The sequence below is a fragment of the Oncorhynchus clarkii genome, chromosome 23 (assembly GCF_045791955.1).
Source record: "Oncorhynchus clarkii lewisi isolate Uvic-CL-2024 chromosome 23, UVic_Ocla_1.0, whole genome shotgun sequence".
Taxonomy (NCBI): domain Eukaryota; kingdom Metazoa; phylum Chordata; class Actinopteri; order Salmoniformes; family Salmonidae; genus Oncorhynchus; species Oncorhynchus clarkii.
The window spans coordinates 15,794,578-15,916,168 of record NC_092169.1 but is presented as its reverse complement, the minus strand read 5'-3'; the positions used below and the strand labels follow the sequence as shown (position 1 = coordinate 15,916,168).

At 41.6% G+C, this 121,591-nt stretch overlaps 4 protein-coding genes across 20 annotated transcripts; 1 reads left to right on the top strand and 3 right to left on the bottom strand.

Moving 5' to 3' along the window:
- Positions 1–5,181: 5,181 nt before the first annotated feature.
- Positions 5,182–37,808, bottom strand: LOC139381887 (serine protease HTRA1A-like). Of its 2 annotated transcripts, XM_071125738.1 has the most exons (9): positions 37,168–37,808; positions 23,103–23,202; positions 22,558–22,762; positions 14,067–14,261; positions 13,954–13,986; positions 13,606–13,720; positions 7,322–7,379; positions 6,974–7,069; positions 5,182–5,805 (listed from the first exon to the last, which is right to left on the bottom strand). In XM_071125738.1, exons 1-9 carry the CDS (start codon positions 37,625–37,627, stop codon positions 5,637–5,639), a joined length of 1,431 nt encoding a protein of 476 aa, XP_070981839.1. In that variant the 5' UTR covers positions 37,628–37,808; the 3' UTR covers positions 5,182–5,636. The 2 variants fall into 2 exon arrangements, with proteins under 2 accessions (XP_070981839.1, XP_070981840.1); XM_071125739.1 differs by lacking the exons at positions 22,558–22,762; positions 23,103–23,202; positions 37,168–37,808 and adding an exon at positions 14,432–14,503 and having other exon boundaries at positions 5,432–5,805.
- Positions 37,809–43,304: 5,496 nt separating this feature from the next.
- Positions 43,305–80,120, bottom strand: LOC139381885 (pleckstrin homology domain-containing family A member 1-like). Of its 16 annotated transcripts, XM_071125723.1 has the most exons (15): positions 80,042–80,111; positions 69,335–69,380; positions 67,076–67,287; positions 59,424–59,480; positions 59,021–59,066; positions 53,411–53,508; positions 52,897–53,028; positions 52,510–52,650; positions 52,327–52,395; positions 51,825–51,889; positions 51,652–51,715; positions 49,995–50,084; positions 47,733–47,803; positions 47,045–47,119; positions 43,305–46,141 (listed from the first exon to the last, which is right to left on the bottom strand). In XM_071125723.1, exons 3-15 carry the CDS (start codon positions 67,214–67,216, stop codon positions 45,916–45,918), a joined length of 1,275 nt encoding a protein of 424 aa, XP_070981824.1. In that variant the 5' UTR covers positions 67,217–67,287; positions 69,335–69,380; positions 80,042–80,111; the 3' UTR covers positions 43,305–45,915. The 16 variants fall into 16 exon arrangements, with proteins under 16 accessions (XP_070981824.1, XP_070981832.1, XP_070981834.1 ...); XM_071125731.1 differs by lacking the exon at positions 47,045–47,119; XM_071125733.1 differs by lacking the exon at positions 47,045–47,119 and having other exon boundaries at positions 43,305–46,138.
- A 5,515-nt stretch (positions 80,121–85,635) lies between these two features.
- On the top strand, positions 85,636–94,232 carry LOC139381247 (scavenger receptor cysteine-rich domain-containing protein DMBT1-like). Its single transcript, XM_071124724.1, has 12 exons — positions 85,636–85,696; positions 85,880–85,906; positions 86,451–86,607; positions 86,847–87,043; positions 88,728–88,826; positions 88,929–88,988; positions 92,042–92,198; positions 92,423–92,640; positions 92,757–92,932; positions 93,113–93,504; positions 93,669–93,913; positions 94,168–94,232. Exons 1-12 carry the CDS (start codon positions 85,636–85,638, stop codon positions 94,230–94,232), a joined length of 1,854 nt encoding a protein of 617 aa, XP_070980825.1.
- A 285-nt stretch (positions 94,233–94,517) lies between these two features.
- LOC139381644 (zinc finger protein Pegasus-like) lies at positions 94,518–108,388 on the bottom strand. The gene is made up of 4 exons (XM_071125322.1): positions 107,979–108,388; positions 100,550–100,718; positions 96,907–97,080; positions 94,518–96,708 (listed from the first exon to the last, which is right to left on the bottom strand). Exons 2-4 carry the CDS (start codon positions 100,680–100,682, stop codon positions 95,738–95,740), a joined length of 1,278 nt encoding a protein of 425 aa, XP_070981423.1. The 5' UTR covers positions 100,683–100,718; positions 107,979–108,388; the 3' UTR covers positions 94,518–95,737.
- Between the last annotated feature and the right edge of the window lie 13,203 nt (positions 108,389–121,591).

Below are 121,591 nucleotides of genomic sequence, written 5' to 3'. Positions count from 1 at the left end.
GATTGGGAGTCCCATAGAGCGGCACACCATTGGCCCAGTGTTGTCCGGGTTAGGTATTGGATGGGATAGACCGTCATTGTAAATACGAATTTGACCTTAACTGACTTGCCTAGTCAAATAAAAGTTTTTTGTCACAGACTCATCTTTATCCCGACCCTCGGGCTCTGGGAACTTCACCACACCTACCACCTCCGAAACTTTGCTCTCATTCACTTCCATTTCTCCTCCTGTCTTCAGCTCACTCTGCTTACACTTTCTATTATTCTTATTTAACAAACCACCTCCTTTTTTCCCACAATTTTTAACCGACTCAAGCTCGCCCTCTTCCTCCCTCCCTCTCTTAGACCTTCTCTGCCTCTCTTTTTCCCTCCATTCCTCCTCCGTATTCCAAGTATACGTCTCCTTATGATAATATTGCACTTCTCCTGAAATACATCTTGTTCTTGCCTTCTCAAGGGATGCAATTTAATCGGCTGTCACAATCTCCGTACAATCAGCACAAACCCCTCGGGATGTTGCGCTCGCCAGTGCATCCCACTTATAAAGCAGCTGCCTTGTGTTGATGTTCTTCTTTATCAATAGCTACCGCTTTAATATTTTAAACAACCACGCTCTTCCAACCGCCATCCACTGTCTCGCTTCCTTCAGCCTCCCTTTCCTTCACCCAACACCTTCATCTTCTTCTTTGTAGGGGTTTTACACCGGACTACATCCAAAAGTTGTATTGCTGCCTCCTACTGTGTGGGATGAAAATAAAAGATCCCAAAAGACAACAATTGCAGCATGTGGATAAAAATACTCATACTGACAACCAGAAAGTCACTCAATATGCTCTATCAGTCCGCTAATACAGGACTTGTAAAAGCTCGGTGCACTACTTCTGGGGGGGGGGGGGGCTATCTTAAGATGAATGCACTAACTGTACATTGCTGTGGATAAGAGTGTCTGCTAAATGACTAAAATGTAAATGTCCTGGATTCAGTTTCTCCACGAATCATACTCCCACTGGGCCAGAGTCATCTCAGGTATTTTCCTGATCATTGGGGTGTGGCTTGGAAGTCTTCACCTCACCTGTCGGCGCAAGTTCCTCGTCTTCATTTCTGTCAGGTTCAATTTCTGAGAGTTCACTCTCCGTTGACTGCTCAGGGTTTTCAGGAGCGTAACATGTAATTATCTCAAAATGACAATGTCCTTGGCTTGTATTTCGCAGATGTTGCTTTGGGTTTTGAACATCGTGCCCTTATTTTTGCTTTGCGTCTTCTCGCCATCCACCATCTTCTTCCTTTCTGGCCTCGGCCTCCTCCGATGCAGTTTTCAGCACCCAAGGACTGCAATTAAAATGTACACTCCTGTTTCCTTCGGACACAGCCAAGACAATCGGTCACTTCACCGCAAGATAACAGTTGACCAACCATCAAATGGAATGTTTTCTAGTACCCCAACGACTTTGATGCGTTGTGATAGTAAACGTGTGTGATTGCATAAAAACGGACAGAAAACCCACAGTTCTGCTGAAGTCTACTGCCCACAGTGTGGAATGAGCACACAACTATGGTAACATTACCAGAAATTTGAGATGTTTGTCATATGTAAATCTTAAAGTTCTTCTTTGACATTAAAAGAAAAAAAAAAAAAAAAAAAGAATTCAGTTTAGCTCAGCTATGTGCATGACATCACATAGCGAAGGTTGACCCTAAGTTATTTCAAACTCCAAAGCAAAGTATTTGGATCAGTACCTCTGACCTATGGGCCCCTACATCAGGCTAACAAGGTCTATATGATCAACTGAAACAATTTCTGAGTAAACATGGACATGGTTAGTGATGTTACGTTTGATACGGAGCTCCGAGGCATGCGTCGAAATCGCTAAGCAGTCTACTTCAAAGCAGAGTGTCGATGCCTTTATCACTTTATCAGAAGCACGTGATCAATGACGTCCGAAGCTTCATTTAGTTGATCCTGATTGGTTTGGTATTGGTTTCGGTAGAAGACAAAAAGGCTACGCTGCACAAGTGCTACGGCATGTGGGGTGTTATGTTGAAAAATGTGTCTGTTCTAAATGATTTTGACCAGCAGGTGCCACTACTGTACACTGTTGATCAAAGCCTAGAGTAATGAACCTATTTTTGACACAATTGGCTGGAAAGCCCCAGTGCTTCAGGAAGCTTTGTTTCCCCATCACTAACAGTTCTGAGTCTAGGTAGCTACATTTAAAAGGCTCCATTTTACACTAGAAGGTCTGAGCCATTTTTGTATCTAGATCCATCTCTGAGTTTGAAACACAATTTACCAATGTAAGGCAATTAACTAATATTGACACAGCTGAGGGGTAGCCTAAGAAGCATGCTAGATCTACGAAGGGTTCTCTAAAACTAACCAGCTTCAGATTCCAGCTCAGGCTTCACCCGAATTATGACGGTGGATATTGCTTGTCCGACCGTCCCCTCGCCCATGATTATAAGGGCCATTCTGATCCAACCATAAATTCATACACATTTTACCCCTGGATGGAGAGGATAGAAATTCAATATGTAGCTAGATGTAGAAGGCTAATGTTAACTAGCTGGCTAATCGCTAACGTTGCTCATGAAAGGAAGTTAGGCTAGCGAGCAAGCATTTTAGACAGGTAGCCTATGACAACAAGAGTCAACATGTTTTTTACTACTTGCACACACACACACAAATCAAAACCATGAGTGCATGGTGGGTGGAGGAATTGACCAACAAATCTATGGATATAGCAGCCTATAACCTAATTTAGTCTGTCAAACAGGTAAATGTACAGTACCTCTCATTTATCAAATAGAAAGAAATAGGCTCCAACACAAATTCCTCTTGTTGTTTGTAAAGTCTAATTAAAATGAAGCCAGTTTAAAGGAATTATGACTACTTTAATTTGCCTACTTTCAGCACCATGAGCTGTCCATTTCTGATTGAATGTGCCATGTCTGCTGCTTCAAGTTTCAGCAGCACAATGTAAATTACTCAAATATGTCTTATTGTCAGGTCAATAACTATGATAAATAGGCCTACATCATCGGCAAAAAATATATTGTTTTTAATAAAAATCAATATAGGAGTAGCACGTTATCAAAGTTGACCTCTGGTCGTTATCTTCGTGCTCTCCTTCTCAAACTGAACAGAACATAAACTGCGTCCAAGATTATTTTCAAGATTATTTCCCCTACTAAAATACTTAATCAGTCGTCTTCATCACATGAAGGGGATGATGACACCATCTTTGTGAGAGGGAGGCTTTCTGATTTCATTGGTACTCAACTCGTGGCTCAGACACTTCATTCAGGATAAATGGAGTTAGCCCAAAGTTAGCCTGCCCAGGTGCAGGTTAGTTCTGAAGCAGGTTATTTTATTCATTGTCATAGAAATTGACTTGGCTAAAAGGTGAGCCACTTTCGTATGATCAGTTATCCCGAGTTGAACTCAGAGTTGATCAAAATTACCTCGATAACTCCTCAATTCCTGCTACGTAGGATACCCCTCAGGGCTAATAGACAAAGCTTACACTCTTGGAAAAAAGGGTTCCAAAAGGGTTCTTCGGCTGTCCCCATAGGAGAACCCTTTTTTGGCTCCAGGTAGAAACTTTTTGGTTCCATCTAGATCCCTCTGTGGAAAGGGCTATGCATGACCCTTATGACTGATGGTTTGGGCACAAACCCTGGCAGAGCATTAGTAGACTTCATACATAGGCACACCCTTCCCTTCACAGCTGAATCCACAACTACACTCACGGAGTGACATATGCATGATGTTTTCACTGTCTCTGGGTCAGTTAACAACCCCACTGGAACAATGTTTTTGCAGAGTGAAGGCTATCAATGCAACAAATGCATCTGTGTGACCGAGACAGAAAAAGTGAAGTGTTTTGATTCTGTGTACCAGGATGCAATGTTTCATAGAACCGTGAGATGGCAGCAGTTGCTTTAACATGTTTCCTTTTTACTGTACTTGAAAATGCACTACAACATCTAATGTATCATGTTATATAAGCTCTCCTCTTCATGTTACTCTGATGTGTAGCATGTGAATACTGAATTGGGAAGATTAAAATCCTGAGCCTCACCCTCTGCACTATCTCCTCTAGGTGTGATTAAGTGGTCTTGATCATGTTATTCATCCACTGAAATCAGTTAGAATCTAGGCCTACACCAACTGAACTCCAGCATTTTTGGGATACTATAGGGCAATTTTTTTCACCTTAATTTATTCAACATAAAAACGATGAATATTAATTTCTCAAGTCTTATTTTTTGACATATTGTTTGGAACAATATACTCTTCAAACACATCAAATTTCCAGAGTGGGCTCTCTGGTACTTTTAATTATATTACCAATTTCATACATAGAAATGTACATTACAGGTCATTAACCAATCACAGTCCTCTTTTAGGATTGCACATTCTGAAAATCACCAGCGGAGGGAGGTCTCTTTGAATCCATTTTCCCATTCACTCTATTGGTGCTCATAAAATTCATCAGAGCTTACAGAGAGCCCACTCTGTGAATTTGATGTACTTGTAGAGTGTATTGTTCCAAACAGTAACTCTTAAACTGAACTAAATCTAAATCTACTTTTGAGATATTAATATTAATATTTTTAATGTTGAATAAATCAATGGGAAATGTGTCTAGATTCTGAACTAAAATACTTGATATGTTACAACACACTATAAGGAGTATAATGACACTAAGATGTTGTCTGTATCATTTACGGTGTGTTCATGTGAGTGTCTCATCTGTAGGACCTTGTCTGGATTACGTGTATGGACCATTATCCTCTCTGTGAGGTCAGCCCAACTGCCACAGCAGGCCAGTATCAAACCCTTATGGGGGCAGTAAAACTAAATAAAAAACAGCCCCACATCATTTTTATGTCCTCCTTGTGAGTGTGTGTGTGTGTATGTGTGTCATGGCTAAGCTCATACACATGCAAAGAAAATATTGTAAATCTAATCTCAGTCAGGGAGCAGTCCATCACAGTGTGTGTGTGTCTGTATGTTTGTGTGTGTGTATGTGTGCGTGTGAGTGATGGAGTGAGTGAGTGAGTGAGTGAAAGAGAGCAATACAGAAAGAGGTGGGGAGAGAAAGTGCTTGAAAAAGATTGTGATACGTGAGCTCTTCAGATTGATCCTTTCATCTCCAACATCAAAGTTACCATCATAAAACACTTAAGACTTTATTCTCTTCTCTGTAAGTGTCATTGACAAATACACCACAAAACTACAGTACTTAGAATAGGAATTTAGAAAAAAAGAATTGCACAACTCGCTCAGAGCTGCTCTCTACATCGTTTTACATTGCCACGGTGGGCCTCCATCTGAACAATCAGTCAGTATAAAAAAAACACAGAACAAACAAGTCAAAACAGGTCAACTAGCTAGTGTTTAACAGTTAACAGTACTAGAAGCGTACAATAATAAAAGTGTAATACACATGGATGAGGAAGTACAACTCTGCTGAGATGCTCTATACAATCGTTCCTTTTCAAGGCGGAGTCCATGTGCATGATGCCACAAAGCCCTAAAGGCCACAGATTGGGGCGCGATTAAACACACATGTCCATATAAGGTCCATTGGTGTTGCTAATGAGCATCAGCTCATGGGTGGGGCTGGGGGGTCAGGGGTCGATCTCCATGGGAACGATGGTGATGATGACGTCCTCGTTACTACGGCGCACCACCACCTGCAGCGTGGCATCCTTCTTGATGATGGTGCTCACGTCGGTTGCAGAGGAAATCCGCTGGCCGTTGATGGAGATGATGACATCATGCTCCTTCAGACCGCCACTAAGAGAGGAGGAACACAACAGAATGAGAACTACAGCAACAAACATGCTTGATAGAACGGTTAGCCATAATAATAAGATTGTTATTTCAAGGTATCGATTGCTCTTTATTGCACCTACATTCAGCTAGGAATGGATTCCATTGGCCGGGTTGCCTTTATATTTCTTGTTAGAAGGTAAATATAGTTCACACATTATTTGATGCTTTAATCTGTAGTGCAGGACAAATGTGACAAACTGAAATTAACTGCGGCAGGTAGCCAAGCGGTTAAGAGCGTTTGGCCAGTAACCGTAAAGGTCGCTGGTTCGAATCCCTGAGCCGACTAGGTGGGGGGAAAAAAATTGGCCTATGTGCCCTTGAGCAAGGCATTTAACCCTAATTGTTCCTGTAAGTGGCTCTGGATAAGAGTCTAAATGACAACATATATGTATCCTTCATCCAGACCACAATAATTAGTCAGGGGAAAGTGCTTTGCGCAACACACTCCCACACTCCCACAGACCAAAACACACCCGGAATAGAAATCTAGTAAAACCAAATTACACAAAGACTGGAGTGGTTCCCAGAAGTGATATCAAAGCCTCCACTTTCACACAACTACTCTCCCACCACCACTGATAATACTTCCACATTCCCCTCATTGTACTCAGGCTAACAGGACTAACACTTACACCACCAATGAGACACAGAAGGCCTAATATAAGAACTAGGGCAGGGTAAGAGGGACCAGGAAAACCACAGCAAACCCCTTGCTACTTGAGGGATGAATGGAATAGCTGACCTCAGCGTCTCTCCAACCACAACCCTTCTCTGGTAGAACTGTGGTCACCAGAGATGATCACACTGAATGTGCTGCAGAGGATGTGGGAGGAGGAGGATTTTTGAGTGGGTGAACAAGCAATGTTTTACTAAGGGGGGTTGTGTGTGTATGCATTTGCATGTGAAAATGGGAGAGAGAGTGTGTGAATGTAAGTGGGTTTTTGTGGGGAGAGTTGGACGTTGAAGGTCTATATACATTTGAAGCGTGTACATACAGTGGAAAGAGCCAAAGACAATACCCCTGAGCACATAAAATGTCAGACAACTTGTCCTCACACTCATAAGAAACTCATATTACTGGTGAGATGGAGTGTGTTTGTACTTTCTTTCCCTGTTAGTTTGTACTTACGCTGCGGCCGGCGTTTTGGAGATCACCTCCATGACGTACGCTCCAGAGGTGATATCAGGGAAGTCTTTGTGTCGCACCTTTAGCTCCTTGGTCAACCTAGAGAGTGAAGGGGAAGAAATTAAGTAACCCATTAGGAAAAAGTGCTTAGTTGTCTGTATCCAACTGAAATGCAGTTTACCATGCCCAGTTCAAATATGTTATTTTTGACGGCTTTGGATAACTACATTCTCCAGTTTAGTGCTCACTTTCACAGTCTCAAGTCTTTCATTGTATTTATCAGGAGTTGACAAAAGAAAATGTCCCATCCTTTTCATTACAAATATGACCAGTTAATTAGGATCTACTTACGCTGGAGTGAGTGTCATCATCCTCACACCAATGTATCTCTTCTTTGCCCCAGCTCTTCCTAAGGGAGCACAATAAGAAGGGAAAAAAATCAGGAAGAGGGCAGCTCTTTAATCATATGCAAAAGGGGTTTCCTTTTGACTCGAAGAATATCTGGGTGATTCTGAGGCTGGGTCAAATCAAATGTTATTTGTCACATGCTTTGTAAACAACAGGTGTGGACTAACAGTGAAATGTCTACTTCTAGGCCCTTTCCAACAATGCAGAGAGAAAGAAAATAGAGATATAATAGAAAAGAAAAACACATCATACTAAAAGTATCAATAGATACACAATCCGTAATGATAACTTGGCTATATTCAAGGGGTACCAGTACCGAGTCGATTTGCAGGGGTACGAGGTAATTGAGGTAGACATGTACATATAACTAGGAATAAAGTGACATAGTAAACAGTAGCAGCAGCGTATGTGATGAGTCAAAAACGTTAGTGCAAAAAGGGTCAATGCAGATAGTTAAATAGTTAACCAAATTGCTACACGGACTAACTATTTATCAGTCTTATGACTTGGGAGTAGAATCTGTTCAAGGCCCTGTTGGTTCCAGACATGGTGCATCGGTACCACTTGCCGTGCGGTAGCAGAGAGAACAGTATGACTTGGGTGGCTGGAGTCTGAAAATTTTTAGGGCCTTCCTCTGACACCGCCTGGTCCTGGATGGCAGGGAGCTCGGCCCCAGTAATGTACAAGCAGTTGCCATACCTCCCTATAGGCTGTCTCATCGTTGTTGGTGATCAGGCCTACTGTACCACCGTCGTGTCGTCTGCAAACTTAATGATGGTGTTGGCGTCGTGGGTGAACAAGGAGTACAGGAGGGACTATACATGCACCCCTGAGGGGCCCCTGTGTTGAGGGTCAGCGTGGCAGATGTGTTATTGCCTACCCTTACCACCTGGTGGCGTCCTGTCAGAAACTCCAGGATCCAGTTGCAGAGGGAGGTTTTCAGTCCCAGGGTCCTTAGTGATGAGCTAGATGGGCACTATGATGTTAAAAACTAGAGCTGTAATCAATGAACAGCATTCTCACATCGGTGTTCCTTTTGTCCAAGTGAGAAAGGGCTGTGTGGAGCAGTGTCGTCATTAGGCCTGGACTGCTGGGGCTTCAGCCCCAGATGTTTTTGGTCCAAAAAACATATTTTTCACAAAATGTTTTTCACATTTCAGTCTGAGTTTCCTATAACTACACATCACTTGTGAGATGCAGTATACTGGCAATTTTTTATGACAAAAATCAACAATACAATATACTGCACTAGAAGGCACTGCAATAAGCCTTTTGTGTCACAGTGCCTGCTGTGATTGGTCAAGATTTCACAAGACAGTGGACTGCTGATGTCCATTGACCCCTTGCCCACACTTTCAGCACTGGTTAGATGTCAATGTCATCACTCAGCAAAACGCATGTCACTCAGTCAGAGTTTTCATCATAGCACAGAGCGAATATGGATATTTTGAACTTCTTCCCGAAAGAGAGGCAAAAAAAGTGAGCCGGTTGAAATCGGGAGGAGCGGACTGAACAGTCAAACTGCAGCTAAGCAGCAGCAGATTTAGCCACATGTTTGTGCAGGGTTGGTGGTAGCTAACTAGCTAGTCTCCTTTAGCGTAAGGGCTGGCTAATGCTAATAAGCTAGCCTTAGCGCTCAGCATCCTAAAGCTATTGAGTGTCATTCAGAGTTATTTAACAGTATATTTAGTGAATGGGAAGCAAAGAATGTTGATATAAGTCGTATTAGGACAAGTGTTTATTTACTGCGAGTGTATTTAATGGGTTTCGTATCTGTAGCTAGCTTGGATGGCTAGCCACTTCGGTAGCTACTGACTGGCTAGCTAGCTGAGACCGAAGACATTTTTCTGACTGAAGCACATTCAGTATCTGTGGACTGAAGCTCAACTTTACTACAACATTATATTTAACCTTTTATTGCAGTGGGCTAAATCTGGGTCGCACAGAGTGTTTCTTGGTAGTCTTAAACTAATCTACTTTGAAACAAAAGTATATACAGTGCCTTGCGAAAGTATTCGGCCCCCTTGAACTTTGCGACCTTTTGCCACATTTCAGGCTTCAAACATAAAGATATAAAACTGTATTTTTTTGTGAAGAATCCACAACAAGTGGGACACAATCATGAAGTGGAACGACATTTATTGGATATTTCAAACTTTTTGAACAAATCAAAAACTGAAAAATTGGGCGTGCAAAATTATTCAGCCCCTTTACTTTCAGTGCAGCAAACTCTTTCCAGAAGTTCAGTGAGGATCTCTGAATGATCCAATGTTGACCTAAATGACTAATGATGATAAATACAATCCACCTGTGTGTAATCAAGTCTCCGTATAAATGCACCTGCACTGTGATAGTCTCAGAGGTCCGTTAAAAGCGCAGAGAGCATCATGAAGAACAAGGAACACGCCAGGCAGGTCCGAGATACTGTTGTGAAGAAGTTTAAAGCCGGATTTGGATACAAAAAGATTTCCCAAGCTTTAAACATCCCAAGGAGCACTGTGCAAGCGATAATATTGAAATGGAAGGAGTATCAGACCACTGCAAATCTACCAAGACCTGGCCGTCCCTCTAAACTTTCAGCTCATACAAGGAGAAGACTGATCAGAGATGCAGCCAAGAGGCCCATGATCACTCTGGATGAACTGCAGAGATCAGCTGAGGTGGGTAGACTCTGTCCATAGGACAACAATCAGTCGTATATTGCACAAATCTGGCCTTTATGGTAGAGTGGCAAGAAGAAAGCCATTTCTTAAAGATATCCATACAAAGTGTCGTTTAAAGTTTGCCACAAGCCACCTGGGAGACACACCAAACATGTGGAAGAAGGTGCTCTGGTCAGATGAAACCAAAATTTAACTTTTTGGCAACAATGCAAAACGTTATGTTTGGCGTAAAAGCAACACAGCTGAACACACCATCCCCACTGTCAAACATGGTGGTGGCAGCATCATGGTTTGGGCCTGCTTTTCTTCAGCAGGGACAGGGAAGATGGTTAAAATTGATGGGAAGATGGATGGAGCCAAATATAGGACCATTCTGGAAGAATGGATGGAGTCTGCAAAAGACCTGAGACTGGGACGGAGATTTGTCTTCCAACAAGACAATGATCCAAAACATAAAGCAAAATCTACAATGGAATGGTTCAAAAATAAACATATCCAGGTGTTAGAATGGCCAAGTCAAAATCCAGACCTGAATCCAATCGAGAATCTGTGGAAAGAACTGAAAACTGCTGTTCACAAATGCTCTCCATCCAACCTCACTGAGCTCGAGCTGTTTTGCAAGGAGGAATGGGAAAAAAATTCAGTCTCTCGATGTGCAAAACTGATAGAGACATACCCCAAGCGACTTACAGCTGTAATCGCAGCAAAAGGTGGCGCTACAAAGTATTAACTTAAGGGGGCTGAATAATTTTGCACGCCCAATTTTTCCGTTTTTGATTTGTTAAAAAAGTTTGAAATATCCAATAAATGTCTTTCCACTTCATGATTGTGTCCCACTTGTTGTTGATTCTTCACAAAAAAATACAGTTTTATATCTTTATGTTTGAAGCCTGAAATGCGGCAAAAGGTCGCAAAGTTCAAGGGGGCCGAATACTTTCGCAAGGCACTGTACCTCACACACATGGTTATGGGCTTCAAAAAAGAAGACACCTGTACCATGTCAGATATAGAATTGAAATGTATTACATTTTGAGTTTGCATCCTAATATTACACTTTATACACATAGCAGAAGAATGAAATATAACAAAACCATTTGACATAGAAACACTGGATTTGGGCCGTTAAAAAAATATATGTTCATTAATTATGAAATTATGAAAAATATTAATAGAATCCCACTCATGAGGCCACTAGAGGGCACTTTGGTTATTTGACTGCAGGAAAGGCTACCCCTGTTGAAAATGAGCAATGTTGAGTAGGTAGAACTGACTAAATGAAATGAATCACAGAGGTCTTATAACCTATTCCATTCTAAAGGTAAACATGCTTGGCTCATGTCCGTTATTTCCATATAGGCTAAGTAACTATTTGTAAAAAAAAACTGCCCATTAGTAACTTTAAAGACAACTGCCCCTATAAACCAACTTCTCATTTATAAAACAGCTTATGTGGCATTGATATGAGTCAGAAACATTTATTGTACTGTCAAAATTAACTAAACTGTAAATAGGATAATTTTGGGAATAAAGTCAGTCTCATCCAAAACAGAGTTTTGTGAGACTTGTGGTCGTGACTTCATAAATTATGGTTGGGTTTGTTTCAATCCCTCCTACATGCCCACAGCACACAAGTAGGCAGCACACAAGTAATCATCAATTCGGAGTGCAGCTGCACGCGGCCTGATCTTAAATCCTGTGGTAAATTTGGGTTGACTTTGGATATCCCTATGGGGCTAGTTAGGGACAATTGGTTAATTACAAAACGTAATGGGACCACATGTTAAAATTCCAATAGCTCCAAATATCAATTTCTTAAAAACCTCAAACCAACTATACATTTCAGAAATGCATACATAAATATGGAAATTAGGAAAAAATGAAAATGGTGTGCAACATAAAAATATTGTCTCATTTACATTGTCATTTATTGATGGTCCCTAACTTGCCCGAGAGATAGGCTATCCAAATTCAGTCAGGTTGTACACCAGCCGGCTGAAGCTAATTGGCTAAATAATTTGGCTAACTCTTCCCACCAGCGAACACACACAGGAGACACCCACATCAAACCACACCCCGAAACCAACTCACATTTGAATTCAGTCATGGACGCTAGCATTTCTTAATAAACTAAATCTATAATGCAGTAACACTTTACAACTAACTAATGACATGCTGCACCTCTACCTTGAGACCTTACCGATGAGACAAACAAGAAAAAAAGTGATGTAAAGAAAGCGATGTAGAGAGGCAGAGGAGGGGTGAGCACACAGTAGACAGTATCACTTAAAGCTGCTCCATGTATTCTAATTACGACACAGTTTGTGTGTGTGCGTGTGTCCCTCTCAGTTTGTGTTTGAAGTTGTTGAGTGGTTTTTGGCAATACACTGTAGATGTATGTGTTCCAGAGTAGAGACCCCCACAGTAGCAACTGTAATTGAGTACTGGCAGTGTCTGCTGTGGCAGGTAGGAAGGTAGAATTTACCTGAACATTTCCTAAGCTCTAAATGTTCTAATTTCTGTGTTCGTGTCAAAATGCGCCAAATTCAAGCATTTAGCTGTTGAAATTCTTCTTTGGGGGCCAGGAAAAAATGCCCCTGGACGTCCCTACTGGCTTTGGGCCGGAATGTCTTCAAATCCAAGAAATGCCCCTGGTGTAAGAGTGCAATAGAGATTGGTGATCTGTGGATGTTTCTTTACAAATTGGATTGGGTCCAGGGTGTCTGGGATGATGGTGTTGATGTGAGCCATGGAATATGCTTAGTTATAATGGGGTCTGAATCAAAATGTCTGTAAGTGTTTATGGTTATCCTCAAAACATGGCTAACATGCTGACCAGACCGGACACGTCGTATGCGCGAGCGTCGCAAAATACATTTAGAAAACAATGTTATTCAATTATTGCACTCACACTGCTTGCGCGCGGCAACGAGCATCTGCGATGCCCAGGGCTAAAATAGAACTCCTTTCCATTTCTGACACAGATCGCGCTGCAAGTCCTGCCTCTCCCATCTCCTCATTGGTTTATAGAAGCAGGTACCCATGTGCCATCTCCTTATTGGTTATACCCACGTGGGTGATTGAAAGACTAAATGTTTTGCAGGTTGTCGTGGAAATACTGTGTAGATGAAAAAGCCTGGAAGGAGGAGAGATGACTAAACTATTTGGTTGGCCGTTTTATGTGTGGATTAATTGTCGGAGTAGAGGACCTTGTGCATTTCAGGTAAAATAACAACTCAATGTTTATATTCCAGGACAAATGAGCCAGCAACAGCAAGCTAGCTAAATAGGACAAATGAGCTAGTTAAATAGGACAAATTAGCTAGCAAGTGCAAGCTAACTAGCTAAATTGCCATACATATTTAATGCTTTTCGACCTGTCCCCAAATTCATGTCGTTGGTTCAGAGTTTGTTTTGATATTGCGTTTGGTGTAGGGGGACAAAATACATTTATGCACGATGGCTCACGCGCGCAGCCGGTTTAGGTTCCGTGTAAACAGGACCATACACTAGGGGGACATATTTAGATGTTACACCCAGGATGATTATAGGGATTCAACGTCCTACCTCGGGACTGTCTGTCGTAGGATTCAGTCAGGAACTCTCTGATCTTATCGGAGGGAATGGCGAAAGAAATTCCAGCTGTCACTTTCAGAGTGTTGATCCCGATCACTTCACCATCCTACAATAACACCGTCAATAATGAAGTCAATAATACAATCATCCAACAACAATATACAGTAGTCAATTTAGTGTCTGAAAACCACACAGTGACACACTAATAACACTGTACCACAATCACACATTTGCATACAGTTTCAAACTAGAATGTGCCATCATGCAGACACAGTGTCTGCCTTCTATTAGACATGTAGAACTACTGTTTAACTGTCAATAAACAAAGAGTATTCTCACCAGATTCACCAGAGGGCCTCCTGAATTACCATACTGTCAACAAAAAAAGGACATCACTTCAGTTCTCAGTTCACAATCCTTTGGGATGTGAGTGCATGTGTTCACAGACTCACATTGATAATAGCGTCTGTCTGAATGTATTCCATTTCAGAGTTGCGTAGGCCCAACTCCTTGCCCCCTCGTTGGGTTGTGCTGACTATTCCTGTGGTAACTGTGTTCTGGAGTGAGAAGGGGCTTCCGATGGCCACCACAAACTCCCCAGGCCTCAGGTCTGACGAAAGCCCCAACATCAGCACAGGAAGCTTGATCTGTAGGGGGGACAAGTTAGGGAGGGCATATTTATTTACAGCATTAATATTTACAGTGAAGCTAAAGTCCTTCAAGCACAATTCCATAGACCCTTCCAATTCTTCTCACTCTATGGTCAGTCCACCCCCTCAACAGTGTATCTATTTTATAAGTGACTACTGGCCAGTACCTCATGAAACAGTACAAATCCATTTATGTTAAACTCAGGGACCACAGACTCCATGGCTAGGCAACCATGACAAGCCAGAGACAGTGCCTAGACAGACAGACAGAGGGTATATTTATCCAGCCACAGTTTCTCTCTGCATGAAATAATTTCCATTCCGTCCAGTCATAGCCAATGAGTGAATGGTCCTAGCCAAAGCGTCACTGCATCACGTTAAGCCGATAGTGCCCACCATGAATTCCCTGACAACAGCACCATCTTGAGACCTTTCCCATGTGTTCCTTGTATCCATTTTGTTTACCCTGGGTTATAAATAGAGTCACCGTGTGGGAAGCTAAGGTAACTGAGACTGACTGGCCAACAAGCCAAAGATCTACACAGCCAAAAGTCTCTGTATGCAAACACCAAAACACGCCCTGTCGTCAACTACCCAGGCGTATTCATATTGCCATCATGAAATATGATAACGCTACATTCCCCTTTCCAATATAGTGTATACACATGTTGATTGGCATCCCTACACAACATTAAAGTCATTTTTTACTGCTGACTGTTGCCTACAATAGCTGAATAGGCCTACAAATAGTATTAATCCATAAAAATGTATGTAAATTATAAAACGCCATTTTAACTTGCGGGAACTCCATGTGAACTCGGCCCCTGAGTTGTAGCGTAAGTATTAATAGAAGATGACAGTGAGAAGATGAGTGCATAACTGAGGGGAACTTTTCACATCCCCCAATCCCACCTTCTCTTCCTTCCCCCTCTCATTCCCTTCATCCAGACATGACACCGGAATAGCAGTATGAACTGCTATTCAGTCTGTGACTCCCCACCCTCACACTCACACACACATTTGTTTTACTATCCTTGTGGGGACCAGACAATTGATTCCCATTCAAAATCCTATTTTGCCTAAACCCTAACCCTAACCTTTAACCCTAAACCGAACCATAATTCGAACCCTTACCCTAATTGTAACCCTAAACCTAACCCCTAAGCCTAAAATAGCATTTTTCCTTGTGGGGACCGGCGAAATGTCCCCGACCTGACCAGGGTGAGGGGATAACCAGATAGAAAAGGCACACGTTGGCAAGAGGAGGTCAGGTGAGTCTTAGTCACTGAGACCGTCAGGACTGGTTGTCTGCCAGCCGCTTGCTGTGGTGATAGTGGTAATAACAGCGTGATTGTTATACAATCGACTGGTGCTTATTGAAATGTCTCGGCCTAGTGAATGATGAAAACACATCTTGACACACACCTGCACATATCCATCTGCTTACACACAATGCTGCCACTGTCTTGAGGGCAGTACAGTCATGCTTACACACATTCACTCATAAACTGTGAATGCCTAGACTAGCTGATATGAGCCCTTTGAGGGTGGGAGTGTCTGTGTGTGAATAGGCACAAAGGAAACATTAAATGCAGTGACTCTTCATGTGTGATGACTGTTAGTCTAGCTATCACCTACTAACCACTTGCAGCTACTTTTTTGTCCTTGTGGATTCCGTGTCGTATACTGTATATGTAATTTTTGGTGGTTCTGACCTTCACTTGACCATAAGTGACTCACCAGGTTATTTTGAACCATGGGCTGGTCTTAATGCCTTAACACTCATCCCCAACATTTACCACACTACAGTGTGCGGTGATGAAGATAATAAAAGTCCTGGACTGTGAGAAGCTTCCGTACTGTTCTTGCCGGACAGCCTGTAGTGAGTCAGAACCAAGTATATCAGCATTCAGTCACTAGCGGGTGAGAGGGCGCAGAAGCCAACTGCACAGACAGTTATTTTTTCTTCATGGTCCTAGATCTTGCCGGATTTATCTACCAACAGTTTTTACACATTAAGAAGAGGTGGTTGAAGGTAGAAGACGAGGAGCAGGAAACCCTCTCCTGCATTGGCCGTCCCCCAACATCATGCGAGATGCTTTCAGTTAAAGGCACTAATACCTGGTCCTCAGTCTCAAGTTAAAACTTTTTAATTTAAATTTCAACCACTCTATTCTTAAACAATGAATGTTTTCCAAGCTCTCGATTGCTTCATACATAACTGAGAATGGCACAATTTCAGATTTTAATAGAGGCTGAGATAGTGACAGAGACAGTATACTTCAACAGAAAAGCCTGTATTTACTAGTAGCCATCCAGAAAAAGTATTGCATGACAGGGGCACCTAGAAGTGGTAGTATCATTCCAGATATTCATATATTCATCATCTCAACCATCTCTAGAAAATTGTACAGTACATCTAGAGTGTCTGCTATGGCAGGGGGTGGAAGGACCGACAGGAAAAATGCCTCCTTTGTTGCCATAGACGAGCCTTTGTTTCATATTACAGCTTTGGCAGTTTGGAATCGCTTTTAAAACCTACTACATTAACTCCTATTTTATGACTTGAGCCTAGGTGCAAACTTGTTTTGTCAAGCTTCATGCTGTGATGGAGTGTCGCTAATAGTTTAAAAGGTGCACGTAAATATATGAAAACGGGTTCATTTGACTTAACCCAACAAATTCACAACTGTAAACTGACACCAACACAGCTGGCACCCGTTAGTTTTAAGAGACATGCTAGTGAAATACATACACCCTTTGTTTGGTGATTAAACCTATTACAACTTCTACGGTCTTTACTATGGTCACTACTGTGATCTTCCTATAGGGGAAATCAAGGCAGTGGGTATTATGTTATCTTTGTAGCACTGTGCTACCACGCAGAGATCATACTGTAGGTATCATGGGGAGGACTAGCAAGTTGTGTGACTGTTGGTGGGTGTACAGTACTTTGGCTACACGTGAACTTTTAGCCCAAGGGTTGTGCCACAATGAATAAAGAGGAGCGTGATCCGACATGCTCACACCTGTAGAACCATCAGCTCTGGGGATCGGCATTGGCTGAGGGGTGGCAGGAAACGTATGTGTGTGAGCTCAACATAACAGCTAGTTTCAGGGAAAGAGTTATGCGCGCACCCAACTATATCACATGGGGCTGGGGAAAATCTATGTCATAAGAAAAATAAATGTCCCTTCCCTCACTGATTGCTAGCCATCTGAACAATATTTAATAGCATAGGCTAGTTAATATAAACACCTTTCAACCATACTGGCTAACCTAACCTTCACTGATATCGGACAGAAAAACAATATGCGCACATTGTTGTAAATATCCCAGCCAACACGTGGTCAAAAGCTCTCTCTGTGTTTCCTTCAGGTTTACAGACACCCTGGATGACATCTCACTGACGGCGGCTAGACGCCACACACTTTTGATCTCTGGGCCATGCAGACCTGACGAGATGCGGTTGGGATGTTTGGGTCTCTCTTCCCTGCATAGCTGGATTGGAAAACTACCACCAACAAACTAGGCCAAGTCTGCAGCATGGAATAGAAGAGCAAGGCCAGTCGGCTTTCCCTGGCCCTCGTCCGCACACGCTGCATCCAAATGGATGAGAACGATTGTGGGAGAGCGAGTGAAATGGAGGATGAGACGAGGATGTGATTCATTTACCCTCTGCTTCTTTCTAGAAGAAGACCACTTTTTCCACAAGATGAGGAGCAGAGCATGTCCTGGATGACTCCTAAACCAATAAGAGCTAATGCATTTAGTGATGATGATGTGGCGTCCTCTTTTGGCTAGGTATGTTTAACCGCAATCAGTCTGTCGACATGACTTCCTCAGTTTTTATTGGCACTGCCCAAATTGAGGACATCGTCAGTGAACTATTGTGTATGAGAGACAAGTTAGGCAGTGAGTTGATAGGGTTAACAAGCTGCTCCTTCCCCTACATGATGACCTCTCTCAATATCTTCCCAGCGCTACATCACACAGAGAACTCATTAGCCTATTAGCAAACTTAGCTTTCCAGACATATGGAACTGTTTCCCTCTCTTCCTTTCTCTATATCCCACTCTCTTTCTGTCAGAAAGGAGTGTAGCACTTTTTCCCTTCCCATCCTCTGAAGTCCCAGCTGCTGCAGACAGACTAATGTCTTCCCCAGAGACGGGGGTACACCACACCACACCACAACCCAGGAACGGACCAACCCAGCCACCAATAAACTCTGCTTCTCATGGAGCACCGAGGGGGAAGAAAGGGTATTCTACATCCAAAAAGTACTTTTCAAAGATCACATGTGTGATTGATTCTTTCTCAGTGGGCTTATATGCACTACAAAGTTTGACAATAGTAACCCCTTCTCATAATGACTCCCAATTGAAGCAAGAGAGATACAGAGAAGGAGGGAGAGGGAGGAAAAGAGGGAAAGAGATGAATACTTAAGAGTACAGACCTGAAGCACTGAGGACAAAACTGTGACGACTGACTATATTTTCCCTTACATTTCAAATTAAGAAATTCCAACTTTCCCTTTATTTCCCCGTCTAATTATCTCCCTCCCTCTCTCATCCTCTAATTTCTCTTTCACTGACTCTCTCCATCTCTATTCGACTCTCTCCCTCACAAACACCCTCCCCTATCATTAACATTAGGGATGTGCTGTCCCCCATGGAACTGGGTAGACACTGTCTCACATAGAAGGGACAACTGGGGCAAAGATTTCAACAGATGGCTCAACAAATTGAGCCATTTTGTGACTAAACATAAAACAATAAGAAATTATATTCCCAAACAAAGAAAAATTACATAAAACACAATGGAAAAAAGACTTTGGAGTACCTTAAATTATGTCATGGGCAGAAAACCCAATTAATCTCCATTGAAGGTAATGGGTTATCGATAACAAACCTTTCGATATTGCCAATCATTTTAACGATAATTTCACTCGTAAAGTGGAAAAACTCAGAAGTGAAATAACAACATTGAACAGTGAACAATCATATTTTTTTAAATCAAATATCTAATAATGAAAGAGAAGGATGGCTGTTTTGAATTTGGTCAAGTTAGTGTGGGAGAGGTGGGAAAAGTATTGTTATCCATCACTAATGATAAGCCACCAGGTATGGGAAACTATTGAGAATGGTAGCAGACTGGATGTGCCAACCCTATTTGCTATATCTTTAACCAAAGCCTAAAGGAGTGTGGGTGCCCACAGGCGTGGAAGGAAGCGAAAGTAATTCACTGCCTAAAAATAGTAAAGCACCCTTTCCTGGCTCTAACAGCCGACCAGTCAGTTTTCTGCCTGTTCTTAGTAAACTGATGGAGAGGATTGTTTGACCAAATAGAATAATATTTTTTCAGGGAACAAGTTAACTACTGACTTTCAGCATGCCTACAGAGAAGGGTATTCAACTTGTACTGCACGGACTCAGATGACAGATGATTAAAATAAATGGATATTAAGATGATAGTTGGAGCTGTATTGTTAGATTTCAGTGCAGCCTTTGATGTTATTGATCTTAAATTCTTATTGAAATAAACTCACTTGCTATGGCTTCGCATCACCTGCCATCACAGGTTTGGTGAGTTATTTATTCAATAGAACCCACAGTGTGTTCCTCAATGGAAGCTTCTCTAACATCAGATATCTACAGTGCCAAATCCCTCAGGGCAGTTGCCTTGGGCCGTTACTTTTCTCTATTTTTACAACTGATTTGCGACTGATCTTACATGAATCTAGAATGACTATGTATGCTGATGATTCCACACTCTACATGTCATGTGTAATAAGGAGCTACAGTCAGTATCAGAATAGGTAAACTGGTTTTAAATAGATCTAAAACTAAAAGCATTGTATTGGGTTCAAAACATTCTCTAACACCTAAACCTCAACTGGAGTTGTACATAAAGGGTGTGACCATTGAGCAAGTTGAGGAAGCTAAACTCCTAGGTATAACATTGGATTGTCAATTGTTAAAAAAAATATATTTAACCTTTATTTAAGTAGGGAAGTCAATTGTGTGCCACCCTATGGGACTCCCAACCACGGACAGTTGTGATACAGCCTGGATTTGAACCAGGGTGTCTGTAGTGACGCCTCTAGCACTGCGATGCAGTGCCTTAGACCGCTGCGCCACTCGTGAGCCCAAATTATCATGTTCAAGTCATATTGACAAAGTTGATCTGAAGAAGGGAGGGATATAATTGTTATTACAAATAAGTCCTGTGTTCTTGACACAAAAATCAACTGTACTAGCTATTAAGGTTCTGGTCCCATCTTGATTACTGGCTGGTAATATGGTCCAGTGCAGCAAAGAGAGACATTGCAAAGCTGCAGCTGGCTCAAAACAGAGCAGCAGGCCTTTCCATTAACTGCACATACAGAACTAACATCAACAACATGCATGCAAGTCTTTCCTGGTTGAGGGTTGACGAGAGATTAACGGCTTCACATCTAGTCTTTATGAGAAATATTACTGTGACTTAAATTCCAGATGGTCTGCATAATCAAACAGCATTCAGCTCAAACACCCATACATACCCCACAAAACATGCCACCAGGGGTCTCTTCACAGTCCCCATGTTCAAAACGAGTTCATGGCATGATACAGAGCTATCATCGCATGGAACTCCCTTCCACCTCCAATTACTCAAGCAAACAGCAAAATTACCTTTAAAAACTGATTAAATAATAACTTATTATTTTTGTTGTTGTATTGTTTGTATATCAATGGTGTGACTGTCCTTGACTATCAGTGTTTTGTTACTTGTCATGTTTTGTGTTTTTTTGTGGACCCCAGGAAGAGTAGCTGCTACTTATGCAAAAGCTAATGGGGATCCAAATAAACTAAATATAAAGAAGTTTTAGCTATGGAGCCACAATGGGGCCCCGGGTGTATGGTCAATCCACAATCAGCGCTGGGCTGTCATGGTCCACCAGTCGTTGGGTGGTAGTCTTTACCACCATGGCACAAAGCATTCGACTTTTCAGTGTCTTGCAACTGGTCCTGTTTTGAGAACTATAATATTTATGCTAGTTGTCATTACAACAACTATTTCCATCCATAATCTTTTCTTCAGACATTGATGGATCACTGCCTTGGGTCTGATATCACCTGACTGTTGTCTAGCATAGGTCTTGAATGTAGACCTGAGAGTATAGCACAGTGGTCTTTCAGGGCCAGTATGGGGAACCAATGTAGGCTGCATAAAAGAAAACATAACCTTGTGCTTGTCTTGACGTTTTGGGCTGATGCAGTGTGTAGCCCTGTTCTTGTCGTGAGTGTCTTTTCAGCTGTGCATTGAAGCAAGGGAAAGCTTGGTGAGGCATTCTGCTGTGCAGTTACTCCTAGCCCGTGGCTTTGACTAGGTGCCAGGCATTCCTTCATATGATTGTCGACTATGATTCATGTGGGATGTGTATCCCACTGGTCCACAAAGCAACAGCCTCTCAATATTACTGTACTTTCCCGTGGCAAAAACCTTACATGGCCTGTAAGGCCATTTATGAGCAAAACTTTTGCAATCCAAACTATTTTCTCATTGGAGCATAACATGGGTTTTCATCTGCTGTTAATGAGTCTTTGCGGAATATCTTCCAAGTACGGTATATTTCTGAGAATCGTTGCGTAATGACTGCTGTTTTATGAAGTTTTTTTTCTTCTGAATGCCATTTGCCAACAGCATTTACAAGGACCATTTGGTTGCATCACTCAAACAATCACCTCTCTATGTTATCAAGCTGAACAACACTTTTCTATCAATAACATCTTGCAATTCCGACTCCCCTGCTGTTTTATAGGGAATAATATTGAGTAATTGTTGTTCAATTGTTGCTCACGTTGCCAACGGTGTCTCGATATGCAGTTGTAAAATATAGGAAAGTACTGCACCAAGATGGCTGCTGTTGGCCTGAAAGGCTGTATTTAAAATCCAATCTGCTTCCCGGGTGTTGAAACTGTCAATGTCATTCCCACACACTCTCATAGGCAGGAATTAAAAAGGACTGAAGCGTGGGAGCTACTGTGTAAAGCCACACTCCTCAAACCCACTATTTATGCCGCTTATTATATTCCATAAAGTTTCCATTTGAAGAAATAATGTGACAATCTTTGTGAAGGAGTGGGTGGCACATACAGGCAAACTAACATGTTGCAAATGTTTCTAACTGCAAACCCATTCCTTATGCCTCTGTTTGGCTCCTATGTAAACTATTGATGTGGTTGTTTGAATAAAGTTATTTCAATTGGATTTGTAACTATGACCGTGACCTCTAGTGATCACTCTTACTGGTGAGTCGATCTTGAGGAGTGCGATGTCGGACTTCTCATCCACGTCTTTGATCTTGGCGTCGTAGGTGGCGCCACTCTTCAGCTCCACCTTTACTCTATGCTTATTGGCCACAACGTGGGCGTTGGTCACGATCTGTCCATCCTCCGACACCACGAACCCTGAGCCACTGGCCACTGCCACCTCCCTCTTAGAATATGCCATCCTGAGCGAGATGGAGGGGAAGATAGAGAGAGAGAGATGTAGAAAGGGAATGAGATACAGAGAAAGGGAAAGAAAGAGATGCAGAGAGAGAGAGAGAGATAAATGTATAGAGAAAGGGAGGGGTGAATAGAAATAGGGAGAAGGGGGATGGAGAGACAGGGGATATGGAGAAAGAGAATGAGAGGCAGAGATAATGAAAAAGGATAAGTACTTAAGTGTTGTCCCAACTAGTGTATTCTTACATCCAGGTGGGTCGTAAAGAAAACTGGTATTTGTCTACAGATATTCAAGGACCTACACACACACACACACACACACACACACACATACACAGCTCTTACTTGCGGTAGAGTTCAATGTGAACCACGGCCGGGGCGATCCTCTCCACCACGTCAGCGATGAAGTTGTATTTGTGTCTCAGACTGTTAGGGTTGTCCTGGGCTAGAAATACAACAAAGACAGGATGTTGCAATAAGAATTTACTCACCAGAAACACAAATACAATGACAAAATGTAACAGCAGTGCAAGAATAAGTCCAGCATATGAAACTGGTAATTATCTGAAGAGAAGGGGAACGATGACAGTTTGTGGCATAGACACTATCCTGTGTTTGTGTCTGTAAGTGCCTTTTGAAGTCTTCTGTAAGAAGACAAGTCAGGAAATGTTGATGATATGCCATGTAATTATATCATGCTGTCTTTTTCCAGGTTGTGAATTAAGCCTTTTCTGAAGATTATCATAGACATTTTGCTTTTTAAATCGGCAATCTGTGATTGTAACATACATTATTTATTTTTTTACTTTTGAACTAATATACACTCTGTGGCCAGTTTATTAGGTAAACCCATCCCAGGTTGGACACCCCTTTACCTCCAGAACAGCCAGAATTTTTTGTGGCATGGAAACATTGCGCAATAGGTATCGAGATGTAAGGTGTGCCAGGAAAACATTTCTCACACCCTTACACCACCAGCCTGTACCATTGACACCAGGCAGGATGGGGCCATGGACTCATGCTGCTTACGCCAAATCCTGACTCTGCCATCAGCATGACGTAACAGGAAACGGGATTCATCGGAACAGGCAATGTTTTTTCACTCCTCAATTGCACAGTGTTGGTGATTGTGTGCCCACTGGAGCCACTTCTTGTTTTTAGCTGGTAGGAGTGGAACCCGGTGTGGTCGTCTGCTGCAATAGCCCATCCATGACAAGGACCGAGATGCCGCACTGCACATTACTGTTGTACTGCGCCGTTATTTGCTTCTTTGTGGTTCGCCTTTTAGCTTGTACGATTCTTGCCATTCTCCTTGAACCTCTCATTAATGAGCTGTTTTCGCCCAAAGGACTGCCGCAGATTGGATGTTTTTGTTTGTCGCACCATTCTCTGTAAATCCTAGACACTGTTGTGTGTGAAAAGCCCAGGAGGCCGGCCGTTTCTGAGATACTGGAACCGGCGCGCTTGGCACCAATGATCATACCATGCTCAAAGCTGCTTAGGTCACTTGTTTTTCCCATTCTAACGTTCAATCGAACAGTAACTGAATGCCTCTATGCCTGTCTGCCTGCTTTACGTAGAAAGCCACGATCACACAAACCTTTTTCGTGAATGGGGGGATTCTTGAAGAATATAACTTAAAAATTATCTTTCCACATCCTCCTCAAATAATGATGTTAAACACATGGAAAGAGAGCACAAAATATGTTTTGTCGTACAATCCTACACCTTTCTGTAGTGGACATATAAAGTTATATTACGCGCCATCCAATGCAAAGTGGTGTGCATAAACCTAGAAGAATAGGTCTACCAATGATTAGAAGTTATTCCGAAATATTTTTAGTCTAACTTTAACGTTACTGTGATGGGTTGAGAAGAAAAAAAAAACGTTCTGCTTGAGGCCCAAGACAGGTGTAGAATGAGCACTAGCCTGACATACTGCACTTAATTATACGTTCAGAATACCCCATTTCTTTCCTGTGTGTTCAAGAGGGGAAATTCCTAAATGGAATTCATATTTCATATCGTCAGCATAGCTGTAATTTCCCCCAAAAATAAGGGGGTCATATAGCATGATAACTTTAGGCAACTTGTTTCATTTTAGTCTAACAAAAGCCCATGTTAAAACTTCATCCATGAATGACTGGGTTTGTTACACCCAATAGTATCTTAAATCAAATCTAATTGTATTAGCCACATGCGTCGAACACAACAGGTGTCGACCTTACAGTGAAAATGCTTACCTACGAGCCCCCAACCAACAATGCAGTTTCAAAAAATACAAGAACATATAAGAATGAGAGATAAAAGTAACAAGTAATTAAAAATCAGCAGTAAAAACAACAATAGTGTGACTACATACAGGAGGGGGTACCAGTGCAGAGTCAATGTGCGGGGGCACCGGTTAGTTGAGGTAGTATGTACATGTAGGTAGTTATTGAAGTGACCATGCATTGAAGTGACAATGCAAATAGTCTGGGTAGCCATTTGATTAGATGTTCAGGAGTCTTATGGCTTGGGGGTAGAAGCTGTTTAGAAGCCGCTTGGACCTAGACTTGGCACTCCGGTACTGCTTGCTGTGCGGTAGCAGAGAGAACAGTCTATTACTAGGGTGGCTGGAGTCTTTGACAATTTTTAGGGCCTTCCTCTGACATCGCCTGGTATAGAGGTCCTGGATGGCAGCAAGCTTGGCCCCAGTGATGTACTGGGCCGTTCGCACTATCCTCTGTAGTGCCTTGTGGTCGGAGGCTGAGCAGTTGCCATACCAGGCAGTGATGCAACCAGTCAGGATGCTCTCAATGGTGCCGCTGTAGAACCTTTTGAGGATCTGAGGACCCATGCCAAATCTGCTCCACTGCAGCCCTGTCGATGAGAATGGGAGTGTGCTCGGTACTCTTTTTCCTGTAGTCCACAATTATCTCCTTTGTCTTGATCGCGTTGAGGGAGAGGTTGTTGTCCTAGCACCACATGGCCAGGTCTCTGACCTCCTCCCTATAGGCTGTCTCGTCGTTGATCAGGCCCACCACTGTTGTGTCATCGGCAAATTGGATTGGGTCTAGGGTTTCTGGGATAATGGTGTTGATGTGAGCCATGACCAGCCTTTCAAAGCACTTCATGGCTACAGACGTGAGTGTTTCCCTTTGTAGTCTGTAAACGTTTGCAAGCCCTGCCACATCCGACGAGCATTTGAGCTAAGCTGGTGTAGTACAATTCGAGTAGATCTGCAATGAAGGTCAGGGTCTGAAGTATTCTCCTTAAAGTTTAAAACAAGAAAATCACGGAATGGAAAATAACATAGGTCAAACACAATGGGATTGGACAGTAGGGATAAGTCTCACATCTAGACCTAAGATCAGTCTGAAGTCTCTCTAGAGAGGTCATAATTTACAACCTGTCTTCTTCACTTTTCAACGTTATGATGATACCTGGCTCTCCCTCTTGACAGACATACCTGATTTGTTTCCACAGACACATCATTGCAGTGGAAATGAAGGAGAGTGGGTTTGTGCCAGTTGATGACGAAACCTTTCTTGCGGACTTGGGAAAATCACAAACCAGATGTAGTCAGTGTGCGCTCCTTCCATAGCAGTGTAAGGTACTGTTGCCTTGTACGTAGACAGTGACAGGTTATTTATTAATGAGACACTGTCGGAGGAGCTGGGGTTCAGATCAGGTCAACGCCGGATGGAATGAAGTCGACCACAAGACAAATCAAAAAGCATATGGACCAAGGATGGAGAGCATCTACTTAAACCTGGGCGGCAGGTAGCCAAGTAGTTAGAGCATTGGGCCAGTAACCAAAAGGTTGGTGAATCGAATCCCCGAGCTGCCAAGGTCAAAATATGTCATTCTGCACCTGAACAAGGCAGTTAACCCACTGTCCCTAGGCTGTCATTGTAAATAAGAATTTGTTCTTAACTGACTTGCATAGTTAAATAATGGTTTTAAAAAAATCGTGAATATCATTGGAATGCCTTTGAAAAACGACTATCAGTTTTTTACTGTTCTGAAATAGAGGACATCTGCATAAGCTTCCTTACAGAATTATATACTGTATAAGTTTAGTCGACCCACATTCACTGGCAATATTTATTTCAATGTTGAATTGTGTCAAATAAAATATACTTAAAAAAGGTTCTACAAACAAATAGTTAAACTGAGACAGATGGCTTTTTGATTTGAGTGCTCAATCCCCAGGCAGGCATGCTTTACTACAGACTGAGACAGAGGAAGAGAGAGGGGTACCATCAGAAGCAAAGCAAAGCCTATCGTCATCTAAGGGTGAAAGGGGGGATACCTAGTCAGTTGTATAACAATGCATTCAACTGAAATGTGTCTTCCGCACTGAACCCAACCCCTCTGAATCAGAGAGGTGTGGGGAGATGTCTTAAACAGCATCCATGGCACCCATGAAACATTGGGTTAAATGCCTTGCTCGGGGACAGAACCACAGATTTTTACCTATCGGTTACTGGCAAAAAACTCCTACCCTGCAGGCTACATGTTAGTTGTGTCGTTTCTGGCTCCCTGAATGGTGGTCCACGTTGTCTTATCAGTTACCTTCGTCTGGCCTGGCTGTCTGGCAGAGTGGCCGTGCCCTCAACTTTGTGCCCTCAACTTTACCTCCTCAGAAGTGGGGGAACTAGGGGAAAGAGTAGAGAAGGATGGAGCCACATTTTCTCTCTACATGTCTCGTTATGTCTATGCAACATGTAGCAACATACAAAACCACTCAAATGCTCATGAAACAATGAGCTTCTTTAGATAGTCATGATCTCCAAGGGCCAGCTCAATAACCTCCTCTCAAAGAGGCATTCCACCCAGGTATGTATCTCTCCCTCTAATTAGACACACTCCAACTCACAGACCTCATCAAGAAACCAAACTTCACTCTTGTATCAAGCACTCCCCAACACACACCAGTCTGCGTGTAACTTTATGAGAGTTTCCCTAAGGAAGCTGCTCTTCCTTATCCCCATCCTACATGCAGAGGGATTGGGTTGCAGTGTCAGATGGATTGCATTCCTTCTGCAGTATTACTGTAATTCGCAAGGCTGTGATACAGCAAATGCATTGGCTGCACTGAATACACATTCACTAAGCCTTTGAGAGAGTCCCTAAGTCAAAGGAAACATAGTCACTGAGCTCTGTGAACAAACACAGAAAAGCACAATCCCAATTCAATACCTGGTCACTGTCCCTAGACCCTTGCTGGTGAACTGAAAGTGTGAAACTAGAAAGGGTATAGTCTAGAGGACTGGGTAGTGAACTACAGTCTGGGAATGTATTTGGGATCAGAGACTGGGAAAGGAATGGGGAAAGAAATATGGAGAATGATAAAGCAGAGGAAGGAGTAAACTAGGTTCTCTTCAAATTGCCGACATATTTTCATGAGAATATTCTAGACTCCACATAAAGAAAATATGCACATTTTTTCCACCAATGGTACAGTATGTTTCCACCAAATGGACTTGTTGCAGATAAAAATCACTGTGTGATGATGTAGTGAACACAAAATATATTTTTTCGCTTAATTTCTCATGTACCGAATACAAATCTAAAGTTCAATATGTTTCCATAGCATTTTCAACTCTACCGATAGTTTTGTCACAAAAACTGTTGCGTTAAATACCAAATGGCCTCCTCCGGTCTTGGTACATGCGCTCTAGCCAACAGCTTGCAGACAGTACGGGTAGGCTGTGCAGGTTGGCTATTATGGATAACAGCAAGAATATTCATATTTGTGAAACGGCAGTCAAGCATCGATCATCATGTCACCAGAATGGGACCTTCAACATTTATTGGAAAGGAGCATCATGCTCATACTGTGAAGTTCATCATCATTTATTTAATCTATAGCCTGAAAACTGCATGGTTTCCCAAATTTTAGTGGGAGGACCAAACACCATATCATCGCATGACTCCAAATGTACTTTCGATATGATAGTTATTATATCAATATTTGCGCATAAAGGGGTTTCCAATGCCATTTCCTGCATAATTCATTTTAACAACACAAAAAGATCCCACCATATAGAACGAACACATTATCTGTCGGCATTTCTAAAATTACACCAAAACCTCCTGTTTCCATCAAATGTTTATACAATATGACTTGACTCCCTGAAACTGTGGATGGAAACATGGTTATAGAGAATGAAAGAAACAGGGGAAGAGTGGCAAAAGCGAGGCAGAGACGAGGAGGCTGGGAGGAAATATGTGCACGGTCAGCATACTGCATATGAGCCACCAAGCATAATCAAAGACAATTCACATTCCCCATTGAACGCGACCAATTAACTTTCATTTGATTTGAAAGCACATCAACACAGCTTGCCATTGTAAAAGCAGCAAGCCCCAATCACTCACCAGAGATATGCATAATGTTGCTGTTCCTTTGGGTGTGAATTTAAATGAATGAAAAGGTTGTTCTCAACATCCTAAAGTCAACATTGGTATTATCTTACCTCTTGTAAAATACCAATAAATCTAAAACTAGTTTTTGCAGGTCATATATCCCAGTCTGTGACTAAATGAGTTGAGAAAACACAAGAGGGGCCCATGGGACAGCAACATTTTACCTAAATCCTGTGCCACTTCAAACAACTTGCATAATCGACAACTTCAGAAACTAGATGCAAATTACATCATGTACCAAGTGTAATTTCATGCGTTTGCTTTAAGTGAGGCCAGTAGTCTGGAGCCTCTCTTTACTTGGCCAGAGGCCTTCATGTAGCTTGGCACAGAGCTGCACTTTGCTTTTTTAGGCTGACTGGAGCTGGAGAAGAGCTGGATCAAGTATTTGCATCCCAAATGTTTGCTCAATCACGGAGGAGACACTCTCAGACATAACTTTGGCCTGCCTTGTGTGTCCTCGTGTTGGAAAAGGTATACATACACATGGAGACCTTCAAAAAGCTTCAGATAGATAGATCTGTACACTTACATTAACTGTCTGACACTGAAGCAGCATTTTGAAAACAAATACTGTGATATGCACTGAGCACATGCACACACACAGCAGCTGACGCAGTGAAAGTTTCCTCGCCTAGAGGTGGATTCTGCTATAAACACATCAGACATACACACACAGTTAAAGAACACAGTTACAGAACTGTTGATCTCTCTGCCAACAGTGGGTGAGGTGTGAGTGTAAAGGTCGTCTCTGCATCATCCTCCTCAGAGTCATTCACATTTTGAAAATGTTAGGAACAGATGCAGTGCCAATATTTGTATATGAATTTCTACAACTTATAGTTGGTATGACATTAAGTCATTAATATTTTGTGCCTTTGACAAATATTGTCCCATTTACATTATGTAATGTAAATGGGACCTAACTAGCCCCATAGAGATATTGAATGTCAACACAAATTGACCACCACATTATGATTGGGTCGCGTGAAGTTGTAATCCGAATTGATGATTTCTTGGGTGCTGCCAGAAAAACTGATATGGTAACCTTCATTCCTTGACATGTCATTTTTTCCTATCAGCTCGCAAATCTCAGTTTTGGACGAGGCCGACTTTTTGACCAAAATGATCCTATTTATACTTAGTAGTCCATTTTGACACTAGAATATTCTGACTCATATTGATGCCACATAGAACATTTTCAAAATGAGAAGTTGCTTTTTAGGGTCTGTTGCTCTTTAATGATATCTGGGTGAGAGTGACTTACTTACTGCACTGTTGAAGATAGAAACACAAGCATTTCGCTACACCCGCAATAACATCTGATAAACATGTGTATATGACAAATAAACATTTTAAATCAATGGGGGCCCCCTGTATTACTACAAGTTTAGATTGCTAAAAATTGTTAGCTGACATGGCTAATTGAGTGACTGTCAGTGATTGACATTACAAGAGAAAAACTGCTGATGCACAACCACATTTCGAAATTGCACCTCATGTATTCTACTATTCTAATGTTGCTTATGCCCAGACAAACCTTGTAAAAATATGTTGAAATTCTACTTTTGAAACAACGTCAGATGCCATGATAATCCACTAGGCTATATGACACAAACCCAGCCATGATAATCCACTAGGCTATACGACACAAGCCCAGCCATGATAATTCACAAGGCTATGTGACACAAACCCAGCCATGATAATCCACTAGGCTATACGACACAAGCCCAGCCATGATAATTCACAAGGCTATATGACACAAACCCAGCCATGATAATCCACTAGGCTATACGACACAAGCCCAGCCATGATAATCCACTAGGCTATACGACACAAGCCCAGCCATGATAATTCACAAGGCTATGTTACACAATGCTCTAGCAATGACAAAGTTGACGAGGGAAATAGCAACCCCTTAAAAGGTTGCCACAAATTGTTAATGTTATATTTCATAACAAAAACATATCTGGGATGGATAGACGGTCTGGTTTATGTTGAGTCCCACTGATTGTGATTACAAGCGTCACAGATTGCAGCTCAGCTGCACTGGCTGAAACTGAGGACTCACAGAGTAGAGTCCATACAAAAGGTAGTGTTTTTATACTAAAGGAAGCTACAACGTTTTAATGCAAGCAAACACACACTGACCATGGTGTACAGATCACTTACAGAGTGTTTTAACCTTCAACATCTTCTGGTATGAGAATGTTTCAGTAAGAAACAGGAGTAAACTGGCACAAGTTGTCTATCAGGCCAGCAAAATAGTTGGCGGCAATCAGTCACAACTCCAAAAAGTGTACACACAGAACTTTACAAGGAAAGCACTTCAGGTCACCCACAAGCGGCATGCCTCCATACAAATGATGCCGTCCGTTCGAAGAACAAAAGGTGCCACTTGCACGGAAGAATGGCATTAAAGGCCCATATACATTTCCACACCATGATGTTGGAAAAATACTATGAAATTGTGAAAATTATGATAATGCCATTTTAGTGTAAAAGCTGCTTGAAAAGGCCTGACATTTTAGCCTATTTTGGTGGGATGGAGTTGTGGCCAATGGTGACATCACCAATAAGAAAGAGTTCCAAACCTCTCTGCAAATAATAGCTAAATTCTTGCTTGAGAAATTGCCCTTTGCTGAGAAGCGATTTTTGTTTCTCATTGACCATTTCATTGAAAACAATCACAGTAAGATACTTCATTGTTACCCAGAAATGATTAGCATTGGACCTTTAAGAAATGATTTATCCCCTCCGCAGAAACAATCCTAAATAAGATTCAGATGAACTGACGTGAGTTAATGCTCAATGTGTGTAATGTGTATGTTTTATGTCTGTTTTTATATTTGTTATGTAAGCGAGAGCGCCAAAGACAATTTCCATTCTTTGTAACTTAATGGACAATTTTTCTAATCTAATCCTGGAAATTAATATAGGCTACTCCGTGATAAAGTCAGCAACAATGACCTATTGCAAAAAATGCAACGTTGTTCATCCATCCTCAGTTTTCTGACATCACAACAATTAAACTCCGGAACTGTTTTAAAATCACCATTGGCCTCATGTTGAAATCCCTGAGCAGTTTCCTTCCTCTCCGACAACTGAGTTAGGAAAGACGGCTGTATCTTTGTAGCGACTGGGTGTATTGATACACCATCTTAAGCCTAATTAATAATTTCACCATGCTCAAAGGGATATTCAGCTTCTGCTTTATTTATTTTTGCATACTGTATCTACAACCAGTGTCTATCTTTGCGAGGCATTGAAAAACCTCCCTGGTCTGTGCTTTAAATTCAGTAGTCAATTGAGGTACCCTAATAGGGTAGGGTGCCATTATCAAATCATGTTAACCACTATTATTTAAAATGGAATGAGTCCATGCAACTTAATATGCAATTTGTTGAGCACATTTTAACTTCTACAAACCAAATTTCCCTCTAACATTATTGGGTATTGTGTGTAGATCAGTGACATAAAATCTTGATTTAATCCATTTCAAATTCAGACTAACACAATCAATTGTTGTTTTGAGGGCGCCCCAAACAAAAGAGTATACTTGGCTTGACATTCATTCTGAATAGCCGTACTTCTTCATTTCTCAAAGGAAAAACATCAACCAATTTCCAATAACTGTTGATATCTAGTGGAAGCCATAGGAACTGGCTTCCACTAGTTTTGTTATACTCACATACATTATTCAAACAGTTTTAGAAACTTCAGAGTGTTTTCTATCCAAATCTACTAATAATATGCATATCATAGCTTCTGGGCCTGAGTAGCAGGCAGTTTACTTTGGGCACACTTTTCATCCGGATGTCAAAATATCACCCCCTATCCCAAAGAAGATTTATAGCCAGCATGAGAAGAGAAAAAAACAGCCTGGGGAGCACCTCCTACTGGAGAGTTAATCTATAAACAGCTATTCATTTGATCTCCCATCCAGGGTTTTAACCAAGCCCAGCTCTGCTTAGCTTTGAAGTTTGTCACTGACTACAACCAATGTGGTATCATGAGAACGATTATTGACAGTTATTTTAATAGCTAAATATATTCACTAATGCTATCAGTCATTTCATAGGGTAGATTTAACAGGGGAAATTAAACTTAACCATACTTTATAAATCATACAGTATAACAACAACAATACTATTTTGGACTATATAGCATTTTCAACGTCATCAACAGCTGGTGTTTCAATTCAACCCAGGGTTCAACTTAAAATAGACAATACATATAGGCGGCCTAGGTTTTTAAGCTTAGGTTGATTTCAAAAGTAATCTGCAAGTTAATCATTGTGTTGGATTCACATCTCCATCTCAACCAAAAATCAAAGTTAAAGAATAGGAATAAATCTAACTTTATTTAAAGTGCATTTCAAGTTTAATTAGATTTAGTCCTATTCTTTAACACACAGTTGAAGTCGAAAATGTACATACACCTTAGCCAAATACATTTAAAAACTCAGGTTTTCACAATTCCTGACATTTAATCCTAGTAAAAAGTCCCTGTCTTAGGTCAGTTAGGATCAACACTTTATTTTAAGAATGTGAAATGTCTGAATAATAGTAGAGAGAATGATTTATTTCAGCTATTATTTATTTCATCACATTCCCAGTGGGTCAAAAGTTTACATACACTCAATTAGTATTTTGTTGCATTGCCTGTACATTTTTTAACTTGGGTCAAACGTTTAGTGTAGCCTTCCACAAGCTTCCCACAAAAAAAGTTGGGTGAATTTTGGCCCATTCCTCCTGAAATAGCTGACATAACTGAGTCAGGTTTGTAGGCCTCCTTGCTCGCACACGCTTTTACAGTTCTGCCCACATATTTTCTATAGGATGGGTCAGGGATTTGTGATGACCAATCCAATAACTTGACTTTGTTGTCCTTAAGCCATTTTGCCACAACTTTGGAAGTATGCATGGGGTCATTGTCCATTTGGAAGACCCATTTGCCACCCATTTACCTTCCTGACTGATGTCTTGAGATGTTGCTTCAATATATCCACATAATTTTCCTCCTCATGATGCCATCTATTTTATGAAGTTCACCAGTCCCTCCTGCAGCAAAGCACCCCCGCAACATGATGCTGCTACCCCCGTGCTTCACGGTTGGGATGGTGTTCTTCGGCTTGCAAACCTCCCCATTTTCCCTCCAAACATAACGATGGTCATTATGGCCAAACAGTTCTATTTTTGTTTCATCAGACCAGAGGACATTTCTCCAAAAAGTATGATCTTTGTCCACATGTGCAGTTGCAAACCGTAGTCTGGCTTTTTTATGGCAGTTTTGGAGCAGTGGCTTCTTCCTTACTGAGCGGCCTTTCAGGTTATGTCGATATAGGACTCGTTTTACTGTGGATATAGATACTTTTGTACCTGTGTGGTCCCATGGGGTTTATACTTGCGTATTTTTGTTTGTACATATGAACGTGGTACCTTCCGGCATTTGGAAATGCTCCCAAGGATGAACCAGACTTGTGGAGGTCTACAATTGTTTTCTGAGGTCTTGGCTGACTTTTTTTGATTTTCCCATGATGTCAAGCAAAGAGGCACTGAGTTTGAAGGTAGGCCTTGAAATACATCCACAGGTACTCCTCCAAATGACTCAAATGATGTCAAATAGCCTTTCAGAAGCTTCTAAAGCCATGACATCATTTTGAAGAATTTCCCAAGCTGTTTAAAGGCACAGTCAACTTAATGTATGTTAACTTCTGATACAGTGAATGATAAGTGAAATAATCTGTCTGTAAACAATTTTTGGAAAAATTACTTGTGTCATGCACAAAGTAGATCTCCTAACCGACTTGTCAAAACTATAGTTTGTTAACAAGAAATGTGTGTGTTGTGGTTGAAAAAATGTGGTTTAATGACTCCAACTTAAGTGTATGTAAACTTCCGACTTCAACTGTAGATGTTTGGTTGAGATGGAGAAGTGAATCCAACATACAGTAAGTATCAATCACTAATTTGTCGACAAACTGGAATCAAAGCAAGACTAAGTCAGTGACATAGAATTTACATCTTCAAATGTTGATATTTGGTTGCGTTGAGAACCAAACACAATTCAATATCACTTTTGCAATAGAGTAAATAACTTGTCGACAAGTTAATAGGCTAACAAATTATATGTTGGATTCATGTCCTCAAATCAATAAAAAATAAAAGTACAAAAATAAGATTAAGCCAGTGGCTCAGATGTAACTATCCCAGCATTAAATGTTGATATTTGTTTGTGTTGTCCACCAAGCAATTCAATATTACTTTTGTAATACAGTTAAAAGCCTGAAACTAAGGCTCTCTTACCTAACAGTATTTATCCAACCTTCAAATGAGTAACATCCATAGCCACATTTTGAGGCTAGCCTACTGTAGTCTAACTGTAAACCTTTTCTTATGTAATAATAGAAAGTGTACATGTTCAAGATAGCATGCAAAGGTCGCAGGTCCGTGGAGATCTTCTCAATTGCTTTAATAATTTGTGAAGAGTCTTGAACAGCATTGATCACTTGCACTATATACTTTCAATGTAAGTACTCAACCCCTTTGTTATGGCAAACATAAATAAATTCAGGAGTAAAAATGTGCTTAACAAATTGCATGGACTCATTTGGTGTTCAACAATAGGGTGTCATTAATAAATAATTAAAAAAATAAATAATCACTATCTTTGTACCCCACGCATACAGTACAATTATCTGTATGGTCCCTCAATCGACGAGTAGTGAATTTCAAGCACATATTACACCAAAGACCAGGAAGGTTTTTCAATGCCTCAAAGAGACACCGGATGCTATATACAGTATGTAAAAAACAAAAAAACAGACGCTGAATATCCCTTGGAGCATGGGGAAGTTATTAATTAGGCTTTAGACGGTGTATCAATACACCCAGTCACTACAAATATACAGGCATCCTTCCCAACTGAGTTGCCGGAGAGGAAGGACACTGCTCATGGATTTCACCGTAAGGACAATGGTGATTTTAACAGTTACAGAGATCAATGGTTGTGATAAAAGAAAACAGAGGATGGTCAACAAGATCGTAGTTACTCCACAACACTAACCTAAAAGGCAGAGTGAATATAAGGAAGCCTGTAGAGAATAAAATATTGCAAAAGATGCATCCTGTTTGCAACAAGGCACTTAAGAAATACTGCAAAAAATGTGCCAAAGAAATTAACATTTTATATTCAGGACAAAAAGTTATGTTTGGGACAAATCCAACACAACACATCACTGAGTATGACTTCATATTTTCAAGCATGGTGGTGGCTGCATCATGTTATGGGTATGCTTTTCATCTGCAAGGACTAGGGAGTTTTTTTTTTTTTATAAAAAGAAACCAAATACAGCTATAAGCACAGACAAAATCCTAGAGGAAAACCTGATTCAATCTGCTTTCCAGCAGACACTGGTATGACAATTTCACGTTTCAGCAGGACAATAACCTAAAACACAAGTCCAAATCTACACTGGAGTTTCTTACCAAGATGACATTGAATGTTCCTGAGTGGCCGAGTTACAGTTGACTTAAATTGTCTTGAAAATAAATGGCTGTCTAGCAATGATCAACTTGACAGAGCTTAAAGAATTTAGAAAAGAATGGGCAAATATTGTACTATCCCCGTGTGCAAAGCTCTACCCAAAGAGACTCACATCTGTAATTACCGCCAAAAGTGTTTTTACAAAGTATTAACTCAGGGGTGTGAATACTAATGTAAATGTGATATTTCTGTATTTCAATACATTTGTAAACATTTCTAAAAACGTGTTTTCACTTTTTCATTGTGGGGTATTGTGGGTATATGGATGAAAAATATATATTTTCAATTCAGGCTGTAACACAACAAAATGTGGAATAAGTCAAGGGGTATAAATACTTTCTGAAGACACTAGCACTGATTTAAAGTTAGGAACCCACCAGAAGGACTGATAAAACAATTAGCACATTCAAGTGGTGGAATGAAAGAATATGCCTAATAAATAAGTTACCTTTTCCACAAGCTCCCCGTTGAATGAACAGAACAGGTGGCTGCTGAAGTTTCAGCGCCCGGTTGCTGACTCTCTTGAGCTCGCAGATGTTACGATATGATACACCGTCGCTGCCACATACAGGGTCCGTAGTTTTGCAGGCGCAAACGCCGCTCTTCCCTCTTCTTCTGACGGTGGCAGAGTAGCTCACTCCGCCCGATACCGAACACTCCAACCCCTCTGCACACACCGGGTCTCCAAGCTTCCCATTGCCGCCGCACGCTTCGCCCTCTCCAGAGGCGCACACCGGGCAGCAGTTGCAGTGGTCGAGGATTTTTCCTGCTAAGCACTCAACTGGCATACGTGGGCACATCGCCTTGTCACAACGACTGGGACAGCCGACAACGTACCTATTTGAGATCTGTGCTTCGGCAGGTAGGGATGCCAAGCAAACGGTTACGCACAATAGTGACCAAAACATGATGGATTACTGTGAAACGGACTGTTGCCCCAAAATTGTGAAGTAAACAAAAAGTGTCAGGGCTACTCTAAAACTTGCATTACGTTTGAATATGTTAGCTGAAAATTGTAGAGCAGAGCAGCCACTGCAGATACAGCGGGATTTGGAAAGCTCCACTTCCACTGCGCACCAATATGAGATTTAGCGTTTTTTTGCTGGCACTGCATTTTTAAAGCCTATTCAATTCCACATGACCCGGCACACTTTCCAGACAATAAAACGCATTGCAATTGGTGTATGAGTGTGACGCCCTAACGCTTCAGTATTTATTTATTTAGCTTTTAGGCTTATTTGAATGAATTATAGGCTTAACTTGGAATATGCTACACTTATAGAATATACAGTGGATCGAAGTACTGGACTGGCCTGAATGACTAGACCCTTTGAACAGGCTGGACGAACCCACGATGGTAGTTAGATACAGTGCATTCGGAAAGTATTCAAACCCCTAGACTTTTTCCACATTTTGTTAGCTATAGCCTGACTCAAAATGGATTAAAACGTTTTTCCCCCTGCATCAATCTACACACAATACTCCATAATGACAAAACAAATACAGGTTTAGATATTTTGGCAAATCTATAAACAAATAAAACTCAAATTTACAGAAGTATTTCTCAGTACTTTGTTGAAGGACCTTTGGCAGCGATTACAGCCTCAAGTCATCTTGGGTATGATGCTACAAGCTTGGTACACCTGTATTTGGGGAGTTTCTCCCATTCTTCTATGCAGATCCTATCAAGCTCTGTCAGGTTGGATGGGGAGCATTACTGGACAGCTATTTTCAGGTCTCTCCAGAGATGTTTGATCGGGTTCATGTCCAGGCCACTCAAGGACATTCAGAGACTTGTCCCGAAGCCACTCCTGCATTGTCTTGGCTGTGCGCTTAGGGTAGTTGTCCTGTTAGAAAGTTAATCTTCACCCCAGTCTGAGGTCCTGAGCACTCTGGAGCAGGTTTTCATCAAGGATATCTCTGTACTTTGCTCCGTTCATCTCGATCCTGACTAGTGTCCTAGTCCCTGCCGCTAAAAAACATCTCCACAGCTTGATGCTGCCACCACCATGCTTCACCCTAGGGATGGTGACAGATTTCCTCCAGACAGTTTAGGACAGTGTTAAATCTTGGTTTCATCAGACTAGAGAATCTTGTTTCTCATGGTCTGAGAATCCTTTAGGTGCCTTTTGCAAACTCCAAACGGGCTGTCATGTGCCTTTCACTGAGGAATGGCTTCAGTCTAGCCACTCTACCAAAAAGGCCTGATTGGTAGAGTACTGCAGAGAAGGTTGTCCTTCTGGAAGGTTCTCCCATCTCCATAGAGGAACTCTGGACCTTCTCCTCTGATTGCTCAGTTTGGCCGGGCGGCCAGTTCTAGGAAGAGTCTTTGTGGTTTCAAACTTCTTCCATTTAAGAATGATGGAGGGCACTGTGTTTTGGGGGACCTTCAATGCTGCAGAAATGTTTTGGTACTCTTCCCCAGATCTATGCCTCGACAAAATCCTGTCTTGACGCTCTACAGACAATTATTTTGACCTCATGGCTTGGTTTCTGCTCTACTGAGTGACCTTATATAGACAGTTGTGTGACTTTCCAAATCATGTCCAGTCAATTGAATTTACTACAGGTGGACTCCAATTAACCTGTAGAAACGTCTCAAGGATGATCAATGAAAACAGGATGCACCGGAGCTCAATTTCGAGTCTCATAGCAGGGTCTGTATTATGTAAATAAGGTATGTTTTTTTATTTTGAATACATTTGCAAAAAAAAATCTAAAAACCTGTTTTCGCTTTGTCATTGTGGGGGTATTGTATGTAAAAAAATTATTTAATCCATTTTAAAATAAGGCCCTAACGTAACAATGTGGAAAAAGGGAAGGGGTCTGAATACTTTCCTTATGCACTGTACCTGTAATGGATGGAGTAATCAAAATATGTACCTTTAGATAACCATTTTAATTTAGCTGTTTAGAAAATTAAATAGTGAATAATAAATTCCCATTCATTTGTGTGGGCCATTATAACATTGATTAACTTGATATGATAATTCTCCAGTCAATAGAAAGCTATAAACACAGACTGCCTTACAACAGGAGAGATTATGAGAGGTCATAAACAGTGGCGAAAAGAGTACTAAATTGTAATACTTGAGTAAAAGTAAAGATACAGTAATAGAAAATCAATCAAATGTATTTATAAAGCCCTTTTTACATCAGTCGATGTCACAAAGTGCTGTACAGAAACCCAGCCTAAAACCACAAACAGCAAGCAAAGCAGATGTAGAAGCACGGTGGCTAGGAAAAAATCCCTAGAAAGGCCAGAACCTAGGAAGAAACCTAAAGAGGAAACAGGCTCTGAGGGGTGGCCAGTCCTCTTCTGGCTTTGCCTGGTTGAGATTATAACAGAACATGGCCAAGATGTTCATCGATGACCAGGAGGGTTAGATAATAATAATCACAGTGGTTGTAGAGGGTACAACAGGTCAGAACCTCAGGAGTAAATGTCAGTTGGCTTTTCATAGCCGATCATTCAGAGTTAGAGACAGCAGGTGCGGTAGAGAGAGAGTCCAAACAGGAGGTCCGGGACAAGGTTGCATGTCCAGTGAATAGGTCAGGGTTCCATAGGCAGGCAGAACAGTTGAAACTGGAGCAGCAGCATGACCAGGTGGACTGGGGACAGCAAGGAGTCATCAGGCCAGGTAGTCCTGAGGCATGGTCCTTGGGCTCAGGTCCTCCAAGAGATGAGAGAAAGAGAGAATTAGAAGGAGCATACTTAAATTCACACAGGACACCGGATAAATCATGATAAATACTCCAGATATAACAGACTGACCCTAGCCCCCTAACACAAACTATTGCAGCACAAATACTGGAGGCTGAGACAGGAGAGGTCAGGAGACACTGTGGCGCCATCCGACGATACCCCCGGACAGGGCCAAACAGGCAGGATATAACCCCAGCCACTTTGCCAAGGCACAGCCCCCACACCACTAGAGGGATATCTTCAACCACCAACCTACTACCCTGAGACAAGGCTGAGTATAGCCCACGAAGACCTCCCCCACGGCACAAACGCAAGGGGGGAGCCAACCCAGACAGGAAGATCAACCCACTCAAGTGACGCACCCCTCCTAGGGATGGCATGGAAGAGCACCAGTAAGCCAGTGACTCAGCCCCCGTAATAGCGTTAGAGGCAGAGAAACCCGGTAGAGAGAGGGGAACCGGCCAGGCAGAGACAGCAAGGGTGGTCCGTCGCTCCAGTGCCTTTCCGTTCACAGACTACACTCAATCATAGGACCTACTGAAGAGATGAGTCTTCAATAAACGCTTAAAGGTCGAGACCGAGTCTGCATCTCTCAGATGGATAGGCAGACCATTCCATAAAAATGGAGATCTATAGGAGAAAGCCCTGCCTCCAGCTGTTTGCTTAGACATTCTAGGGACAGTAAGGAGGCCTGCGTCTTGTGACCGTAACTTTCAAAGGTAAAAGTAAAAGTATTTGGTTTTAAATATACTTAAGTATCAAAAGTAAAAGTATAAATCATTTCAAATTCCTTATTTAAAAACCAGACGGCAACATTTTCTTGTGTTTTAAATGTTTTATTTACGGATAGCCAGGGGCACACTCAGAAATGACTAATTAACAAAGAATGTTTGTTTAGTGAGTCCACCAGATCAGAGGCAGAATTGGATGATTTTCCTGTCCTGCTAAGCATTCAAAATGTAATGAGTACTTTTGGGTGTCAGGGAAAATCTATGGAGTAAAAAGTACATTTTACATTTACTCTATACATTTTCCCTGACACCCAAAAGTACTCATTACATTTTGAATGCTAATAATTAAGATAAGATAATTGTCTTTACTATTTAGATTTTCGTATTACTTTTACTTCACTACATTCTAAAAATCTAAATAGTAAAGTACATATACCCCAAAAAACAACTTAAGTAGTACTTTAAAGTATTTCTACTTAATTACTTTACACCCCTGGTCATTAAGCATGTATATAGGTCTGCCAGGGAGATTATGTAGTTTCAGCCCTAAACATCCAGTTCTTTATTGTTCCCTATACGAACTAGTCACTCTTAGCAACTTACTCAACTCATGTAATTAGGCTACAAAAACATTGAGTGATGGTGTGAGGGGTTTTATGGTGGCTGTGGGTTATAAGCCAGTTATAAAATAATTATTGCTCAATCTTATAAAAAAATACACAATTTCTTAATTCATTAATTATGCCATGTGTGGTCAGAAATGAACAAAACAAAACAGAAACCAATTTGAGGGGAACTTGGGTGGGGATGAATCATAATCAATTTAGTAAGCAAAGCTAACATTCAAAGCGTTTTATTTCAACAATCATTGATCCTATGATAATTAGCAAACTGTTCTTCGTGGCATTCTAACAGAAATCCAAACAGTTTTCTGAAGTTGCACATATTGAAGATTAAACAAATTGTTGTTATTGGAGGAAATATAGGCCAATTGCATGTGTGAGAAGCGGAAATTCCTATGTTATAGCTAGCTAGTGGCTTATATAGTGTAGTGAACAACACAGCTCTGTTACGTTAAGATGCCTGTGGTGGGCTGTAAAAGATCCAGCAAACAATGGACCAATGAATCACCATCATAAACCGCTCTCACATACAATTGGTTATGGGATATTTTAATGACTATGGTTTAATGAGGTGGTTGGACCAATACTCATGGCCCAGGCATTGGGATGGAGGTTGCCTAGGGCCCCCTGTGGTGCTATGGGGCTTGCCTACCATCCTCCTCCATCCCAATGGAGAGGGTCCTGTTTTCATAATGGTTCACTTTGTCTTGCATTGCTAAGAAGAGGGGATTTCATGACATTTGGTGTTGTAAACACTCTTGCCATTTGAATGTATTTTGTGAAAATGACATGGCAACCTATAGGGTCAATATCAACCCAATAAAACACCTTTGGATGAAATCGATTTTAGGTTACACCCTAATAAGTCCAAATAAAGCAAGACAAATCTCAACTTGGACACATTGTTGGTGTGATGTATAATTCTGCATGAGTACATGCAAAGGTCTCTTAGGGCCAACTGCAGCTTTATTTGTCTCTCAGATGCCCCACAAAAGCCCGTTGTAGGCCAATAAAGGCAGAGAGACTGGGCTACTCCAGGCGCTGAGAGCCGTACCGGCCCACAGTCTATCCAGATGTTGTTTTTGTTGTCCACAAGCAACTGTATGACATCACTGTCACCGTGGGCCTCCATTCAACCATACACACACACACAACTTATATCACACACTGCTCACACAGAACACCAAACAATGTTGACTGCTAACTGACTATTACAAAAGGTCAGTCTGTATAGGAGCGAGTTGTAGTGACAGTTCTACTCTGGGAAGAAAGCAAAATGTTAATATTTCACCACCAGGGGGGAGAGTAGTCATACAATTAACTATTAGGCTGAGTAACCGAGGTTGAACCATTTCTTAGTATTTAGCCTGGTTTATGATTTCATAGAATTGTAATTGTCTGGGTCATCTGGATTTAGTCCTTGATTTTATTTGTGTAAATGGCAAGTGGGAAAGTTGGATGAGCAGATCACGAGCCGCTGCTCATCTAGGTTGAACAGAATTGCAATAATTCAAATCAACACGAGCATTTTCTAAGTGTTTATTTCTTTCAAGTCATCCACATAATAAATAGTGACAATTAAAATCTAGTACACAAGACAAAATGGATTAGAACAGCTTTGTTTTTTAATAGAATTTATGCAGGCACTTGAGCAGCTGTATGGTTTTGCAGAACCACTAATGAGATCTATTGAAATAAGACCATTGAGTAGCATGGTTGGGTTGACCTTCACTACCTTGCAATACAGGCACAGGGAAGTTCAAACGGAAATATACATCTAAACACATATTACAACATAAAATAAAACAATCCCAACAAACTGTCACCAAAGAAAACCATGTTTTCACACACGCAGAACAAAGTAGTCAGTGTCAGTTTTGTCATAACTAAACAAAATCGGGCAGCAGTCACTAAAAAAAATGGTTAAAGCCACTGTTCAGTATACAGGTATGAAGAGGTCAGGGGTCAAGCATGTTGGTGGCCAGTAGGAGTATTAATTTAAACATCTCTGCAAGACAATGACCATCCCTACCCTAGAAGTAACTGCTTTTCACTTTGGTCCCTTAATGAAGCCACCCCGCTCTGTTGCACAACTCACTCTCTCACCGAAGTCCTATTGGTACAAATCCAAACCCCATTACAGTACCCAGCAGGATTAGGCAAATGTACATGGCTTGGTTTAGAACTGCACAGTCCTCTCGTACCAGTCCAGTGTTTACCAACAACTTTCTAACTGTAATACTATGGTGTGGGGGAGAGTGGGATTGTTGTAGGTTTTAAAGTCAGATAAAGAAAATGTATGTTAGAATAATTTGGTCATACACCATAAATTAAAGTAAATAACTAAAGACAACATTAATTCAATAAAAACAACAGTGAATGCATGAAATGAACAGGTATGATTAGTTCTATGTTACTTGACAACTATTCACTCATTAGAGAATATAGCTTGCTGCCATAAAGGCGCAGTGCAGTCAAAAACATGATTTTTCTGTGTTTTGTATATATTTCCACACTATGAGGTTGGAATAATACTTTGAAATTGTGAAGATAATGCAAGTTGGTGGGATGAGATTGGCTTGCCTGGTGATGGTATAAATGAATAAACTACAAACAAAAAGGAGTTTCAAACTTCTGCCAGTAACAGATGGTTTTCAGGTTAGATATCCCTCCCATTAGGGTCTTACAATTATGCCCCTCACTCAGACCACTCCCAGAAAGACCAAGCAAAAATCTTGATTGAGAAATAGCCCTTTGCTAAGAAGCTATTTTTGTAATTTTAACAGTAATGCACTTAATTGTTACCCAGAAATTCTTTGATAGTGAGATAAATGTTGCATTGGACCTAAAAATACCCACTTACTAGCTTGCTTGGCACAGAGTGGTATAACATATTAGCCTCACAAATGTCTGAATTAATCTGTGTGAGTCCACGTAGTCATGAGCTGCAGGTATACAGAGTGCACAAAACAATAGGAACACCTGCTCTTTCCATGACAGACTGACCAGGTGAATCCAGGTAAAAGCTATGATCCCTTATTGATGTCACATGTTAAATCCACTTCAGTCAGTGTAGATGAAGGGATTTTTAAGCCTTGAGACAATTGAGACATGGGTTGTGTATGTGTGCCATTCAGAGGGAGAATGGGCAAGACAAAAGATTGAAGTGCCTTTGAATAGGGTATGGTCGGTGCCAGGTGCACCAGTTTGAGTGGGTAAGAACTACAACGCTGTTGGGTTTCTCGTGTGTATCAAGAATGGTCCATCACCCAAAGGACATCCAGCCAACTGAATAACTGTGGGAAGCATTGGAGTCAACATGGGCTAGAATCCCTGTGGAACACTTGACACCTTCGACTCCATGCACTGACAAATTGAGGCTGTTTTGAGGGCAAAAGGAGATGAAACTCAATATCAGGAAGGTGTTCCTCATGTTTCATACACTCACATACATTTTAAATCAACATAAAAAAGTTTTCTAAACTGAATTAACCCTATTAAATAAATAAGAACAGAGCAAGCAGGTGGGAGACAATGGCAAATAGCGTGGAATCTTTGGTGTAGAGTTCAGTGTGAATCTCACCCTCCCAGCCCACACAGAGACAGCGGATTCCAGGACATCATGTGAGTGTCCACATGCCTTGACCACTGAGTAGATGCCTAACAATGAAAACGAGAGAACAGAACCCCCCTGTCTCTTTGTCTGAGTGACCTCCAACTCTAATGTGACTAGGGTTGACTAGCTGGGGTAGATTAACAGCTTCACGAACAGGGGGTTGAGATGGTTGGAAGTCAGACACATTATACAGACCCACTTTGGCTTGGAATTAAGTGCCTGCTTTCTGTCATTTCCATCCAGATGACTTCTGTTCAGTTTTGTGGAAATGAGACAAGCGGCCCACTGTTCAGCTACTCACAGATATTCAAAAGCATTCTTCTCATTTCCCCCGTTGTCATACAGCCTCTCCTCTGTAGCCCACCCCCTCTGCCAGGTTATGGTGTAGTGTGGGGGTAGTTCATGGGTCAGACTTCGCTGACCGGCAAGTCGTCAGCGTCCAGGTCAAGGGGGGGTTCAGGTGGGTAGGGCTCGAAGCTGCTGCGCCGTCTCCATGGCGACTCGAGGTCAGTGTCGGCGGTCACTTGGACAGGCGTGTCTCCTGCAGGGACAGTCGGGCGTGGTTGGGTCGTGGCAGGAGGCTCATGAAGTGCTCGCTGTCCCACGCAAGGCTCCGAGCGTGCACTGCCCGCGACAGAAGGGCACCCTGGGTAGGGTGGCACTGCAGATATGGGCGAGCGATGGACGGGGGGCCCCGGTTGGCTGCGGTAGAATGTGGAAGGGGAGGAACGACCACAGTGCTCCTGCTGAGAGAGGAGGGAGGGGTGTGTCCCACAGAATCACAGTCAGATGGGAAACATGGTGAGTTGTGAATAGAGCCAGTGCCAGACTTTTGGTGTAGCACCTGATGCAGCAGCAGTTGTAGTGGTAGTAGTAGAAGTAGTGGTAGTAGTAGTGGTAGCCGCAGTTGCAGACCGTAGAAGTGCTAGCAGAGCAGTGACGGGTGCTGGGAGGAGTGCAGTGGTAGTGAAAAGCAGAAGAAGTGGTAGTGCTCATTTTTTTAAAGTTAGTATTTCACTGTCAGATTTCAATCTCTGTAAAAAAACAAAAACAAGAGGGGGTGGGGAATAAAGTAAGTAAAAAAGAAAAACATGTCAGTGACCAGTTGGTGTTGTTATTGGGAGGCAACATACGCAGCTGCACTTACTTACCCAATCCATTTACCCAGGAAAAATAGTTAGTGACAGATACTTAAATAACTCCTGATTGCCTTTGCTGGCTATTCAAAAATATATTTTCTCCCAAATCTGTTGTGCAAAGCATCACCAAAGTCATCATAATTCTGCATCATGCAGCCGGGCACAGAACATTTGCCAAAACATATGTGCATGACTTGAAGCAGACCATGCAACGGAAACACCTACACCGCAACGGCTTATGTGTGAGTAAACAAAGGGCTGCGTGATTCTTCAAGTATGCCAGGGCGGTTAGTTTAAGAGCTTCAGAGTACATGTGCTTATACAGAAGTCGTCATCATACAAATATGCAGAACACAAAACACACCAACAGCTAAACTGTTATTGATGTTAAGAAGACTAGTTAGTTCCCAAAGACAACATTCATTCAGACTTGCAAGTTGTCTTGGCTTAGAAAATGAGAAGTTAACTGGGTTATGCAAGTCAACAGTTTGAGAGAGTAAACACACATACAGGCAGCGGACAGGAGGTAGAACTAGAGACAGGCAGGATGTGAGACATCTAAGACAGGTACACAGCTGCAGGAGACTGCAGAGAGAAAGAAAGACAAGGAGAGTCAGAGACATATGAAGAGACATGACAGGACATAGACAAGAGACAGGAAACAGGTCTGTGCAACAGCTTTCATCACTGTACCAGAGAGGCATTAGAGTGTGTGTGTGTGTGTGTGTGTGTGTGTGTGTGTGTGTGTAGTAAGGGTTTCAAAGTTAGAGGGATGTTTAAAAAGTTTTGTCATCTTCAACAATGGTGACAACAGCAAGAATAGCAAGAAGTGGGAGTGAGTGGGGTGTGGAAGTGAATGGGAGGTTGTGACTAGCTGCAGAGGTCCAGGGAGGTTAAGCTACATTAAGTCAATGGAATGAGTTTATGGGACTAACCCCAGGGCTGAGGTAAAGCATGGAGAGGAAGACAGGAAAAGCAAAGAAGCAGAGGTAGAGGAGAGGAGGACTTTGAGTTGGAAGTTATGGAATGGGCAGCGGGGTGGAGGGGTTAATGCCCACACAGGGAGGGACATGTACAGTTTGGTTTTTAGGGAGGCAGATGGGTGACTCTCCAGTCCACACCATGACATAAAAAAACAAAAAGTGAGTGAAAACCAACAGTATATAGAAGGCTCTTTGGGGTACAGGAGCTGACATACGTGCTGCACTCCCCGATTCGGGCCGTATACCTCTGTATACAGGGGTTTGACAGCCGTCTGGCCTGCCGCATCTGCAACAACACAGTGGACAGCTGGATTAGAGCAGGCTGGGGAGGGCCAACCTAGCCCACAGTACAGGGGGAAGAGAGGGAGTGGTAGAAAGAGAAGTATACATGTGGAGCAGGGTTTCCGTTAGTCGGTAATAGCCTGCTTTTGGCCGATAAAAAAAATTAAAAGCTGATAAATAAAATTGGCACAACTGTCCGGGATAATAAAAAAATCCCATTGCAAAATGCTTTCTTGCCTATTCATTAATGGAAATACCAGTCAATATCATGCTTATCGGTCGATGGGTTCATTTGCATAATTTGGTGGAATTAAATTGGCACAGCATAAAGATTGAGAGATAAACTAGGCTCTGACAGTGCGAGAGCTGCTGCTACAACTCCTGGAGTGAAATGAGCTTTTATAAGCCCAATCACTGTGAAACAATTCTTAATAAAATTGTGTGTTAACTGCTTTGATTGCCACCATTAAAAAGAGATGATATTTTTATTTCTCAACTGATAATTGAAGCGCACTTCCCATTCAAGTGGATATAACGGTAGGCAAGCTTCAGAGGCGCCACACACCACTTTGCAATGATCTGGAAACGGTATGCATTTTTTTATTTAACATATGCTTAATTGTTTGAAACCTGAATGTTGTACTATATATTATGAGGCTTGTTTACCCAGCTTCAAAGTAGCCTAGCCAAAAGATGACCAAACGTGGAGGCAAATATTTTATCAAGTCTTCCATATGCCATTGAAACCAGTAGCCTATTTCTCTCATGTTCTACTGGCTTTCAAGTCAATTATCTTTCATTGTCCAGCAGCCAAAAGATCTCCACTCTCTTTTTTTGTAAGATTTCATTTTGTTTGTCAAACAATAAACCTAAAACAGACAAAAGACAGACAGACAGACGCACGCAAACTTCGACATCGCATCTGCCCAGACCCACGTTTCTACCACCACAATCTCCAGCGCCTGCAATACTTTACTCCACATGGCCTCAAACTGCACCACTCCGCTTTTTAATTCTGTCATGGAAATAATTGTATTTCCTATTACCAAGTAATTTACAGTTTCTATGCCTTTAGTTTTCCATGTGGGACAATTTATCTGTGAATTTTGAAAAGCTATCCAAGGATTGTTCCATAGGGGTGTGTTTTTAGGGAGTGGTATTGATTCTTGTAGACATAACATTCTTGTTACATTTTTATCATGTTCTTTGCTTCATCATTTGAAAACAGACCTCCCCATTTTCAGACAGATATTTTCATCTCAGTCTCATGAAACCGCTCACATGTGCAGGGCGCTTTTGACTACAGTGTTTTACTGTTAACTGCATTATGCAACGAACATCAGCAAGTAGTCTACTGCCTTGTGCGCATTGCTGCGCCTATAATGTGAACAAAGAATAGTTGATCAACATTTTAAGCTAAACGTTCTGCTCTGTTGCATCAGCCTCATTGCTTTTTTACATGTTTTTGATGTAGTCTAGGCTACATGAATATTGATGTATCCTCCCACAACTGTCCCAGAGTTTGTTTGGAATTCGCCATTTCTTTCTCGCACAAAACGACAAGCTGAACAATAGAATAGGTACACTTTTCTACTACGGGGGATAGTAGAGGGGACATAGACTAGTGATGTTGCTGTTCACTACTCCTCTTGTTGGCTGAGGAAAAGTACACGTGGACAGTTATTCTAACATCTTCAAACGCACAACAGAAGTCGTCGTTGCATCCTTGACTTGTGATCTGTCATTTTGAGCACAGTGGGTGGACGCCCTTATCAGGTTACGCACCCAATGGATACATTTCTCAAATGTCCAGTAAATTAAAATGCTGCCGGTCAAATGTCCGGTGCCACAGTTTTCTAATGGAAACCCTGATGTGGCGATTGCCTATGCAATGCCACGAAGAGGGCAAACACCTACAGTAGAAGGGGGACCTGGGTGAGGATGCCAACCTCTACCCTCTGCAGTCAGTACAGAATGTGACGTACTTTTCACTCCTCCCTGCATCCTCACTGTTTGTGTGTGTGGTGTGTGTCTGAGCCATCGCTCTTGGCTTGGGCTGCCATGAACACGTGAAACAAATGGAGATCAGATCAGTTTGTGTTGCTACTAAGGACCAGAGAGACAGGAGACTGGCCAGAAGTGACAGCGCATGCAGTAGCCCTATAACCCCAGTGGCCTGCTGGGTGGTTACATACTGTGGCTGCAGATCTCCCAGGTCCCCGCTGGGCTACGATGGCACCAGAGACAGCCTTGATCCAGCTGTGCATCTCCTCTGGACTGTCAGCCTGCAAAGAAAGAGGAGACGGGGGAGGATGAGGGAGGGGGGTGGAGGAAGGGAGTGGGGATAAGGGGCAAATAGTAAAGTGGGTGAGGGAAAGAAATATACCGAAGGGGTAAAATTCTTGACGTTAATCTACACCAGAGACGGGCAACTGGCTGCCAGCCTGTGGATCAATTTCCCAAAAATATATTTCAAAACATTCTTGGGGTTCTTTACGGTTGAGTTACAATAGTAGAATACACAAGGTGCGATTTTGTAATGTAGTTGTGCATCAGCAGTTTTTTTTTGTGTTATGTCAGTCACCGGTTTACATTTATTGTCACAAGTCTTGTCCTGGAGGGAGAACTGAGCGATATTCCCTTAGATAGGCCTTCTGCTAAATCAAAATTACCTATAAAATTAACAAAAAATTCATGAAAACAAAAATGAGCTTTTTGATCTTAATTTGAAGTTAGGCATTAGGGTTAGCAGTGTGGTTAAGGGTAGGTTTAAAATCAGATTATATGACTGTGGCTGTGCCAGCTAGTGACCACTGCAGAACTGCTTTAGAACACGATTCATTATCACTCAATTAGTCCATGTCAGCAATGTTTTTTGGGGGGATTGGAAAATTAGTCTAGCTAGCTATCATGGTTGAATTACTGACCGGTGGGGCCCCAATGATTTTAAATCACTCCCACTCAGATATTATATTAACATGGCAGAGGGCAGGGCAAAATGTGTAGAATTGCAGGAAATTAGCCTAAAAATGCAAACATGTCTCTGCACCCTATGTCAAAATGTGTTGAATTGCAGGAAATGAGCTGTAAAACTGCGAATTGTCCCCCAAGGTGAAATCGGGGAGGGAACTGTGGACCTGTCGCTGTACGTGATATCTCAGACAGCACTGGACCGATTCTGATGAAATTTGGGTAAATTATGCGTCTTACCATAGAGGGCCAGCATTTACAAAAATACACTGATTGGCCCAAGGCAGGGGCTATCGTAATTAACTGAAATGTATTAGGTCACACGTGATATCTCAATTGGCCCAAAGGGGGACGACCATAGATTCTATTAAATTACCAGAGGGGCTATGTCATAAACCCTCCAAGTTCCAGAATGGGGTGAAAATGGCAGACATATTAGTCAGGGAGAATATCAAACCAATCTAACTGGAATGAATGGCTGTAGAGGCAAAATCCTGATTTTATTTATGCAGGAGATATCAGAAATTGCGTAATATAATTTGTCAACCTAAAACATTGTCGTATACTCATAAATACAGTTTGTACTGGTTTTACACATTTTCTGCATAAATAGCCTTTAAAATATATGTAAACAGACCATACGTCTCAATTTTTGTATGATAAAATATCAGTACATGTTGTTGTATTTACAACTTGTCTATGTCCTATCATCGACTGAATTCAGCCAGTGTATGGTTGTGGGTCCCACGGGTGGTACACCAGCATCCACTCCAGCCCCTCATCATTAGTTCAGATTTTTTGTGGCCCCACCAAAGTTGCCCATCCCTGATTTAGACATTATGTAATAGTGTGTTGGTAAAAAGATGTTGGGTCTCTTCTCACCTGGATGTAAAAAGTCCTAGAAGTGGTGACGACCTCAAAGAGATTATCCCTCATCATGATGTCACTGGAAATACAAATCCAACAGTGATCAAAATCAAAGTTGGCAACATGCCACATGTAGGTCGCTGTAGAGGCTACGTTCTACCATGACAATGTTGAGGGTTGTGTAGTACCTCTGTTTGCACTCCTGAACTTTTTGGACCTCCTTCAATGGAATCATTCTCAGAGGCTCCTTCTCCTGAAGAGAGAGGGGGAGCAGTTCAAGAAAATGAAAAATAACATTTTAAAGAGCCCAAAATGTATAACATACTGCTATAACGTGTGCTATGACACTTGCTCCACAGTCTTTAGGAATCATCTTTGTTGAGTAAAACCAACTTTCAAGACCTTATTGATGCAGTATATTTGGAAGACAAGGGAGAAAGACTGTCTACGCAAATTAGACACATGCTGGTGCAAAATATAGGCAAGCATGGAAGTGCTTTGTGGAGTGTGTGTGTGTGTGCGTGCGTGGTAGGGCACAGAGACAGGGGCATGCTAGGACATGTGTAATAATGGCACAAGATTCCAAGGACTTGAGGCGGAGCGTGTCAGGACAAGAGGACAAACCCAGTGTGTGAGTGCGTGTAATAAGTCATTCCGGTATTCTTTCCAGTGTTAATGAAAATTGCTTACCAGATCTGATTTGAAGTAACTCATGGTGTTATCCTCCAGTAAGAAATATCTCCTTTTCCAATTTCTCATCTGGGGGAAGAAAATAGCAATTTACTTCCTCATACTCATGGCCTCATACTTTAACCTAAAGTACCCCAAACTCAGAGCCTCTCACTGTACCCCACCATAGTCCATTATACACACCACAGCTCCCTGCTTCACACAGTATCCAGACTTGATGACCGCCCGGTCCTGGGTCGGCCTGCCCAGGAAGTATGGCAGCTGGCTGTACGACCTCCGCAGCAACTCACGCTCCGAACCCTCCTGGCCCTCTCCCCCTTCCTGCTGTTGGAGGGAAATACACCAAAGGTGATTTACATCCACAACATCTCAGTTAAATTTACAACTTAATAAGAGGCTGACTAGGTAAGGCAATATCTAGTGAGGCCGAGTTATGGGGGTAGACATAAGTCATTATGTCTAAAGAAGGACCCTAAAGAAGGACTGTAGATGCTCAAACTATCAACTGCAACTCTATTGACATGCAACTAGCTAGGGTTAGGGAAAGGTAGGGTGGCTAGCCTTGGCTACCTGCGTCTGGGTGATGATGGGAACTCCCCCAATGATGTCAGTCCTGTAGGAGACCTGCTTCCTGGGTCCCAGGATGTCCAGGAGAGCTTTCTGGTTCTCCACATTCTGTTGGGCATTACATGACTTTGGCACCTGCAAGAGAAAACAGTGTGACAAACATTCATAACATGTACAGTAGACCTCGATTCTGTGACTGTTTCTGTGTATGTTGGTTAATCACTTCTGCAGACATCCTCTCCTGTTTCTAGCCCTTTTTGAGGTTGGAGAGATTCCAAGATTAGAGTGGGAGTACTGCACAGCTCCCCCAAATCAAGGGCAGAAAGGTCTCTACCAACAATACACCATCCTGAGTCACTCTCTGACTCACACACACACAAGTGAAATCTTGAGATATTACTCACTTTAACAGGAAATATTCAGTCATGAACAGGAAATAATCGTTTTCTAAAGAGGACTAGGCTGGGTCTTCAGGTCCTTAGTAATAGAAGACAGTGCAGAATTGAGTGAGACTCACAGTGATTTTGGTGGCCTTGTTGAGAGCATTCACCCATTCCACCAGGTCCTGCTGATCATTGGCCTGGAGGAAGAATTTCCTCATGCCAGCATTGATGACTGAGAAAGAGGAAGGGAAAGGCCAAGAAAGAGAAGACAATAGTGAGTGACCCAATTCAAAAGTTGACAACAAAACACTGTAGCTTAATTAGAGCTTGGTTGAGAGGGAATAGAGAGGATTGTCTGCTGTTACTAATAAGACGAGGCATAGCAGGAGCATTGGGTCCATTATGAGAGTGGAAAATGGCATCAAAGCCATCAGCAGCCCTACCCATCCCCTTTGTAATGACCATTCATCCCCAATGTTAACAAAAAAGGTCTGGAGGCCATCACAAATCACACACGCACTTGTCAATCACAAAGGGTTTTTAGGTCAATTCCTGATTCCGGCACAGAAAGCACTCCCGTCTCCATATATCGTTATCTCTTAATTATTTAATCCCCAACTTCCTCTACTTTTCGCCTTCTCCCCTTCTGATCAATGTGTTAAATTACATTATAGCCGAGCCTACCAGACGGGCTAAATGCCTTTTAGAGCACCAGCTGTTCCGGACGACTCTGTGATCACGCTCTCCATAGCCGATGTGAACAAGACCTTTAAACAGTTCAACATTGACAAGGCCGCGGGGCCAGACCGATTACCAGGACATGTACTCAGAGCATGAACGGACCAACAGGCAATAGTCTTCACCAACATTTTCAACCTCTCCCTGACTGAGTCTGTAATACCTACAAGTTTCAAGCAGACCACCATAGTTCATGTGCCCAAGAAAGCGAAGGTAACCTGCCTAAATGACTACTTCCCGTAGCACTCATGCCGGTAGCTCATGCTTTAAAAAGCTGGTCATCAACACCATCATCCCGGAAACCCTAGACCCACTCCAATTCGCATACCGCCCCAACAGATCCACAGATGACACAATCTCAATCAAGACCTCAGTAGTAAAGACCTCCCTCCACTCCCAGTTTGTAAGGGTAGGCAACAACACCTCTGCCATGCTGATCATCAACACGGGGTCCACTCAGGGGTGAGTGCTTAGTCCCCTCCTGTACTCCATGTACACCCATGACTGCATGGCCAAGCACAACTTAAACACCATCATCACTAAGTCTCTCTCTCAGCGTGATTCATCACTCCAGAGAACACGTTTCTATTGCTCCAGAGAGCTTTACACCACTACAGCCGACGCTTGGAATTGCACATGATGATTTTAGGCTTGTGTGAAGCTGCTTGGCCATAGAAACCCATTTTATGTTTGTCTATGGAGAATGCATGGCTGGTTGCTCAATTTTATACATGTCAGCAACAGGTGTGGCTGAAATAGCTGAATTCACTAATTTGAAGGGGTGTTCACATACTTTTGAATATATAGTGTATGACAATCTAGATACCGCCCAAGCCTAGATAAAATTACAAATTAATTTAAATATTGTTTGGAATGATTTACCCAGATTACCCATTATATTGACCAGATACCACTCTAACATTAAAAATAAATGTATTCAAAAATGGAAAACAGTCGGGCGGAGGCAAGATCAGGTGGGCCAATGAGGGCTACACGCTTGTGAACAAAAGGCACAATTCCGATTGAGAAGAAACACTAAGTTAAATCAGTACACTCATAACAACCTAAGCATTACAAAACATCTATACAATCAAATAAGCCACACGTAGCAAATAAGCCATAAAATGTTTTATCCAAATTTGACACTCATTGAGCGTCAATACAAAAACTCCTTGCTTGGTGAGCAAAGAAATATGAAAAACAGCACCTGCTGGAGAAGACAGATTTGGGGCTCTTATTATCCCTCTAACTTTGCTGCCTTCTCTCCGTTTTAACCTATTTTCTTCCAACAGGAAATCCGGTTGACTGCCTCCAATCTTTAAAATGTTCCTGAAGGTATCCTGTATTAGTGTACCAAGCTTGATACTTGCATCATAAAAAGGAACAATTATTTCATCTGCAGGACTAGAGATAACATGACTGACAAGGTGTTAATGGCCCGCAAGTGGTTTTGGAACAGCCTGCGACAGTTTAATAATGTAAAATTCGACCCACCAACAGAGATGCATCCAGACCAGCGCGCAATAGAAGGAAAAAAACGTTATGCCGGTAATATGGGTGACAACTTTTGAGACAAGTGGATCTCTGTAGTAATGGTGCAACCACCATGGTCACGAATCTGTGCTCTAGGGCACTGAGAAACAGCGGTACAGCAAAGCCTAATCATTACAAAGGTTATCTGGCACAGCAAAATATTTGACAATAAAATGGTTGCACTTTAGAGTCCTTCTCACAAGTCATGTCCACACAAATCCCACAGTGATAGAAACTGAAAGCAGAGAGATCATCACCATTGATTGAACATTAATGCTGTGGAATAAATGAGTGATTCAATGAGTGGGAGAGAATCAGTAACAGGCCGACATGGCATGGGCATTTTGTTAAACATACTGAGACAAGTAGACCATGGAATAAAATAAGATTAGGCAATTAATCTAAATGTGCTAAAATGCCAACAAACAATTTACCCCACTTTAAGCTGTACCAACACAGTCTGGCTGAAGAGGTGTGTACCAAAGGTGGTGGGGGTTATCAATAGAAGTGAATAACAAGCTGGGAGAGGTTGTCTAAGATCTGACTCACAGCTGCAATCACACACAAAAAACGTGTGTGGTTGAGTCACACAGCAGCATCAGAGCCACGACTAGGCTTAGGCGGTATCCAGATTGTCATACCAACCTTGTGCCACCAAGATATTCGGAAATACCGGAACTCAACACAGGTGCACTATTTTCAAACCCCACTGATCCACTGACCTATTTTAAGGACATATATGCCAGCTTATAAAGCTATACAAATAATAAAACAAATTGTTATACTCCGTTTCAAGCACAAAACAAACATTGGGGATTCTCTCAAGTGAAGCTTGATTTTGGAAGAAGCTAACCCCTTCGCTAGACAGTCAACTAGCTACTAAATGATCAAACCAAATGCACAATTGCAAAGCATTTAGCACATTTCAAACTTAACTTAATGTTAAAAAATATTTAGCTGCCAAACATTTATTGTGAATTCCATACTGTAACTAAATCACCTGGCGTGTGCTGCACAACAGTGAGTGACTCACAAGGTTCTCTCGTCGTTGTGTCTCGTCGTTGTGTGCCTTTAAAACAAACATCACCTAACTGGGGACTACTGGTAAGCTTCAAATTGAAAAATGTATCTCCTACCCTATTGCACAAGAGGACTGCAGGTATTTACATAAAACCAGTTAAATGTAAATCTGAGTAACCCCCAAAAGTTGTTAATAATGAGATGGCCATAAACAATAACTAGTAATGCTGCATACTCAAATAAAAAGGTTAAAATCTCATCTTTCTGGTAAAAAGAAAAATGTTAAACTGCTGAGGTGTAGTCACTTTTGAGGACACAAGTTCAAGTATAATATGAAATATTTTATGATGCATATCCTATTCAACAAAACTGTATGAACAAGGCTTGAACGGACTTGTATGCTTTATAAATATAGTGTCATCAAATTATAAAATTAAGATTTCACCTTCCTTATAACTGCAAAATACATATTGTATGTTAACCTGCCCAGGGACTGCGGTTGAAAATTAGCCGGCTGGCTAAAACCGGCAATTTTACTGAAACGTTGATTAATGTGCACTGTCCCTGTAAAAATAAAAAATAAAAATAAACTAAAGTGTTAAAGAAACATTGCATATTTTCTCTCTTGATCAAAACGTCTGCCCCCATCGCTGTGAACGGCTCACAGAGCTCTAGCTTGGCTTCCTGAACTTGCTAGGAACTCACCTTTCATCCCATTAATATTGACCTAAAAGTATTTTTTTAATTTTTTTATCTGATTTATTTTAGATGAATGGCTATAAATCAATATCTGAATATGCTACAGTGATGAAACCACTCTCTCCATCTGCACTGCATTGTAAGGATTGCACGCATGTGCTTTGTCAGTGGGGAGTTCAGCCAAGAGTTGATGGAAAGTCGGAAGAGCGAATTAAATGGTACGAGGGACATCCCAGATACAAGTGGTTTCAGATCTCACATCCTACGTCACACGGGATAAAAATATATGTTTTACACTACTGTGTCTATTGGGAACCAGGGCTATTGCTCATTTCGATCTATGGTGTCCACAGATTAATTTATAAGCAAAGATGTCGGTCGGAACCGGTACCAGAACAGCGCAGGTCCCCCAAACGTGGGATTTCACATTTAAGAGGTTAAAAAGTAGTTACAAATATTCAAATGTATTAAAAAAACTTCAAAATAAATAGTATTGACATTATTGAAAAAATATAAAACATAGTGGCTATTTCCAAATATGCCGCTATAAGGTATACCACCCAAGTCTAAAAGACAATTTATGCCTGATGTGGCAATACGGTCCTGAGGCTCCGGACAGAGGGTGCGACGCAACTGCGGAACCTCTGGAGGCTTGTGAAGGCCAAATCAAGCTCCGTACTTCATCGCTGTGCGCCTCCCAAATGTTTTAGCAATGCGGAGGGCTCGGTATAGCTGCACACTGACATGATTGGTTGACGGTAGGTGGGGCTGTACGTCCTGTATAAACACAAACTCACATCTGTGACAACAGCTCTGTACCACAAAACACTAGTAGTATGAATGCCCTGACTTCAGAAAATGCTGTACGGCCAATGCAGATGCCGGAATGACCATAAAATCGTCTTTAAATGCTGACACACACACACACACACACCTGAACCAGATAAACCAAGAGGGCAAGAAGGGACCTTATACAGTAAGTACCCTGGTCAGCTGCTACCCTGCATACCTCTGTTGAACCTAAGCAGGGATGTCCTTAGCTTGCCAAGGGGAAAGCATGCAGAGGTGAAAGAGGTGACAGGTTCAAGTTAATCTAAACACTCTAGCCTTGTGTACATAGTGGCATCTGTCAGGGCAGACAGATGGTCATTGTCAATCCTGAAAAGATATGAATGTCTTGCTGGACAGAAACATGGACTCAGCTACCCCCATATGTATTCATCATTTGGCCAATTCAGCTTAACACAACTGGGGAAAAAGAGCCCATGGCCATATAAACTTTATTTCAATTTTTATTATTTCACCTTTATTTAACCAGGTAGGCTAGTTGAGAACAAGTTCTCATTTGCAACTGCGACCTGGCCAAGATAAAGCAAAGCAGTTTTGACACATACAAAACAGAGTTACACATGGAATAAACAAACATACAGTCAATAATACAGTAGAAAAGTATATATACAGTATGTGCAAATGAGGTAAGATAAGAGAGGTAAGGCAATAAATAGGCCATGGTGGCGAAGTTATTACAATATAGCAATTAAACACTGGAATGGTAGATGTGCAGAAGATGAAAACGCAAGTAGGGATACTGGGGTGCAAAGGAGCAAGATAAATAAATCTAGAACTAAGTTTACAGAATCTGTGGCTATGGTTTATAAATACTGAAGAGGTCATAAAAAGCCCAGCCAAGTTGCAAACATTTCCATATGAATTGAGCAGAGGAAAGAGAATAGTTATTCTCAAAACAATCTTACCAAAGCAAAACTCCGCCTTTGGCCTTTGCTTAGTGGCGTCGCTGACCTACGAGTCAAGAGAAGTACAAAAACCACAATTAACGACTGCTCACAGTGAACGTACACAGAGAATTTAAAACACCTGCTCTTTCCATGACAGAGTGACCAGGTGAATGCTATGATTCCTTACTGATGTTAAATCCACTTCAAATCAGTGTAGATGAGGGGAAGAAGCCAGGTTAAAGAAATATTAAATGCCAGGCACATTGGTTTGTGTCTGGGGGAGGGGGGGTTCAACTCAATATTAGGAAGATGTTCTTAATGTTTTGTTTACTCAGTGTATATTAATATCCCTTTTTTCAACAAGCACCTATCGAGACTGTATAAAATCAATGATGTGCAAATTCATGAGCAAATCTCTTACCTTGGAGATGTATGTGAGTTTGAGTGAGCCAACACAGTCCGCACCAATGGGCAGGTTCTATTTGGGAAATAGTTAGGTGAGGAACTATTATACAGCATTGAATACTGTAAATTGTTATAAACCCTGATGCAAACCATGACCTTATATACCTTATGCTCTCATATTATGCATTTGGGGTATTCTAAATAAAGAGACACTGGGTTACGAGGGAACTTCAACAAAAAATGAGAACAAAAGTGGATTTAAGCTACATTCGGTTATTAAGATTCTGATCGAACTTAGATTTTCTCTCTATTAAATGAACATGGAGGAATTATTCACTCTCCGCAAAAGGCATGAATAACGTACGTTTTAGCACACTCGCTAAGTCTGTAAAGATTGTAGGGCTGGCACAGGGAGGAAGAGCTTCATTTCCAAAAGTTCCAAATACACAGGGGGGTGTCACCAAAGCCGTGTTTAATTCATTAGGTATCTCATAGTTATTTTTCAAAGATGCATTACGATGCATTACAAGCGCAAAACATTTGAACAAAAACAACAATTTTGACATTAAGCGGGGCCATTTCGCATAACAATTATGCGTAAAAATATCATGGCTATATACAGGGAGTAACAGTACTGAGTCAATGTGCTGGGGCATGAGGTAATTGAGGAAGCTACACAATATATTCAAAAGTATGTGGACACCCCTTCAAATTAGTGGATTTGGCTATTTGTGTATAAAAAGTGACTACACAGCCTTTCAATCCCCATCAACAAACAAGGGCTCAGTGACATTCAACACGGCACCATCATAGGATGACACCAACTAGTCAGTTTGTCCATTTTTTTGCCCTGCTAGAGCTGCACCTGTCAACTGTAAGTGCTGTATTGTGAAGTGGAAAGTCTAGGAGCAACAACGGCGCAGCTGCAAAAAGGTAGGCTACACAAGCTCACAAAACAGGACCACCAAGTGCTAAAGCGCGTAAAATTAATGTCCTCGGATGCAACACTTGCTACCGAGTTCCAAACTGCCTCTGGAAGCAACATCAGCACAATAACTGTTTGTCAGGTGCTTCATGAAAAGGATTTCCATGGCTGAGCACAAGCCTAAGATCACCACGTGCAATGCCAAGCGTCGGCTGGAGTGGTGTAAAGCTCGCCGCCATTGGACTCTGGAGCAGTGGAAACGCATTCCCTGGAGTGATGCATTACGCTTCACAATCTGAAGTATCTGGTTTTGGCGGATGCCAGGAGACCGCTACCTGCCCGAATTCATAGTGCCAGTTGTAAAGTTCAGTGGAGGAGGAATAATGGTCTGGGGCTGTTTTTCATGGTTCGGGCTAGGCCCCTTAGTTCCAGTGAAGGGAAATCTTGACGCTACAGCATAAAATTACATTCTAGACGAGTCCATGCTTCCAACATTGTGGCAATAGTTTGGGGAAGGCCCTTTCCTGTTTCAGCATGACAACACCCTGTGAGGTCCACACAGAAAAGGTTTGTCGAGATGAACTGGCCTGCACAGAACCCTGACCTTGCTTCCAGACAAACTAAACACCTTCTTTGCCCGCTACGAAGATAATATAGTGCCACAGACGCAGCCCGCTACCAAGGACTGAGAGCTGTCCTTCTCCGTGGCCGACGCGAGTAAAACCCCCACAAGCTGCCAGCCTAGACGGCATCCCAAGCCGAGTCCTCAGAAAATGCGCAGACCAGCTGGCTGGTGTGTTTACGGACATATTCAATGTCCCCACATGCTTCAAGATGGCCACCATTGTTCCTGTACCCAAGAATGCAAAGATAACTGAACTAATCGCCCCATAGAACTCACTTCTGTCATCATGAAGTGCTTTGAGAGACTAGTCAAGGATCACATCACCTCCACCTTACCTGTCACCCTAGACCCTCTTCAATTGGCTAACCACCCCAATAGGTCCACAGACGATGCAATCGCCATCACACTGCACAATCCCATCTGGACATGAGAAATACCTATGTAAGAATGCTTTTTCATTATTAAGCTTGAGGCCCTGGGTCTCAACCCCACCCTGTGTAATTGGGTCATGGACTTCTTGACAGGCCACCTCCAGGTGGTGAAAATAGGAAACAACATCTCCACCCCGCTGATCCTCAACACTGGGGCCCCAAAAGGGTGCGTGCTTAGCCCCCTCCTGTACTCCCTGTTCACTCATGATTGCGTGGCCATGCACGCCTCCAACTTAATCATCAAGTTTGCAGAAGACAACAGTAGTAGGCTTGATTACCAACAATGACTAGACAGCCTACAGGGAGGTGGTGAGGGCTCTCGGAGTATGTTGTCAGGAAAATAACCTCTCACTCAACATCAACAAAACAAAGGAGATGATCGTGGACTTCAGGAAACAGCAGATGTTAGAATTGTTCTTAGACTTTGACAGAGTATTTTGTGTAGATCGTTGACAAAAAAAAAATACAATTCAATCCATTTCAATCCCACTTTGTAACAACAAAATGTGGAAAAGGCAAGGGGTGTGAATGCTTTCTGAAGGCACTGTACGTATTTTATGGTCACTGTGGGGACAACGTTGTTGATGCACTCATTAAGTCTTAAAAGTCTAAGCTGACATTTGGAATTGTTTTAAGGTTACACCATGCATAATTTGGATATTTGATTATGAATTTAAGGATCAATTTAGGTATTTAAAAAATTGTTGTTACATTTTTGATCAAATATTGAATTTGGCCTTTACTACTATAGTAAACTGAGCAAAAAAAGTAAAAAGTAACGTCCTCGCACTGTCAACTGCGTTTATTTTCAGCAAACTTAACATGTGTAAATATTTGTATGAACATGACAAGATTCAACAACAGACATAAACTGAACAAGTTCCACAGACATGTGACTAACAAAAATGGAATAGTGTGTCCCTGAACAAAGGGGGGGGGGTCAAAATCAAAAGTCAGTCAGTATCTGGTGTGGCCACCAGCTGCATTAAGTACTGCAGTGCATCCCCTCCTCGTGGACTACACCAGATTTTCCAGTTCTTGCTGTGAGATGTTACCCCACTCTTCCACCAAGGCACCTGCAAGTTCCCGGACATTTCTGGGGGGGGGGGGTGGCCCTAGCCCTCACCCTCCTATCCAACAGGCCCCAAACATGTTCAATGGGATTAAGATCCAGGCTCTTCTCTGGCCATGGCAGAACACTGACATTCCTATCTTGCAGGAAATCACGCACAGAACAAGCAGTATGGCTGCTTGTCTTTTCAGCACCATGGCGTGAATCCTTACCACTGCTACACCTGGCTATCAGCGGAACCTTGTCTGGCAGCGAAACAGTTAATTCAGCCTCATTTACTGCCTTTAAAAAAAAAACATAGCTGATCAGAATTCAGAACATGAGCCGTTCTTACAGTATTCTCCTGTACACAAAGTCAGTACCATAGGATAAATAAAGGGGGCGTATAATTGAAGTTCTTACAATATTCCATTATGAAGTTTTTCTAAAACAGGCTACATGTGCGCCACCAAGTCAAAACAGTAGGCTAAGTTATGAGGGGGAAAGGGACCAAATTATTGGGTTGAGGCACATGGGCTATTAACAGCTTAATACACAGCATACACTTAGTATTACTGTCTTTGCTACAGTATACATATCTCGCTGGCATATTACATAATTTATGCAGCAGCATACAAGACATTTTTGGACTCACCTTGTTGTGCGGTGCTCACTTGAACAAGGTGGCGCGGCAGTCCTTGTTGTCAAATTTTGTCATCAAACTTTGTCAAAGTCTGGCGTTCTCTGGATTTATGGTTCTTTCAAGACAACTGGGAACTCAGAAAAAAAACGAGGTCGAATCATGATGTCAATGATCTTCAGCTCTAGAAAGAGGCCCGAGTTCCCCACTTGGAATTCCAAGTAGGATGACCATTCAAAACGTATTTCCCCAGTCAGAGCTAGTCTTTTCCCCCCCAGAGCTCTGTTGTCTTGAACTCACTGAAATCTGAGATTTCCCAGTTCTAAGTTTCCATTTGTTTGGAGCGCGGTAGAAGTCATGCTTGATTGGCCATACAGTCAATGTATCAACCTTTTCTGGCCCATGGTGTTGCATGTTTATCCTCCACATACCCTCTCCCCCGTATAGCAGGCTAGTGATTGCTTTGCAACATTTGCAGTTAGCCACCGATTCCTTCCAAACCAATCATTTTTGAATTTGCGATTTCCAACTCGTATCGATGAGCACCGATGCGTTATATCTTCAATTTCTCTTCATATGACAAAGATTGAAAAATATTTGCCAGTAGATTGTCGACTTGATTCATGATGATGCCTGCTTGTCTAGCCTGCTAGCTAAGCTTTTGAAAGTATGATGTTGACATGATCAATCCAATCAAAGCTACGGTAGATATAACGTGATTTGATGTCATTTTATCTGTGGCCAATGACCTTGAGCCTTCTTGGATGGACACTTCTAATATAAATCTATGGCAGCACCCAAGGGGCTTGAACTTTCTACCTCTCCCTGTAGATTTTGCGCTGAGTGTCCCCAAGAGTGACAGAACACTGAGCCATTTCCGGCACAACTAGAGAACATAAGAAAACCCCTACGCTGTGTATTTTCTGCTGACTGCCCCACCACAACAGAAAGCACTGAGCAAGGCTGAAACACCTCCATTTTGGAGCTGCCTTAAGAAAATAAGAGACCATAGTTGTCTTTGGCCTTATTAACTTGTATGTGGTGCTATTAACTTTGACATTGTTTGCAAGCTGATATGTGACATGTATTAACGCCAAAAAGGCATATAGCCAATAAACTGTGATAATGTATTAGGCCTGCCTACTGCACAAACCACATTCCTACAGAACTACAGTGCCTTGCGAAAGTATTCGGCCCCCTTGAACGTTGCGACCTTTTGCCACATTTCAGGCTTCAAACATAAAGATATAAAACTGTATTTTTTTGTGAAGAATCAACAACAAGTGGGACACAATCATGAAGTGGAACGACATTTATTGGATATTTCAAACTTTTTGAACAAATCAAAAACTGAAAAATTGGGCGTGCAAAATTATTCAGCCCCCTTAAGTTAATACTTTGTAGCGCCACCTTTTGCTGCGATTACAGCTGTAAGTCGCTTGGGGTATGTCTCTATCAGTTTTGCACATCGAGAGACTGACATTTTTTCCCATTCCTCCTTGCAAAACAGCTCGAGCTCAGTGAGGTTGGATGGAGAACATTTGTGAACAGCAGTTTTCAGTTCTTTCCACAGATTCTCGATTGGATTCAGGTCTGGACTTTGACTTGGCCATTCTAACACCTGGATATGTTTATTTTTGAACCATTCCATTGTAGATTTTGCTTTATGTTTTGGATCATTGTCTTGTTGGAAGACAAATCTCCGTCCCAGTCTCAGGTCTTTTGCAGACTCCATCAGGTTTTCCAGAATGGTCCTGTATTTGGCTCCATCCATCTTCCCATCAATTTTAACCATCTTCCCTGTCCCTGCTGAAGAAAAGCAGGCCCAAACCATGATGCTGCCACCACCATGTTTGACAGTGGGGATGGTGTGTTCAGCTGTGTTGCTTTTACGCCAAACATAATGTTTTGCATTGTTGCCAAAAAGTTCAATTTTGGTTTCATCTGACCAGAGCACCTTCTTCCACATGTTTGGTGTGTCTCCCAGGTGGCTTGTGGCAAACTTTAAACGACACTTTTTATGGATATCTTTAAGAAATGGCTTTCTTCTTGCCACTCTTCCATAAAGGCCAGATTTGTGCAATATACGACTGATTGTTGTCCTATGGACAGAGTCTCCCACCTCAGCTGTAGATCTCTGCAGTTCATCCAGAGTGATCATGGGCCTCTTGGCTGCATCTCTGATCAGTCTTCTCCTTGTATGAGCTGAAAGTTTAGAGGGACGGCCAGGTCTTGGTAGATTTGCAGTGGTCTGATACTCCTTCCATTTCAATATTATCGCTTGCACAGTGCTCCTTGGGATGTTTAAAGCTTGGGAAATCTTTTTGTATCCAAATCCGGCTTTAAACTTCTTCACAACAGTATCTCGGACCTGCCTGGCGTGTTCCTTGTTCTTCATGATGCTCTCTGCGCTTTTAACGGACCTCTGAGACTATCACAGTGCAGGTGCATTTATACGGAGACTTGATTACACACAGATGGATTGTATTTATCATCATTAGTCATTTAGGTCAACATTGGATCATTCAGAGATCCTCACTGAACTTCTGGAGAGAGTTTGCTGCACTGAAAGTAAAGGGGCTGAATAATTTTGCACGCCCAATTTTTCAGTTTTTGATTTGTTCAAAAAGTTTGAAATATCCAATAAATGTCGTTCCACTTCATGATTGTGTCCCACTTGTTGTTGATTCTTCACAGAAAAATATGGTTTTATATCTTTATGTTTGAAGCCTGAAATGTGGCAAAAGGTCGCAAAGTTCAAGGGGGCCGAATACTTTCGCAAGGCACTGTATTTTGATTTGGTAAATGCAAAAAAAAGCTTTTAGTCTGTGAAAGTTATCTTTACTCACAAAAAGTTTGGTGACCACCGTTCTAGGGGTTTAAAGAAGACAATGAGTGATGTGTTAAACTCCTCAATGTTATCAGATGAATCAAGGAACATATTTCAGTCTGTGCTGGTCCTGTAGCTTAGTATCTGCTTCATCGGACCACTTCCTTCTTAAAAGGAGTATAAGGGGTGGGGGAGGGTTTAAAGGGTGTGTGTCGATCACCAGATCTCAACCCAATTGAACACTTATGTGGGGCCATATAAAATCTGCGAAACGGAAAACACGGACGGAATCACGGAATCCAGAGAATAATATGTAATTTTACTTAACAAATAACAATAAAGTTTATAATAAGACATGAACAGAATGCATCAGTGACTTGGATTTCCTGCAACTTTTTGAAGAGGCAACGAGTCCCCCTCTGTGTATGTACGGTGTGCACAGCTACCATTGTGTAGCCGTTAGCGATGATGCTAATGAAAAATCTTCTGGTAGATGGAAAGGCTTTCCCAAAAACAGTTCAATGTTAACTACAAAGTAGCCTATGCTTACCTGGCAGAATAAAATCATGATTATTTGCCTCAACTCTACCATCACGTGCGCTACAAAAACACCATTAACCAACAGCCTCTTGCTATGTGCGTACTGGAATTAATGAGCACATGAAAAAAAAAAAAAATCTAAAACCTAAAACGTAGTTTCCTGATGTGGTTAAGAATTGTAGTCAACATAGAAAAACAACTCAATTGAATGTTCTATTAAAAGAAAGTGTGATTTTGCAAGAAAAAAGCTGGGGGGGAACAGAAACCTGGAAAAATAAAAAGGACTTTGGGGGGATTTAAAAAAAAAAAAAAAAACTTTTACAGGGCCCTACTTGTTGGAGATTCTTCAGTGGCACCTGAGACAGCGTCTTCCACCACCACCACCAAAACACCAAACGATAGAATGCAATGTGGAAGAATAGTGTTGCATCCCTCCAATAGAGTTCCAGACACTTTTAGAAACCATGCCAAACTGCATTGACGCTGTTCTGGCGGCTTGTGGTGGCACAACACCCTATTATTTTGGCAGTTACCTGTAATATATAATATTTCAAAATGCCCATCCCTGAAAGTAACATCCATAATGCTAACAGCTAATACTCGCCAGCTGTCCTACTGTATGTTACCTGAGGGTTATCCATGTACCACACCAGGCTGCCCGGCTGGGTGTCCAGGATGAAGTAGCGGCGCAGGAACTTCCCACTGCTCTCGTTTTCCTCGATGTCCAGGAAGCCACAGATCCGGTTCTGCCGATCCACGTAAGGCATCTCCGGGGCTGGCACATTCCCTGACCCAGGGGCCAGGAGAGAGGAGGAGAAGGGGTTAGATGGAGGAGAGCCTGGAGGGAAGGAAGAGAGGGAAGTGAGTGGATAAGGTGTAATGAAGAGTTGTCCAGTCCAGTGTTCTCTGGCAAGCCTTGGCAGCCTCTCAGCCACCTGGTACTAGGATCGTGTGACAAACTTAAACTCTATCTCATTTATCCCTTTCCATGTAATCAGTTTCCTTCTGTCACCTACTCTACCATACCCCCTATCCTTTTTTCTCCTCCCTCCCTTCACATCTGGTAAGCCTTTGCCGTCTACCCAAGCCTTTCTTTTGCCTCTACAAACTCAAAGCTGAGAATTAGCTGAGAAATAATTTCATAGACGGTAACTTGACTGAGAAGAGTTTCATTTCCAGTACAGACCTGGAGCTCAGTCAACATCTCAACAACCAGATACTCTGAGGAGCTGGGTTGAGCAATATTTATTAACTCAAAGCCTGAGCAGCCAGCCAACCAACTGACTGACATCTCCTGGTGGTTCAAATTACACATTTTGATTTCAACTCTCCAAATCAAGACTAGTGAAAGCTTACAACATGTAGGTAAACGTAAAACTTGTGTGGATATAATACTGCACACATTGCTGTAGCATGGTTAAACTGTCATCTAGGGATGCACATTTCTGTCAATTTTGCTGCTGACTAACTGACCCTCGTTAACTACTCAACAAAATGGTTACATTTTTTCCAAACAGTAAAATGAAGTGACCAACAGAAAATACTATCAGAGATCTGTATAAAATGAAGGGATGCTTATGTTTTCGCCCTAACGAACGGGAATCGTACCAAGGTGGGAAGGCAGGCGACAAGCTTAGGCCCAAAATAAGCCATAGAAAATGCATTGGACTTATTTTGGACAGAGAGTGAAACCTTTTCCTTCACCTTATCCTCTCTGAAACTATGCATGCATACAAGGATGCCATTAAGCTCTTATTAAGAGCTTAATGGAAACAGTGAAAAGGCTATTGCCTATTATTGAACATGAAACTCCTGTAATGAAGCACCTAATATAAAACATTTTCAAACACTTGCCCAAATGCAATTTGCGGAAATCACATTTCTAAACTGCACATCTAATGTGAGTAGTTCCACGTGACAGATGAACATTTCCATTAGAAACTTAGAAAGAAACATGACTAGGACTGTGCTTTTGGCTTCTGAACAACAAAAGAAAATTGATATGAAAACCAATAAAACAGGAGAAAAATGCTGGTTAACGGCATGAGCAATTCTTTATAAAAATAATTATAATTGCCTCTACATTTCTATGGATGGATTTTTGCAAGGCTACATTGGAGCAAGGTAAGACTTACCTTATAAGTAAAGTAAAATGTTCAGGTTTCAAACAATTATACTGCCTCAAGCTCACATTGCAAAGTGGTGGGAGGTGCGCTGATAGTCAAAGGTAGGCAGGCGATAGCCTATGCATCCGAATGAAGAACGGGAGGTTCGCAAACTAACCTACAGACCGATATGCATGACAAGTCAAACGTATTTCCGCTGGCTAACCGATTAACATCCCTACTGTCATCATTTCTGATTGAAGGAATTGGCATGAAACAGACCTTTTGGTGTCCACGATAAAGGACCCTCTTTCTCTCCCTCCCTCTGATTCAGAGAAAGAGTTTGGGACATTATGAGCAGTATGTGGGAGGATAAGGGGGACAAAAGGCCTGCTTGTTGTGCATTGTGTAAAGGGGTGACGTCAGGGCTAGCCTCCGCATCCACTGGAGTCGTTCCATAGACACACACACGCTTGACAAACACCCTGTCGGGGCTGATCCTAAACATTGGCTTTAAAGAGTGTATGAAGGTGAGGTTCAGACTAGCCTGAGATGTTTCTTGGTCAACAGTGACACACACACACACACACACACACACACACACACACACTTCCAGTAATATCCTCTTGGGGAGATTTCAATAGTGCTGCAACACGTAGGCCTATAACTCCAATTGACACTGACTGTGTCAGGCATCAGAGGGTTGGTGGAAATACAATTCATATTTTGACCATCTCTGAAACTCAGACAATACCTTTGATTATACAGTGGAACACTTACAGAAAATACAAATGCCAGTGGTGGTGTTGCATTCAGAGCCACATGCCTGTAAAGATTAGAGAGGATCTCATGTTAATTAAATACTGTTGAAGTAATATGGCTACAGGCTCATCTGCCTCACCTAAAGCCCATTCTTGTGGGAAGCTGCTTTCATCAAGCTGCCCACTCAAGAAAAACATTCATACTGTAACCAGTGCCTGCAACCTGGTTCAGGTTCAGTCAACCTACCAGGGTAGTTACAAACAACTAGCGTTGGAAACTTTCCAGTAAATTTCCAGAATTTTTCAGGAAATTTTCCATGGGAAGTGCGGGAATTTAGGGAATTTAGCTTAAATTCATCAAAAGAGTCTTATGGCATATTTTGGTTAAACTATCTCCAATTCAATGGAATTGGAACACTGCATGCACAGTGCATTCTTCAATCACATGTGCAGTGCACTCGTCCAACACATGTACAGTTGATTCTCAAGATCTTGCACACTAATGAGATGCTATTGAGCCCACATTAGTACACTGTCTGAGCCAAGGACTACATGCTTTCTGGTAAGTTTTGATTACAATACTGGGTGGGGTAAATATATTCTATATGACTCCAAAGTTTCGAAAACTGTTAAAATAATGTCTGAGTATAACAGAACTGAAATGGCAGGTGAAATTGGGATTTGTTTTATGTTTGTAGTTTTCCCATTGACTGCCTATACAGATTCCATTGACTTAGGACTCAAATTGCACTTCATATGGCTTCCACTAGATGTCAACAGTCTATAGAAATTGTTTCAGGCTTGTATTCTGAAAAATGAGCGAGTAAGACCACTCTGAATGAGTGGACACTGCAGTGTCCCAGAGGTTTATCATGTGCACGACCGAGTGCGCCTTTCTTGTTTTCCTTTTATATTGACAAACCTTTTGTCCAGTTGAAATATTATTGATTATTATGACTAAAAACAACCTGAGGATTGACTATAAACATCGTTTGACATGTTTCTACGAACTTTACTGATACTTTTCGTATTTTTTGTCTTTTTCGTCTGCCTGTTGTGACTTCCTTTAAGCCTGTGGATTACTGAACAAGACGCGTGAACAAAACGGAAGTTTTGGGATATAAAGAGGGACTTTATCGAACAAAACTAACATTTATTGAGTAAATGGGAGTCTTGTGAGAGCAACCATATGAAGATCAAAGTGATTAATTTTATCGCCATTTCTGAATTGTGTAACTCCTCTACTACTTCCCACTGTTTGTAATGATTTGTCTGCTGGACACTTCTCAGATAATCGCATGGTATGCTTTCGCCCGTAAAGCCTTTTTGAAATCTGACACCGTGGTTGGATTAACAAGAAGTTAATCTTTAAAACTGATGTATAACACTTGTATGTTTTATGAATTTTTATAATGAGTATTTCTGTTTTTGAATTTGTCCCACACCCCCTAGAGAGGTTAACAATTTCTGCTAATTCGTTAATGCTACCATGTGTTTTTTTTTTTATAAATGTTTTATTTCACCTTCTATTTAACCAGGTAGGCTAGTTGACAACAAGTTCTCATTTGCAACTGCGACCTGGCCAAGATAAAGCAAAGCAGTTCGACACATACAGAGTTACACATAGAATAAACAAACATACAATCAATAATACAGTAGGAGAATCTATATACAGCATGTGCAAATGAGGTAGGGCAATAAATAGGCCATGGTGGAAAAGTAATTACAATATAGCAATTAAACACAGGAATGATAGGATGTGCAGAGAATGAATGTGCAAGTTGAGATACTGGGATGCAAAGTAGCAAGCAAGACAGATAAATAAATAACAGTATGGGGATGACGTAGATTATTATTTTAATTTTTTAACCTTTATTTGACTAGTCAAGTCAGTTATTCTTATTTTCAATGACGGCCAAGGAACAGTGGGTTAGATATGTACCTTGTCAGCTAGGGGGTTTGAACTTGGAACCTTCTGGTTACTAGTCCAGCGCTCTAACCACAATCTGCCACCCCAGATTGGATGGGCTATTTACAGATGAGCTATGTACAGGTGCAGTGATATGCTCTCACAGCTGGTGCTTAAAGCTAGTGAGGCAGGTAAGAGTCTCCAGCTTCAGAGATTTTTGCAGTTCGTTCCAGTCATTGGCAGCAGAGAACTGGAAGGAGAGGCAGCCAAAGGAAGAATTGGCTTTGGGGGTGACCAGTGAAATATACCTGCTGGAGCGCGTGCTACGGGTGGGTGCTGCTATGGTGACCAGTGATCTGAGATAAGGCGGGGCTTTACCTAGAAGAGACTTGTAGATGACCTGGAGCTAGTGGGTTAGGCGACGAGTATGAAGCGAGGGCCAGCCAAAGAGAGCATACAGGTCGCAGTGGTGGGAAGTATATGGGGCTTTGGTGACAAAACGTATGGCACTGTGATAGACTGCATCCAATTTGTGGAGTAGAATTTGAGGCTATTTTGTAAATGACATCGCCGTAGTCAAGGATCGGTAGGATGGTCCGTTTTACGAGGGTATGTTTGGCAGCATGAGTGAAGGATGCTTTGTTGCGAAATAAGAAGCTGATTGTAGATTTAATTTTAGATTGGAGATGCTTACTGTAAGTATGGAAGGAGAGTTTACAGTCTAGCCAGACACCTAGGTATTTGTAGTTGTCCACATATTCTAAGTCAGAACCGTCCAGAGTAGTGATGCTGGACGGAAAGGCAGGTGCGGGCAGTGGTCGGTTGAAGAGCATGCATTTAGTTTTACTTGCATTTAAGAGCAGTTGGAGGCCCTGGGAGAAGAGTTGTATGGCATTGAATCTCATCTGGAGGTTAGTTAACAACGTCCAACGAAGGGCCAGATGTATACAGAATGGTGTCGTCTGCGAGGAGGTGGATCAAAGAATCACCAGCAGCGAGAGCGACATCATTGAAGTCTACAGAGAAGAGAGTCGGCCCGAGAGCTGAACCTTGTGGCACCCCCATAGAGACTGCCAGAGGTCTGGAAACAGGCCCTCCGATTTGACATACTGTCCTCTATCGGAGAAGTAGTTTGTGAAACAAGCGAGGCAATCATTTGAGAAACCAAGGCTGTTGAGTCTGCCAATAAGAATGTTGTGATTGACAGAGTCGAAAGCCTTTTAGCTTGCTTGAACCTACTTACTGAGTGTTAATTCACCCGTTTCCATATATTTAATTTTAAAACATTTATCTTACAAAGTAGTTGTTTAATCTAACTTTTCTAATCTTTACAGGAAAACGCCACGGGCACTACCTGATGTGTGGAGACATTTCACTGCAGCTAACGTAGAAGGAAAAGCTGTGTACATTTGCAAATACTGTGCCAAATCATATGTGAAGAATGCAACAAAGATGCAGAATCATCTGGCCAAGTGCATAAAGTTCCCTCAGCGCTCACAACAAGAAACATCTGACAAAAGTCCCTCTATTTATATTCTAGGTGAAAATGATGAATCAGACACCTTATCGATAGAAACAGCTCATGGTCATCGATAGCATGGTTATCGATAGCAACAGCTCAAGTTTATTTTGACTCAATGGAGGAACGTAGTCAGAAATGCTGATGAAAGTCTTGCTCGAGCTGTGTATGCAACTGGTTCACCTCTGATGCTCACAGGCAATGTGTATTGGAAGAGATTCCTGAATGTTCTTCACCCAGCATACACCCCTCCAACCAGACATGCTTAATCCACTAATTTGCTGGATACAGAGTTCAAGTGAAGGTCAAGCAAATCATATACTTCCAAGCAAGGGCTTTGGGATGGAGATGCAATATGGCAGTCGTGCCAACATGTCTCATCAGCCACCTGGTGGAAGGGACTTTGTGGATCTGAGGCTCTTTCCCGTTGCCTCCATCATCCTCTAAATCCCACCAACATCAGCCGCCTCAGAGAGCAACTGGTCCTTGTTTGGGAACACATACATCAACGCAACAGGTTGACCAATACAAGGGTTGAAAAATCGGTGGCCATCCGGGCAAATTTGAAGCTTTTTGAGCCTGATAACGAGCCATCCTCAACAAGGTTGTAAAGTGACAGTGAAGAGAGGCCTAAGAGTCTGATGTTCAAGGCAAAATACATTAAAGCCAAGATAATGGACCCTTGACAATCAACCATCGTGGGTGATGTTGGCTTTCGCCGACTGGTTACACACTACCAAGTGCACTGTTTTTCAGAAGTTGCCCTACCGGAGTTACACAGTAATGTTGTCACTGCTATTAGCTTCACAACATACATACTATGGAATGCCGTTTGGGTCTTTGCGTGTCAAAAAAGTTACAGTAGCACTGTCAAAGCTGTACAAAAAAGTCTGCAAACAAGCAAACACCGGCCATGAACGATGTGTTTACAATATCGCGTTGGTAATTAAGCATCATTTGATCGACCGCAACTTCTGGGGTAGCTAGCATCAGCTTGGTACCTAGCTAGCACCAACTGCAGTCATTTTCATTATTCTTAGCAATGTTTTAGGAATCCTTGTGAATAAGTATTAGCTAGGTTGCCACTTGTCGTTCGCCTAATGAAACTGAACTTCAGTACATAAATAAATAGCCAGCTACTTAATCTTGTTGCCCAAAGCTAATGTTGCAAGCAGTCAGATAGCTTCATCTGTCTAGTTAACACGTTGCGGTCAAGCCTATATTTTTTTAAACTAGCCACAATAAGGATTGGGCACAAAGTGGAATTTGTGGTTTGCCTTCAAAATAAAAGTGTCTTTGACAGTGATGCAAATGAATACAAATACTAGAATTATGCCATACTTTTATTTTGAAGGCTAACCATAAAGTCTACTATTGGGGCTAATCCTTATTGCGGCTAGCTTCACATAAGAACTGTCTTATAAATTGGGGTTATTTTAGATGATGACACCTAGCTATATAGTTAGCTAGCTAACTATAGCTACTGAAACAGATTGTTGTTTCGCTATGTTTTTGGGGAAGAACATTGTTTGCATCCATGAGCTAGCTAGCTTTTTTTTTTAAATGACCAGCACTATAGGTGTGTCAGAACTTTACCAGCATCAAAGCATACGTATCAATGAATCGTTGTGACATGAAATACGAGTGTGTAATCAGTGTGTAATTAGCAAGTTAAAAAAACGGCATTCCATAGAAATCCTGGTTGAGAATGAAAAGACTGAACAAATGAACAACGAAACAGAACCGCAAGTAAGTAAAAGAAATCGGTTTTGATGATGTCTTACTGGTAATGGGTAATCAGTTAAGAACAAATTCTTATTTACAATGACGGCCTATGTGGGTTATGAATGCCGTATGCCAAATAAGTCTGGCTGCACAAACGATTGGCAAACGTACTGAAAATTTAAAAAATCATGTGACTAAATTAAATAAAAATAAGAAACCACACTATGAAACAAAGATAAATGACAAAGAATGATAGAAAAAAGCTTTAGAGGACCTTCAATAAAATGTTGGGAAAAAAGGAAAATTCAACAACATTATTCATTGAATCAGATGACTCATTCATCACAAAACCGACTTATATTGCCAACTACTTAATAATAATTTTTCATTGGCAAGATTAGCACACTTAGGCATGACATGCCAGCAACAAACAATGACACTACAGATCCAAGTATATTTGAACAAATTATGAAAGACAAGAACTGTAATTTTGACTTCCATAACGTGAGTGTGGAAGAGGATCTTTTTGTTGTCTATCAACAATGACAAGCTACTGGGTTTTGACAACTTGGAAGGAAAATTACTGCGGATAATAGCAGACGATATCGTCACTCCTATTTGCCACATGTTCAATTTAAGCCTACTAGAAACTGTGTGCCCTCAGGCCTGGAGGGAAGCAAAAATCATTCCGCTACCTAAGAATAGTGGGTGGAGCGGCAGGTAACCGACTAGTAACCGAAAGGTTGCAAGATCGAATCTGACAAGGTAAAAATCTGACAAGGTAAAAATCTGACTTTCTGCCCCAGAACAAGGCAGTTAACCCTAGGCCATCACTGAAAATAAGAATTTGTTCTTAACTGACTTGCCTAGTTAAATAAAAGTTTAAAAAATGTAAAAAATGTGATACAAGAAGAAATTAGGAAAATTGCAAATGGCTCAGAACAAGGCAGCACGACTGGCCCTTGGATGTACACAGAGAGCAAACATCAACATGTCAATCTCGCCTGGCTCAAAGTAGAGGAGAGATTGACTTCATCACTACTTGTATTTGTGAGAAGTATTGACATGTTGAAAGCACCGAGCTGTCTGTTTAAACAACTAGCACACAGCTCAGACACCCATGCATAACCCACAAGACATGACACCAGAAGTCTCCTCACAGTCCACAAGTCCAGCACAGACAATGGGAGGCGCACAGTACTACAGAGCCATGACTACATCAAACTGTATTCCACATCAGGTAACTGATGCAAGCAGTAGAATCAGATTTTAAAAAACAAAAATACACCTTATGGAACAGCGGGGACTGTGAAGCAACACCAACATAGGCACAGAGACATGCATACACACATGATAACATACGCACTATACAATCACGTGCACATGGATTTTGTATTGTAGATATGTAATAGAGGAGTAGGGGCCTGAGGGCACACACACAGTGTGTTGTGAAATCTGTTATGAATGTTTAAAAATTATATAACTGCCTTAATTTTGCCGGACTCCAGAAAGAGTAGCTGCTGTCTTGGCAGCAGCTAATGTGGATCCATAAATACAAATGACAAGCAACAGCCTCTGTTTTGTGCAGAAAAACTGGGGTTTTCGATGTGTGAGGGAATAGAGCACTCAAAAACTGAGATGGAAGAGGGCAAGCTATAGACTGCAGAGCCACCATGTTAGAAAGGTCAAACAAGAAGGTCAGAGGGGGGAGTGAACCCGAACCATAGACTCTGGGCTTAGTCCTAACTCGAACATCAGCATCCACACTCATTCTTCGTATGTGAGAGAACGCTTTGTCCACCATTGGTAACCAAGTGGCCGGGCAATAAAATAGCACCAAAGTAGAGGGGAAGGAAGGGAGGGAGAAAGTAAAAAAGATCATGGGGGACGTGAGAGACAGGAGAATTATGGAAACAGTAAAAAAGTGATGTTGGGGTGAGGGCTTGTGGAACAATGGCTACCTACTGTGTCATTCATTGTGAGTAATATCCAAACTCAAAATATATATATATAATTGCCTCTCCCCTTCACCATAAGTTTCCACCTAACTGCATTAATTTCTGGTATGCTTCTTTCAGATCATAGCGAAGTCAGTCACAAATTAAATGAGCCATGGGCTCGGCTCCTGCTGCAGATCAAATATATTTTATAAAGCCCTTTTTACATTTGCAGTTGTCACAAAGTGCTTTACAGACACCCAGACTAAAATTCCAAATAGCAAGCTATGCAGAGGCAGAAGAAAAGGTAGGAAGGTCACAGGGATGCCAAGGGAGAGGCATTTGTAATAATGACAAAAACAACAATACTGAATGAACACTTATTTTAACTTAATATAATACATAAACAAAAATCTATTTAGCCTCAAATGAATAATGAAACATTTTCAATTTGGTTTAAGACGTTTAAGAACATGAGAACATATGAAAGCTGGTGGTTCCTTTTAACAGGAGACTTCAATATTCCAAGGTAAGAGGTTTTAGGTTGTAGTTAATATAGTATTTATAGGACTTTCTCTCTATACCATTTGTATTTCATATACCTTTGACTATTGGATGTTCTTCTAGGCAATTTAGTATTGCCAGTGTTAACAGTATAGCTTCCGTCCCTCTCCTCGCCCCTACCTGGCATCGAACCAGGAACAAATCGACAACAGCCACCCTCGAAGCAGCGTTACCCATCACTCCACAAAAGCCGCGGCCCTTGCAGACCATGGGGAACAACCAATCCAAGTCTCAGAGCGAGTGACGTTTGAAACGCTATTAGCTTGCACCCCGCTAATTAGCTAGCCATTTCACATCGGTTACGCCAGCCTAATCTCGGGAGTTGATAGGCTTGAAGTCATAAACAGCTCAATGCTTGAAGCACAGCGACGAGCTGCAGGCAAAACGCACTAAATTGATGTTTGAATGAATGCTTACGAGCCTGCTGGTGCCTACCATCGCTCAGTCAGACTGCTCTATCAAATCAGACTTAATTATAACATAATAACACAGAAATACGAGCCTTAGGTCATTAATATGGTAGAATCCGGAAACTATCATCTCGAAAACAAGACGTTTATCCTTTCAGTGAAATACGGAACCGTTCCGTATTTTATCTAACGGGTGGCATCCATAAGTCTAAATATTCCTGTTACATTGCACAACCTTCAATGTTATGCCATAATTACATAAAATTCTGGCAAATTAGGCGGCCCAAACTGTTGCATAACGACTGACTCTGCGTGCAATGAATGCAAGAGAAGTGACACAATTTCACATGGTTAATATTGCCTGCTAACCTGGATTTCTTTTAGCAAAATATGCAGGTTTAAAAATATATACTTCTGTGTATTGATTTTAAGAAAGGCATTGATGTTTATGATTAGGTACACATTGGAGCAAGACAGTCCTTTTTCGCGAATACGCACCGCATCAATTATATGCAACGCAGGACACGCTAGATAAACTAGTAATATCATCAACCATGTGTAGTTAACTAGTGATTATGATTGATTGAATGTTTTTTATAAGATGAGTTTAATGCTAGCTAGCAACTTACCTTGGCTTCTTACTGCATTCACGTAACAGGCAGTCTCCTCGTGGAGTGCAATGTAATCAGGTGGTTAGAGCGTTGGACTAGTTAACTGTAAGGTTGCAACATTGAATCCCCGAGCTGACAAGGTAAAAATCTGTCATTCTGCCCCTGGACATGGCAGTTAACCCACCGTTCCTAGGCCGTCATTGAAAATAAGAATGTGTTAACGGACTTGCCTAGTTAAATAAAGGATAAATAAAGGTGTCCAAAAACACTGATTTACGATTGTTATGAAAACTTGAAATCGGCCCTAATTAATCGGCCATTCCGATTAATCGGTCGACCTCTAATCACGACCAAGTCAATCGCCGCAGTCCACCCACCAAACATTGTTAAAACTATAGCTGGATGGTCTCAAAATACACTACAACAGCAATGCATTGCGATAACGCATATGAATATGAATTGCTGAGCGCTAATGTGACAAGACAGAGGTGCATGTGTGGTGTTTTGGCAATTAGCTTTTGTAATATCTGTGGCTTGCTCACTCCACTGTGTTAATTCAATTTACAGGTAAATTCTGTTTGCAGGCGAGGGACCTTGTAATATCTCACAAAAGGCCTGGGCTTGAACAACGCACTAAAACACACTCGAGGCAAGAGTGGCACAGAACCCTCTTCTCTCTTGGTCCTAAAAGATTGTCCTGTAAATTGGATGATGTGGTCCATCATATAGGCAGTATTTGATGCAAGAAAATACTGTATGAATCATTAGTAGGTTACATCACATGCCTAACAGGTTGGTTAGTGTTAACAAAAATATTGCCTTTGTTATTTTATAGCGAAAACAGCTAAAGTTCTCTATACAATTCTGCTGTCATGCAAGGCAACAAAACAAGTGTAATAGGATATCTGAAAGCGCCCCTAGCAAAGCTTGAGATAAACCCAGTGTAGAGTGTCTATTCAACACTGATTAACCACAATAATAGTCTGACCTAGCAGCAACCAGAAGCATACCCGAACGAATGACAGAACTTGTGAAAAACCTCGAGAGGTTGCACAAAACCACACCATAACACAACAGTGACAGGTTGTGTATTCACCACTATTTTTGACCCTGGTATTATGACCATGGTTTACTACACTTCCTGACCAAATCGCTGCTCACTATGAACTGGAGATGCAGCTGTCGAGTAACGAGATCAAACAGATTTGAGTAAAGAGGCACATTTCATAGTTGGCAGTAGACCCTATGGAATATAACGTTTGTAACCGAGGTATTTTTCTGACTGTAAAACAGAGGGAGAGTACATCCCAATTGGCACCCAATGCCCTATAGGCTAGTAGTGCAAAGTAGTGAATGAATCTGGTCGAGCACGTGAGGCAAACTTTGGACCTGAATGACTTTAATTAATGTTTTTTATATATAACAAGTGTAAACGTCATCAAGAGAGCTAATTTAGTACAACCGTCTTGGCTAGTAAGGTAGATAGCTAATTAACCCCATCATAACTTAAAATATAGCAACTGTGTAAAGTAACTAGCTAACGTTAACTAGGAGGCCCATACTAAATACAAATGACTGGGCTGCAGTAACGTTAGTTTGGCTGAACAAACGTTATAACGAATTGCAGATTGTGGCTTTTAATTACGTTATGAAATAGCTAACGTTAGAAGGCTAGCGCTAACTTGACAGCTAAAAACAACACTTCACATGTAGTTAGTAGCTATCAGTTCTAGCTAGCGAACGCGTTAACTACAACCAGCCAAGTTAGTCGGGATATAGCTAGCTAACGTTAACTTGTTAAGCAAATAGTACAGCGGCATGACGTTCTCAGTAGTTAGTTATTATTAACCTGGCTCAGAATGAGCTCTGACATCTAGATAACGTTAGCTGGTAAGCATAACATTAGCCAACAACGCATGGCACGTTCAAAACGCACTTCAAATGCTAGCCAGTTCACGTCGAAGCCTTTACTATAGCTTGGTAACTAGCTAGCTACCAATACGTCAATCTCAAATAAACTCTACATTGGTATTTGGCGGCTTGCAACTTACACAAGTTGTCTTCACGCAGGAGTGCTTGATTCAGCCTAGCCCATTCCCTCGTCCTGTGCTGGGGCAAACAGACTGCCGTTAGCGTGGGCTAACTATGTCAAATAATGCGTTTATGCCCCATCTAGCGTCCAAAAGAAGAACAGCGTTTTTTTATGCAAAGCCAAAGACTTGATATATTGGTCAAAGAAAGCTCCATCACCGTTGCCCGCTATTACGCTCATGGCTCCTTTGAGAAACTTGCCGGATCTTATTGCGATCACATCAACTAGACACAAACGTTAGTAGCCTACTCTCATATCATGTCGTATACAACACAGGTATAGCACACATTGGCCTATCATATGCAGCAGCTAGGCCCAGTATTCTCAAATTAATGATCAAACATACCTGCAACAATTTAACAATCTAACAAATATTATTTCAACAATTATTCTATTTGGCATATCTAATGTAAATAGCAGTAAGCAAATACAAAGATAAATGTATCCCACTGCTGTGCTTTTCAGTTGACCCTAGGCCAATGCATAGGGTAATACTACAATTTACCAGGATAATGCAGTTTAGTCAGACTCGATGTACTGTACAGTGTCTTCAGAAAGTATTCAAACCACTGTTTCCACATTTTGTTGTGTTACAAAGCAGAATTAAAATGGATGTAATTGTCAATGATCTACAGAAAATACTCTGTAATGTCAAAGTGTAAGAAAAATTCTAACGTTTGTAAAAAATAAATGAAAAAATGATTGAAACATAAAACACCAGCATTTCTTGATTAGAGTCAATACATGTTAGAATCACCTTTGGCAGTGATTACCGCTGTGAGTCTCCTGGATTGTGCAACATTTATCCATTATTATTTTCAAGAATCTTCAAGCTCTGTCAAATGGTTGTTGGTCATTGCTAGACAACCATTTTTAGTTGATGCCATTCATCCTTATTAGACACCTGAGTCAACATGGCTGCACAAACAAGATGTTCTCATCTATAGTGGAAACATTGTACAGCTGCAGTAGCAGGATGATTTCCAGACATATCTAGTAGAAAGCATAATGCCATTGCACAACACTCCTAAACCCCTCATTCTAACAACACACCATACGTGTTGTTCTGATGTGTATAATGAGAAGCATCCAGAAGCTGCACTTGATGCATTTATGAAATTGTTTCTTCCAGTTATTGATAAGCATGCACCTACTACAAACATTTTTAAATCACACTTAGTACAAAACTCCAAACTGGTCACACTTTTAACCAGTGGTGTAAAGTACTAAAGAAAAATACTTTAAAGTACTACTTAAGTAGTTTTTTTTTAGGTATCTGTACTTTACTTTACTATTTATATTTTTGGCTATTTTTACTTCACTACATTCCTAAATAAACTTCTTACACAATAATGTACACTTTCCATACATTTTCCCTGACACCCAAAAGTACTTTTCAATGCTTAGTAGCACTCACTCACTTATCAAGAAAACATCCCTGGTCACCCCTACTGCCTCTGATCTGCAGGACTGCATGTTGTAGTGTGCCCCTGGCTATCCGTAAAAAAAAAATGTTTTTATTAAAAACGTTGTGATCTTATTATTATCAATTTTAAATGGATACTTTTACTTTTGATACTTTAGTATGTTTCAAATCAAATACTTTTAGACTTTTACTCAAGTAATATTTTTCTTGGTGACTTTCACTTCTACTTGAGTCATTTTCTCTTAATGGATCTTTACTTTTACTCAAGTATGACAATTGTGTACTTTTTCCACCACTGCTTTTAACGCACCCAGTCTTTCATTAATTTGGATTCATTTGGATTGTAAACATCTCTCACAACACAACAATTTATTTAAAATAGGTTTATTGTGAAATATAATGAGAACATTGGTTTAATCACCAAAAGACAACATAATTATATATTTTAAATTGAGTTGTTTTAACTACCAGTTAATCCAATAGCAAACAATGCAAGATACGTGTTTTAAATCGCCCTTAAAAGTGCTGAAGCAGTATTGTAAATGACAGTAGATTACACAATTTTCACATTAGGCTATACACTTACATTAGCCAACAAAATTGACAGAAAATCTATCATTTCCATAATATCTATCCAATTTATAATCAAAGGTGTGATCAATGAAGACATCATCTACAATCATTCATACAAATAGAAACTGTATTTTTCAGATATAATTGCAACATATGTGTACTGTCTGTAATCAAATATAATACATTAATTGAAACAAATGACATTAATGAAAATTAAACATAACGCATAAGCACGCATTCATTTGCATCAAGCCTGTCTCGAGCATTTGGCCATAAATTCTCATTCACATCACAGTGAATGTCCTCATTGTTCATGCACGCGGGAAATACCATTTGGCATGGCGAATCCAAGCTTGACACTGGTCTGCGTTGATGTCATCGCATGCCTTATCCATGGCCAGAGGGAGGGTGACACTCAATAGGGTTGAGGAAAGGAGACTATGGGTGCAGGTATATGGTCACAAATCAGGGATGGGCCCAAAACCATGCCTGACCCACCTCTGCATGGTGGAACCTGAAACTTTCCCACACAATGATATTGGTGACCCCTTCACCTTGACAGGCCTGCTCAATTTAATCGAGAAACACAATGTGTGCAGCGTTTTAGGATCCAAGTAATGGCATTGGTCCTACCACACCATCTTCAGAGATAGCTGTGCACATGGAGATGTTTCCCCCGCGTTGACCAGGCACTTGGACGGTCACCTGTTGGCAGATGAGGTTCTGCCCACGGCTCCAAGTTTTGGCCAGTTTGAAGCCTGCTTCATCAACAAAGACATACTTGTGATGGTTCACTGCAGCATCAAGCACCATCACCCTCTAAAAATATAATTTGGTTAGTTATTTTTACAGTACAGTTCCAATATGATATTGTGAAGTAGCATGTGCATAAAATAGTAACAGTAATACAGTATATAGTGCTGTACCTGAACATACTCAGCCCGCAGTTGTTTCACCCGGTCATTGTTTGTCTCAAAAGGCACCAGGTAAATGTGTTGCATAGATACCTGGTGCCTCTTCAAAAAGCGAGTGATTGTTGGTAGGCTGATGGATGCCACATTGGCAAAGGTGTCATCATTCTCCTCAATGGCCTGCTTAATTTCGGACAGCCGTATGTCATTCCTGACCCTCACCATTTCCACCACTGTCCACTCCTACTGGTCAGTCAGCACACAGCCATGGCCACCACCATGGGGTCTTCTGTCAATTCTGAGGGTATAACAGAGTGTACAGTCAATAGATTTACATGCATTACAATATGTGATGTACTGTAAATGTAATGGTAAAGCACAGTGCACATCCTGCAGACTTACCCCATACATAACATTATTTTGGCGAAATGTCTCTCATGATCGAATTGACACCACAATCTTTTCAGATTGTCATTATTTGAACTAATCTGGCATCCTCTGCAATGGTAAGGCCTCTGTTTACCACACTGTCATGATTATGGCCCGGACTTCATGAGACACAACAGTTCCTTGCTGTCTGCCTCCCTCTCTCCGATGTCCACCTCTTTGAGGGGGCCCACTCCCACCTTTATCACCTCTTTGATGGGGCCCATGCTTGGATTAAGTGATGGTCAAATGTATTTTTGAACAAATGAGGAGTGAATCATATGAAAAGTATTGTGAGTGTTGCATTGTGAAAGGCAATTACTTTATTTGAAAGGTATTTCTAGATGAAACACTCATTATGTTTGGTGAAAAAGCTACTGTGTGATTTTGTGTGTTGTACTTGGTCAATTGTAAAAATGTAAAATAAATGTTAAAAAAATACTAATAATACAAAAAAGCCTTTTTGATGATCTGTTTGGAGTTTTGTACTAAGAGTTGTGACATTTTGTGAAGTTAGTGTGGGTGACGTGGGGAAATTATTGTTGTCCATCGGTAATGAGAAACCACCTAGTATTGACAACGTAGATGGAAAGCTACTGAGGATGGTAGCAGACTATATTACCACTCCTATTTGTCATATCTTTAATCTGTTTGTCCTCAGACCTGGAGGGAAGCCAAAGTTGTTCCGCTACGCAATAATGGCAAAGCACCCTTTACTGGTTCTAACAGCTGACCAATCAGCTTGCTCCCAACTCTTAGCAAACTTTAGGGAAAAAAATGGTGTTTGACCAGATACAATGCTATTTCTCTGTAAACAAATTAACAACAGACTTCCAGCATGCTTATAGAGAAGGGCTCTCAACATGTACTGCACTGACACAAATGACTGATGATTGGTTGAAAGAAATTGATAATAAGAAGATTGTGAGTGCAGCCTTTGATATTATTGACCATAACCTGTTGTTAAAAATACATGTGTGTTATGGATTTTCAACCTCTGCCATATCATGGATTCAGAGCTATCTATCTAATATCTAATAATTTACTTTATTGGAAGCTTCTCTAATGTTAAACGTGTAAAGTGTGATTGTACGGTACACTTAGCCCTCTACTCTTTTCTGTTTTTACCAATGACCTGCCACTGGCATTAAACAAGGTCTGTCTGTCTACACTGTATATATGCTGATGAATCAACCCTATACGTGTCAGTTTTAGAATGGGTGGCCAGTAATAAACTGGATCTGAACATCTCTAAAAGTAAGAGCATTGTATTTGGTACAAATCATTCCCCTAATTCTAGAATCTGGTAATGAATGGCGTGACTGTTGAGCAAGTTGAGGAGACTAAATTACTTGGTATTACCTTAGATTGTAAACTGTCATGGTCAAACATATTGATTCAATGGTTGTAAATATGGGGAGAGGTCTGCCCAATAAAGAGATGCTCTACTTTTTATTTTTACATTTAATCATATTAGGGATTAAAACCAGCATACTGTAGACCCTCGATGCACACACAAGGTGAGGGAGCCCTGACAAATTTATGGACCCAGCTAAACACTCACCAATAGTTTCTTGAATGTTATGAGCCTACCAAATCATGCATGCTTATTTATCTGGTATTTTAATATTAACAGTTGCACACCACTAAGGAAAACACAGTAAAGCATTTATGATCACTACCTGCTTTGCTCAGGTCTCGCTTAGAACCATTTCTTATACTGTACCTTTCAGACTACTATGCTGTTCATGACTGCGTGCGTGCCTGTAGTAGTTCAGTAAACACGTGGAAGGGTCATAGTGAAACAGACCAACAACCCAACACTGATGAATAATCTGTTTGTCCATGGGAATGATCCTGACTCTATCAGCCTGTTCTAAGTAATGGTGCGTCACCTTATCATAAAAATGAATTATTTCATATGCGCTATATATCTTAAACAAACCCCATAAAACAATTCACCCCCCCCCCCCCCCTCTCTGTAGCTCAAATTAACACTTGTTGTGTTTGTGGACAGTCATTTTAATGTGTTCACCGTGTGAACCGGCTACTTTATGACCACAAGCCCAGGTGGGTCATTTCTCACACACATTGAGTATTAAGGGATTTCTCGCATTCAGGATTTTATGGGCACTATAAGGATGTTTAAAGGCCTGCCTTTAGGTATATAAACTCTCCTGTTTTGGGACTGTGTCATCGTCAAGGGGAAGGTGAAACATGGAGATTGCTACCACTCTTCTTGTTCTTTGCTCTGTGATAGTCTCACATGGAGCTCAAGGTAATGTATTCACTTATACTGCACTGTATATATGTTTTGTTGGTATCGATCTCTCATTGTACGTGTTGTTTGTTCGTAACAATGGCTTCCATTTGTGTATGATTATAGGGTTGTTGTAACACCTCTGGTGTCTCTCTCTTATGCAAAGGTTCATATTCAATTACTCTTACTTTCTCATTGCAGGTCAGTGGGAGACATGGACCACAGCAGGTAAGTTCTGTTGATGAGCTGATTTCTTACCCCAAATAACATATAGTCCTGTCTTTTTGCTTTGTACCAATTTCTAGAAATGACTTAATGAGATGAAGAAAAACTGCACTCTTCAGGGTCAATACAAATGTCAGATGTATTGTGCAATGACCATACGTTTGCAAAGGTTTCATTATTTTCACTAATCTGACACCTTCCCGCACTTTAGCATGTATGTTAGGTGTGCAGTGCAGTAGTAACAGTATTACTACATGGAACCTAATGACATTTGTGTTTACAGAACCTTGGAGAACAGCTGACCCATCAGGTATTCCAAACTCTGAATTTTGCTACTATTTCTGAGCTGTGTTTATGTTGCTCTGTTTATCAACCATTTTGATTAACTAACCCATGTTTGTTTATTCCTCTTGTTCGTTCAAATACTTCACTGTATCAACATTCCAATTAATCAACATTGTTTTTTATTGTGTCAGTCGACACTGCCAGTCAGTCTCTGTTCTACTTCTCATTCTTAACGTTGTCACTTTTTGGTTGTTTCGCTCAGGCACCAGTGCCCCATGTGGTGGCTACCTGACTGCATCAAAGGGCCAATTCAACAGCCCCAACTACCCCAGCAACTACCCCAACAATGCCTACTGTACATGGAACATTCAGACCCCACCGGGCAGCCAAATCGTTCAGCTGGAATTCCCCTATGTCAAGTAAGTAGGTTTTGGTTCATGTTTATTCTTAAACTTGGATATGTTAGAAAACCCTCAAAATCCATAATTTGGTCTTTCAAATGATCACCTATCTAAAAAATGATTTGATAAGTGAAAGCAGGTCCAGGACACTAATCAGGTCAGATCAGTCACCAGAGGTAATAAGTGCTACATTACCAGCGTATAGTAGGCAGCCACCGCCATTGTACTTCATTCATCTTTCCGGTCTCCGACCACAGTCTTGAGGGTGACTTCAACTGTAGGTATGATTCCATCTCCGTGTACGATGGCTATTCCACCTACAACCGACTCCTGGGAAAGCTGTGTGGAGGACAAAGCTCAACCTTTTACTCCACCGGAAGTTCAATTACTGTGCAATTCACAAGTGACAGCTCCTCAACGTACAAGGGGTTTCAAGCAGAGTATCGTGTCGTAGGTAAGGAATTGAGATTAAGTAAATATATGTAAAGAGACATTAACGGCCTACAGTGCATTCTGAAAGCATTCAGACTCCTTCCCCTTCTCCACATTTTGTTACGTTACAGACTTATTCTGAAATTGATTAACTACAAAATGTTCCTCATCAATCTACACACAATACCCCATAATGACAAAGTGAAACTGTTTTTTAGAAATCCTTGCAAAGGTATTATAAATAAAAAACATAAATATATTATTTACTTAAGTATTCAGACCCTTTGCTATGAGACTCGAAATTGAGCTCAGGTGCCTCCTGTTTCCATTGATCTACCTTGAGATGTTTCTATAACTTGATTGGAGTCCACCTGTGGTCAATTCAATTGATTGGACATGATTTGGAAAGGCACACACCTGTCTATATAAGGTCCCACAGTTGACAGTGCATGTCAGAGCAAAAACCAAGCCATGAGGTCGAAGGAATTGTCCGTAGTGCTCCGAGACAGGATTGTGTCGTGTCACAGATCTGGGGAAGAGTACCAAAAAATGTCTGCAGCAGAAGGACCCCAAGAACACAGTGGCCTCCATCATTCTTAAATGGAACAAGTTTGGAACCACCAAGACTCTTCCTAGAGCTGGCCGCACGGCTAAACTGAGCAATCGGGGGAGAAGGGCCTTGGTCAGGGAGGTGACCAAGAACTCTGATGGTCATTCTGACAGAGCTCCAGAGTTCCTCTGTGGAGATGGGAGAACCTTCCAGAAGGACAACCATCTCTGCCGAACTCCACCAATCAGGCCTTTATGGTAGAGTGGCCTGAATGCCAAGCATCACTTCTGGAGGAAACCTGGCACCATCCTTACGGTATATCATGGTGGTGGCAGCATCATGCTGTTGGATGTTTTTCAGCAGCAGGGATTGGTAGGCTAGTCAGGATGAAGGGAAAGATGAATGCACAAAAGTACAGAGATATTCTTGATGACAACCTGCTCCAGAGTGCTCAGAACCTTAGACTGGGGCTAAAGTTCACCTTCCAACAGGACAATGATCCTAAGCACACAGCCAAGCCTACTCAGGAGTGGCTATGGGACAAGTCTCCGAATGTCATTGAGTGGTCCAGCCAGAGCCCGGACTTGAACCCGAACGATCATCTCTGGAGAGACCTGAAAATAGTTGTGCGCTGACACTCCCCATCCAACCTGATAGAGCTAGAGAGGATCTGCAGAGAAGAATGGAATAAACTCCCCAAATACAGGTGTGCCAAGCTTGAAGTGTTATACCCAAGAAGACTCGAGGCTGTAATCGCTGTGCTTCAACAAAGGACTGAGTAAAGGGTCTGAATACTTAGGGAAATTATTTCTGTTTTATTTTGAATACATTTGCAAAAATGTCTAAACCTGTTTTTGCTTTGTCATTATGGGGTATTGTATGTAGATCGATGAGGGAAAAACTAACAATTTAATACATTTTAGAATAAGGCTGTAACTTAACTAAATGTGGAAAAAGTTAAGGGGTCTGAATACTTTCCGAATGGACTGTAGGTATTATTTTCCTCCCTGTACTCAAACATTACGCAAACATTTTAACTAAACGAATAATGATACATGCATACAAATGTGCTGTTCATTTTAGCAGCTTGTTGGCTTGGTATCATTGCTGAATTATGATCAGTGAACCATGATTCATCTGTTTGTTTTTCTTGTAGATGGAGGTTCTTGTAGACACAACTGTGGCTATCAGGTTGGCAACTGCTCCTGCTCATATTCCTGTGAATACAGGGGCAACTGTTGCCAGGACTATCAACGTAAGAGCAGGGAGTTAGGATCAAGTTTAGAATATTGTAACAGTATGTGTTCCTCCTCCGTTAAAATGTTCCCTTCTGTGCCATTTTATCTACTTTGTATAGAGATCTGCTATGACACAACCACAGAACCCAGCACCACAGATGCAGGACCAACAACCGGAGGTATTTCATCAGCTGTGTTAGAATTTTACTTTACAGCTAGTGTATTTAAAAAAAAATCACAAAAATAATTTGTACAATTTCAAAGCTTTTTGGAGAGCATGATGAAGATGTAACATAAAGTAACATAACATATATTATTATTTGACCCTGCTGGTCATCTTTGAACATTTGAACATCTTGGCCAAGTTATGTTATAATCTCCACCCAGCACAACCAGAAAAGGACTGGCCACCCGCCATAGCCTGGTTCCTCTCTAGGTTTCTTCCTAGGTTATGGCCTTTCTAGGGAGTTTTTCCTAGCCACCATGCTTCTACACTTACATTGCTTGCTGTTTGGGGTTTTAGGCTGGGTTTCTGTACATCACTTTGTGACATCAGCTGATGTAAGAAGGACTAAATAAATACATTGGATTGATTGATAACAAAGAAATCATGAATAATAAAATCTGCTGTTCATGTATAAATAAAAAGTGAACAGGATTTACAGTAACTTTGAGTAATGTGCTGTCTGTTCATCACAACAGATTATTCCTGTGAGTACAACTGTGGCTACAGTGGCATGGTCTGCTCCTGCACCTCATCATGTCAAAACCATGGCAACTGTTGTCATGACTATCATGGTATGATATAGACATTTATGTTAAAGGCTATGTTTCTGTTATTACTAGCAGTGTGCCTGTGCTCTTTGATAAATACTAATGGCCATCCCCGTGGTATCATCTCTCCTTCACAGATTATTGCCAGGGTACAACAGAAACACCTACAGGTATTTTGTCCTCAAATTTTAAACCTGTAAAACCTTCAGTTTTGCCAGCATATAGATTGGTGACCTGAACATGTTGTACATGTTTTAAAGCTTTGGTCTCAGAAGTAATGTTACAGCAACTGAGAGTTAGTTTGAAAATTGCCTTCTCTCCTACAGCTCAGCCTTCCTGTAGGTACAACTGTGGTTATAATCTTGGAAGCTGTTCCTGCTCCAGCTCCTGTCAATACTATGGCAACTGTTGCTATGACTACAATGGTACGTGTCCAACACAATAGATAATATTTAATTGAGTGCATGGAACTCCTTTACATCTTATGTTGCGCAAGTGAACAGAAAACCTGGTTTCAAAAAAGACACACACACTACATGTTCATTTAAAAAAATGTATGTCAATTGTACTCTTTTGTCTGTAATGTATTTTTCTTAATGTATCGGTCACCAGGAAGACTAGCTGTAGCCATTGGCGTCGGCTAATGGGGATCCTAATAAATCAAATAATATGTGCACTTTAGCAAACATTTTTATCCAAAGCAACTTAGTCATGCGTCCATAAATTTTACGTATGGGTGGTCCTGGGAAGCAAACAAACAACCCTAGCAATTCAAGCACCATGCTATAGCAACTGAGACATACAGGAGCAGATAGATCAGATGGGTTCAGGTATTGTCTGAGAAAGAGCACACTACAAAATGTGGATGAAGTCAAGACAAGAACACAAATATCTACCAACAAGACTTGTGTTGCTCTTCAATTCTAAAATAAGTATGCAAAGTCTCAGGTAATCAGAAAATAATTGTAAAAATTATATTGTAACACTGTGTGCTCATCCTCCGTTAAAATGTTCCCTTCTGTGCCATTTTATCTACCTTGTATAGAGATCTGCTATGGCACAACCACAGACTCCCTCACCACAGCTGCAGATCCAGCTCCTGCAACAACCGGAGGTATTTCTTCAGCTGTGTTAGCATTGTACTTTACAACTAGTGTAGTTCAACAAAATTAACATATTTTGGTCAAATATTTTTTTGGGGGGGGTCTATGTCCACAGCCACAGGTATTTATCTTCATCTAGTTTGCTGATCTGTGTAAAAAAAAAAATCTGACAATATTAATAACATGAAAACAATCATCAAATGCTGTTCATGAACTTTGGTCACAAATGAGGTCTGTCCAATACACTAGGTTGGGGTTCCTGTAGATACAGCTGTGGTTCTTATGCCGGTGGTTGCTCCTGCACCTCATCCTGTCGATACTATGGCAATTGCTGTCATGACTACAATGGTATGATGTTAAAGAGCTGTTTGTGATTGTTAGTATTTGGGAAGGCTCACATTGTCTATGCTAATGTCCATCCCTATCTTTCCTTCTCACAGATTATTGCCAGAGCACAACATACGAAACTGGTACAACCTCAGGTATTTCTCTCCCAATACTTACACCCAAATTTGAAAACCCTCAGCTTCGGCATCATCTAGTTTGGTGACCTGTGTAGAAAATGTTGTGCTGTTAATGTTCTAAAGATTTTGTCAAAGAAGTGGTGTTATTGTAAAGTGGTGTTATTATTGCCTCCTGCAGAGGCTTCCTGTAGGTACAACTGTGGTTTCAATCTTGGAAGGTGTTCCTGCTCCAGCTCCTGTCAATACTATGGCAACTGTTGCTATGACTACAACAGTACGTGTCCAATACAGTAGATCAGATGGGTCCAGGTATTATCCGTGAAAGAGCACACTGTAAAGATGGCAAATATGTGGAGAAATTCTGGATAAAAATACAAATCCCTGTTGCCAAGACTTGGGTTGCCCTTCCACTCTAAGTAGACCTATGCAAAATATGTCCCAGCTAATCTGAAAATAATATTGAGTCATACATTCAGTTAAAATGCAGTTGAAGTTTAGCTTTAAAAAAAATCTTCAACAATGAATACCAGACACACTCCCTAAATGACTGTATGAGCTTTAAGCACAATTGCATTTACCCAGTTTGGTTTGGATATTGTTAATTCTTATTTTTTTCCTTCACATAGCGTACTGCCCCACCACCCCACCAGAATCAACAGGTATTAACATTTCCCACATCATCCATTTAAAAAGGGATTTGATCTAATAAGCTGTATAATGACAGAACAATACAAGTAGACATCAATGTGTTGCACAAACGTAACTAACTGAACCTTTCTTGATGACAAATGTGATTTCCTGAAGATTATCTACAGGAAATCACATTTGGTGTCACAAGATGTCTAACTCTTGAATTCCAAATGGATTTTGAGTTTAATTTCTCTTCCCCAGTCTCAGGGACTCACCCCACCTGTGGAGGAAACCTGCATGGGTCTGGGTCCATCTCAAGTCCATACTATCCAGAATATTACCATGACAACGCCTACTGTGTCTGGCATCTATCGGCCCCCTCTGGCCAAAGGATCTTTATGTCATTTACTGACCTGGAGTGAGTTAAGATTCCTCTTCAGAAATGGTTCCCTTGATTACCCTGGTTTGTTGCATCTTAATGTAAAATATTTTAAAATGCTTCACCTTGACACTTCCCTTTGATCAACTATCTGATGGATTTCTATCATTCTGAATGTGCATGAAGACAGATCTTGAAATGGACCGTCCGTATTGACTATGAGTTCACATTTAGACATATTCTATAACTGTTTGTTGGTTCAGGTTGGAGAACTGCTGCTCTTGTGATTACATCTCTGTGTACGATGGATCGTCTGTGCAATCTCAAATGCTAGGCACAATCTGTGACTTCAACAACGACACCTCTTTGGCTGCCTACCACTCCACCTCTAACTACATGACAGTTCTCTTTCGCTCTGACCAATCAGTGGTCAGCAGGGGCTTCAGGGCCATGTTCAGCAGCTCCCTCGCATCAAACCAAGGTAGTCTGATTGATAATCTGGTGAAGTTAATCAAACACTAAACATGTATTTATTCTGACATTGATATTATAGCTCCGGAGCCTCGGGTTGGTTTTATTTATGTTGTGGTGTTTCAGGTCGAGTGGACTGCTCCTCAGACAACATGAACATAGTGATCCAGAGATCCTACCTGCTCTCAATGGGCTACGATGGTAACAATCTGTACCTGAACGACCAGCATTGTAGACCTCAGGTCAACAGCTACCAGGTGGTGTTCAGCTTCCCAATCAATACCTGTGGGACCCAGCGAAAGGTAAATGAATTCACCAAACGCAAATTGATTACCAGATTACGTAATGGTATATAAAAAGCTACATAGAGATCTAGCTAGTGTGCTGCAAACACTGGATATAGTCACATCAACTATCATTCACATTTTCCAATCATTTTCTGTTTCTTGTCCAATAACTTTTTTATCTCACACTCTAAACAGTTTGAGAAAGGGAGAGTCGAGTACATCAACGCCGTCCGTGCCTACCGGTCCGACTCAGGCGAGATTACGCGGCAGTCTCATTTTCTGCTGCACGTGGAGTGTCGCATGGAGCAGGACACCATGGTCCAGGTTATGTACAAGACCAACGATGAGGGTAACGGTACCATAACAGGCACAGGCAGATTCAACAGCACCATGGCCTTCTTTACAAACAGCAACTTCTACAGTGAGATAACCCAGACTCCATACAAGATTACCCTCAACCAGAACATGTACGTCCAAGTCCGCCTGAGGAGGTCAGACAGCAGTCTACATCTGTTCCTGGACACCTGTGTGGCCTCTCCCTCACCTCATGACTTTCAAACCAGATCATACGACCTGGTGCGCAACGGGTAAGAAACAGGCACTGCTGATCTGACCTGCAGAAATTGTAGGGCCAAGAGATATTGCTGAGAAGGAAAATCTGTGTTTATACATTTTTTAAGGGGTGCTTATTCTTCAAGGACACTCAAAGGCTATTGATTAAAAACAACATTTGTTTCTGATGCACCCACAGATGTAGGAGGGACCCCACCTACTTCTCCTACACCTCTGGTACCAGTAGCTACGCCCGCTTCACCTTCCAGGCTTTCAAGTTCCTGCGAGCCGATGAGTCAGTGTACCTGCAGTGTAAAGTCACCATCTGCCAAGCTTCTGACTACAACTCCCGCTGCCGCCGAGGCTGCCGCACCCGCAAGGCCAGGGACCTGGGATCCTCCCAGGGGAGCCACACCCTGATCCTGGGCCCCATCCAGCTCAAAGGTCAACTCTTAGTAGGGCTATGATGTTATGATTTCTCTAGACAGATGTGGGACACCCTAACCTGTTCGCAAATTTGTATGGCTAATTTGCTGCTAATGTTTGCATTGGGCTGTTGAAAACACTCAAACAATTAGGAGCAGTGGAGCACTCTGTAATACTGTTCTGAATATGTTCCGGTAAGTATATTATCACTCTGGTTTAGACTGTGCAGACACAAATGTATGCAAAAACAGGTCTTTCTTTTCCCTCCCCAGATCTGGAGAAGCCAGATGAGAAAGTGGCTGAGAAGGAGGAGATCCAGGCTAAGGTGGAACCTTAAGACTAAGCTGACCAGCCTCAACTAACTACTCTAATCATTAATACTATAATTCTGATTAATTTCACCTGAGGCAATGAAGTAGCCAATATTCACTGCTAATGTACACTATAATCTTGTATCTCTTTCCTACTTTGGCTAAATGATTAAAAGCATTCAACAGACAATTATTGGTGTCTGAACATCTTATTCCATGTGCTAGCATTGAAATAGGTCAAATGTGTGAACTTCTGCATTCTGACAATGTCAATTCATAGATACCAAGAAAAAGGACAAAGGACAGAAAAGATCTGTTAGAAAACACTTTACTTAGAAATGTGTTAATATTCCTCTCACATAAAACAATTTGTCATCCAAGGGGACATGATGATCGCCAAAACGCTTCTACATTCACCTGCTCTATCAAGATACAACACATTAAACAAACTCCCTTACAAGTTCTTCCCCCCTGTTAACTTTCCCTTTACGCAACCCCTCAATCATTGGACGCCTGTAAGCATGGTGACATGCAATTAGTCCTAGAAACAGTAACCATGTTCTCCACAAATGTTGCTATGCAGACACAACAGTATCCAATACAAAACAACCCTGCTAAGGCAGTAATCTTCACTTCAGTATAATTTCAACTTCATTGACACAACACCTAACCGACCGGGAAATGTAGATTACAATGCTCAATAAATATCTAAGAAAGCACAGATCCCTAATATGCAATGCCTTGATTATATAAGGACAGAAGAAATCCAAAGGCATGGCATGTATGCTAAAACATGGCATCTCTGGTGCTACTTGGCAATTCTGGACTGAACGGGATTGACAAAAGAGAAAAGATATGGTGATAATGCTTTGACAGTAGAGGTATTGGATCTCACAATGACATATTCCATTTAAATGTCACAATATAACACGATGTATAAGGTTATGCTTTATTTTCCACAACACCCAATTAGCAAAAAGCTGATGGTTAAGGAAGGAAGGGCACGGTTTACAAATCCATCAAACGACAACATAACACCCGCATCTAAAGAAAACAAACAGCAAAAAAATTACGATGTCAAATGTACAAATGTAAAGTAATTGTGAATATGGTAGGCACTGTTGGAGGCATGAATGGTGCCGTCTTTGCACTCTGAAATGGTTTAGTGGGTTACGGTTAAAGCCGATAAACGAGCACTCTCATAAAATGTTAGCATCTATAACTACAGTATGTTAGTAAGGCTGAAAATGGTGTTCATGTTCAAAAACCCACATAAGGAATGTTTAACGATCAAACCGGTCAAGTGAGTTGTACCTCTAAACCACTCCATCCCTACACATTACATACACATGGGCACTGTCAAATGTTATTTTCTTTCCTGTAAAATCAAATTCAATATACAGAATTTGCAAAGGCTACATCATGTCCAATTTCAGAAAGATCAACAGCAATAAATAAAAATCAACATTATGGAATTAAATAAAAACACCTTCAATCATCTCCAGTCCTTCGTCACTGACCCGGTGACAAGTCACTGCTTATGCTGTCCCCTGGCAAAATGACAGGCAAAGTCGTATTTGCTCCTGCACTTGTGGCCACAGATGTTGCACTGGAAGGGGTTCTCGTAGCCGTGGCAGCCCATGTGGATGGTGTACAGGATGTTGTCAGGGAAGTAGATGTCACAGTGCTGGCAGTGGTGCAGCATCTGGGGGTCTTGATGCAACAAGGGCAGGCCCGGGACTGGTGTGCTGGGCTGGCTATTGGTGATGCTGGGGGTACTGGTGCGCCCGCTGTGCTCGCTACAGGGACCTGCCCCGGGGCTGCAGTTGCTGTGTGGTGGGGGCCTGGGCTCTGGGGTGATGGGGGAGGAGGAGGCAGCATGGGCAGTGCTGGCTGACGCAGCAGCAGAAGCGGTGGCTGGGAGAGGCTGCTGGATGAGGAAGGGCTTCTCGTCCACACAGGACTCTGCACCTGGAGATATGGGAGGCTGTTGGGTCTCGCCCTCAGCTTCAGAGGGTAGGTTGGCCAGTTGACCAGCCAGGGTGGAGAGCTGGTTGAGGGGGTTTTCCATGACCAGGTTGTGGTGGTGATGGTGGTGATTGTCCCTGGAGCTTCCATCTCCACCAGCACCCTGGTCGTCGTAGGTCTCCTGGCGCAGGTGGGGCAGTTCGTGGGAGTAGTCGTCCAGGTGCTCAGCCTTGTGCATCACCATGGAGGGGGGGCTGAAGTTGATGAGGAGCCGGCGACCATAGCCCAGGCTGGTCTTCTTCTGCAGGACGCTCAGCATCTTCTTGTGGGAGAGAGAAGAGCGAGCACCTTTCATGGGTAAGAGCTTGTGGCGGCGGCGCCGGTGGTGTGAAAGGTTGCTGCGGTCGCTGCAGCGGAAGGAGCACAGCTCACACTTGTAAGGCTTTTCTCCTGTGTGGGAGCGCATGTGGGCCTCTAGGTGGCGCTCATAGGCAGAGGCAAAAGGACACAGATGGCATCTGTGGGGTTTCTCTCCTGTTTAATCAGAGGAAAGAGGAAGAATAAAGTCTTAGGACATTTTAAATGTAATGTTTTTTTGCTTTTTGTCTGATAACTAACTAACTAGGCCTAATGAAAATAAAAGGGTGAAAGCTTTGTATAAGAGAAAATGCTCAGCGAGTGATCTTCATCTGGTAGCATCTGCATGGTGTTATCTGTTCTATTCAAGCTCACCTGTGTGAATGCGGATATGTTCAATGAGTCGTGCTGTGCCTCTGGTAGCATAGTTACAGTAACGGCACTTGAGTTTGCCGTCATATGTTCTCTCGAAGCCATCCACCAGCATCCCTGAGCCGTCATCAAGGGACATATCCGCTGAGGGGTGGTCTAATCCATTCTGACTGCAATCTGCACAGGTACAGGAATAATCACAACACAGGTTCAAGAGAAATATCGATATTTGTATTTATTTTGGATCCCCATTTGCTGCTGCCAAGGCAGCTCTTCCATGGATCCAGCAAAATTAAGGCAGGTATATATTTATTAAAGCATTACAATACATTCACAACATTAAGTGTGTGCCCTCAGGCCCCTAACTCTACTAACACATATCTACAACACAAAATCCATGTGTATGTGTGTGTATAGTGCGTATGTTATTGTGTGTTTGTATGCATGTGCCTATGTTTGTGTTGCTTCACAGTCCTCGTTGTTCCAAAAGGTGTATTTTTATCTGTTTTTTACGTCACATTTTACTGCTTGCATGTGTTACTTGATGTGGAATAGAGTTCCATGTAGTCATGGCTCTATGTAGTACTCTGCACCTCATATAGTCTGTTTTAGACTTGGGGACTCTGAAGAGACCTCTGGTGGCATGTCTTGTGGGGTATGCATGGGTGCCCGAGCTGTGTGCCAGTAGTTCAAACAGACAGCTCGGTGCATTCAACATGTCACCCCTCACAAGTACAATTAGTGACAAAGTCAATCTCTCCTCCACTTTGAGCCAGGAGAGATTGACATGCATATCATTAATGTTACCTCTCTGTATACATCAAGGGCCAGCCGTGCTGCCCTGTTCTGAAACAATTGCAATTTTCCTAAGTCTCTCTTTGTGGCACCTGATCACACGACAGAACAGTAGCCCAGGTGCGACAAAACTATGGCCTGTAGGACCTGCCTTGTTGATAGTGCTGTTAAGAATGCAGAGCAGCACTTTATTATGGACAGACTTCTCCCCATCCTAGCTACTGTTGTATCAATATGTTTTGACCATGACAGTTTACAATCCAGGGTTACTCCAAGCAGTTTAGTCACCTCAACTTGCTCAATTTCCACATGATTCATTACACGATTTAAATCAAATCAAATTTTATTTGTCACATACACATGGTTAGCAGATGTTAATGCGAGTGTAGCGAAATGCTTGTGCTTCTAGTTCCGACATTGCAGTAATAACCAACGAGTAATCTAACTAACAATTTCAAAACTACTACCTTATACACACAAGTGTAAAGGGATAAAGGAAATGTACATAAAGATATATGAATGAGTGATGGTACAGAGCGGCATAGGCAAGATGCAGTAGATGGTATCGAGTACAGTATATACATATGAGATGAGTATGTAAACAAAGTGGCATAGTTTAAAGTGGCTAGTGATACATGTATTACATAAAGATGCAGTAGATGATATAGAGTACAGTATATACGTATACATATGAGAAATAATGTAGGGTATGTAAACATTACATTAAGTAGCATTGTTTAAAGTGGCTAGTGATATATTTCACATCAATTCCCATCAATTCCCATTATTAAAGTGGCTGGAGTTGAGTCAGTGTGTTGGCAGCAGCCACTCAATGTTAGTGGTGGTTTAAGGTTTATTGAATGATTTCTCCCAAATACAATGCTTTTATTTAGGACTAACTTATTCCTTGCCACCCATTATGAAACTAACTGTAGCTCTATGTTAACTGTTGCAGTCATTCAGTTGCTGTAGTAGCTGACATGTATGCGGATGACAAAACACTATACATAGACACACTGGCTTTACTCGTTAGTAAAGACCGAAAAAAGCTGCCCTGGGGAATTGCTGATTCTACCTGGATTTCTTGGGGGTTTCCAATAAAAGAACACCATCTGTGTCATGTTAGACAGGTCACTCTATCCACAATATAGCAGGGGGTGTAAAGCCATAACACATACGTTTTGCCAGCAGACTATGATCAATGCGGCTTTTGACATTATGGAAGTCTAACAAAACAGCTCCCCCAATCTTTTCATCATCAATTTCTCTCAGCCAATCAGTAATTTGTGTAAGTGTTGTGCTTGTTGAATGTCCATCCCTATAAGCGTGCTGAAAGTCTGTTGTCAATTTGTTTACTGTAAAATAGTATTGTCTCTGGTCAAACACAATTTTTTCCAAAAGTTTACTAAGGGTTGGTAACAGGGTGATTGGTCAGCTATTTGAGCCAGTAAAGGGGGCTTTACTGTTCTTAGGTAGGGGAATAACTTTTGCTTCCCTCCAGGCCTGAGGGCACACACTTTCTAATCATTACACTCCACTCACATTAATGGTTTTTAGAATGATAACAGAATCATGCATGAAACAGTCTGGATAAAACTGTTTGAATCAGATAGTTTACTCAGAGGACAAGAGCAAGAGTCAGTTGACAGTCAAAATGGTGGTTTGTGTTGATACCATAGTAAGGCCTACCTGTAGCCCAATATTAGACCTCTGATTAATTATTTAATTAAAATGAGGTCTAAGGGCATTCCATAGCGACTGCGTTCGAGAGAACTCATAGTCAAATGGCTGTACCTGCTTAACAGCATGTGTCCAACATCCGGAGCTACTGATTGGAGTGCACCGTTTGTGTCGCCAAGCAGTGAACAATAAACTATTAAATATGGAAATGTTATTCTGTTCTCACTTTGCACACACACACACATTTCCTCTGCTTCCAGTCTGTGGTTGCCAGACAATCAGACTGTGTTACCTCTGGTTCACAGTCTGAGATGAATGCCATACATTTCCTCTCACAAGCTCTACAAACCAGAATGTTATTTTTTTTTAAAGTATATTTGAACTTACTTTACCGGTTGTTTGTGCAGTTGGTCCTTTTGCAGGTAGGGATGTGAGACAACATATCAACAGGAAAGTATAATTAAATAAAATTTTTCAAAGCGCTGGCAGTTCTTTCAGGTTTTCATCACCTGAAGCATGCGTAGAACCACGTAAACACGCGCACGAGCTCGCCAAGTATGCATGCACCTCGTACATGTATTTTCGTCTTAAGCGCATGCTTCATGTGATAGAAATCTCAACGCACTACCAGCACTTTGAAAAGTTGAATTATAAATTCCTGTGGATAAGTTGTCTCACATTCCTACCTATAAAAAGAACCAACCACATGGACAACTGGTAAAGTAAGTTGAAAAATTATTTCATTCAACATTCTGGCTTGTAGAAGTCGTGAAAGGAAACTTTCATGATGCAAATGCACATTTCTGCCCAACGTACAATTCAACATGGGGTCTTCAAGCTGCGTCTAGGGCAGCATGGTGCCCATATTGCAAGCCGGATTAGCTAAACAAAACAGGAGTGAAAGACAGGCGAGAACACAACATGGAATCCATGTTTGGTTTTGATCTGGAGGGGGTAGTAGCATCTAACAATTGGATTTAAATTATTTCCTGGACACCGCTCCGCAATGCAAACGACGACCTCCTAATCAGAACAGTCTACAAATTACGGATATAGTTTAGGAAGCGGGAAAAGTGTAGCAAACAGGAACGGTCGGCAAATAACTTGCAAGGTGGGTAAAAGTTAAAACCAGACCCGAGTTTCCCTCAGGTCTAAACTGGGCTAGGCTTACCTGCTGGTAGGTCGTCCATCTCTTTGACTCCACTGACGGAGCCCGAGATCATGTTCACATGTTGAGTCTGCTGGCTGAGATACTCTTGGAAGTCTTTGACAAAGTCCAACGTCTCTGGCTTTTCCTCGCCCATTGGAAGGTAGAGATGCTTTCAGGTGCAATAAATCAACTGTATCCATAACAGCACATGATGATGACAGTGTCAATAGGCAGACAGATAAGCGAAAAACAACATGACAATACATTGACATAACTTGTGATTTAGAACGCAGAGTTAATTTCAGTCTATGCTGCCCTTCAGGTCGTAAAGTTTTTGACAAGACATGGATCACCCTAGAGAACACTGCTACTCCAGTTGCTCTCTCTTCATCTGACTAGTTCTCTCTCATAGTCCAAGAGCATCTGGTCGTTGGAGTGGTGGCACAAGGCTACTCATTTCTCCTAACTAGAGATGCTCTCTCCTTTCCCTCTCTCACCTGTCCATCTACTCATTTTAATTCAATGCGGTCACTGTCACTTGTCCACTCAAGCTTGTCATCTATCACCCACTAGGTGCCCTTGGCGAGTTCCTCAATGAGCTTGACACCTTGATAAACTAATTTCCTGACGATGGCTCTTTGGCCCACCACCTCAAGCTCAACAAGATGGAGTTGCTCTTCCTCCGGGGAAGATATGCCTGCTCAAAGACCTCTCCATCACATTTGACAAGTCCAGTGTCACCCTCCCAGAGTGCAAAGAACCTTGACATGACCCTGGACAACACTGTGTCATTCTCTGCAAACATCAAAGTAGCGACTCGCTCCTGCAGGTTCATGCTCTACAACATCTGTAGAGTACGGCCCTACCTCACAGAGGAAGCTGTGCAGGTCCTAATCCAAGCAATTGTCATCTCCCGTCTGGACTATCACAACTCGCGTTTGGCTGGGCTCCCCGCTTGTGCCATCAAACCTCTGCAACTTTTCCAGAATGAACTGGCTTCCAGTCGAAGCTCGCATCCACTACAAGGCCATGGTGGTTGCCTAAGGAGCAGCAAGAGGAATTGCCCCTCCCTTCCCTCAGGCTATGCTCAAACCCTACACCCCAACCTGAGCACTCCGTTCTACCACTTCTAGTATCTTGGCTCTCCCTGGAGGGCAGCTCCCGCTCATCCCAGTTCAAGCTCTTCTCTGTCCTGGCTCCCCAATGGTGGAACCAGCTTCCCCCTCAAGTATGGTTGGGCGATAATGAATTAGAATGTATGTTTTTGCGCAATATTCTAAATGCCTGTAATCGGTCTCATCTCCTTTGCTCTTCTATGCTGTGTGAACCTGTATACAACAAGATTGTAACTTTAAAAGTTGTGGGGCTTGCTAAAGCTCTTTCGTATTTTTGTGGTAGTGAAATAAGTTTAAAAAGTTGAATTTCAATTATATTATTTTAATAGTGAAATCCTTTTGAATTCCCATCGATAGTCAGTAGTAGCGGTCAGTAGTTGTGGTCAAAAGTTGGTGAGACAACATGGTAGTTATATGGTCAGATGTGTGGTTGTGGTCTGTAGATGTGTGGTTGTGGTCTGTAGATGTGGAGTTGTGTTCACTAGATGTGGTCAGAAGTTGTGTGGTTGTGGTCAGTAGTTGCTGTCAGTAGCTGTGGTAAGCAGCTTTGTGATTGTGGTCAGAAGTTGTGTGGTTGTGGTCATAAGCATGGTTGTGGTCACTAGATGTGGTCAGAAGTTGTGTGGTTGTTGTCAGTAGTTGTGTGGTCGTGGTCAGCAGTTGAGTGATCAGTAGTTGTGTGGTTGTGGTCACTAGATGTGGTCAGAGGTTGTGGTCACTAGATTAGTGGTCAGAAGTTGTGGGCAGTAGTTGTGTGGTTATGGTTAGCAGTTGAGTGATCAGTAGTTGTGGTCACTAGATGTGGTCAGAAGTTGTGTGGTTGTGGTCACTAGATGAGTGGTCAGTAGTTGTGGTCAGGAGTTGTGTGGTTGTGGTCAGAAGTTGTGTGGTTGTCGTGCATAGTTATGTGGTTGTGTTCACTATATGTGGTCAGAAGTTGTGTGGCCGTGGTCTGTTCTTGTCAGTAGTTGTGGTAAGCAGCTTTGTGATTGTGGTCAGAAGTTGTGTGGTTGTGGTCACTAGATGTGGTCAGATGTTGTGTGGTTGTTGTCAGTAGTTGTGTGGTTGTTGTCAGTAGTTGTGGTAAGCAGCTTTGTGATTGTGGGCAGAAGTTGTGTGGTTGTGGTGACAAGATGTGGTCAGAAGTTGTGTGGTTGTAGTCAATAGATGAGGTCAGCAGTTGTGTGGTTGTGGTCAGCAGTTGTGTGGTTGTGGGCAGCAGTTGTGTGGTTGTGGTCAGCAGTTGAGTGATCAATAGTTGTGTGGTTGTGGTCAATAGATGAGTGGTCAGTAGTTGTGGTTGTGGTCAGGAGTTGTGTGGTTGTGATCAGGAGTTGTGTGGTCAGAAGTTGTGTGGTTGTGGTCAGTTGTTGTGGTCAGTTGTTGTGTGGTTTCTGTCAGTAGTTGTGGTAAGCAGCTTTGTGATTGTGGTCAGAAGTTGTGTGGTTGTGGTCACTAGATGTGGTCAGAAGTTGTGTGGTTCTGTGTGTCAGTAGTTGTAGTCAGGGGTTGTGTGGTTGTGGTCAGTAGATGAGGTCAGAAGCTGTGTGGTTGTAGTCACTAGATGTCTGGTTGTGGTCACTAGATGTGGTCAGCAGTTGTGTGGTTGCGGTAAGTTGTGGTCACTAGATGAGTGGTCAGAAGATGTGTGGCTGTGGTCAGAAGATGTGTGGTTGTGGTCAGAAGATGTGGTCAGTAGTTGTGTGGTTGTGGTCAGCAGTTGATTGATCAGTAGTTGTGTGGTTGTGGTCACTAGATGTGGTCAGCAGTTGTGTGGTTGCGGTAAGTTGTGGTCACTAGATGAGTGGTCAGTAGTTGTGTGGTTGTGGTCAGCAGTTGATTGATCAGTAGTTGTGTGGTTGTGGTCACTAGATGTGGTCAGCAGTTGTGTGGTTGCGGTAAGTTGTGGTCACTAGATGAGTGGTCAGAAGATGTGTGGCTGTGGTCAGAAGATGTGTGGCTCTGGTCAGAAGATGTGGTCAGTAGGTGTGTGGTTGTGGTCAGCAGTTGATTGATCAGTAGTTGTGTGGCTGTGGTCACTAGATGTCGTCAGCAGTAGTGTGGTTGCGGTAAAAAGTTGTGCGTTGTGGTCGTGGTCAGAAGTTGTGTGGATGTGGTCAGTAGTTGTGTTTTGTGATCATTAGATGTGGTCAGCAGTTGTATGGTTGCTGTCAGAAGTTGTGTGGTTGTGGTCAATAGATGCGGTAAGCGGTTATGTGGTTGTGGTCAATAGATGTGGTAAGCCAGTGTGTGGTTGTGGTCAGCAGTTTTGTGGTTGTGGTCAGCAGTTGTGTGGTTTGTGGTCAGTAGATGAGAGGTCAGTAGTTGTGTGGTTATCCTCAGAAGTTGTGTGGTTGATGTCAGTAGTTGTGTGGTTGTGGTCAGCAGTTGAGTGATCAGTAGTTGTGTGGTTGTGGTCACTAGATGAGTGGTCAGAAGTTGTGTGGCTGTGATTACTAGATGTCGTCAGCAGTAGTGTGGTTGCGGTAAAAGGTTGTGTGGTTGTGTTCACTACATGTGGTCAGAGTTGTGTGATTGTGGTCAGAAGTTGTGTGGTTGTGGTCAGTAGTTGTTTGGTTGTGGTCAGAAGTTGTGTGGTTGTGGTCAGAACAGATGTTGTTTTGCTATGTTTTTAGGGAAGAACGCTATTTGCATCCATGATCTAGCTAGCTTTTTTTTATGACCAGCACTGTAGGTGCGCAAGACAACTTTACCAGCCTCATAGGATAGTTGTGACATGAAATACGAGTGATAGTGTAATCAATGTGTAATAACTACATGAAAAATGTATCAATGCTTTGAATTATTGTGACATGCAGTCATATTCAGGTCCTGATTGGTCAACAAGCCTATTAAAACATGTCAAATAGTGTTATTTGATGTGTATCTTTTTTGACACTCCTCAAAAGACCCAAACACCGTTTGATCACAACTACACAACTCCTGACCACAACCACAACTACTGACCACTCATCTATTGACCGCAACCACACAACTGCTGTATGACGTCAGCATGCCACTTTTTGTCACTCTAAAAACTCTGGCAAACAGCAGTAACTTTCTATTGGTAGAAACTATTCCAAATAGGCTCTTTCCAATCAGAGGGGTACAGCCCAACCTTATTTTAAGAGACAGGAAAACTAGCATTGCATGGCAACACAGCTGCCTTTTGGCTAAAGAAAGTGTGAGAAACATGCTAACGCACAGTAAGTTTGTGCTTTAATATTAACTAAATACTGCACTCTGGCCCATAAAATGACTTTGCTAGATTCTTGATAGTGTTATTAGACAAAGCAAAGAAAGTGAACTTTAAAACATGTAGTTTTATTGGAATTTGCAGCTCTTGTTGGTAAATAATTAATCTGCTAGCTTTTGACATGATTTACCGCAGCTATAAAGAGTGCAGTTGATGGGTTACTAAAACAGCTCTATCTACAGATTGGTAGATGCCATTCCTAATCCGTTTTCGGATTTGACAAACAGAGAAGTAGGGGAAGTTGGAAGAAAATGGTAATGCAGCTGTACAGTAAGATCCATAGTGAATATTTTGGTTCCGCAAACAGATATGAATAGTAGAGAAGTAGACGAAGACTCCAACGTTTTGGGGTAGTAGTCAAAACGGCAGCTGTTTGCAAAAAGATTTTAGCAAGAGTGAAACCTCTTGCTTCCCCTCTTTCTTTATGGTTTACACCAAGCCCTCCCCTGCCGCTTAACTCTACCTACATGTACAGTCGTGGCCAAAAGTTGAGAATGACAAATATTAATTTTCACAAAGTGAAAGTTTGTATGTTGGCAATTTTGCATATACTCCAGAATGTTATAAAGAGTGATCAGATGAATTGCAATTAATTGCAAAGTCCCTCTTTGCCATGCAAATGCACTGAATCCCCCAAAAACATTTCCAATGCATTTCAGCCCTGTCACAAAAGGACCAGCTGACAACATGTCAGTGATTCTCTCGTTAACACAGGTGTGAGTGTTGACGAGAACAAGAATGGAGATCACTCTGATTGAGTTCGAATAACAGACTGGAAGCTTCAAAAGGAGGGTGATGCTTGGAATCATTGTTCTTCCTCTGTCAATCATGGTTACCTGCAAGGAAACACTTGCCGTCATCATTGCTTTGCACAAAAAGGGCTTCACAGGAAAGGATATTGCTGCCAGTAAGATTGCACCTAAATCAACCATTTATCAGATCATCAAGAACTTCAAGGAGAGAGGTTCAATTGTTGTGAGGAAGGCTTCAGGGTGCCCAAAAAAGTCCAGCAAGCGCCAGGACCGTCTCCTAAAGTTGATTTAGCTGTGGGATCGGGGCACCAACAGTACAGAGCTTGCTCAGGAATGGCAGCAGGCAGGTGTGAGTGCATCTGCACGCACAGTGAGGCGAAGAGGATGGAGGATTGGAGGATGGCCTGGTGTAAAGAAGGGCAGCAAAGAAGCCACTTCTCTCCAGGAAAAACATTAGGGACAGACTGATATTCTGCAAACGGTACAGGGGTTGGACTACTGAGGATTGGGGTAAAGTAATTTTCTCTGAATCCCCTTTCCAATTGTTTGGGGCATCCGGAAAAAAGTTTGTCCGGAGAAGACAAGGTGAGCACTACCATCAGTCCTGTGTCATGCCAACAGTAAAGCATCCTGAGACCATTCATGTGTGGGGTTGCTTCTCAGCCAAGGGAGTGGCTCACTCACAATTTTGCCTACGAACACAGACATGAATAAAGAATGGTACCATTACATCCTCCGAGAGCAACTTCTCCCAACCATCCAGGAACAGTTTGGTGACGAACAATGCCTTTTCCAGCATGATATAGCACCTTGCCATAAGACAAAAGTGATAACTAAGTGGCTCGAGGAACAAAACATAGATATTTTGGGTCCATGGCCAGGAAACTCCCCAGATCTTAATCCCATTGAGAACATGTGGTCAATCCTCAAGAGGCGGGTGGACATACAAAAACCGACAAATTCTGACAAATTCCAAGCATTGATTATGCAATACTGGGCTGCCATCAGTCAGGATGTGACCCAGAAGCGAATTGACAGCATGCAGGGGGGATTGCAGAGATCTTGAAAAAGAAGGGTCAACACTGCAAATATTGACTCTTTGCATCGACATGTAATTGTCAATAAAAGCCTTTGACACTTATGAAATGCTTGTAATTATACTTCAGTAATCCATAGTAACATCTGACAAAAAATATCTAAAGACACTGAAGTAGCAAACTTTGTGGAAATTAATAAGTGTGTCATTCTCAAAAAACTTTTGGCCATGACTGTACATATTACCTCAACTAACCTGTGCCCCTGCACATTGACTCAGAACCGGTACCCCTTGTATTATAGCCTTGCTTGTTATTTTACTGTTGCTGTTTAATTATTTGTTACTTTTATATTTTCTACTGATCTCTTCTTTAACACTTTTTTTTCTTAAAGCATTGTTGGTTAAGGGCTTGTAAGTAAGCATTTCACTGTAATGTCTACATCTGTTTTATTCGGCGCATGTGACAAATAAAATGTGATTTGCTCTAACCACTGCCGTCCGTAATGCCTGTTACAAGAAGTTGAATGTGCATTATGCATGGTTATAGTTGAATTTGTAATAAAAAATGTCATTTTCATAGACAGACTTCAATGCCAGATCAGTGATTATTGCAACAAGAAAAATAGCAGGTTAAACTATTTTGATAAAATAATTAAATTATTAATGGTTATGGATTATATTTAGCCTGGGTATAACTTCACAAGTCCTGAATTCATTAGATTATTGCTGACTGTTTGAAATGCAGTATATCTGACCTTTAATTGTACAATACTTATTTTGAGAATTAAAAAACAGAAAATCTAGATATACATCGTTAAGTTAAAAAAAAAAACAAATCGATATGATTTTTAGGCCATATCGCCCAGCCCTACCCTGAAACTAGGACAGCAGTGTCCTGCCCATCTCCCGAAAGCACCAGAAAACCTCTTCAAATAGTATCTTAAATAATCCACCTCCTCACTTCAAACCTCCCGTCCAAAAAAACATTTCCTGAACCAACACTTGCACTTAACTTCCTCTCCCTTCTTGCTCTGTACTTTCTATGCCTGTGATTGTCCCACCTACCAGTAGCTAAGTATCTTAAGATGAATGCAATAACTGTAAGTAAAGTCTGCTAAATGACAAAAAAATGTTGCTAAATGACAAAAGAATGTTGCTAAATGTAAACTTTAGCAGGTCCTTTTAGCTAGCCAATGTCATCGACAGAACATCGATTCCACCATTGATTGCTGGAACACTCAGCTGGCCAGGTAACCAAGGAGCTAGCTTACTAGCTAGCGAATCAACTTACCTTTTCAAAATGTAAACAAATTGTTAGCAAGTATTAATATGTCTCTAGCCAGCTAGTGAAAGACAGACGATTATTCGTGGCAAACTCAGTAATTGACCGGTGACGACAAGTGTCCAAGTGACTGATCAGTTCCGTTGAAATAGCGTTCATGTTGTTGTTGCTAACTTCAGGTTAGCCAGCTGGCTACTGTCTTTCGACCTAAACAACTGTTCCGTTTACATAGGCATCACTCGACTACGGCTGCATCGAGTTCCTATGGCGAATAGCTAAGCGTGCTACAGAATCAGTCGGTTGGTCTCTAATCACATAAATGTGCAATATAGAGCTAGCGACGTTATCTGAATCAAAACAATGAAGCAATTTGTGGAGGTGAGAGTTCACCCAGTGCACCCGCGAAATTCGTCCCGCCTCAAGGTGCAATAATTGCGCGAAGAACAGTTCCTAGGAAATAACTGCTGTAGTATCTCACGTACTGTGTACCTCAGTGGATGTAGCCCACCAAAGACACTTTTAAAACTCTGTGGTAGTACAGCAGGGTGAGTTTAATTATTTCTCAAGATCTTATTAAATACAAGCAGACTGCACTAATCAACTAGATGGCACATACATCTTTCCAAACTTTGTTTTGCTGTCAGTGCCAAATAATAGTCACCTGTAATTGACCCAATTTTGACAGGCTTAACATTGCATTCTGCTGCATTCATTGCATTATTATTTAATTTAATTGTGTAAACTGTTGCTTTAATTTGTCAGTGTTCACTAAATATAAAATGTTGACTATTTTGTACCCATAATTAAACCGCTCACACTTCCAAACATAGACCTTTAATTACAAAGCGCTACATTTGAGCAAAAGCAATTTCATTACTTTAAATAGCTTTGACTCATTTATGTTTCATCACTATCAATAATTGAACAGTTAAGACATTTGGAGAAGATCATATTTCCCCATTTGTGTCAAGTTGTAGGAAAACCATTGAGAAGCATTGAAAAGAGGGTGATAAACTAGCAGTTTGAGTGAGGCCATTGTATCCTTTTCAGTGCCACATTGCCTTGTGATGTTACAAGAGCAGTACAGCAAGTAATGTACACGATCTAACAGCGAGGCATGGTGGCATGAACTGTTCAAGTTGAACCAAGGACCACTCAGAATAAAATCTTTACAATGAAATCTGAAGTCTGTCTCTAGCAGCACTATCATGAGCAGATTTAAAAATACAGTGGATTTTTATTCCAGTTCAGTTTCTGTACACTAGATGGTGTATTTTGTCCATAAATTAGCAGTGTCCAGCATGCATCCATCCACTCATAACATAAACATGAACACAAGGGTATAACTTGAAATAAACTTCCACTCTAAATATTGGTGAAGGCAATTGTTGACATCAGGTATATTAAGATTCAAAATGTCTACATGATAAGTCTGCAAATAGACCTGCACAGTTTCACTGCCAAGATAACAAGGCTTCTCCATGTCAGCTGACAATAACAGTCCCAGGGGACTAGGGGCTGGGGCCTAAGGCAGACATGACAGTCCAGCTCACTGGATTAAACTACGACCCAGAGAGCAGTCAATAACATCACCTAATAGCTTGTCAACACTAATGTTATTTTATTGCAATTTAATTATGCTCAGGTTTCCAATGGGGCAGATGCCTTTAAATCATTTACACACACTGACAATAATTTGTCAGTTGGAAAAGACAAAGCACATTTTTGTGTGTTTAGGGGGTTTCATTTGTTCAGGCCTAAATATTTTTGTTTTTGTAAGCCTTCCACATGGATTGTTTTTGCAGATAGGCCTTATCGAAAGAAGACCCGACAGCATAGTTAGTTGGGCTGGCAGCACTTCAATTGGACAACAGACTTAGTAGTGTGATCAAAAATTATGTTTTTATTTTACAGTCAGTGTTCTAGTCCCACAGTGTAGAAGTGATGACGATATTTATAAATACACAGTCCAGTAATTCAAGTCAAACGAAATGGTAATTTCAAAAAGGTTTTCTAGTTGACAAGAAGACAGTACTAAAAGGATCCAAAATTGTATTTTTCACGTGCCGAATACAACAGGTGTAGACTTTACTGTGAAATGCTTACTTACGAGCCCTTTCCCAACAATGCACAGTTAAAAAGTAAGAAAAATGTACCAAATAAAACAAGGAAATAGTAACACAATAAACTAACAATAACGAAGCTAGAAACATGGAGTACCAGTACCGAATCAATGTGCAGGGGTTGAGGTAATATACAGTTGAAGTCGGAAGTTTACATACACTTAGGTTGGAGTCATTAAAACATGTTTTTCAACCACTCTACAAATGTCTTAATAACGAACTATAGTTTTGGCAAGTCAGTTAGGACATCTACTTTGTGCATGACACAAGTATTTTTTTCAACAACTCTTTACAGACAGATAATTTCACTTATAATTCACTGTATCACAATTCCAGTGGGTCAGAAGTTTACCTTCACTAAGTTGACTGTGCCTTTAAACAGCATGGAAAATTCCAGAAATTGATGCCATGGCTTTAGAAGCTTCGGATAGGCTAATTGACATAATTTGAGTCAATTGGAGGTGTACCTGTGGATGTTTTTCAAGGCCTACCTTCAAACTCAGTGCCTGTTTGCTTGACATCATGGGAAAATCAAAAAAAATCAGCCAAGACCTCAGAAAAAAAATGTAGACCTCCACAAGTCTGGTTCATCCTTGGGAGCAATTTCCAAACGTCTGAAGGTACCACGTTCATCTGTACAAACAATAGTACGCAAGTATAAACACCATGAGACCACACAGCCATTATACCACTCAGGAAGGAGACGCATTCTGTCTCCTAGAGATGAATGTACTTTGGTGTGAAAAGTGCAAATCAATCCCAGAACAACAGCAAAGGACCTTGTGAAGATGCTGGAGGAAACAGGTACAAAAGTATATATATCCACAGTAAAACGAGTCCTATATCGACATAACCTGAAAGTCCGCTCAGTAAGGAAGAAGCCACTGCTCCAAAACCGCCATAAAAAAGCCAGACTACCGTTTGCAACTGTACATGTGGACAAAGATCATACCTTTGGGGATAAATGGCCTCTGGTCTGATGAAACAAAAATAGAACTGTTTGGCCATAATGACCATCGTTATGTTTGAAGGAAAAAGGGGGAGGCTTGCAAGCCGAAGAACACCATCCCAACCATGAAGCACGGGGTGGCAGCATCATGTTGTGGGTGTGCTTTTCTGCAGGAGGTACGGGTGCACTTCACAAAATAGATGGCATCATAAGGAGGAAAATTACGTGGATATATTGAAGCAACATCTCAAGACATCAGTAGGGAAGTTAAAACTTGGTCGCAAATGGGTCTTCCAAATGGACAATGACCCCAAGCACACTTCCAAAGTTGTGGCAAAATGGCTTAAGGACAACAACGTCAAGGTATTGGGGTGGCCATCACAAAGCCCTGACCTCAATCCTATAGAGAATTTGTGGGCAGAACTGTAAAAGCGTGTGCGAGCAAGGAGGCCTACAAACCTAACTCAGTTACACCAGCTCTGTCAGGAGGAATGGGCTGAAATTCCCCCAACTTATTGTGGGAAGCTTGTGGAAGGCTACCTGAAACGTTTGACCCAAGTTAAACAATTTAAGGGCAATGCTACCAAATATTAATTGAGTGTATGTAACTTCTGACCCACTGGGAATGCGATGAAAGAAATAAAAGCTGAAATAAATTCGCATTCTCTCTACTATTATCATGACAATTCACATTCTTAAAATAGAGTGGTGATCCTAACTGACCTAAAACAATGAATTTTTACTGGGATTAAATGTCAGGAATTGTGAAAAACGGAGTTTAAATGTATTTGGCTAAGGTGTATGTAAACTTCCGACTTCAACTGTATGTAGGTAAGGGTAAAAGTGACTAGACAATCAGGATAGATAATAAACAGAGTAGCAGTAGTGTATGTGAAGAGTGTGAAATAGTATGAAATTGTGTACTGTATATGTGTGAGTGTGTGTACAGTATGTGTGTGGCATCAATATGCATGTGTGTGTACGTGAGTGTGTGGTTAGAGTCTAGTGAGTGTGCATAGAGCCAGTGCAGGAGAGTCATTGCAAAAGAAGGGTGTCAATGCAAATAGTCAGGGTAGCCATTTGATTAACTGTTCAGCAGTCTCATGGCTTGGTGGTAGAAGCTGTTCAGGAGCCTTTTAGTTCCCAGACTTTCACTCTGGTACCTGTTGCCGTGCGGCAGCAGAGAGAACAGTCTATTGCTTGGGTAGCTGGAGTCTTTGACAACTTTTAGGGCCTTCCCCTGACAACGCCTGGTATAGAGGTCCTGGATGGCAGGGAGCTCGGCCCCAGTGATGTACTGGGCCGTACACAGTACCACCTCTAGCGCCTTATGGTCGGATGCCAAACAGTTGCCATACCAACCGGTGATGCAGCCAGTCAAGATGCTCTCAATGGTCCAGCTGTATAACTTTGTGAGGATTTGAGGGCCCATTCCAAATCTTTTCAGCCTCCTGAGGGGGAAGAGGCGTTGTCGTGCCCTCTTCACGACTGTGTTGTTGTGTTTGGACCATGATTGGTCCTTAGTGATGTGGACACTGAGGAACTTTGAGCTCTCGACCCGCTCCACTACAGCCCCGTTGATGTGAATGGGGGTATGCTTGGCCCTCCATTTCCTGTAGTCCACAACCAGCTCCTTTGCCTTGCTGATGGAGAGGTTGTTGTCCTGGCACCACACTGTCATCTCATCGTCATCGGTGATCAGGCTACCACTGTTGTGTCGTCTGCAAACTTAATGAAGGTGTTGGAGTCATGCGTGGCTACGCAGTCGTTGGTGAACAGGGAGTACAGGAGGGAACAAAGAACGCACCCTTGAGGGACCCCCATGTTGAGGCTCAGCGTGGCTGATGTGTTGTTGCATACCCTCACCACCTGGGGGCAGCCCATCAGGAAGTCCATGATCCAGTTGCAGAGGGAGGTGTTCAGTCCCAGGGTCTTTTGCTTAGTGATGAGTTTGGAGGGCGCTATAGTGTTGAATGCTGAGTTGTAGGTAATGAACAGCATTCTCACATAGGTGTTGCTTTTGTCCAGGTGGGAAAGGGCAGTGTGGAGTGCAATAGAGATTGCATCACTGCAGATCTGTTGGGGTGGTATGCGAATTGGAGTGGGTCCAGGGTGTCTGGGATGATGGTGTTGATGTGAGCCATGACCAGCCTTTTATTAGTATTTCATGGCTACAGATGTGAGTGCTACGGAGTGATAGTCAATTAGATAGGTTACCTTGGCGTTCTTGGGCACAGGGACTATGGTGGTGTGCTTGAAACATGTAGGTAGAGACTGGATCAGGGAGAGGTTGAAAATATCAGTGAAGACACTTGCCAGCTGATCTGTGCATGCTCTGAGTACACGTACTGCTAATGTGTCTGTCCCTGCGGCCTAGTGAATGTTAACCTGTTTAAAGGTCTTGCTCACATCGGCTATGGAGAGTGTGATCACACAGTCATCCGGAACAACTGGTGCTCTCATGCATGGTTCAGTGTTGCTTGCCTCGAAGTGTGCATAGAAGGCATTTAGCTCGAGGCTGGGTTTCCCTTTGTAACCCGCGATAGTTTGCAAGCCCTGCCACATCCGACGAGCGTCAGAGCCGGTGTAGTAGGATTTTGCATACTTGTTTATTGCCAGGCTACTTACTGTAGCAACCTAATGGATAGAGCAAAATGCTTAAACACTGCAAAAACTGCAAAAAAAACCCAGACAGCTTAGTCTATACTCATACTATTATTAGGTAGGCCTAGGTATTAATATACTAATACCTGAGAGCTAAATCAACAGCATGTTTTTTATAGGCCTACACAACCAGCGTTCTCGACTAACATGAGTAAATGGCCTGAAACAGTAGTCCAATAGGATATAGTCTACCAATTACAAGGTGGATCCACACATGAAACAAAAATACACCTCAGAATGAGATAGGCCTGCAATAACTATTTATTTTAAATAAACAAATAATGGTAATTGGATTTTAATTTGTACAAAAGACTAAACGTAATACTATGTTACTGACATTTCAGAATGGATTAAAGGGAAACTACACAATTTTTCAACTTCATATTTATCATCTCCATCACCACCCCAACGTCAATAAAAATATAGAGGAAGATAAGTGTTTCCAATGACGTCATCGATATGCATCGTGTGATTTTGACCAATTGTGAGTAGGCATTGCCTACAATTTGTTTACTAAATTGGTTGGTAATATCATTGGAAACACATATTTCTCTATCTTTTTTTTACTACAAAACATAGAAATGTGCCATTTTCACATACTGAATGTTGATGTTGGAGTGGTGCTGGAGATTATGAATATGAAGTTGAAAAATGTTAACCTACGTGCATTACACAGGTAAAGTAGTGCATGAGACAGGCACATGCTCTCGAGACGAACACACAGACTCTAAAATTGATAAATTGAGGAAGAAATGTTATAAACTGAACCGTGTTTTTTTTGTCAAAATAAACTTTTTAATGACTTGTTCCATGCATGAATTTAAAGAAGCACTAGGCACATTGACACAAGCTACAAATGCGAGTGTCACGTCCTGACCTTAGTTCCTTTTTTATGTCTCTATTTTGGTTTGGTCAGGGCGTGAGTTGGGGTGGGCATTCTATGTTTTGTTCTGTGTGTTGTATTTCTATGTGTTTGGCCTGGTATGGTTCCCAATCAGAGGCAGCTGTCAATCGTTGTCTCTGATTGGGAACCATACTTAGGTAGCCTGTTCCCACCTGTGTTTGTGGGTAGTTGTTTCCTGTTTTTTCACCTTAGGACTGTTTTGTGTCGTTCACGCTCTTTGTTGTTTTTTTGTCATTCAGTGTATTTAATAAATAACATGAACACGTACCACGCTGCGCTTCAATAAACTACCAGGAATGCATTACAGCAGTATTTCTACAATGAGTGCAAGCCCGTTTTGTCGCACTTTCATAAACGTATTCCTGAAAATTAAAGTAAAAAGTGCATTTTGGACTAGTTTCCAGAAATAGTCACCTTCATGCCCAGTTTGCGGAGTGGTAGGCAGGCTATTTATACAGAGGCCCACTAGGCCTAGCACTGCACATGGCCTACTAAAGTTATTCACAGTGAGAATGATTAGCCAAATTCATGATCATTTCAAATGAATGATATGCCCACTATGATGTAGTGTAGGCTGTATGGTAAAGGTCATTGTGTATTAATGAGGCTTAGAGCAGGTCTACACTGATGCCTGAGTTGACATTTACAGCCATTAATACTTAGGCCAGGCACTTTGGAAAAGTAACATTGGAAAACTAAATGGGAATAACTTCATATGCTCCAGGAACACGTATAGTTTATTGAATGAACTGTATGCCGACAACCGATAACGTAGCTTATAGCATTGTGTGTCAGGCCACTGCTACTCATTAGTTGATTAGGTAAATGATCAACTTTTTTGTTTTAACATGCTAATTGACATAGTTTAGTGTTTTATAAAGCACAATAGTCATAGATGTTTGCAAAAAAAAACGTTCAAAATCAGTCAATTTGGTCAAATTATGTCAAATTGTGTTTCTGTTTTGAATTTGTCTACTGTCTGTCACATATAGGCAGGGTGAAACAGGCCTAGGGACAACACCTGCCTTTGAGGAGGTTGAAGAGTTATCCACTTGCCCTAATTCACATTTAAAAGGGCTGGATGAAAAGACTTCCTTCTCTTCACAACGGCTCGGTTTATGTTCTGTTTGTGGTTCTATAGAACATGAAACAAGTAATTCCCTCCTCCTGAAATAAATTGGGATTTCATTTGAGAAGGCCCCTAAGCAGTTTTCTAAGACTTCAGTCATATGTTGGGCTCTTGTAAAAGCTGCATTGGACATTAGCCTCAAAGAAAGGCTTTTTAATCCATGACAAGTGCAGCCATAGTAACGATAGCCAGAGCCGTCACTATGGCAGAAAGGTGAAGGGGGACTTTGACGGGATTTATTCTTTTAGTAGCGAGACTATGCCTTTCTTGAGATCCCTCGCTCTGCGTGGAACATTTGAAAAAGGCTGGAGAGATGGGGAATAGGATAAAGGAGGTATATATTAAGCTTTTCTTTTCCTTCACCACTTAATTTCCTTGCAGCCGTGCCTCGCGCCACTGTAATTAATGTAATTGCCGCCTTTAATGAGAATGTTATTATCTGGATCACACTTTACATTGGCAAACAAGGCTGGCCCTCCATCCACCCGCTTCTTTTTTTTAACGCAGCAATGAGACACCCCCCAATTATACAGAGAACAAAATAAGTGGCCTTTCACAAAGCTACTGTGAAGCCCCCGATTGGTAAGGTTTGGAGCAGTCTATATCTGCACAAAGGACGGATTAGATTTAATATAAGCACATCAAAAAACCCATTTCCTTCAATAATTTCCTTCATTATAGAGAATTCTCTCACCACAGTCTTTACTAAATTGTCTTTTCTCCAAAGACAAACTTTCATCTTCTAATAGATGTAGCAACTCAGTGGACAGACAAACATTTTATTGACCAAGGCTGCCAAGGCTTTGGGAGGGGTAATGAGCAAAAAGAGAAATGTGACACTTCTATGACAGTGAAAGGGCTTATTTTTTTGTCTCATCTTAACACACAGCAATTTATCCTTTATAAAATATTATGTATCATGTAACCCTGAGACTTCATATTTCTGCTCCTTTTGTGTTTCAACAGGAATTGTTGAGGCCTTTAAACCTATAACACCCATCACAGACACAGCGACACAGACGCATGTTAAACAGACATTTTACAATAGTGGTGAACAGCATTGATGTGACTTTATGAGGCGACGCGCAATAAAGCCGTTGTCACCTTAAGAAGTCTGAAGTCGGAATGTTCCTGTGACTGCCTTATTACGGCATTTAAGGCCCCACTAGAATAATTTACACTTCCCCCGTGATAGCCCAGTTCGGCTCTGTCTGATTTTTCACAGGACTGAAATATGAAATATTGAAAACAATCAAATAGACTGTCACCAGTGACACATTGTACAGTTACTCTTGAAAGACTATCATTCTTTAAATATATTCAAAGCCATTTCTTATTTATAGGCAAGTGATTATTCAATGATAGGTTCGTAATCAATTCATTTGACTATTGGGCTTTGGTGAGGACGGAGCCTCAGGGAACCACCACTGGCCACATCTATTCTTTTGCATATCCTATTACTTGTGATGTTGTTTGGGACTGACTGATGTTCTGGTGCCTGACCACATGACTCTTAAAGGTTTCTAACATCAGAAACAGGTTGCCATCTGGATCCAGACAAGTCAGAGAAAGAATTTGACAATATTTTGGACTGAAGTGGCATTTTAGCAGTATTTATTTGAGAGCCTGACTACCAAAACCACGGGCCACAAATAAAGAAGATGGTATAATAGCTTTTGACTGGCCAGCTCGCTCCTGCCGTTAAATGCAGTGTCCAGTTGTGAGTTATCGTGGCCAAACGTCATTTGTACAGCCTGAAAAGTGGGGGCATTTTTCTAGCTTGTCACTCCTTGGCTATAGCTCATTGTCCTGAATGATGCCTCTGAATGCACAGTTGCCCTAATACGAGCATTTCACTCGCACCGCAAGAAGGGTTGTAACGGATTAGCCTGTCCATAGGAGGATAATATAGTGTATCCACTGGCACATCCTTAAACACTAATGCTCTGCTGGTTTCTGGTAACATGTGAAGCAGCAGCTTGCAACATGTCGGCTACACTGTTCAAAACAGAAGGAGGCTGATGTTCTCCCATTTGGATTAAATGGATTCATCGCACAAATCCTAGTTTCTTGGTCATATATAATGGGCAAAGTCTGTGTTTCACTGATAAATTAAGATGTAAAAAATGGGTGTACCTTGATTTTTAGAGTTTGACATATCGTTGTGTTACTTCGGGGAAATAACCATTTGGAAGTAACATGAAACAGGTTACCGTTATGGTTAGTGTAGCCTGCAATGTATGTCCTATTCACTTACCTTCCTGGTAGAAGATAACTACACTTTAAATTAACAGTTTTGTAGGGATCACTAAATGGTTTGAGTGGAGTGGTCATTGAGTCAGGCTAGGTAAAGAAAGAGTAGTCTGAATTAGACAGTGTTCCTAATGTGGGGGAAGTTGTAGATTAATGAGGGCTCTGCCCTTTGAGTGTATTGATTAAAGCCAATCTTGACTGGAAATGATTTCCCATGCTCCCCTGCTGGTTTCTGTTCTATTCTATCCAATGACTCATGAAGTTTGCCCAAGGGCCTTATCCTATAGACGCTGTCATGCTCTGATTTTTGAAACATCAAACCTTTCCATATAAAAACCATCAACATTCATATAGGCCTTGCAGTTTTTTACATACCAACCACGTAACCTGGAATAACTATCTCTAATGCTATGACCAAGACCCAACCCTAACCTAGGCAAAGCCCCAGCCCTAGTCCCAGATTCAGCCCTGTCCAAGCCCCAGCCTCATCCCCAGTCCAGGCTGCTGCAGGCATCGTTAGTCAGGCAATGATGGGAGCGGCCCGGCCTAATAGGAGGCTTGACTGACCCCTGACCTCTGATCGATCCCCTGGCTATGTCCAGCTGGGCCTCCCTAAAGCCAGTGAGCTGGAGAGATGTTTAAAAGCTAACTCTCTGGCCCCTATCAACTCCCCTACGCACTCATTAATTACGTAATTGACCTGTGACAGTGACAAACCTGCTACGCCACACCATAATTTATTATGGTCACTGTATAAACACATAAAATACAGACCAAACCCTGAGGAAGTGTGTGTGTGTGAGGGGTGCATTCAGATTCACCATGTACAGTATAGGATAATGAGTATGGATGCATCCTCTATAGGGGGGTGTATAGACTGCTTTGTCTGGCCCTATCGTTAAGCCATGACTGAGGATCTTTATTTTTTATATGTTTTTGCTGTCAGTTTCTTTCTCATATGGACACGAATGAAACCCAAAGTTTTTCAATGATACATTCATAAAACACCAAATATCCTGTCAAAGTGACAAGTTTAACATTTTGGTCACTGGAATATGAAAGTCATCTTAAATATACCCCAGTGTTTCCTCAGCATGTAATCTTTGTATCTTAAATGTGACATATCATTTCCAGTGCCCCATTGTATAAACCCCTCTCTGTTGTCCTACTCTTATTTTGTCATAGTAGCTGTATTTCTCTGTATAATTTTCCTGTTTCTCTTCCTTTTCTGGTCAGTTGTTTCTTAATTTCACATTCTTTTTCTTCATAACATTTCCCTCTTTTCTGACCTCTCTCTGTTGACCATCCTCCTGTCTTCTTTGTGCCTTCTCAAAATACCCCCTCTTTACTTTATTTTTCTTATTGCCTTCATCCTACCCTTCCTTCATCCCCCTCTCTCACTACTTTCTCACTCTATCTATCCTGTGGCTCCTGTCCTGCTCCCATGGTCTTAAGTGTCCTTTTCATCCCTCCCTTACCTTCTTCTTACTGCAACCTCCATCTATCTGTCTCCCTCTCCACAGCTCTCCCCCACAGCAGCATTTCAATGCCAACTCAATCGAGAGGAGTGACCCATAGACATAAAGAAATGGCTTTAAGGCTTTCGAAGTAAACTGAATCTGCTGCAGGTCGCACTGGGGGAAAATAAGCGGGGAATGTAAGTAACCACAAAATAGTTTTTCATTAATAATCCAAATGACAACAGGCTTCTCTAATGGTGTCGGAGGGTTGTAAAATAATGTTACAAATGTTTTCGCTATTAAAGTGAAATGGAAAGCCAAATATATAACACTGCTAGCAGAAAAGTTGCGTTCTGGGGCCTGGGAATGGATTCCTCTCTGGCATGGGGAGATTGAGGACACAGTTAGGTGCTAGTGATGGTGGTGGTGGTGGGAGGGAGAGAGGAGTTAACGTTACAGTCAAGGTCTTTCCAGGGGGGAAAGACGTACAAAATCAATTGGTCAATAACTGCCCCCATTTTCCTAAGTGTGTGCAGGTAGGCAGGGCGTCATCTGTTCTTCTTGTGCAATGCTTATTTGAACTTGTGTTTTTACAAATAATCAATGCTCCATTTTGACTGGTTAATAGACAGGCCAATAATAGCACACCTACTCAGAGAGAAGAAAGGGAAAATAAATGAGAGAGGAAGTGAAAGGCACACAAACAACAGAAAATTGACAAGTACCAGGATGTATGGTTGTCGCCCCCACACTACTTGGAGCCTAAAACAGACAGCATCTTTTTCCTTCTCATGAAGTTATTCAGTTTTTATAGTACCTTTTCCCAAAGATTATTTTTTTTCTATTAATGAACTGAGAGGGCGAGGGAGGGACAGTTACGCTGGGGCCAACATGGAGCGTTCAATTGTCCTTACTGTGTGTATACCTGTGCGCGTGGGTGTGTGTGTGTGTGTTTGGTCGATTTATGGTCCTTCTGAGGCAGAATAGTTATTTCTAACAATTAAATGGTTAATTTTCCCCGCTGCCACGAGGATTTTGTGATGGATCTCTATACCAGGTAGTGTCAGGGGAAGGTCCAAAATCTTGTCAAAGACTCTAGCCAGCCAAGCCATAGATTGTTCTCTCTGCTAATGCACGGCAAGCAGTACTAATGCACCAAGTCTGGAACCAGCAGAACCCTGAACAGCTTCTACCCCCGAGCCATAAGACTTCTAAACAAGGCCGCTAAATAGCTAATCAAATGGCTACCCTGCATTGACACTTTTCTTGCACTGACTCTATGCGCACACACTGGACTCTACACAGTCACTCCCACATACTTACCCTGACAACACAAAACACACACACACACACACACACCATACACCCACACATACATAACATGCACACACAGGCATACTGACGCCAAACACACACACACACTCACACTCACTACATATCCTGTTGCCTAGTCACGTTACCCCTACCTATGTGTACAGTACATAGTTACCTAAATGACCTCGTACCTACTAGAGGTCAACTGATTATGATACCGATTAATCGGCCAATTATTTTTATTTATTACAAAATGTAATTATGACACTTACAACAATACTGAATGAACACTTTTATTAAGTTAATTATTAACTTCATATAAAACAGCAATAAAATCAATTTAGCCTCAAATAAATAATGAAACATGTTCAATTTGGTTTAAATAATGCAAAAACAAAGTGTTGGAGAAGAAAGTAAAAGTGCAATATGTGCCATGTAAAAAAGCTAACGTTTAAGTTCCTTGCTCAGAACATGAGAATATATGAAAGCTGGTGGTTCCTTTTAACATGAGTCTTCAATATTCCCAGGTAAGAAGTTTTAGTTGTAGTTATTATAGGAATTATAGGACTATTTCTCTCTATACCATTTGTATTTCATATACCTTTGACTATTGGATGTTCTTATAGGCACTTTAGTATTGCCAGTGTAACAGTATAGCTTCTGTCCCTCTACTCGCCTCTACCTGGGCTCAAACCAGGAACACATCGACAACAGCCACCCTCGAATCATCGTTACCCATCGCTCCACAAAAGCCGCGGCCCTTGCTGAGCAAGGGGAACAACTACTTCAAGGTCTCAGTGCAAGTGACGTCACCAATTGAAACGCT

What these genes read in the sequence shown, in the direction of transcription:
- LOC139381887 (XM_071125738.1), bottom strand. Translation starts at nt 37,627, where the DNA reads ATGTTTTGGTCACTATTGTGCGTAACCGTTTGCTTGGCATCCCTACCT. An exon ending in ACGGGGAGCTTGTGGAAAAG is followed by an intron (nt 23,203 to 37,167) that starts GTAACTTATTTA and finishes TTGTATTTCTAG; the next exon opens with CCCAGGACAACCCTAACAGT. An exon ending in ATGATGACACTCACTCCAGC is followed by an intron (nt 7,070 to 7,321) that starts GTAAGTAGATCC and finishes TTCACTCTCTAG; the next exon opens with GTTGACCAAGGAGCTAAAGG.
- LOC139381885 (XM_071125721.1), bottom strand. Translation starts at nt 68,906, where the DNA reads ATGTCCCAAACTCTTTCTCTGAATCAGAGGGAGGGAGAGAAAGAGGGT. An exon ending in GGTACATGGATAACCCTCAG is followed by an intron (nt 59,481 to 67,075) that starts GTAACATACAGT and finishes TTTCCCAAATAG; the next exon opens with AACCTGCCCATTGGTGCGGA. An exon ending in AAAGGCGGAGTTTTGCTTTG is followed by an intron (nt 53,509 to 59,020) that starts GTAAGATTGTTT and finishes CCTCTTTCTCAG; the next exon opens with TCATCAATGCTGGCATGAGG.
- LOC139381247 (XM_071124724.1), top strand. Translation starts at nt 85,636, where the DNA reads ATGGAGATTGCTACCACTCTTCTTGTTCTTTGCTCTGTGATAGTCTCA. An exon ending in AGCAGAGTATCGTGTCGTAG is followed by an intron (nt 87,044 to 88,727) that starts GTAAGGAATTGA and finishes TTTTTCTTGTAG; the next exon opens with ATGGAGGTTCTTGTAGACAC. An exon ending in TGCAGGACCAACAACCGGAG is followed by an intron (nt 88,989 to 92,041) that starts GTATTTCATCAG and finishes TCTCTTCCCCAG; the next exon opens with TCTCAGGGACTCACCCCACC.
- LOC139381644 (XM_071125322.1), bottom strand. Translation starts at nt 100,682, where the DNA reads ATGGGCGAGGAAAAGCCAGAGACGTTGGACTTTGTCAAAGACTTCCAA. An exon ending in GATGGACGACCTACCAGCAG is followed by an intron (nt 97,081 to 100,549) that starts GTAAGCCTAGCC and finishes GTACCTGTGCAG; the next exon opens with ATTGCAGTCAGAATGGATTA. An exon ending in ACATATCCGCATTCACACAG is followed by an intron (nt 96,709 to 96,906) that starts GTGAGCTTGAAT and finishes CTGATTAAACAG; the next exon opens with GAGAGAAACCCCACAGATGC.